Here is a 119,066-nt window from a genome sequence, read left to right as displayed (position 1 = left end):
GCCACAGGAAGAAAAACCCGTTGCATCCGTTGCAGGCGTGCGCTATAGGGGGCGCTCGTGGCCTGACCGCGGAGAAAAAAAGAGGGAGAGGGTACGGAACCGGGTTACCGGACCACGCGGCGGGCATCTAGTCAAGGAGGCATTGGCAAAACAAAACAGAAAGCGACCGGCTGTAAGTGGATATCGATGGATTGGACAGAGTGAAGAAAAGATTGACGGCAGCTAAATATGGCGAAATACCAAGTATTGTCAAAGTGCTTCGCTTTATCTTGCACAGCTCTTGTTTAACTATCAACGCTTAAGTAAGGGCAGCAAGTTTATACTTAACAAATTCTCCAGGACATCCAGGTCATAAAGTTTATGATCCAGGTGACATGGAGTTATGCCAGGCGAGAATTGCCCCTGAGCATTAGTCATCAATCTTAAATCTCAGATATCTCAGAGTTCATTTCGAAAAAGCGCCTATTTTTAATTTGGGAACTAAAACCGATGCCCCATCGATAACAACATCAAAACCGCAAGGTGGCGACAGCGGCGAAAATATCGTAACCCTAGAAATGATGGAGTACAGACGGTGCTGGACCAGTCTGTTTCATCCGCTCTTGCGGGTAGCGATGTTGTAGTTTTCGCGGAGAAATGCCGTGAACAGTAAGAGAAACATTCAGTGCTCACGTTGAAAATAAATTAAGATAGTGCTACCGCGCTATCCTTTTGCATACACGTTACTTCACCAGCAGGGTGATCTGTGTCGGCTAGTTTTGCAATCGCGCGAAACACACCGCGTTTATTTAGTCTCCGTTTTCTGCATAAGATCTGTGTGTGGCAATGATTTAGCAGAAGCACTTACAGTGAATGTCTTGGCTGAAAGTGATTCCAGTAAAAGTAAAGCTGTAATATTAACGCGCGCATGTAAACAAACCGCGCGCTCTTTGATAGCGACGGAAACCAATGTGAAACACGGCCTATTTATTACTGTCTTATGCGCTGGGTAGTTTCACTTAGTCACAAACGGGAATCGGACAGTAATAGACAGAATATTTTCTATTTTGATAGAAGAACACATTCCTTTTTTTGTGTGTGTGTTCGAAGTTTTGGCATAGCCGGCAGCTTGCGATCGCTGAGCCAGTTCACACACAGCGTGTTTAAACGCACATTTTTTTATCCTTACATCACATCATACAGTAACTGTCTAACCCGTGATCTTTCGCTGCTCTACGTAGGTCGAAAGCCATGGACAGCGACGAAGATGGGGAGCCAGATATGGTCTTGACCGGGTTTTTGTTCGGGAACATCGACGAACACGGACGACTCGAAAATGACTTTCTTGATCCGGTGAGAGTCCAGTCCGCGATCACAGCATGCTAGCATGATAGTTTCCAAAGTTTATTGTAAATGCAACCGCGCGTAATACATGCATCGCAAGAACATCGATCGGACTTGAGAACGCACTAACAAATTCGTTCAGTATGATCCAGTCGCTGTCAACTGCTGGTGACACCATGTGTATATAAATGGCTCTGACATCAATTTAATTCAAGTTCTGTAAGCTCACTGAAAACTTCTTTCAGTGACCTGAAGTATACCATCTCGCGCACGGGCGACCCCACTCTATTGAAGCGGCAGTTTTCACGACGGGACAGAAATCCGAAAGCTTTAGTTTCACGACTTTCGCTTTAAAAGGACGTTCGTGATTAGTATTCTCTATGACCGAGAGATTTGTTCTTTTGGCGGTCCGTGGAATGCTCAAAACTCTTCGCCAACACCAGAGACCTGAATATTCTAGCCTCTTTAATGGTCTTGTTTATGGAGTCAAACTGAAAGCGGTGTTTGTTGTGTGTTTGTTGTAGGAATCAAAGCGAAACCTTCACCAGCTCAACCATCTGGGCATCGGTAGCATGTGGAAAGAGATCACCGAGGATGCAGAGGCTGACAACTCTCAAGACGGGCATGACGACAATGACGGAGAAAATGAGAAATCGACGCAGAACGATGAAGGTTATCTCCCGCTTCATATTTGTATTTACATATAACGCATTTTATATTTTCCCCTTTGTAAGCAGCTGGGTAATGTGCAAGAAATCAAATAGGCACATGCATAACCATACGTGCTGGCACAACTCTAGGGATAATCGCTGTCAACCTGACATGAAATGTCACGGTCTTCTCATGTGCACACTACCTCACCTGAAGTAATGTAACTATTATCGTGAAACTGATGGCATAAGAAAGCTATTCTCATAACTGGCTTGTTTTTGCAGTTTCATACACTAGTTCAGCAACAGGAGAAGGGGATGGGGGACTGTTTTGATGTGCTGTACATAAGCATTTGCTCTGCCATTTCTCAGAAACATATAATTCAAGATTTTAGCATCTCTTGTCTCACTGTTCGTCGTATTGCCTTTGCTGTCTTTCTTTCAGAATTTTCGGAGAAATTGCCCTCATCGGTAGACTACTTTGATTTTGAAGAACTCGCAGATGATGACGGTGATGAAAAGAAAGAGTCCCAGCCCATCTCTGATGCACCAGCGCCAAGTAAGCAATATTGTCTTATTTTAACAACGCCATCGCGTGCAGCATATTCGAGACTGCTGCTACGCCTGGTTTTGTAAGCTTGTTGATGGTTTATAGCTAGGAAAGCACAATTAGCCTAAGCCAAATAATTTTACGAACATTTTTATCTTCTGTACCTTGTGGTATATTCTCTGTAGATGCAAGAAAAAGTTGTTTTGGCTTGAAATAATTTTGAAGATACTATTGGCACCAATAGATTATGAGGTGCATGGTCTGCAGTACAGTATGGTGTCTATAAAACTTCTCCACACAGATTGAATTTTAGTTACTGTCTTCCACTACATTCAACACTAATTTATTTTTTGCAGGCTATGTTCCCAGACTATGTAGGAATTTGCAATTTTATGAAGCCCTGGTGCCTGAAATGTTTAGTACTGATAGTGCATTCACTTTTCACTACTTTTCAGAAGATGTACACTCATGAACAACGTGAAGGGGAACATTGAATTTATATTTAAGCTACAATTATACCTTCTCTGGGTAAACTGGAATCTGACATATTGCTGGTTAACAAGTTGCTTCTGCATTGAACATTAATTCTCATAGAACACCTTTTAGCTGAAGTGGTTTTTTGAACAACATTTGCGTGCCTTCTTTCAGTTACTCAAAGGGGCCCAGCGCATAATGCAGTCACAATAATTAACCGCATAATTTTTCACCTTAAGCACGTGCTCCATGGGTTACTGTTTGCTTACCGTCATGCGGTTCATGTGACATTGAATCATACCTGTGCTTGCTTCCTCAAATTGTTATGCACATTTATCATGCATTCTAATTATGGCCCTTACGTACAGTGCTGCAAGGTTGTTAGTGCGACACAATGTGCTCATATTTTGTAAAATGAAGTATTAATCTGAAGCTTGCTTGTTAAACCATTTCTATCATTGCGTGTTTGTAAACATGCCTTTGCGACAACATCTTTCCTTAGGCCCTGATCTGGCTGAAGAAAGTGACACTTTCGAAGGGGCATTCCAGCGAATGCTCTATGCTTGTCAGAGTCAAGGTATTAATCTCATAGTCCTGCACTGAATCATTGCACCTGTGTACCGTTTTGCACAAGGAGAGAAGTTTCATGGCTTTGATGCACTGCACCATGTCTGTACCTCTTTTCTGCACTTGATGTTGCATGAATGAGCCTGTGGTTGGTTGTCTCGGAGTCATCGGGAGTCTTATGCACTGTATCAGTGGTTGCGTTTGCTCTAGCAAATGCAAATTTCTTTTGCTTGGGAAGTGAAGGTTTGCCTGACATATTAGAGCTCGATTTATTAATGTTAAACAAGGTGACCATAATATTTTAGTTGCTGTGCACTACAATAATATGTTTCAAAAGATGCAACAAGTGTGTTGGCGCACCATGTGTCTCGTGACTATACCCCCGCCGGTATTGAAGACAAAATGCATGTCATTCGTGGCTGCTGTTTTGTGCACGTGCCTTTCACTTTCTTGCAGCATAAAAATGCTGTGATCTCAATTGTGTTTCTTTTTTTATTATTTCTTCAGAAATTCAGATTTATTCATATAATCATTTTTCCGCATTCTAATACATCACTTTTTTTTTTGCACATGACTGTTTTCGTATAGTGCATAGCTTAGAAAATGTCTGGTGATGTGTGACTCTTTCATGCTGCGCTGTTTTTGTAAAGCCAGGAGATGGGAAAGGAAAGAGGATGAGAAGCGTGCATTCGAGATGTAGCACTCTTTAGCTAACCTAAGCTATTGGGAGCTAAATACAAGTCATTGTAACTTTGATTTTTCACGTGTGGTTCTAGCATAAACTGCAGCGTCCTTGCTCTATTTTTAATCATACGTGGTTTCTTACAGTTGAAAGCTGCAGGTGCTCGTCTTTATGTGCATCTGTTTCTTTCAAAATAGCGACAGCATGTAGGTACTCCACTAAAGATTGCAGTTCCATGCCAGAGAGGAGCACTGACGTCAGAGATTGGCCTACGCTTGTAAATTATTTTTTTTTAATACAAATAGGTCAGTTTTATTGCAGGCAGAGCTTAATATCAAAATTATACAACAGAACAAGCGATAATGATTCTTTTAGAATTTCTGACACCAAGCATCTGTCATTTGCACAGCACTTGTGCCGAGCTAGGTTTTAGAAAGGAATTATTCTACTTCACGTGGCTTTTTGCAAAGCAATAGCACAATGAGGACAAACCTTAGAATGTAATATGAGAGGCCTACCATTCGAAATCCTCTTAATCGCGGACAGGCATAGTCTGCCTGTCTTAACAGGAAACTGTAGATGTGACTTTTGTAGTGAAACTGTGCTCAAGAGACGGGCTGCATAAGAGCACCTTGCGCTCCGTCATGAAGTGAACCGCTACAAGTGGCGCTGCCATTAATTATGCATGTGTGCAATGGAGAGAAACATACTTGCAAGTTAGGAAAGAAGGTTGACCGGCAATGAGAAAGAGGGGTCTCTCTGTGAGAGAAAGAGCTGCTTCGGTCAAGAAACAGGAGCTATGAGGCAGATTCCTGTGGTTCTCGCCTTACGTTCTTCCCAGCCACGAGGAGTATGAATTTTCCAATTACCATAAGCACAGTACGAAGGTGTAACGTGCATACCAAGTACCCCTAGCCGTTCATCCCCCCTCTGACCCCCCTTGACAAAGAAGAGAGAAAATAAAAATTACCGTATATGGAGATACTAAAAAGCATTTCTTTTTTAACGCACAGAGTCAGACAGCGAGAGTGGGGCAAAGCCAGACGAGGAAGAAGGCTTTAGAGAAGGCTCTCAAGACTCGGAACTGATGCCACCGCCCCCAGCTCCAGCACCCTTGCAGGGCTCTCAGCTGGCTGAGAAAGGTAGCAAAGGAACTGAGGATGCCAAGGAACAGGCCGAGGATGACGAGTCGTCGGCAGCCCGAAAACGCAACCTCGACACCCCACTGGCAGCCATGTTGCCGTCCAAATATGCAGACTTGGATGTCACCGAGCTCTTCCCAGAGTTTCGGCCTGGCCAGGTGAGTTGCTGCTGGCCAGTAGCTGGCCTGCAATATGCTGTTGCTGTACCTTGGGATGTAATTGTAGTGAAATTGCTTTATATTTATGACAGAAGCGATGAGAAATGCATTAAGGTGATCCTGAGGTTTACTTACACGTGTTCCTTTGGAGTGTGTAAATATAGAGGCACAAACCGTATTGAGAAACTGTGCTGGCTTTAGGAGATTGTTTGTTGAGTGGATGCTCGTACCATGATAAAAACAACAAGTGGAGCATGATAAGCAGCGTCACATCAGTACTAATGATGTCAGTCACTGCATCATATCGCTGTTGCGTTCACACTGCAGTGTTAACGTGGAGCACCTTCGTTAGTGCACTGGTTCAGTCACCAACTTTTTTTTTACAGGTGCTGCGCTTTTCACGACTGTTTGGCCCAGGGAAGCCATCGAGCTTGCCACAGATCTGGCGGGGTGTTCGTAAACGGAAAAAGAAGAAGCAAGGCCCATTTTCTGACATAGGTGGAGCATCGCAGGATGCCATGAATGGCCGTGCAGAGGAGTTCGAGTGGTGCCTAGATGTAGCCTCGCCTCCACCTCCGGATATGTGTATGCAAGATGATGAGGTTAGAAGACCAGTGCTTAAAAAATGGGCAGTTAATTTGACTGTACCATGCTTGTCCTGTTAGTGAGTTTGCTTGCTGACCTTATTTTTCACTTGACAATTTTTAAGCACTACTTTATCAATCCAAGCTCATATAGTCTTTATCCTTAGTGTCTCTGTTCAAAATTTTCAAATAAAGCAGTTACTGTTTGAATTCGGCGTTAATGCAGTTAAAGATCTTTTATGGACCAACTATGTAGTGTGTGACTTCTTTTTAATTAATTTGCAAAGCCTACTTCTTTCCTCTTTACATTAAATTTAGAAATAAGTGGTTAATAATCTGTAGGTTGCTAGCATTGAACATGTACATGTCTAGTGCAGCTTGGCAGACCATGCATTCAGTTGCTCTTGTTCTGGCTTCTAGCATGTATGCTTCATTTGTGACTTAACACCCACATTTCAGGCATTAATAGACATTGCTTTCCAGCTGCGATTGCTGCGGCCCGAAGAAGAGCAGTCGTCGGGCAACAAGAACGAAGCGTCGCGCTCGTCCGACGTGTCTCCGCAAGTGGCGGATTGGAGATATGGACCGGCTCAGTTATGGTATGACATGTATGGGATCCCAGAGACTGGAGACACGTTCGATTATGGCTTCAAATGCATAGGGGTAAGTTCAGCTCACATAACTGGCTGTCTTTTAATGTAATACGATAAACTTCAAGTTCATTAATATGTAGACAAAAATTTAAAGAATTGGTGGGTGCGAAAGTGTAGTGTGTCATGGAGAAATGCGTAGAGTTCAATAACAAAGAGAGGTAAGCGAAGTGTAGTCTCATTGTGGTTCCATCAATCCTGACACCATGCTGCAGCAAAGTTTTCCATCTTGGTGTTGGCAGGAAAGTGACGACAGGGACCAGTTTCCACACACCATGCAACTGAAGGAAGTTCAAGACTTTCCGGATGATGCCTATCTCATGGTCTCACAACTTCAGTGGGAGGACGATGTCATCTGGAATGGAGAAGATATCAAACACAAGGTGTGAGGTGCATGCATGCTATCCGTATCTCCTCGCGTATATCACGCACCCTCGGCAATGATTTGCGAGAAATCTTCTAAAAATCATCCCCGCGTATTGCTGCGAAGCTAGCTACCTTGCATAGCTGTGAAGCACTGCCATGAAGTCATCTTTTCAGGTTGGAGTTTGTGTTTATCGTTTTGACTTTAGCTCCAAACTCTTTTAACCACAAGCTGGGAATGTCTAGATTACATTTCTTGAGCCCAGAAACAAATCTGTTACGTCGCTTTACTGAATAAGGCTATGAGTAAATATGAGAAGAAAAATAATGAGGATGATGTTAATACATGAAGTTATCCTCCTGCTTTCTGTTCTTTATCTTGTTTACAGCACCATAAATGATATTTACTTACTTGCATTATTTGCCTTTGTTACATAGTTACAAAATGGGCATTTTTTTAAATTCGATAGAAATTATATGGATGTACCAGGCACATGCGCAGCATCAGTATTATGTCTCCACGGCCTTGGGGAGGCAAAAATACAACAACTCATAACTGGCTTTCCATGTACAATAGCCGAAGTGTTCATCTGTCATATATGACGGGCTATGTTTGAGCATTGACGTGTGAACATGGGATAAAAAAAAAAACACTTTGCAATATATGTGATGCTTCATATGAGGCTGGCCATGACGTATCTGAGAGCATAATTATAAGCTAATATGTCAGCGTGTTCTCGTCTATTCATTTGAGAAGGCTGAAGGTATACTGAATGCTCTTCAACATGTCCATACACAAAAGCATCCAATCATGTCATGGCGTTATTTAATAGGGCCAGCCTACAAGTGTCCCAATAGGACATCTAGGAAGATATGCCAGTAAACCAGAGGTTCTTTGGCTATCTGGTAATAAAGTTATCTCCCTCTCTCCATTTTGTTGACCTCTGTTAAGGTTCTAATAAATGCAAGTTGCTTCTCTCAACACAAAAGCAAATGAGTTTTCAATATTCTTGTAACGATCAATACAGCATCTTCGTAAAAGGCAGTCTGCGATAATGTCAGTTATGACCAGCGTTGCTTTGCATGCAATAATTTTTTTAACCACGTCCCTGTCTCGTACACAGGTTCTGGCCAAACTGAACAATAAGAACAATGCAGCTGGCTGGGTTCCTTCAATCCTCAATAGAACGGCGTCGGCATTTAGTCAGCAAGGTGCGTTGCTTTGGGTGAAGTTGTGTGCATTTCATGCATTAAAGGTGGCAGTAAAAAAAACACTTAACGAGTTTATGCTGGTGAAGCAGTGATTATCTCAAGACCTTATTTTCAACATTTTTTATAGGGATGGGCGAATATTCGGACGTTTCGAATATTCGAACGAATATTACAGTATTCGAATTCGCTTCGATACGAATTTATATTATTTGAAATTTCGAAGTATTCGAAATGAACTAATATATGTATGTTTGACCGCACATAACTCCCTGTAAAGGTGGTTTCACTGCAGTGTCGGGTTGCTGTACCGTGAAACCACCTTCACAGGAGAAATCTGCAGTGCCGCAAAGCCACACTTCAAGGTTAAGTGTACAGAATTTTTTTAAGTTCAAAAGCGTGTTATATGGGCTTAAATGCTTTAAGTATAGTAATTTTTAAATTGTAACATATTGTTCCACTTCTAACTTGCACCCATTGCAATTCAAATCTTGATACTATTCAAGGTTGCTTCCACTTCATTTCGAACCAAAAAAGTGACATCCACTCATACCTAGTTCCAATTCTTAATTATTGTGCAAGGGTCATGACAAAAATGCTAATTTTTCATAATAATATGCATTATATACTATTCGAACTATTCGATTCGAAATTATTCGACCAAATCACTATTCGCTTCGGATTCGCTTCGAACCTCAAATTTGCTATTCGCCCATCCCTAATTTTTTATGTTCAGTCTGTAGTCACATTGTGTGTACTGCATCTTAGCTTGTGCTTCGATTCTGGCCAGCATTGTAGACAGTCTATATTGACAGCTTGGACGACAGCTTTGAGCCCGAGTCATATGCGTATGTAGTGGAATATGTCTGGAAGGCATCTGTGTGGCGTAAAGCCATCTCGCGTTGACAAGAGAAAGATAAGCAATGCACATAAAATCATTATTTTTTGAAACTCACTTAAGCGCATAAGAAAGTGTCACTGCCTCATCTGATGAGCAGACAATCTTCGTGGCAAGTTTCCAAGCATCCTGCTTGGTAACCAGCATCTTGTTTGAACAGCTAAGTAGCCTGCATTATATTTTACTTCGATGCTGTCTTCGCAAAGCTCTCTCTTTCGCTCAGTTCATCAGAATTGGAATGATACTTAAGACGACTGCTATCCGCTTAGCTGTCTAGCCGTCTACGATGAGTACTGGAACACATTCTTAAGCTTGGGTTTAGTCATAATTCGCTTTTCTTGTTTCAGCCAAAAGTGTCTCTGGAGCAGCCCTGTTGGGTGCCTCTCAGAAGGGCATGACTCAGGGTATGCTAGCCAAGGCAGGGGCCAAGTCTGGACTGCAGAGTGAGTTCCCTATTCTGATTGCTTTCTCTCGTGGAGCGTGAAACACCCAGATAGTTTCCTTTCTCATATGAGCAAACTGTCCTTTGTTTGAGAACCCAACGTCTGCCGTGGTGGTGTAGCGGTTATGGTGCTCAGCTGCTGACCCAAACGTCGCGGTTTCGCTCCCGGCCGCGGCAGTAAGATTTTGATGGAGGTAAAATGCTAGAGGCCCATGTACTGTGCAATTTCAGTGCACGTTAAAGAACACCAGATGGTCGAAATTTCCGAAGCCCTCCACTGTGGCGTGCCTCAGAGCCATATCGTGGTTTTGGCACGTAAAACCCCAGATATTATTATTATTATTTGAGAACCCACCGCTGCCACCATGTTTGAGCAAACATGGCGGCTGTGGTGGCTTTGATTAATGCCGTTTCGAACCTGCGGTCACAGTAGGATGCCCAAAAAAAAATCTGACCACAAATATTTGCAGAATACGTCCTGATAAATTAGCTCTTTGGGTACATGAAAGTTCCACAGAGGCATTCGAATGATCAGCCACATCAGGAAAATTAGTTGTTAACTGTAAACAGTGTGCAGAGAGGCAAATAAAACAATTAACTAAGACCACATGCACACTACGTGCAGAGTCGGAACCAGGCGACGACAGAGACGACACGTGGTACTCCATCTTTCCTGTTGAAAACGAAGAACTCGTTTATGGCTGCTGGGAAGACGAAGTCATCTGGGATGCACAGGTCTGAATTTTATTGTGGGCCTTTGAACAATCTGCATACTCACTTGCCTTGGGCGCATTGAAAGGGTGAATGATGCAAGCTTTTTTGTCATTTCGACTACAGGCCATGGTGAAGAAGCCGGAGCCACAGATTCTGACCTTGGATCCTAACGATGAGAATATCATCTTGGGTGTGCCTGACGATCCAGACCCAAATTCACGTGCAAATGCTGAACCAGTGAAAGAGAAAAAGGTGAAGGCATGTTTCTACGTTACTGTAAAAATCTGTGCAGGCAGATGTTTATGTGTGTTGGGGAGGACTGGAAGGGAAAGTGGGGGATGTGTGGAGCCTTACACATTAACCTGAAAAGCAAGCTTGGCTTTGTAAAGGCAGCTCATGTAAAGCTGATTCAACTATTACGGATGAAACAGGCCTTAATGGGGATCATTTTTTTTTACTTCCTGTTGCTGAAACAGACATGTTCTCATGGTCATTGACCAGAATATGAATGTTAAAAGTAATGGTTCACACAAGAGAGGATCAGAGGGCATAAATTACCTTCGAGTTTATTTTATACGAAATGTTTGATTTATGCTGCAATTAAAATCACTTTAATGTGCTGTGCATTCTCCTCTAGCTAGGACAGATTTAAAAAGCTTTTGGTAATGTATTTGACGATGAACTTGATGTCTTTGTTTTAGTCAACTCTACAAAATGTGGAGTTGTAAAATGTTATGTTAGCATTCACTTTAACCCAAAAGGAATTCATTTCTGAGAGGTACAGCAGCAGTTCTGAGAAAAGCACAGGCGACGGTGCCGGCTAGCTTCGTAGCACATTGCATAAGACCTTCTTAGCTGGCCGCCGGATAATCATTTAGATGTGAACCAGTAAAAGACTATTACAAAAAGAGAATGTGTGATTAAGTAATGGATGATATGGTGAATACACGGCACTCCTTTGAATACCAATGTATTCACCACGACTGTACTTGCGTGAATGTCATGGCTTCTGTGATTTTCAGTCTGAAGATGCAGCTTGTACTATTTTTGAAATGTCCCAGGACTATAATGGAACTACACTGTTTTATAATAGAGCCAGACTTTTGAAGGCACAATATTTCATTAGTGGTTTTCCTTATGTACCTAAAGTGCAAAGTAGGGCATGTGCTGCCATCATTGAATCACTGATGTGTTGGCAAATGGCATTCAATTTTTTCATCTAATTCTGCCCATGGTGGCAGTGAAATAGGGCTCTGCAAAGGCAGTTAATAAATTAACAGATGTTTATTTACTTTAAAACCCTTGGCCAGCCTAATGTAATTTTTTCTTATTATTAATATTTAAACGTTATTTTTTTGTGTGTCTAAAGGTCAGCCTCAGTGTCATATTTATAGCAGTCATGAACATTATCCTAACACAGTATTTCCAATTGATTTGAATGAGTGATGGTCTTTAACATCACTGTGTACCACAAAGTATGCCATAGTGGAGAACTGCTGATTATGTTTCACTCATTGGGCTATTAAATGTGTGCCTGAATGTAAGCACTCAAACGTTTTTGTTAATGTCTCTCTATGTCTCAAACGTTTTTGTTAACCACGTCCTGCCAGTTCCTCAGAAGTGGAACGCTGTAATGGTACTTTGCATAAGGTTCTCATTGCTCTGCTTTTTCCTTATTTCACTGTAGCAATAATTCGCATCTCCAATAAAGCAGTAGCATGAAGAGAAGCCTTAGTGGAAAAGTGCGTCACTGTCCCTGCTGTGTTTTCATCCAGGCACCGGGCTCTAATTCTGTTCCCGCGACGTCAGGTGTGACTGCTGTGTCAACTCCTTATGCTCCTCACCCAGCACGCTCCGGGGGTTTTGGTCCCCCCTGTGGTCGCATGCCTGTTCCTGTGCAGGCTCTCAAACCTTCTGGCACGGCTTCCGCTTTTGTGCCCATTGGCCGCTCTTATGTCACGGCCGACGTGAGAGTCGCATGCCGGACCTGGCGCTTGTGTGTGCATGTCTTCCTTGCATCCTTTGCTGTGGGATAAAGCTGTGTTGTCCACTTGCAGAACTGTTCACAGATTTTGAGTTTCTTGCTAACTTCAGAATAGAAAAGTGCAACATTTTGAGGGTATTGGTCTGAATAGGCTTAAGAAACAATTACAATGTACAGTAAAACCTCAGTGATACGATCACAGCTCGTACGAATTTCAGCGTGATACGAATTTTCCTGTGGGCCCGGCCAAGTCCCATTAGCCTGCAATGTAATGGAGTACGGTTGTTGCGAACCTATTTTCACCCTGCGACGTTTGATACGAACGTACACTAGCGCAGGTAAGAACAGGTGCTCTCGCAGATGACGCGGAAACCACGTGCGGGCGCGGGAATACTGGCTGCGTGACCATCAGTGGTGCGTCGTTGCCTCCGAGATTGTGCGCGCAAATCTTGGAGACTTTAATGCGCTTTCGTGTTTAGATTACAGATGGCATTGGCGTGGCAGGTCTCTCTTTTTTTTCTTTCCAATGCGTCGACGCGTGCTGCTGTGCTTGAGGCAGCAGCGTCGTTGTACTGTGTGAACACGTGCCTGCCACGTCGATGCAAGCCATGTCCTTGCAATGAGGCATCCTATGAAAGGGGTACGAGGACCCCAAGAGACGAAGTAGATGGTCTTGGTCTTGGTGAAGGCGCTAGGCCTCGCTACGTGTACGTGCACATTTTCCAACTCCGATTTGCACGGGAGACTCCCGAATTTTGAGCAAATCTCCCTATTGTGCAGGCACAGCCGTAAATCTCCCGAAAAACATCCCCCAACACCACTGTGATATGAGTACAAGTATGGTCGCTGACATCTAAAAACTTGACTGGCAATCATTCAGAGCTGCTCATAACGTTGCTGCGGCTCTGAGAAACAATATAAATCAAAACATGTGCCAACCTTTTTTTGTCGCATACTAATATTCCACCATGTTTTCTGGTGATACGAATTTCGGATGATACGAATATTTTTGGTGACCCTGCGAGATTCGTATCACCGAGGTTTTACTGTATACTATGATGTTCCTTGCTGCTGCCTGCTGTAAAAGGTGTGAGACCATGGTCTCGTATAAATTATAATTATTGTTATTATTTGTGATGCTCAGCTTCTTTTATGTTATTGTAGTTTTGTTTATAAAAATATATAGGCCAAGAAGGGACAATGGGGCATTGTCTATGTAGAACTTCAGCTCTAGAATTTAGGCGCCTTTAAAGGGATAACAGCCATAAATTTTTTTTTTTTGAGCTCTAGCCGTCAACAATAAGCACAATTCTGCTCAAAAAGCACAAAGCTTCCTTTTAAACTACATCGTGAGACCATACAATTTGTTTAAATAACAATTGCACAATTAGGTAGCTCACTATATGCACTTACTATTGTTTCTGTCATATAAAGATTGAAACCTAGATAATAAGTTAGTACTTCTTTTTAGAATTTTTCTTTCGTCAGCTACAATGAAAGCCGCTGCAATGATTGATGTTTTTGCATCTTAGTTGTCTTGATGAAATGTGTATCACCTAATGAAAAGGTTCCTTTCTGATGAAAGCTTTGGAGTGGACAACACATTAACAGTCTCTGGCATCGTTTTTATACGGAAGGTTTCCATTTGCTTGCTTTTACACTGTCTACAGCTTTTTCTTTCTCTCTTCTTCCTTTTTTTTTTTTTGCATGTGTATGTCGCATGTGTGTCTTTTGCTCTTCATTTCCTGCATGTGCTTCGTGTTCCTTCATTTGCATGTGTGCATTAAGTCTCTTGATTTTGTGTGGCAAGTTGACCCACTGCCGTTTGTGGCAGAACCAGAACGCAGCTTTCATGCATAGTTGAGTCAGTAAGTAGTTGAGATTGCTTGGTAGGCTATTGTTCAATGGATGTGTTCATCCTTTCTCTAAGGTCGCTGGCCATAGCTAAATGAAGGGAAAATGTTACCTCAGCAAATGACACATTATATGCGCATCAGTTAGAGAGCATACACAGGAATGAACCAGTAGGATTGAAGCAGATTTTCAGTTTGAGAGGGCAAGGATGAAAGCCAAGCAGAAATGTTCTTACTGTTTTTTCTTCTTTTCTTTTTTTCCTTTTTTTTTTTTGAGGATGGAGAATTAGCAAGTGGAGGCTACAGTTAATTGTTGCCTACTTTATTGTATTGCCATTGTACGGAGTAACCAGGTACTGCTTGTAACTAATTGCGTATGCCTGAATTGCTAAACAAGACATTCATTGACAAGGGGTTTAACCCGAGTGATGACTTGTCGACAGTTGTGCCTGAGATGGCTTGACAGTTAGCCACAGTTTTTTCTTTCTTCTTTTTAATAGAAAGAAAGAGCTAGTGTCATCCCCAGAGCTGTGCTGATTTTGTATGAGCGCCTACTTTTCCTAAACTTGTCGCTGGTTTCCGTGTGCTGAATATATCTGAGCAGTCCCACTGGCAGGTGGTTTTCAGGTCTTTAGCTCTAAAAGGTCTAAAAGCGGCTAGAAAGAAGCTGCCCAATCTGCCAGGCTAATATGAAAGGAGTTTTTGTTTTCTTTTTTATGCGCACATTGTTGTGTGAACAAGCGTGTATAATTTATTTAATTGTTTGAAATACCCTTAAATGCCAAGGCATTGTAGAGGCAAGTGAGATTATATTATGTAAATAAAAAATAAACAAAATGAAATGAAACAAAATAAATATTGACAGACTTGGACATCATGCATTAACGGCAAGCATCAAAAAAACTTACAGTGAGCCCATGGCTTAAAGCTCAGAGTTTTGTTTATGCAGTTACGACCTAGACAACATAGGGACGCCGGCAGTTTAATATTACGCCTGGAGCTGTGCGAATACCAAAATTTTGGGTGCGAAGCGAATTTGAATATTGAAGTGTGAGTGCGAATCGAATCGAATATTTTTCGAATATTTCTCGAATATTTTTCGAATACTTCGAAGTGAAATTGCAGAAAAAAATTTTGGAGAGGATTCCTAAGCATATTCTTATGAGATAGCAACATGAAAGTGTTTCTTTTCGCTAGGTTGAAGCACAATGTAGAGGCCGAATTCTATTTATGTGCATGATTTGGTGCAACCAAAGTGTTGCCGACAACACTTTAAACGTGATAGGCAAAGATGCCATTTCCTCAGCCTCACCTCTTTCAACTTCTGTGGAAGCCCAACTGATGTGGCGGACATGGGTGTGCTCCCTTCAAGTCCGGAGTTCTAAATCTGCCTTGCAGACATCGACATATAATAACATCTGAAATTTTGGATGCTAAAAAGCTTTGGCTTCTGATTTTTCAGACTTCCTGCCCAAATTTCAGTTCCAAAACAGCATTAATTGAGCCCCCACCTCTGCCACATCTTTCATCTCCATGTTGGAGCGAGCATTTTCTTGAGTTAATACATTTGCGACGGTAGCGGAGCTTGAAAGGCAGCTTTGCCGCAATGCAGAGGTGTAATGAGGTGAAGCGTATTGAAAATCTAGGGACCACTTTCAATCCGACGTTGATTGTGTCTTGGCCAAGTTCGACCGTAACGGAGCTTGAAAGGCAGCTTTGCCGCAATACGGAGGTGTGATGAGGTGAAGCATACTGAAAATCTAGGGACCACTTTTAATTGACGTTGACCGTCTCTTGGCTATGTTCGACCGTAACGGAGCTTGAAAGGCAGCTTTGCCGCAATGCGGGGGTGTGATGAGGTGAAGCATATTAAAAATCTGAAGGGGGCACTTTCAGTCTGACGTTGACTGTACTTGTTTTTGGGAGGTTCGAATAGTTTGAATAGTAAAATTTCAGTGCGAATCGAATCGAATAGCAAACACTATTCGAAAAATATTCGAAATTTCGAATATTCGCACACCCCTAATTACAACTTAAAAGTTCAGGAGTAAACGAAGTGTGGCTTTTCTGGCTTGCATATTTGAATTTACTTCAAAATGGTTCAGATTATAAAAGCGCAACTCTTCTGTCGAGGACAGAAGCAAAAAACAGACAAAATACGTATGTCCTTCAGTTCTGTTCTCATTCAATAAGTTGAGCTACTATACACTTCAATTCTGCAAGAGCCAACTAGTCCAGTATGGTGCCTTACAAAGTTACATTTTCTGCATGTTGTTTCGGTCTTGTGATGAACGGCATGTGGTGTGGATAGTAGTAACGAAGTTGGCGGTGCAGCTGTTCAATTCCATTCGCAAGGATATGGTACGCAAGTCACGAATCCTCCTGGGAAAAGCGGGCGTCATCGCAGAGCCAGAACCTCCCAGCCCGGTAAGTCTCTCCGCTTTGCCTTCATTTCCGTATTCATGCCATAGATTTCAAGAGAGTATACAGACGCTATTCCTAGAAATGAAGTCGTCCAATGTTTTGCATCGAAATGACATTTCAGTGAAAACTGGTGCCACGCCTGCACCAAACGAAACGTAGCTGAAATCCTATTAAAAATAGTATTTGCACGACCTGACCGGCGCTACTTAAAACAAGATCTTCGTTGCATTGTTTTGACTCTTAATCTTGCTTTGCCTGAGTCCGAGCACTGCTCTTTGTCTTCCTTGTAATAGTATATTCTTCCGATGCATCGTAATATATAATGTGCTGTTTTTGTGTAAGTTTTTACGTGGGTTTTCATGTCACCATTACATCTAGACATTTGTCTATCCATGTTTTTTGCAGCCTCCCGTGCAGACCATGGAGAAGGACCCATACAACATATCCAATGACGAGTTCTACAACCCCAAGCTGACACAGGACTCTGCCCTCAAGCCAAACGTGGGCGGTAACCTGATTCAGCACTCTATTCCGGCCATTGAGCTGCGAGCCCCCTTCTTCCCCACACACATGGGGCCACTCAAGCTTCGGTCATTCCACCGGCCGACGCTGAAGCGCTATTCACACGGTGCTCTGGCACAACCTGGACCGCACGGTGTCATCCCACTACTCAAGCATATCAAGAAGAAAGCCAAGGTGGGCACGTTGAATGCTCTGGGCCTCTTTGTATGCAAGAACAATGCGCTGTTTCTGCGGCACGTTGTCAGGTATGAGATGTTGGTACTGTCATAAAGCACATAATTATAAATTTATTAAATCCTGGGGTTTTACATGCCAATATTACAGTGTAATCATCAAACACACCATAGTGCCGTGCTCTAAATAAATTTTGAACATTTGGGGTTCTTCAACGTGTGCCTAAATCTAAGTACACGAGCGTTCTCCCATTCTGCCACCCGTCGAAATATGTCCGCTGTTGTTTTGAGTCAAACCTGTGTCATTAATACGCTGAACTACATTTGCGCTTTTTGTGCTAGTCCTGTCCAAATATAGTTGGAGTGATACCGGCATGTGCCTCGGGGTTTAGATTCAAGTAACCACAGTGGGTAGGTATTGAATCATTGGCCAAGCCTTTAGAGACAGCAGCAATATCACCGCACATTTCACTACATGTGGCTGTTATTGAGACAAATCGGAAAACCCAACAAGCATCAGGGTCTAACGAGTGAAAACAAAATTGCTGGCGGATAGTATTACAATACTGCATATTTTATCCTGAGATCCCTCACTGTAAAGCTTGGTGACAAATCTGAGGTTAACTGAGCACATTGTAACAACTAAAATGAGGTCAATGAGGTAAAATGAGAATTGTAAAAAAGAGTCAAGATGGCTGAACACCACACTCGCCAGTCAGCTTCTCCAGCTCTTCGTCTTCCTTCACTTCATCTTCGTAACAATATTTTTTTGGCCTGTTGTCATTTGTCCTCTGGCACAGGCCATGCACTAAACTGAGCATTTATTAAGGATTCACACTTTAATAAGTAAACTTTAGTATTACTTGCTTGACATCATTGTTTTATGTTGAAGAGTTGTATTAACGTCTCAGTGCAGATTAGAACAAAGAAAATTCTCCATTTTTGTATGAAATACACTTCACAAGCTCTGTACGAACAAATGAAACCCCCTACATTTATAATAACCAGGAGGCACAATGAGGATGCAGCTTAATTACTGTTATTGGCATGTCTTTGACCTGTTGGCATTCCCCAATTACTAAGAAAGTCGCTGCTGTCACCCTTTTCCCTTCCTCTGAACAGATGCGAGAACAAGAGCGTCAAGCGTCTGGTGGCGGTGAAATGTTCTTCATGCGGACCGCTGAAGACCTGACAGGTCGGGATGGGGAGGTCATCCTCTCGGAGTACTCTGAAGAACATCCTCCATTGGTCATGCAAGTGGGCATGGCCACCAAGATTAAGAACTACTACAAGAGGGTACGCATATTGTCTGCCACCAGTGGCAGTTTCCTACGCCGCTTCCTCGCTGTCAACAATTTTCATGTTTGCATGTCGACAACAGCATGCATAGCTTAACGGCATAGTGTGTTAAATTCTGCCTGCAGGTTCAATGGTGATTCCTTGTAGTTTCAGTAGGCCAGGTAAGCAATCATGGCATGCCATGAGAAATATTGTTATTTCGTGTCAGCACTGCTGGAAGTAGGATTAATACTAGAGCTGTGCGAATAGCAAAATTTTGGGTGCGAAGCGAATTCGAATAATAAAGATTGAGTGCGAATCGAATCGAATAATTTCGAATAATTTTCGAATATTTCTCAAACATTTTTCGAATAATTCGAAGTGAAATTACAGAAAAAATTGCAGAGAATCCCTAAGTACAGTAGAACCCCGCTGTTACGTTCCTCACTGCTGCGTTTTCCCGGCTGTTACGTCGTTTTCCACCGGTCCCGGCATAGCTCCCATAGGATACAATGTATTGGGAACACCGCTGTTACGTCGTAACTGTCGGACCGTTCCCGTATGATACGTCGCGAAGTGCGCTCGGAGCCGACCGAGTGACTACCAAAGAGAGCAGCCATGGTGCATTTTCACGCAGCTTGGCCTCGTTTGACCGTAATATTAGCCGCATGAGAGGCGCAAGCAACAGAATCTTTCAATTGATGCAAACAAAAGCATGGCCTTCGAGATTCAAATTGCAAAGATGGCGTCTATGACGTCACTGCTCGCGAAAGCAAGGCCTTCGAGATTGGCATTTACTATTGACAAAAGCATAGCCTTTGAGATTTGTATTGCACAAACAGGGCGTGTATGACGTAATTGCATGCGAAAGCAAGGCCTTCGAGATTGGCATTCACTTCTGCCATCGCGTTGGCGTATACTCATCATCATCGTTATTTGTCGGAGAGCGGGAGGAGTTCGAGCTGGTTGGAGCTCGCACGGTCGTGCGTGCGGTTCGCGGTTGGACTCGCCGCGCCGGTCGTGATTGCGTGTGCTTAGTTCTTTCATGCCTACAGCTGTTGGTGTTAAAAAAATCACATACGTTGATTACATTTCTGTGGATGAGGCCGTCCTAAGCTCCGCGTTTCTATTCATTGACTAGATCGCGGCTGAGCGCGCCAATTTTCGTGCTGCTCGTAAGAATTGAAATAAAATTCTGTACCACTAAATATTTTGCCGTTTTTCCTGTTTTTCGGCTCTTACGTTTCCCGTCTCTTACGTTTATTTTCTTACGGTCCCTTCAAAAACGTATCAGCGGGGTTCTGTTCTTGTGAGATAGCAATATGAAAGTGTTTCTTTTCGCTAGGTTGATGAAGCACTGGTGGGGTCATATTTCAGTTGTCTTTCTTATCAAGAGTGAGGCAATGTAGAGGCCGAATTGTATTTATGTACATGATTTGGTGCAACCAAAGTGTTGCCGACAACACTTTACACGTGATAGGCAGAGATGCCATTTCCTCAGCCTCTCCTCCTCTTTCAACTGCTGTGGAAGGCCAACTGATGTGGCGGACAAGGGTATGCTCCCTTCAAATCCAGAGTTCCAAATCTGCCTCATAGACATCAATATAGTATAAGAACATCTGAAATTTCGGATGCTAAAAAGCTTCGGCTTCTGATTTTTCGGGCTTCCTGCCCAAATTTCAGGTCCAAAACAGCATTAATTGAGCCCCCAACTCTGCCACATCTTTCATCTCCATATTGGAACCAGCGTTTTCTTGAGTTAAAACATTTGCGACCGTAGCGGAGCTTGAAAGGCAGCTGTGCCGCAATACAGGGGTGTGATGAGGTGAAGCATATTCCAAATCTAGGGACCACTTCCAAACGGACGTTGACTGTCTCTTGGCTAAATTCGACCGTAACGGACTTTGAAAGGCAGCTTTGCCGCAATACGGGAGTGTGAGGAGGTGAAGCATATTGAAAATCTAGGGACCACTTCCAACCGGACTTTGTCTCTTGGCTAAGTTCGACCGTAACGGAGCTTGAAAGGCAGCTTTGCCGCAATACGAGAGTGTAGTGAGGTGAAGCATATTGAAAATCTGAAGGGGCCACTTTCAACCGGACGTTGACAGCATTTGTCTTTGGGAAGTTCGAATAGTAGAATTTCAGTGCGAATCGAATCGAATAGCAAACACTATTCGAAAAATATTCGAAATTTCGAATATTCGCACACCCCTAATTAATACAGGAGTACACGCTGAATTCATGTACTAGCATAATGTTCAGGCAGCTTATGTAGAATGCTTTTGGCATGTGACCACAGGCACAGCATATTACACTAAGTAGAATTAATAAAGTACAGCCACCTATCACGTTCCCTTCGTATAATAAGTTAGATGTATTTTGTCGCACATAACCTGCACAAAAATGTTTTTTAGAAATTGAGCTTGAGTCATAACAACAAAGTAGGGGTGTGCGAATATCAAATTTTTCTAATACGAATCAAATACGAATATCCACCTTCGAATATCGAATCGAATATCGAATATCAAAGGAAAAATGGCTCCACAGTAACAATATTTTATTTAACATGTAGCTATTTGAAAAAAAAAAAAAAACATTAACAGCCTGACTAGCAACAAAACATACACTGCTATCTCCAGAACACAATGTCCAGGCTAGCACAATGCGCATCACAACGCAAGCAAATATCACGGCACAATGAAAGTAATGACTAGATGTTATCATGAAGAAATACGAGTTGCTCCACATGATCAGGCAGCAGGCGCTCCCTTCTAACAAAGACACCCCCCCCCCTGCCACTGAAAACGCACGCTCGCTTGGAACAAAAGTGGCTGGTATAGGGCGGTACATGGGGCAAAGCTTTGCCAGACTGGGGTATCTGAAGGTGCCTACAGTCCGCCACCATTCACTTGGCTCACTCTCTTGCTTCAGAAGTGGTCCCGCATAGTGAACGAGTGGTAGTGCGGCATGTTACGGCCGCATAATATTGAAAATGTGCGGTTACATGATCGCCAACAGCGCTGCACGTCGGAGATGCACCAGCAATAAATCATACGTATTGGGGCGCTCGTCGCAGGCAGATATCGTGCCTCCGTGTGCTTACGATGTGTATCGCTCCTCTTGGCAACGTTTTTAGCTATACGAACGCAGCAGAAATGTGGAAGACGAGTTATTTTATGCATGATAATCGAATCGCATATTCGAATTTTTTTAATATTCAAAGTTATCGAATATTCGAAACTTTTCGAATACACGATTTTCGAATCAAATACGAATATTTCTAATGTAATATTCGACGAATATTCGAATCGCACACCCCTACAAGAAAGACAAATTCTGGCCTGTAAAGGTGGACTTCCGGCGGCGCTTCACAGCTACGCAAGGAAGCTAGCTTTGCTGCAATATGCATGGCTCACTTTTAGAAAATTTTTCGCGAATTTCTGTTGAGGGTGCCGGTTATACGCGAGAAAATACGTAAGTGCTGAATGTGCCCTTTGTAGGAGGTAACGGCTTGAATGCTACTGATCCTGTAAGATTGGACTGTTACACATGCAGCATTTTTTTGTTTGTCTGAGGGCTAACAGTACCAGTATAGCTTACAATAACAGCAAAAAGACACTGTTGGCGTTCCCGTCCAATTATGCGGCAGATCTTGTCTTCGACATAAAACTTCATTGTGCCGGCATTCTTACCTTTATATAACTGGAGAGTTAGATTCTAAAACTTCTGGTCACTATTGCTACATTGCACTGAAATATTTGTTACTTATTTCAGCGATGCTTTAGCAATTAGTTCTCATGACTAACATAATGGAAGCATGCTTTTGTCGTTTATGTTTAGTTTTGCAGTGCAGTAACAAAGGTGAAGTACTTGAAAAAGGCGAGAAAGAAAGGAACTTTTGCAATTGTTCTCCAAATATGCTCGACTCCTGCCTGTCTAAGATAATGTCGTTCAGCTGCAGCAGTGCTGTTACAACTTGATGCTGTGCTCTGTTTAATTTCGCACCCATGTCTAGTGCATTATAAAACATCAAGTAGGTACTATGCCTTTGCTCCAGGATGATTAGTTTGCCTTGTTTCACTGTGCAGCGACCAGGCAAGGATAGCGGGGCACCCGAGTACAAGTATGGTGAGACGGCTTACGCACACACCTCACCCTTCCTGGGCTCCCTGGCGCCTGGCCAGAGCTTGCAGGCCTTTGAGAACAACCTTTTCCGAGCACCTATTTATGAGCACAACCTTCCAGACACGGACTTCCTCGTCATACGTACCAGGCAGCAGTGAGTACTGAATGTAGTTTGGTGTAACCATTTCACAGTTCTTAAAGCTTCATAGCCACCTTGAAACAGTGTAACGTTGTTATGTTTTGAAAATAAGAGGCACAAAAAAATTGGTTGTCCAAGAAACTTATGTGAGCATAAAACCAGGAAAATAGCAGTTATGGTTTCTGCAGCCTTTTTTATTCCCTCCCCCCCCCTCCTTTTTTTCTTTAGAGGGAGATGTTGCACAACTATGTGGTTCTGATATATGTGGAATTGACTGGTTTTGATTCTGAGTTAATCGTGGCCTCTTTGACGGTAGTTTTCAGCACTATTAAATGGTTGTTAAGTGTAGAGGGGATCTGTCACATATACGTGCATGTGACTACATTATGTAAAAGCGTTATTGCAGTTTCTTTCCTGTGAAAATATTAGTTTTCAGGAATTTTTTTGAATACTATTCTTGTCAAGGACTCTGGTGTAACATTCTTCTAAGGGATTGAAAACGTTCACAGACGGAGCATAATATTTCTGTATACTCTGTAGTGCCTTTCTGAATGTCACTTATGGAGGCACATGTAAATCATATTTGTAACTGCTGTTTGTCAGCAAGTCGCAAAGTAGCATTCAGCTTCATAGCATAGGAGGAAAAAAAGTGTTTGTTGGCAACGGACAAGCTGCTCCATTATGGTGGTTGGTTCCCGACAGCGCACCACAAAGGGTCAGCATACGACATCTCAAGCATGACTGTTACGCCCCCCTTACTCAATGCCCACGTGGCCATGTAAGGTACTTTCAAATAAATAAATAAATAAATAAGTGCTAATGAACGTTTTTCATGCATACATAATACAGTAGATTATGTACATACAGTCGAGCCCGACTATATCGAACCCGTTTATATCAAATTATCCCGTATATCGAACAATTTCTAAACACGGTAAATTTACATTGAGAATATATAGCAAAAGTTACTGTTACATCGAACGAAAATAGCAACGACAACCGATATATCAAACTCCATGTGCCTAAAAGGTGCCCCAGCAAGTTGGCTTTCCCTCGCGGTGGCGGGGAAAACTGCCGGCGCCACCCTAGAAAAAGCGGTTTAGACCCGGTTGTGCACGGGCGAACACCCCCCTGCAATAAATGATCCTGGCCCGCTCGCAGCGCTTACAGCCAATCAGAGGCCGTCGTGCTTTCTCCGAGGCGCAGAGGCGGTAGAAGTGAGCGCCATTTTTTCTTTCTTTATGCTTGTGTGCCTGCTGCTGCCTGTTTTCCTCGAGTCCTCATTCAGCGTGGTCCGTGCTGGTGGTGTTGCCTGTTGGTGCTCTGTGAACTTTATTGGCGCGCTGTCGTCATGGCTTGTGCAAAGAGGCAGAATTTGCCGTTCGCCGCGAAACCCGAAATCATAAATCGGGTCGAGCGCGGTGAAAAGAAGTCCGACGTCGCCGCTGCGTACAAAATTCCAAGGAGCACCTTGAGTACTATCCTGAAGAACAAGGCAGACATCAGGGCCAAGTCGGACAAAAGGCCAGGTGCCCGTGGCGCCTGACGTGTGCGCACTGCTGTGTACGAAGATGTTGAAGCGGCCGTTTACAAATGGTTTGTGGACGTTCGGTCGCGAAACATCCCGGTGTCCGGCCCTATGATCGAGCAGAAAGCCAAGGACCTTGCTTTCCTGCTTGGCAGGAACGATTTCCAAGGTGGTTCAGGCTGGCTCCAACGGTTCAAAGAACGGCACGACATTGTTGGCAAAGCTGTACAGGTGAAAGCAGAGCGGCGGACCTGGACAGCGTAGACAAATGGCTCGAGGAAAACTGGCGAGATATCGCAGCAAGATATCAAGCCCAAGATATCTTCAATGCGGATGAAACCGCTCTATTTTGGCAAATGTTGCCAAACAAGACACTTCCGTGTCGTGGTGACAAGACTTGCGGCGGCAAGGCAAACAAAGCTCGTGTGTCCGTGCTGTTGGCAGCTAATTTAGACGGATCGAAAAAGCTTCGACCTCTGGTTATCGGGAAAAGCACGGCACCACAGTGTTTTCGAAATGCACTGTCGCTTCCAGTTACCTACCGAGCAAACTCAAAAGCGTGGATGACCGGGGAGCTTTTCGGCAGGTGGCTATCGTCGTGGAATGATGATTTGGTAGGCGAAAATCGCAAGGTGTGCCTGCTCGTGGACAATTGTTCATCGCACCACTGCAGTACGACCTTCAGCAACATCGAGCTGCGTTTTTTGCCCCCAAACACTACGTCTGTACTGCAACCACTGGATCAAGGCGTTATACGCGCAATGAAAGCCGGCTATCGGAAGCGCCTGGTGGAGAGGCTGCTGCAGAACCTTCATGTCGGCAGGGAGCTTAAGATTGACTTGCTCGGAGCTCTTTCTATGTTGAGTAGATCGTGGGCAGATGTCACGAAGGAGACGATCCAGAACTGCTTTAGGCATGACGGCTTCCGCATGCCTGGTGATGACACCCCAAATTCCGATGACAGCATTGAAGACACCGCAGGTGTTTCCGCCGAAGTTTGGAGCGAGCTGGCAGAGTTCCCGGGAGCTATCGACGGATCGACATTCGACGAGTTCGTCAGTGCGGACGATGATGTCGCCATCATGGGTGAGCTACAAGATGAGGACTACGTTGCAGACGTTGTGCCGACCACGAGCCAAAGCGACAGCAATAAGGAAATTGACGATGGCCCATTGCCTACATCCTCCGAAGTGATTAGTGCACTTGCGTTGGTCCGGCGCTATTGCCTGAATCTGGAAGGTTGCGGCCTCAGCTGCTCCGACTCGTTGGACAACGTGGAGGCGTGCGTGCTGACGCAGGCAGCGAAGTCGTTGACACAGAAGAAAATCCAGGACTATTTTGTTACAAAGTAGGGCACGCAAGTAAGCCACCATATTAATAAAGTACTTTTCTTATTGTTATGTGCCTTTGTGTCAAAATCCTATAGCGGGCCTATATCGAATTATGCCATATATCGAACTAATAAACGTTTTTTGGCGAGTTCGATATACCCGGGTTCGACTGTAATACAACTGCCCCTAACATGATTGGTATCATACTCGACTTAACAAGAGTCTACGGCACAGTTTTCTACTTTCGCATGGGATTTTCAAGGGGATATTACAACTGTTCGATATAGACCAGGGGTGTCAAACTCATCTCAGCTAGCGGGCTGCAGTCACAAAGTTTAGTCTCCCACGAGGGCCGGGACAGTGCAGAAGGCTAAGGCAGGGGACAGTGGGTGGAGAGGGTTGAACAAAATGTCAGCTAACTTTGCCATTTGAAAGAAAGCTTTTCCCATATCTCATATATGGCTCATTTCTGAATGGGATTTGACGTCAGGTTGCGAGAAACATATCGAAAGTGATCTCCAAGATTACTGAAATCTGGACGCTGCCGATTCTGAAATATAGAGTTTTTGTTTCATGCTTACGTTTCAGCACATGGTTACTGCATGAGGTGCCTTACGAAAAAAATGATTGAGACCAGTCATGTCTCAAACATACTCATGAACATACTTGTTAAGGAAATAAAAAAATTATCAGACGAAGACATTCATGTGCAGGATGGGCTGCTAGCGAAAGGTCTGCGGGCCGCGTGTTTGAGACCCCTGATATAGACAGTCATTCGACATGCCCAAGTTCAGTGCGCCTGGGTTCAACTTCGTAAACACCGTGGCAGTTAGAGGACAGAGTTTTTGGTCCTAACTCTATTGATGACTGAGGCAAAACGTGGATGCATGCAATATTTCCTTTTCTTTCAGCTACTACATCAGGGAAGTGGAGACGATCTACACAGTTGGCCAGGAGCTACCACTTTTTGAAGTGCCAGGTCCCAACTCTAAGCGGGCAAACAACTTTGTCCGAGACTTTTTGCAGGTGCTTTCAATTTGACATCACCATTGTTAATTTGTTCTCAGTGCTAACCTCCATGGTAAAACTTGAAAGGAAATCAAGACTTGATGCAGGCACTTTCGATTTGGCATCCTATGTGTTCTTTTCCTATGGCTAGTCTCCTTGGTAAAGCATAAAAGGGACTGTGTTGTGGTGAAAGCCCAAAGCTTCACTCTGCAGCTGTGGTCTAAATACAACTTTATGATATATTTCGTAAACAGCTTCATTGGGAGAGGATGCTTAAATTCCCTGCTGGACATATACAGGTTAGAGCACCCACAGCTGTCTTCATGATATGCAGAGTACTAGGATGGGCCACTTGTTGTTGGCACTTATCAACATGCAAAGAAACCATTCGTAGAAAGTTAACTCGGGAAATGCTTTACGAAGTTTGGTGCTTTTCTGTTCTGCAAGTACAGTCAACGTCCAATTTTTCGGACTCCCTAGGGATCGCGAAATCGTCTGAAAAATTGGGCAGTCCGAAAAAAGCGAATTCGTGCTTTTTTATTCCGCTCAAGCGGTCACATTGCCACAGCCCCGTCCGAAATCGCTTTAATGCCTCCTAGTACACTTATCAGGCATTTTGGTGTGCACCCAGGCTCTCGCAAATACAGTCGGTACCTGCCGCGAACCCTGCTTAACTACGTGCCAACTGCCACTTGCAAATTTGCGTCTCGTGAATCGTGATGAGCGCCGCTGATAACAGCAAAGCGCGGAGTAGATTACGGCTCTCTCGCATGGAACGTTTGTAAACGATGACGACGAACACAGACTGTGGCGGAAGAGCGGACTACTCGTCCGGCTTTCCCCTATGCGTGAGCATTGGGAAAACACTTACCCCATGAAACGAGCGCACATAAACGATTCGGTGATGCGCACACACATCACCGAATCTCCACCGATACGCAGCATTTGCTGCTGTGTGAAACTGATCGTCTCCAGTTGTGTGCAGCACATCGCCAACTAGGCTGACGCCGTCACTGTACTGCTGCGGTACCATACGCACGCATTTGTCATGAAAGGGTTCGTGATGCCCACTCCATTCCCGGCCGCACATGGGCGCGGCAATGGCGAGCTGGTGTTGTTCGTGAAGGCAACGCGTCTGTGTGGCACACTTAGCGGTCTCGCACAAAGAGGCAGCATGAATGGCAGCGCGGCACGTTTCGGTTCTCGCCTGTTAATGCACGCAGTACGCATGCAACTGCACTATGCCACATGCACTGCCGAGCAGTTAACTGAAGATGCTTATCATAAGGGTTGTCAGCGATTAAGCTGTACTGGCGCGTTTGCCACCTGCCGCCATCACGCCTCCGTGCATTTCCGCTGCTGATCCGTAAAGACATAGCCGCACGGCACCGTTATAGCGTCCCCTTTGAATTTCTTATCTGCTCCACCCCATAACATTTCGACATTGCGGCAAAGCTGACTTTCAGACTCCGCTACTGTCGCAAACAGATCGACGCGCGAAAGCGCTGGTTCGAACCTGCGAGATGATAGACGCGGCAGAGGTGGGGGCCTTCAATTAATGCCTTTCAGACCTGCAATTTGGGCAGAAAGTCCGAAAAATCGGACGCCGAAGAGTTTAAGCGTCCGAAATTTCAGACATTCTTATTAGGGGTGTGCGAATATTCGAAATTTCGAATATTTTTCGAATAGTGTTTGCTATTCGGTTCGATTCGCACTGAAATTTTACTATTCGAACTATTCGAACTTCCCAAAGACAAATGCAGTCAACGTCCGGTTGAAAGTGACCCCTTCAGATTTTCAATATGCTTCACCTCATTACACTCTCGTATTGCGGCAAAACTGCCTTTCAAGCTCCGTTACGGTCGAACTTAGCCAAGAGACACTCAACGTCTTATTGAAAGTGGTCCCTAGATTTTCAATATGCTTCACCTCCTCACACCCCGGTATTGCGGCAAAGCTGCCTTTCAAGGTCCGTTACGGTCGAACTTAGCCAAGAAACAGTCAACGTCCGTTTGGAAGTGGTCCCTAGATTTTCAATATGCTTCACCTCATCACACTCCCGTATTGCGGCAAAGCTGCCTTTCAAGCTCCGCTACGGTCGCAAATGTATTAACTCAAGAAAACGCTGGTTCCAATATGGAGATGACAGATGTGGCAGAGTTGGGGGCTCAATTAATGCTGTTTTGGGCCTGAAATTTGGGCAGGAAGTCCGAAAAATTGGACACCGAAGCTTTTTAGCATCCAAAATTTCAGATGTTCTTACATATCGACGTCTACGAGGCAGATTTGGAACTCCGGACTTGAAGGGAGCACACCCTTGTCCGCCACATCAGTTGGCCTTCCACAGCAGTTGAAAGAGGAGGAGAGGCTGAGGAAATGGCATCTCTGCCTATCACGTGTGAAGTGTTGTCGGCAACACTTTGGTTGCACCAAATCATGTACATAAATACAATTCGGCCTCCACATTGCCTCATTCTCGATAAGAAAGACAACTATGAAATATGACCCCACCAGCACTTCATCAACCTAGCGAAAAGAAACACTTTCATGTTGCTATCTCACAAGAACATACTTAGGGATTCTCTGCAACTTTTTCTGTAATTTCACTTCGAAATATTCGAAAAATGTTTGAGAAATATTCGAAAATTATTCGAAATTATTCGATTCGATTCGCACTCAATCTTTATTATTCGAATTCGCTTCGCACCCGAAATTTTGCTATTCGCACAGCTCTAATTCTTATACATTGTGGCGCCTATGGGGCTAGTGACGGTGCTGCAAAAGCATCCAAATTTTCGAGCATGTCTGGAAAACCGGGCATCCAAAAAATCGGCAGTTGACTTATAAACTGACTGGCCAAGCAACACGTCCTACTAAGACCATTTCCTCCCACAGCCAGCATAAGGGAGGAAATGTATGTACTCTACTGTACTACCTGCACTTTTCTAAAAAAAAAAATGTCCATCCATGCTTACTCAAGATTAAATTTTAAAAACTGCAAAGTTAAATGTCAAGTGCCTAACGCGGGTTTCAACTTGAAATCTGGTGTCGCAAGGAACATGGTGCCTTTTTATCCTCGAAAAGCAAAAGTGCATGCCATCATGCTGACAGCATTAAGCACAGAAAAAAGAATTTTTTGCAGAAATTTGAGTACAACCTACAGTAATGTTTACAATGTAGTTTACATCTTATCGATTTGATCATTGTTTGTCTCTTTTTTATCAGGTATTCATATATAGGTTATTCTGGAAAAGCACGGACAGCCCGAGGCGAATAAAAATGGAAGATATAAAGAAGGCGTTCCCTTCTCACTCAGAAAGCAGCATACGTAAGCGGCTCAAGTTGTGCGCAGACTTCAAGAGAACAGGTTTGTGAATAATCACTGATGATCACTGAGCACTGTACTAAATCAAAGTTTTTTGCTTTTTCTTATTTTCACAATGTACTGTCCATTCACTGCTGCTCATTGAGCACAAATGCTTCAGAACAAAAATAGAGGGGAAAAAAATTATTTTCTCACTTCTGCAGTAAACGTCGGATATTTTCCTCTCACCGTTTTCTAATTTTCTGGCTGCCATTGAGACTCGCATGCTGTTCTTGTAATCATGCGTCACATGTTTGTTGAAATGTTCTTTTTTTGGTATGTTTGCGAGTCATTTGCTTTTCTTTAATTGTTATTGACTGCTGTTAGTCTGCATCTCACCTTTTAAAAGAGGTTCAGCCATTTGCAATGACGCCCATAGATTTAGCTGGTGGATGGGAACATAGTCATGCAGTATTTAAAAATTTTACCAGGTCATGATTTACCATATCACAGTATCTACAACATCTCCTCCTTCCTAGTTGGTGATGCTATCCTGGGGGCTTTCTCTCTCCCACATTAACTTGGCATACCCTGGCATAGCTGTGACAGAAGTTTAAGGCTCAAACTTGGCATACCCTGGCATAGCTGTGACAGAAGTTTAAGGCTCAGCTGCTGTATTTATTTCTGCACATTATTTTTACATTAGTGAACATACTGCATAATTGGTTGTACGTTTTGTTGAGGTTTCTCAAGCCGTTTTTCTATGGCTTTTTACTCACCCTCCTCTATTGTGCAACTGTTCAGTGGAAATAAAGTTTCATTCATTCATTCGTCTTGTATAAGCTTGCGCCTGTTGATCACTTCAGAAGCTCACTTCTGACTTGGTTATCCTCTGGTCAGGAATGGACTCCAACTGGTGGGTTCTCAAGCCGGAGTTCCGGCTTCCCACCGAGGATGAAATTCGAGCTATGGTTTCTCCGGAGCAGTGCTGTGCCTACTACAGCATGATCTCTGCCGAGCAGAGGCTCAAGGTGGGTATATACAGATGGGCTCTATTTACCGCACGTAGTACAGTGGCCGCCAAAAGGCTCAGCATGAGTAAATGTCTACTCAAGAGATGAAATCGTTGAAAGCAGTGCTATTTTTCGCAAACGCGTGGATCAGAACAACGACAAGCTGTGCCAACTCCTCAATGTAAAAAGTGGTTTGGTGGATAGTGTGACTGCAGGTCGCATAAACCAGTGCAATTTGGAGTTTCACTTCGAGAGTTTCGTCATGTCAAATTCCAGCTACAGATGCTTTTGTGAATGATAAGGTAATAAAATTCTGGGGGCAAAGACAAAGCATTCATAATTGTACTGAGCATAAAACATGCAACAATGGACAAGAACGAAGATGCAGTGCTTTTGTCAAAGACAAAAGCATTTCAGCGAAAGTGACATGTGCAGGCAAATTATGTGTTGGTCTTCTTTGTCTCTAAAGGATGCTGGTTATGGGGAGAAGTCTCTGTTCGCACCAGAAGATGAAAACGACGAGGAAATGCAAGTGAAAATGGACGACGAGGTGAGGCGTTGCCCTGCGCTCACACCTTTTCCTGTTCTTTTTTGTATGTGTGTGTGTACTGCAATCAGTGTCTTTTGGTGTTTGGTGCAGGTGAAAGCAGCTCCTTGGAACACGACACGGGCGTTCATCTCTTCCGTGAAAGGAAAGTGCCTGCTGCAGCTGACCGGCGTAGCGGACCCGACAAGCTGCGGAGAGGGCTTCTCCTATGTGCGCGTGCCAAACAAACCCCAACAGTCAAAGGTCAGGACAACTTCCAGTGGTTTACCTTTTAACTGTATTTACAGTAGACTCTTGATAATTCAAACTTTTGGTTAATTCAAACAAATCTTAAATTTTTGTTTGGCCCACTATGTTTTCAATGCATTTTAAAGCTTCTTAATTCAAACTGCCTCACTGCACAAATTTGGTTCATTCAAACATTTTGCTTGTCCATGTCTGGAAATGTCTGCTGCCTTTGTTGCTTCTAGCTGAACATTCACATTTTTCTGTTACTAACAAGCGCAAATAGAGCTGATTGCCTGCCTACAAAATGGCCAAACTAGCCAAACCTTGCGCACCAATAATCGCGTGCTGACCGAGGAAAAAAAAGATGGTACAGTCTGGCCTTTATCTATCGCGTGCCAAACGTTTCTTTTTTTTTATTGTTATTTACAGGATACCTGCGTTGCCTCAAAGGTGTTATTGCAGGGGAGACATCTGTAGGATCATATGTTACATGTCTTACAGTGAAAAGCAACAAAAATATATGAAACAAGGTTAACATCAAGATAAACAAGGTGAAAGGATAATAGGTTAGCATGTTCAAAGGTAACAGAAAGTTGAAACAAAAACTAGCACAATTATACATTATTGTAAACACAATCGGGAATAAAAATTATGATTATCAGGTACAGAAATGTAGTCTTCTGGTAACAAGTTCCAATCTCCTACTTGTTGTGAAAGAAAAGACCTGGAAAAATTATTTGTGTTGCAACTGTATGCGTGTACTTTCTTGGAGTGGTCGTGCCTAGTCGAAACATAGTCACTTTCTCTGCAGTGTGCCATGCGAGAAAGTGTCCTAAGAATTAGAAGGGGCTAGCAACTGTCCTTGGACGCAACACATTTTGTCCCTTAATTACACACCCGTGCGCGCCTTGTATAATTATGAGTACCAGTATTATCACTGATGTCTAGAAATTTTACTGGCAATCATGCAGAGCTGTCTATGACGTTGCTGCAGCACTGAGAAACAATAAACATCGTAGTGTTAGTGGGTGTGCTGCCCCGAGTCATATTTATGAGAACTTCTGATAATTCAAATAAAATCCTGAGGTTCCCTCAAGTTTGAATTATCGAGAGTCTACTGTATTTGAATTGAACCATTCTGATGACCCCTGATTAGCTTTTGAGAGTCTGTGCATGTCTCAGAATTGGCAGTGTCATCTAATGGGTGGTGCAGATATTGTGCGGTCTATAAGATTGAGAGAACTAGTAAAGATGTAGGGAGACAGAATGATGTGAGGCAAAAAAATGATAAGGAGGGGACAGTTTAGAGGCAAAGGATGGGTACCGGATAGATGTCTATGAGTACTGGATAGATGTCTGAGGATGCGGTGCAGTGATTGCCATGCCTTTTAATGAATATATTCCCAAAGTTATCTTTCGAAAGGACCCAATTGCAATGGAGATATAGAGAGCACAATGTTTAGGTTCCTAATTTCTCTCTGATGGGCCAATGGAATTTTGACTAGGGATGTGCGAATAGTAAATTTTAGGTTCAAAGTAAATAATGATTTGGTCGAATAATTTCCAATCGAATAGTCCGGATAGTATATAGTATCACATATTATAAAGAAAAATGAGCATATTTGTCACGACCCAACTAACGTGCACAATATTTTAAAAAATTGGAACAAGGTGCATACAAATGTATTTTTTTTTTCCGAAGTGAAGTGGAAGTAACTTTGAATTAGTAGCAAGATTTGAATTTCGGTTGGTTGCAAGTGATAACCGGTAAAATATGTTAGATTTTAAAATTTACAATACGTAGCACATATAAGCCCATATAACAAGGTTTTAAACTTAAAAAATGAGTAATCCATGTGAGGATAATATGTTCATTTAACCTTGAAGTGGGGCTTCGCGGCAGTGCAGATTTTCTTTGGATAGGTGTTTTCACGGCATAGCACTACTACGCTCTGCAGGTGGTGGGGGGTTGTTACATGCGGTCTAATATACGCCTATTCGTTCGTTTTAAATATTTCGAAATTTCGAATAATTTAAATTTGTGTTGAAGCGAATCCGAATACTCTAATATCTATTTGAATATTTGAAGTGCTTGAATATTCGCACATCCCTAGTTTTGACAACTGTCACTCTCAAGAACCATATGTGCAATGCATATCTTATATATTGCCGTGAAGCCAACACATGACAGGCTTTTGTGTGGAGTGCCTGCGATTGATGGCTGCTCACTAACTGTTGGTCTCATCTCCTATTTACATTATAGTAGCATTTATTGTTTGCACTCTAATAAGGATATGCACCACAACATTAGACTGTTGTACAGCACCAAATGATCCCAAACTCTGTTTTGTCTGCTTCAGATCTGCTCAAAAATGCAATTCTTGTGCAATTATGTGCTTGAAACACACAGTTCCTTCTACTCCAAATGTGCTCCAAAGCAGCTTTTTCCCTGCTCCAAGAATTGCTCCAAATCCTGAACTTGCTGAACCACCACTGCGCACGTAGGCTTGAGCGTTCATCCAGAAGTACCTAACTCACTATCCAAAAAAATTGACCAGCGGCTACATTCCACAGACTGTTGCATGAGTCTGCTATCATGACGGCATTGTGCTCATGACGGCATGGTGCTACAATTGCATTGTATACAATTTGAGGACATTTCCTTATCTTGTGCGATGATAATCATCTTCATCAACCGGTAGGAGGATCTGATCTTGCATGCAGTGTGCCCATTGCACTCTAGTCTCTGATGATAACTTCATGCCCCTTTACAGCGTCTAGACTGTGTACTGCTTGTGTTGCATGGTGTTAATGATTTCAATGATTTCAATACAAAGTGGCTTTGTGATGTTTGTGTGTATGATAGATGTGTCCAAAAGCACCTATTTATGCCAGTGGCAATGTTAGGTAGCAGTGTGGCAAAGTTAAAATTCTCATGTTGTTTGTATAACACCCTGCTAGAAAGTTACAGCAGTGGCCCTCAGAGAATTTAAGTGAATGCATACTACAAAGCATGTTTTATACAGTAGAACCCCGCTGTTACGTTCCTCACTGCTGCGTTTTCCCGGCTGTTACGTCGTTTTCCGCCGGTCCCGGCATAGCTCCCATAGGATACAATGTATTGGGAACCCCGCTGTTACGTCGTAACTGTCGGACCGTTCCCGTATGATACGTCGCGAAGTGCTCTCGGAGCCGACCGAGTGACTACCAAAGAGAGCCGCCATGGTGCATTTTCACGCAGCTTGGCCTCGTTTGACCGTAATATTAGCCGCATGAGAGGCGCAAGCAACAGAATCTTTCAATTGATGCAAACAAAGCATGGCCTTCGAGATTCAAATTGCAAAGATGGCGTCTATGACGTAACTGCTCGCGAAAGCAAGGCCTTCGAGATTGGCATTTACTATTGACAAAAGCATAGCCTTTGAGACTTGTATTGCACAAATATGGCGTGTATGACGTAATTGCTTGCGAAAGCAAGGCCTTCGAGATTGGCATTCACTTCTGCCATCGCGTTGGCGTAGACTCATCATCATCGTTATTTGTCGGAGAGTGGGAGGAGTTCGAGCTGATTGGAGCTCGCACGGTCGTGCGTGCGGTTCGCGGTCGGACTCGCCGCGCCGGTCGTGATTGCGTGTGCTTAGTTCTTTCATGCCTACAGCTGTTGGTGTTAAAAAAATCACATACGTTGATTACATTTCTGTGGATGAGGCCGTCCTAAGCTCCGCGTTTCTATCCATCGACTAGATCGCGGCTGAGCGCGCCAATTTTCGTGCTGCTCGTAAGAATTGAAATAAAATTCTGTACCACTAAATATTTTGCCGTTTTTCCTGTTTTTCGGCTCTTACGTTTCCCGTCTCTTACGTTTATTTCCTACGGTCCCTTCAAAAACGTATCAGCGGGGTTCTACTGTAGTTGCTTTCACTTGGAATTTTGGTGTCATCTGCAGAGTTTGGGTGGTCGTTTTCGCTCAAACAATGTTGACTCTGTTTTTCTCCCTTTCTCTCTTGACAGGAGGACGGCGGGAGCCAACAGCCAGTGAAGAAGACTGTGACGGGTACCGACGCAGATCTCCGGCGCTTGTCACTTAGCAATGCCAAGCAATTGCTGAGAAAGTTTGGTGTCCCTGAAGACGAGGTGCGTACAGCGCTCCTTATGCATGCTACTTATGCAGCTAGTTATTAATTTTTAAATTTTTTGATGGAATTAGGAGGAGGGTGTAGCTTTAAATAGACTGCAGATGACCCTGCCTGATCAATTAGCAGTTCTAGAAGGAATCGTAAACTGAAAGCTACTGCCGCACATAAATTGGGATTTCATGTAGCTTTTAAAAATGTTACAAAAGGTGACTGTGCCTGGTCACTTTTGCCTGCTCCTGCATGAATTCCCCAGAAATGATGTCTATTCACTGATATACTGTGGAAGTAGGGCTCATTTTTAGGATCACAATTCTTGGTGTTTAAGTTGGGTTTAGTACATAGCGTTGTAACAAGATGACTGTAGTGTTTGTTGTGATTTCACAGCGTGTAGTTTGCTCATTTTTTAATAATGCCTTTCTCTCTTTACTCTTGTCTTTACAGTGGCAAAAATTCTTGATACTATTTCATTTGTCAAGTGCACAAACTGAAGTTATATGTAGACATTTGTTTTTAAACTTGACTCTTGTTGCTAAAAGTCTGAGCCCTTGTGTTTCTGTTTGCACCGACAGATCAAGAAACTGTCTCGGTGGGAGGTGATTGACGTTGTGCGGACACTGTCTACAGAACAAGCAAAAGCTGGAGAGGAAGGTAATTCAAAAATGTATTTGTTTTTTTATGAACCAATAATCATAGTTGCTGCTTTTGAATACAGGCATTTTGCATGTGCCTGAGCATTCAGCAATCTAAATGATGACATTTGTCAGCTTTGTGATCTTGGGAAATATTTTGGTAAATTAGATTAAGTCACCTACTTAAAAGTTGTGCAACACTTTACTACGCAGTTTTCAGCATGCCCTGTTTTGTTACAAAAGTGGTTATATTTATAATAAGGAATGAAGCTTTCTGATGAGCTAATGGTTTTATTTTATTAAAATTCTTCTGTACTGCAGCACAGTGAAGATATTTTAAATGATTAACGCCTTGAATCTGAGGCTTCTGCTTTGTACATCAAGAAAGGAAGTGTACTTTGCATTATCATTATCCATAGAAGTTTAAATTTTGGTATTTTTAATGATCGATTGAGTGGCAAACGAGAAACGGGCACTGCTACTGCAGCGTTTTGCTTTTGCTCACGTGCATTCGGGCCATGTGTCCTAGCATTTGCTGACTCGTGTGCCTCTCTGGTTTATGTCAAATGCAGCCATGAGTAAGTTTGCCCGGGGCAACCGGTTCAGCATAGCCGAGCACCAGGAGCGCTACAAAGAGGAGTGTCAACGCATCTTCGACCTGCAGAACAGGGTCCTCTCATCCAACGAGGTGCTGTCCACGGACGAGGATTCCAGCTCAGAGGATGACTCGGACATTGAGGAGATGGGAAAGAACATTGAGAACATGCTCTCAAACAAGAAGACAAGCTCACAGGTGGGTAATGAAGGCACTGACAGCTAACCTCAAGGGAATCAAAGGCGCCGTGAGGTACAGGACACAGTAAACTACGAAAAGAATGGTCCTGTATTTGCCATCGCTGATTGTGTCTTATATCTTGCTCAGCTTTTAACCTTATTAATGTTATCCAAGCAGTTAGCCCTTCTCTTTTTTCCCAAATACTAGCTCTTCCAGATTCAGTTACATTGTTGCTGTAATGCAGCTTTGGAAGTTCTTCTGATGAATTCAAGTAACTTAATAGTAACTGGAAGTTAGTGCAACTGAATGTGGCATTGTAATACGTGGCAACATCTCCTTAACAACTCCGCAACTGCTAGCTTCATGAAAATGGTAGTGTCATACAATGGTCATGTAGAGAAAGCTCATCTTTGGACACTGTTTTTACACCCATAGAGAAAGCTAAATGCTGCGCATGGTATTAAAGAGAAAACTGTTTAATCTTTCTGTTTTTAAATGTGTTTAGATCTGTGCTGCGGTGGAATAGTCATGTTTGTTTAACTCTGATCACCAGTCTCACTTGATCTTCCAGCTGTCACACGAAAGGGAAGAGGCAGAAAGACGAGAGTTGCAGAAGTTGATCATGGGAGAGGATTCCTGTGCTGGCGACGACAAGAAGAAAAAGGACAAAGGTTGTAGCAGACATGTACACTACAAGAGTGACGAAATGCCTATCATGATTTCTCTTCAGCATGTGCATTTAGTAGCGGTGATGACCATCTATGCTATATAATACAGTAGAACCCCGCTGATACGTTTTTGAAGGGACCGTAGGAAATAAACGTAAGAGACGGGAAACGTAAGAGCCGAAAAACAGGAAAAACGGCAAAATATTTAGTGGTACAGAATTTTATTTCAATTCTTACGAGCAGCACGAAAATTGGCGCGCTCAGCCGCGATCTAGTCGATGGATAGAAACGCGGAGCTTAGGACGGCCTTATCCACAGAAATGTAATCAACGTATGTGATTTTTTTAACACCAACAGCTGTAGGCGTGAAAGAACTAAGCACACGCAGTCACAACCGGCGCGGCGAGTCCGACCGCGAACCGCACGCACGACCATGCGAGCTCCAACCAGCTCGAACTCCTCCCGTTCTCCGATAAATAACGATGATGATGAGTCTACGCCAACTCGATGGCAGAAGTGAATGCCAATCTCGAAGGCCTTGCTTTCGCAAGCAATTACGTCATACACGCCATGTTTGTGCAATGCAAATCTCAGAGGCTATGCTTTTGTCAATGGTAAATGCCAATCTCGAAGGCCTTGCTTTCGCGAGCAGTTACGTCATAGACGCCATTTTTGCAATTTGAATCTCGAAGGCCATGCTTTTGTTTGCATCAATTGAAAGATTCTGTTGCTTGTGCCTTTCATGCGGCTAATATTACGGTCAAACGAGGCCAAGCTGCGTGAAAATGCACCATGGCCGCTCTCTTTCGTAGTCACTCGGTCGGCTCCGGGCACACTTCGCGACGTATCATACGGGAACGGTCCGACAGTTACGACGTAACAGCGGGGTTCCCAATACATTGTATCCTATGGGAGCTATGCCGGGACCGGCGGAAAACGACGTAACAGCCGGGAAAACGCAGCAGTGAGGAACGTAACAGCGGGGTTCTACTGTAGTGACATATAATGAACCCCACTGCAATGATGTTTGCAATGCAATGAACTTTTTCCACTGCTGTTTTTCGCTTTCGCTAAAATGCATGTAGTGTTTGTTTTCTCAATATTATGAAGTAGTTTTTTGTCGCAGTTTTGATACAACGAACTTTTGATGAGCGCAAAAAGAAAACTTGTCGAATTAGGACAACTCTTGCTTCTTTCAAGGTCAAGTTAAAACTCAGTGTAACAAAACCTGACTTTACGAAGTTCCCGATCTAACGAAGAAATTTCTGTTCCCGGTCAGGTACCCATTGGTTTCACTGTTGTCACCTACATGAACTAATGAAACTGACTTGGCGCCAAACCTGATTTAGCGAAGTTTTTCCTGAAATGAATGTATAAGAAGAGCGGTTATTTCTAACTTTGACACTGACAAATTTTCTTACCCTCGCTCACTTTTCACACGCACCGGCGTGGTTTAACAGCGAATGCAATTCCACAATAGCTTGTGGGTGTTGATACTTACAGTTTTTTATTTTGAAGGGCTGAAAAATTCCTTTCTTGGTTTTACAGACCTCACGATTTAACTAAATAATTTTAGCGTAGTCATCACTTCATTATAATAGAGTTTTCAAGTGTACTAAAAAAATCGCCTGAGTATCCCGCAAGATGATTTTTTGTGATACAACTAAATTTTTTCTGACATGCTCCTTCCCATTAATAATGAAGGATGGATGAGGTTAGCTTTCCTTGCATCATTTTTTATAAAGCTGTGCGAATAGCAAAATTTTGGGTGCGAAGCGAATTCGAATAATAAAGATTGAGTGCGAATTGAATCGAATAATTTTCGCATATTTCTCAAACATTTTTCTAATACTTCGAAGTGAAATTACAGAAAAAAGTTGCAGAGAATCCCTAAGTATGTTCTCATGAGATAGCAACATGAAAGTGTTTCTTTTTGCTAGGTTGGTGAAGCGCTGGCGGGGTGGTGTTTCATAGTTGTCTTATCAAGAATGAGGCAATGTAGAGGCCGAATCGTATTTATGTACATGATTTGGTGCAACCAAAGTGTTGCCGACAACACTTTACATGTGATAGGCAAAGATGCCATTTCCTCAGCCTCTCCTCCTCTTTCAACTTCTGTGGAAGCCCAACTGATGTGGCGGACAAGGGTGTGCTCCCTTCAAGTCCGGGGTTCCAAATCTGCCTCGTAGACGTTGATATATAAGAACGTCTGAAATTTCGGATGCTAAAAAGCTTCGGCGTCCGATTTTTCGGACTTCCGGCCCAATTTTCAGGTCCAAAACAGCATTAATTGAGCCCCCACTTCTGCCACATCTTTTATCTCCATGTTGGAACCAGCGTTTTCTTGAGTTAATACATTTGCGACCGTAGCGGAGCTTGAAAGGCAGCTTTGCCGCAATAGGGGGTGTGATGAGGTGAAGCGTATTGAAATTCTAGGGACCACTTCCAATCGGACGTTGACTGTCTTTTGGCCAAGTTCGACCGTAACGGAGCTTGAAAGGTAGCTTTGCCGCAATACGGTGGTGTGATGAGGTGAAGCATATTGAAAATCTAGGGACCACTTTCAATCGGACGTCGACTGTCTTTTGACTAAGTTCGACCGTAACGGAGCTTGAAAGGCAGCTTTGCCGCAATAAGAGAGTGTAATGAGGTGAAGCATATTGAAAATCTGAAGGGGTCACTTTCAATCGGACGTTGACTGTATTTGTTTTTGGGAAGTTCGAATAGTTCGAATAGTAAAATTCCAGTGCGAATCGAATCGAATAGCAAACACTATTCGAAAAATATTCGAAATTTCGAATATTCGCACACCCCTAATTTTTTATGGTAGCAACAATAATGTATTCTAATTTGTCCACTTCACCACCATAGCGTATTGTGTGGTACAGAAGTACGACTGCTTTGACTATGATGTTTCTCTTAACATATTGCTGTACTTACAGATGGCAAGCAAAAGTCAGACAAGGATGATGACAATGCATCTATGGCAAGCTTGCGATCTAATGAGGTATGCCGCCATGCCATTTCCCATCATTGCTCAAAGGATTTTTCACAGTTTGCTCAACTGAACACGTCCTGTTCTCGTCATCAAGGTATCTAGATAGACTCTGGGAGAGATGCTTATCACATCTACTTTTTACCATTTTGTCTGCATTTTCCTTGCACTGCTTCCTTAAGTGTGAAAAGATATTTTAACAGAAAATAATAGCTGTCAGCTCAGATCTTTCAAACTATAGTAAACCTTTGATCTTGCTCTTGCTCAAATAGCTTTATGAGCTTTGCAGTTAAAAAACATCATGCAATATTATACACATGTTGTGTAGCTGGTTCAACGCTTTTGCACTGTTTCCCTGTCACTGCATTACTACGTAATATTTTCTTTGCAGAATGGACGAATATTGAAGATCTTTCGTACTTTCCGAAATAATAAGGGACGGGAATATGTCCGCATTGAAACTGTGCGAAAGCCAGCAGTCATTGACACGTACGTCAGAATACGTACGACCAAGGATCCGAACTTCATGTAAGTTTCACAGCTACAGCATTGTCCTGGACACTTTTCATAATGCCATTGTTGCAGGATTCGTTTAACTTCCTAAGCGTACATGTATGTGTACGGTAGTTGGTTGGGCAAATTTTCCGTATGTTTTTTGTTGCTGCCATTTTCCGCTGACATTCTCATGCGTCATCCATCTTACTGCAACAGCTTTTGCGAACACTTCCCTGAAAGGCAACGATGTAAGGCAGTGTAACGCAATAACTGTAATCAAGTCATCTTCATGCTTTCACAATCACTGACATGTACACTCAAACCTCGATATAAAGAACATGGATATAACGAATTATCGGTTATAACGAAGTAAATGAAGAACAGTCTTGTCATAGATACAGTGTTTGCAATAAACGTTTATAACGAATTTTTGGATATAACGAAGTTGTTTTCGTAGGAAATGTGACTGTTATAATAAGGTTTGAGTGTAGTGTAGTGGGCAATGGAAGTAAATCAGCTGCTCACCTGTCATGGTAGCTTGGTAGCTAGGGATTTGTGCTGCTAAGTTCAAGGACGGGAGGTCAATTCCTGGCTATGGTGACTAACTTTTGAAGGGATTAAAGCTAAAAAATACCCATGCACGTAGATTCTGCTGCATGTTAGGTGGTCAAAATTAATCTGCAATCCCCCATTACAGCATACCTCATTATGATATCATGGTTTTGGCATGCAAAATACCAGAACTAATCAGCTGCTCAGTTTGGTTTTCAGGCATGACACGGGCACGAGCTTCACTAAGCTAAAATCATAAGGTTGTTACAGGCTCTCTTCAAAATATGTTGGGACACTCAACAGTCCAACGGACACTCAACAGGGCTGTAGCTACTGCTGTAATTTTTCTCTTAAATGCAATGGAGCACTTTGATTCTCTCTTATTACCGTATATTGCCGATTATAAGTCGGCCCCCCAACTTGCAACCCCTTCTAGGGGAAAAATAAGTTGACTCCGAACACAGCCTCATGCTGCGGCCGTAGCTCATCAATAAGTTTTTCAGAAGAGGGAGTGATGCAAAGAAACGTTTATTTGACCGTGAAACATTGCTTACGACTCGTCGTCACTTGAGAGAAGGACGCAGTCATGGTCAGTGCCATCGTGTGAGCCACTGCTGCTGCTCGCCGTCGGAACGGGTGCCGGTGGTCGTGAACCCAATCTTGAACCGCCTCCTCAATGGCAGGGTATGGTCCAAACTTCGGTCCGCGAAAGGAACGGCATGTAGCAGCGCACGCAGAGATCTTGGTCTTTTGTTTTCTCCATTCCCTCACGCACTTTTCCGACACATTAAACTTGCGCCCTGCTTCAACGTTGCTTTCCGACTCAGCATAGAGGACCGCTTGCCTCTTGAAAGCAGCGCCGTACTGTTGCCGGCGTAGCGGTGGCATCTTGGCGTCCGTTTGGCAGCGTCGCAGATCGCACACACCACTGCTCGCAAGCGAAGCGAAATGCAAAAATGGCGAACAGGCATGAGGGCAAAAAGACGCAAAGACGCTTGTGGGCGCATGTGACTGGTCATGTGGTTTAGTTCCCCGCAAAGTGTTGCCAGCCCACACGGACGCCGATGGTTTGTCAACGAATCGTTTCTATTGTATGAAAACAAAACTGCAGGGCGCATCGCAAGGTAAATTCCTCTTTATTCATAGAGCATCGTTCGCCCTCTATCAAAGGTTTTAAATGCTGCTTTCGATACCGTGTTTCCCAAGCAGTTCGCATTAATGCTGCACGGCGGTGATTTTTAAACGTGCTCCTAGTTTCGCGATCGTTATGGCAGATCGCAAAAATGTCCGGCTCCGGAAGCGGCGCGCGTGCGTTGGGAGACAGCTGTTGCCACGACTCTGCTGCCTCTGCGGCTGATGTTATCGATGCATCAAATAGCAGGAAATCCGAGGATGACGACCTTTCGTCGGACCCTACAGATAAGTCGACTTTACGATTCCGCGTATAGGTCGACTCCGATTATAGGTCGACCCCCGAACTTTGTAAGGTCATTTTATGAAAAAAAAAACGTTGACTTATAAACGGCAATATACGGTATCTTTTTTCTACTTTGTAATGACCTGTCTTTACCTATAATTACACACGTTTCCTCCTCCAGACGCCAATTTGCATCTACTCTAGATGAGCACCAGAAGGAGGAGATTAGGAAGGAGCGAAGAAGGTGAGTTCTCCCTTGAAATCTTTTGTGGAAACCCTTGCTGGCAGATTTCTGCATAGATCAGTTGGAAACCTCTCTGAAACAGAATTCAAGAGCAACTGCGGCGACTCAAGCGCAACGCTGAGAAAGAGAAACATCTCCCTATGAGGAAAAAACCTAAGAAGGAGCAACCACAACTAAAAGTGCGTACTTTGTGTTCTCTTTATCTTGTGTTTCTAAGTATATTTGATGTGAAAGAATGAACAATCAAGACATTTATATAGCACTGAGATAGGGCTGTCATTGTGGTGTGCACGAGTTACTTTTTCTGTTTAACTGTGCTGCTGTGTTGAGGCAGTATAGCTCTCTTGATTCTTACCCACTTCTTACCAAGATTGCTAAACAACTGCGATACAATCCTAGCACAATGCTTCGGTGTGTAATGTTCCTGCCTTGTATGCTACCAGTGCAGGCAGTTTCTGTGTGCTAGATCACTGTAGATGTATCTAAGTAGCAAGAAAGGGTTACAAGGGGGAAAACAGCAAGGGTCATGTTCTCTGTGAGCTACTTTAAGGCACTCTTTCGGTGTCCTAGGGCTCAACACAGTGAGTCTCTGGAGCAGCAGGCATCTTGTCAGTGCTCTCAGTAACTTGTGTGACATCAAAGGGACACTTTGCTTTTTCTGGCTTCACCGCATTGTACACGAAAGTGATGTCACAAATGTAGTCACTGCAGCTTTGGATAATTGCATAGCAAAGCAGCAGTGACCGGCACAGCCTGTATAGCAAGTCACGGCGCCATGGTGTCATGTCATGGTGACCAATAGCAACACTAGTTTCACTCCTACCAGTACTCACTTGCTAAGCACTCCGTAATCAAGGCACATGACTGTAGCATCACAGTTTGTATTGCTCACTTTGCAGTGCACTTTCTTTTGGTGCTAATGCACAGATATAAACTCTGCACCAGCACTACGCGCCGTGTGCTGGATACAATAAACGTTTGAGAGTTCTTATTGAGGCTGGCTTCGACTCACTGGGTCTCAAGTGCTTAGCTAACGTAGGACATAGCACACAGTAGTGTGCACATACAAAAAAGGGCATGTATTGCTTGTTCTGTCCACACAAGAATACCAGAGGCAGAAACATTTACTGTACAAGGAGTGGTTCCGTGTTGGAATGCTGGGGGATTTTAGAAGTTCAACTCTCCGACACAAAGCTGCCATGTGAATGTTTGCCCTTGCTCAGCACTGGAGCATAAGGAATTCACGTGTCCAATCCCACATTCAAAAGCACGTCCAGCCAGTCGTGTTTGGCTGTATTGGTGCCGCTCTTTGAAGGCAGATAGGAAGGCTTCTGCAGGTTAGTTCTGCAAAGTGAAGAGACAAACACGCGGTCTGTCCATACGTATTGATTTCCCACTGTTGAAGAGGAGGACTGAAGTTCCTCTTCTGCCCGAATTATTCACGTCATTGCATGCCACTAGTATTAAAACACTCCTGCCATCTCTCACCATAGCTAACTGCAATGCCGACTCTCCCTGCCATATGTGTGTTATACAGGGAAGCCAAATAATAGGTGTGATAGCCACTCAAAAAAAAATATGGATGTACCTCACGTCCCCGCACACTCACTCACCATTACAGCTGTGTGTATGTGTTTGTGTGTTCTTCTCTGTCTGCGTTCAGTCATGCTGTTCAAACTGATGTTACAGCATAGTGCTTAGCACAGCACAACCATCTTAGCAAAGAAGGTTGTGCCTAATACTAAACACATGCAACATTCTTTATCGACATAGCATCTTGCAAAAATTCCTGCATGAGGAGACCTTACATGCACAGACAAAGAAAACACTAAGGCTGTGACCAAGATTTTTGTTGTGCCAAACAAATTGCCATGCCACTTTACACATTTTGAACCACTGAAATGCAGTATGTGCATTCCAGAAAAACCAATAGTATGTACTTCTTTCTTAAGAGCATCACCACTCTCTCTCTCTTGGAATGACCAGAGGAAGCAGAACTTTGTCTTTTGCTTAGTTGAATGATCAAAGGCATTATTCAACTCATGTAACCTACAATAAATGTATTATGAGGCCTGAGTCACTTTTTAATGCTTTTAATGGCATGTTTTTCTGAGTCATTATACTGGATTATACGGCATCATTACAAGATCCCTGCAGAAAGCTCACGGGCCCTTTTGTTCCTGTTGCCAATAAAAATTGACAGTTAACACATTATGCAATATACTTATTGGCCGTTATTGATCAAAGTGATCCTTCAAAGCTAAACATTAGAACGCAGCCAACTTGGTCCATAAATACTTTATTTATTCGCATAATTTGTGCAGTTTGTTCTGTTATATTAGGGCTTCGAAAAGGGGTTGTGCAAATTACGCAAAAATTTTACGAAGGTCATGGTACACAAAATATTGTGTTTACTTAATTCTAATTGAAAAATTCGCCAATTATAACTGAAAAATCAGCTGACTAAATCCGAGAACAAGTGTCTCAAAGCTCCAGTAAAATGACACAGAAATCGACCATCATCCCAGAATGCTATGCACTACAATAAAACCTCGTTAATATGTACCTTCCAGGAACACGTGGCATAGCTGCCAACTAACCACAATGCTTTTTCTTCCTTTTTACCAAAGCATGGAAAAAGTTTGGCTCTCTCATATACATGACCATGTAATAGCACACAATGGTGATATCAAGCAGCATTTTGAAAATGTGTACGAGGAGGATGAGGTGGTAGTGTGCCCAGCTCATTGCGCTTTCTCTAATGTTCATTATGAAAACTTGGCAGCACAAACAAACAAGACGCAGAAAGAGCAGGATACAAAGAAGTACAGTTTGTGTCCTGCTCTTTCTGTGTGTCATTTGTTTGCGCTGGCAAGTTTTCACAATGTATACCAACTAGCCTGCCTATCTACCCTTCTGCAATTTCCCTAATGTGTTTGTGTGAGCTCAAAAAGTGATCTGTTACTGAGTGAAAACGTGTCACTTCATTGAAACAAGGGAACGGCTGCCACATGGAGCCGATCATCTCTATAACCATTTGTGTAGTGTGTCACCTGCCAAGCTCACTGCATCACTGTCAAGGCGCTCGGTGTACTCTATGCACATGTTTACAATGGGGAGTGTCTGTGCAGTGAGGTTTCTTCATGCCTTTGCCGTTCCTGACACTGCACAGGTGCGTTGCATAACTTGTTGAGCTAATGCAGCAAAGGTGAGCTACTCGTTTCTGCAAGTAACGCATACCTGAAGTGGTTCTGCGCAAGTAGACACCAGCAAATGGCGGCGCATTGCACTTCGGTTGTCTATAAAAAGTGCGCAGTACATTTGGAATGGCCCTACATAAAATGTGCTGCCGAGCAGGTAGTTGAACATGCTTATCATGACAGGGTAGTCAGCGATAAATCCTACTGACGCATTTGTCTGTGGCCATCAGCATCCCTCCGTGCACTTCCAGTGCTTATTCCCACATGCGCTCCGAAGTCGCAGTCATTGTTTGGCCAGTCCATACTTACCAAAAGGTTGAAGATATGTTGCAGCACACTGTGGCATCGTCCGCACCTGACAAAACGTGATCACAGTATGGAGAGTGAGTCAGGGATTGATCACAACTACATTTTAATCAATAATACTTTTTAAAATGGTACGTTCAGTCGAACCCGGATATATCGAATCTGACGGGGGTCACAAGAAATTCTATATCTACACGTATCGGTAATTCGATATCAAAAACATTTCAAAGGGATTTTACAACTGTTCGATAGACACCATAATTCGTTATATGTGGATTCGATATATGTGGGTTTGACTGTATTAACAAGACTTTTGCTTTATATGACAATGCTCCAGTAATGAGTTACTGCCTGAATTTTTTGGTATGCGTATGTTTGCAACACTGTGACCGCGACGATCTCCCCAAGCCTGCCTTGCGTGCCAGCACACTGCAGGTCAGGACAGGGCACAAAATGTGCGAGTGATAGTCTTTTTTTTTTCCAAAAGCCAAAGTGATATCTTAGGGGTGCGCAAATTATGCGAGTAAATATGGTACCTGAAATTGTTCTAACTTGTATTACGTCCATACCAGCCAACTATTCGCTTAAATTCCTCCATGCATTTTGGAGTCCTTTCAACACCTTCACCAGTTTTTTCCTTGAGAAATTGCTGCAGCTTTCGGTTGATCTGGTGTCTGTTTCTGGCAGTGGTAGTCACCAGAGGTGACCTTGCATTGACCCTGCGTACACCCTTCATGTAGGTGGTTGACGAAGCTCCCAGTGACCACTGCATTGTCCCAGCAGTGCCTTGCACGTGCCATAATTCTCAAAATACAGCTACTTCCGTAGCCTCGTCTTATTGTGGTCAGCACGTCTCAGTGTATTGCCACTGCAAGCACTGTGGATTAAACTGCCATATTTTCTAATCTTATTGAAGAATTGAAAGTATAATTTACCAAACCTCGTGGTAATGTCTGCCTGCGAACGTAGGTTCTGCCTGCGAACGTAGGTCGAGAGCTTACTTTTTAAAAAATTATTAGAGCAAGTGAGACAACACAAGACCAATCTCAGCCACCTGGACTGGGAACACGGTCAGGCGACTGTACAGTGAGAGGCATCTCGTGACCAGATTGAAAATGATGCTGCTGTCATTCACAAGATTGAGAAGAACCTACAAGAATGGCTGTAGCTTGAGTTGTTGTTCATTCAGGCTACTTCAGGAACAGTTAGCTTGTCATTGGGAGCTTTGGACCCATATGGAGGGTCTTTACAAGGCCGTCTCCAGTAAAGACCACTCATGGCTAAAGTCACAAACCACGCTAAAGAAAAGGTCCTGCAGTGGCCTCACTCTTGATACTGAAGTCGGAAGAACCTCAAAACATTGCGTGGAATTCTGCGAACTTAGTTGGTTAGCACTAGAGTAAATATACTCATTCTAAAATGGTGCCTAAAAGGTGTATGTAAAAGCGCACATTAGAATCTTAGACTTTACGCCAATCTTGTGAACTCATCTCGTACTTATTTTTTCTGCACCTTTGTTTTATGCTTATCCTTGGTTTTCAGCAGGACTCTACATATTTTGTGTTGAGTACTTCATTGAGCAATTAACTGTTTGCAGTTGCCCACTTTTTTTATTTACTTTATTTATGCACCTTCAGGATCGTACAGCATTACAGAATGGAGTGGTTACACAAAAGAACATCAACGTAAAACAATATAAAGTGAGTTTTGTCAATATCAAATCACTTTTAATTATTCAAGGCTAGCTGAGGTGCCACAAAAGAAATGCACTGTCAGCATGGCTTTGACTTTAGCAAATAAACGGTTGCACTTGTGAAATCGTGCTCATAATTTTTACAGACATACTTTTATGCCATCTAACCCGCATGCTAAATACCAGAGAGGACACACACATCTGTTAACAAAATGACTAGTTTCTATCACTTCAGGATCTGATATACACAAAACAAAATTGTTAGTGTGGCCATGATGTTAGTGAATATATACTGCCACACTTATAAATTGTGCTTGTAATGTTGACATAAACATATTTTTCTTAGGACTAACCTGCATGTCAATTACTAGAGAGGTGACACAAAACTCTTTTCTATCAAATGAGAACATTATAGACATAACACAAAACTTTGTTGTTTTACTTAAGGACATAAGCAGACATAAGCCACCCATACACCAATATTTTTTAATCTTTGTTGGGCACCATATTTAAATTAATGACATCTCACATAAATCAAACATGTTCCACAAATGTGCATGTAATCAGTGTACTAATGAATGATCTGGTGTATGATCTGATTTACTAATCACTATGCTTACGCTTAATAGCATGGGGCCACACAACCCATGTCACCACTTGGCACAAGTATGTGCATTTCTTGCACTTAAAAAAAAAGTACAGTGAAGCCAGTAAGAGTAACGTGCGATATCCTGTGTCAGGCAAGAACTGTGATATACTGAAAATAGACCAGATGTATGTATTAGCATTACATTAATTAACTGATGCCACACAATCTTGTATATGTGATCACACAATATTCCAAGTGATATTGTGCTAGGTATCAGCTAACATAACTCAGTAACGGGTAAAGTAAAGTAGCACTTTTGGCTGGTGTATATGTATCCTGATGTCAGGATAGACTGACACTTTTCATTGTGTTGCATCAATTATTAAAATGGAAAAGCGAGCAAGTATCAAGGAAGTGTCCATCAATGGCCTAATACAATCTGATAAGTACTGAAATTACGAAAACAGCACTAAGTGAGTGTTGGATGCAATGGTAGCAGCGACTGGCATTCAGTCACTAAACAAACACATTGTTTACACTTCTAGCCAACTCAACACACTGCGATAAATGGAAGCAAGGTGATTGATATGATAGGCTGCAACACCTGTGCCTCATTTTTATGTGGCATTACAGAAGGCTTGGCAGCGCTTTTTCCACCTGACCCATGGATGTAAGGCTTGATTAAATGTGTACGCTCGTCCCTGGGCCTAGAAAGAACAATGCTAGCTCATTATTAGTTGTGGTTTCATTCTTAGTCTTCCATTATGTGAGAGAGAGAGAGCAAGAAAAAGCTGGAAGGTCAACCAGACACACATCCAGTTTGCTACCCTGCACTGAGTGAAGGGATAAAGGGGCAAGAATGCCATTATGTGCAGTTTCCACAATGTAATGTAGGTAGTCCGTTTGCAGAGCTTTCTATTCTTGTGTAATACTTACAAAAAGGAATGACAGCATTTTTGTTACCATGTTCTTAGGTTGAAACCACCTCCCTTCTGTAGGAAACGTGTTTTTACAGTGGAATTTCTCAAATATTTTCCCTTTTTTTATGATATTTTACAAACAAGGCTAGCGCTACTTTTAAAAATAACTTGGAATGTAATACAGTCGTGCCCGGGGTTGGTATGGTATTGTAATGCATCCATGAACACTAGGTTTCTTCTATATTTCATCTTCATCCTCAGTGGATCTGCCAGTGCCAGGTGCTGCTATATTCGTTGGCAATGTTATTGCATTACTGATGTTCTCAAATATGTAGGCACCTATGTAACAAGTATAGTATTTAAGTAGTCATCGCTGAAGTGTTAGAAGGGATGATGTTATAAGACAAATCCACAAAAATGATTGAACGGTCATATGGCAGTTTAATTAATTTCCATAGATTCCTGTCATTTGTTTTGAGTCTAATTAGCAGCTTTTGGAAGAGCACATTTCCTGTAACGCTTCCTCAGTGCCTTTTTTCTTTATTGTTTGCTTGTTCGCATTTCTATACACCAGATGCATAACTGCAGGCTTTCTTGCACTTAAAAGAAATTGAAAATTTAGATAAGTGCATTAGACGTTGTACAGTGCTCGTCAAATGAAACCCGAACACCGGCAAGCCTTCGCAGTGGTATAGTGCGCACCGTCCAGTTATCACCATGGACAGGCGCACATATGGGCAGTGCGGTCAAACCGGATGCACGCGCCTGTCAATGGTGATAACTGGACGGCGCGCACTATACCATGCGAAGGCTTGCCGCTGTTCGTGTTTCATTTGACGAGCACTGTACATAGGTGGTGTATTACAAACTTTGGAAATACGTAATGACAGTGCAGTCTGAAATGTGCTCACCTGTTAGTGCAACGTTTTCTGAGCTGTCAAGTTGAAAGATTTGTTGTGTTGGCCCATTTCCACCGAGGGATAAGCCCAATCAATCATTCAGTCAATCAATCAGTCAATCAATCGATCAATCAATCAGTCAATCAATGGAAAGGCTCTTGGCAGTTCAGAAATACAGAGTGAGTGTTAGCATTGCAGTATGCTATGTTTACAACGGCTCACAGTTCACCATTTTTCAAGGAGTACCAGTTTCATAGATGAACACAGCCTGTTTAGCATGAACTAAACTGTTGTTAGGATGCCTGATACAGTGTTGACGGAAGCTGTTTGTATTGTCAGGGGAAAATTTTTTTAATGATGGGTGACCTTTTATGATTGCCTCTTGAGCGACTGGTCATTAAGAAAAAATCTGCAGAGGCCATTAGTTTATGCCAACTAATTATGAGATTGAGGAAGCTAGGTAGGAACCGTTGTCAAAAATTGCATTTTCAACATTAGGTAGTTTATATGTTAACACTTTAGTGAAATTGTTCTTTTGCATTTGCTCTCTATTGTATAAAATTACTTATGTTCCCTTGAGGAGATGTTTCTGAGAAAGAGAAGCAGGCTTAGAACACGCATGGCTGTAACAGCCTACTGTGTTGGTAGGCTGTTAGATGCATACAGAGGCTGGAAAATGTGTACCTACCATAACAAGTGTACTGAAAGTGCACCGTTTTACTTATTACTTAACCCAAGGCTGTAGGTGTGGCCCTTATGCCTGTGTAGCCCTTACGGGTGTAGGCAGCTACTGCCTGTGTGTTCACTACATATAACTGGTCCGCATGTTTGTGCTGGTTTCGTGCAGCTAAAGTGCGGGGCATGTGGAGCTATTGGACACATGCGCACCAACAAGGCATGCCCCCAGTACCAGCCCATGGCCCCATTGCCTCCCGTGCAAGTGGCCATGACAGAAGAGCAAGAGGAAGAGGAGGAGGGCTGTGGACTACAGGACGACAACCTTGTCAAGGTCTGTGTGCCAATTCGCCAGTGTGCTAGCTGCCTTAGCAGTAACGGGACCACTTTTGTCACATTAGATTATAACACAGGAAACTTAATTAGAGAAACAAGTTTTGGTTAGCTACATTCTATGGTGAAAGGGGGTGGGACACTGAAAAACAGCAAAAGGTGAAAAGGAGCAGAGAAGTGCACACATGCACATAAACTAGAAACTAGCATTCAGCAACCTTTGCAGCCAGCATTTTAGTCAGCATGCCTTCTAAGGCCTTACAGTACATTCAGTGCTCTTCATAAGGAAATTTTCTCTCCAGGAAACGGTGTAACTATATGTGGTCCTGTAAACACTGGTACATACTGTAGTGTTAAAAATGTTGAGAAAGATGATATGGCAAAAGTACATATGTAGTAGACATTGAGTGACTATGCGTGAAGTAAAAGGGGCCAAGCAAGCTTTAAAACCACCACTTTGACATTCTCACGTGTTGTGTACAGTTGAAACCCGCAATAACGAAATCGGCGGGGAAAGCAGAAAATTTCGCTCTTGCGGGAATTTCGTTGGCGCGAGAATGCAGCGAAAACGGCATGGAATTTACAAAAAACACATTTTATTTCCAAAAGTATGTAAGTTTGCTTTGGCGGCCTTACCATGCAGCATTTTCATGCCTCTCGATCGGGAATCTCGTTTTGCCACGGCACAAAGTTCTCCCCATGCACTGGTCAGTGACGGCGGCACCGCGCTCTCACCAGTACTGTCATCAAGTGCGCCTACAGGCGAACCTTCTTCCGGCTCCGCTGGATCAGCGCGGAATCGTGGACAGCGAACTGCACGCAACGCCGAATTCTTCGGCAATGTCAATTTTTTTTCAGCCCTTTTCCACTTCACTGATGATTGCAGCCTTATCTTCCAGCGTGATGAACTTCCGCTTTTTCGTTGGAGGTGGCATCTTCGCAGGCAGCGAAATCGGACGAAGCAGTCGCAACAGTCGCAACACACAGGTTCATGTTGCATCAAGCAAACGCTCCACGAATGGCTCCACACACGCGACCATGTGCGCACAAAGCCGACAAAGCCAAGCACAGAGCCAAGCCAACGAACGAAACTCCATTATTTGCGCACTCATGTTTGAAAAATTTCGTTAATGAGGGACTGCGGTATGAATATCTTTCGTAGTCGCGAGTTACGAAATGCATTGACTCCTATGGGCGTTCGCCGGTGCTCCGAAAATATTTCGTTGCGGTGAGAATTTCGTTCCCTCGGGATTTCATTATCGCGGGTTTCGACTGTATTACAATTGATATCAAAATTGCCTAGCATGCAAACTTTGAAATGAAATGTGGTTGGCGTCTGAGAGATAAGTATTGTTTCACTCACATCTTCTTTGTTATTGTAGTCAGTATGAAGCTGATGAGTTAACAGCACAGCTATGCTCTTTACTCATCACTATGTCATGTAGTCACAGTAACTCAACCTCAAATTTGTGCTATACTGCACAAAATGGGAAAAAAAAAAGTTTGCAATAGACAAAGTGACTGGTCCTGCCTTTGTGTAAGAAAACTGTATTGGTTGGCAGAAATTATATAATCCAAATTTTTATTGTTGATACTAGTGAAAAAAAAAATTTGGATTTACTGGCTTTCTTTTTCTGGCAAAGTTGCAGTCTTATTCGGAAATGCTTATATTGCGAGGGACTTCTCCCACAATATCTTTGCCATCTGGCATTGGTATCACTCGCTCGCTCCACTAACGATTGGCTCACTATGGTGATTTGACAGGTGGATGAGACCCGTGTGGTGCTGTCCAAACAACTCATCAAGCACGCGGATGAGATCCGGCGCAAGTCTCTGGTTCTCAAGTTTCCCAAGGAGGCCATGGCCCTCAAGAAGCGACGGCGTGCAGGCACCGTCCTGCACTGCGACTACCTGCGCAAGCCAAACAAGTCGGCCAACCGTCGACGTACTGACCCAGTGGTCACCCTGTCCATCCTCCTGGAGACCATACTGAACGAGATGCGGGATCTGCCTGATGTACGTGTGTGCTCGTTGGCACTTTCTTGTTTGAGCCCATAATCCCCGACACTCTGTCATACCAAGCATGTGTGTTGCAGCCAAGGTTTTATATATCATGTCATCTGGTTTATTTATTTTTATTTATTTATTTATCCTCAGGGTCAAAAGACATTACAGAGAGGAGTGGTTTGCAGATATAAGAAATGTGGTCATTCCTAATTATACAGTAACAGCCTAAATGTTTGGTGCATTTATTTTAATTAGGAAAGAAAGTACACAGGATAGGAAAAAAAGCAAAATGATGATTTACTTTTACACCTGAATAAAATGGCAATGAGAGAAAACAAAGTAAACATTTCCTAGACTTAAAAAGGGCTCTGCACCGTTATTTTACATGCCAAGTTATGCATTAGAATGCGTTCTTTGTACCATCCTGAGATCAATGAAAAAAAAATTAATTATGAAGATCGACACCAGCAAAACTTAAAAGTTTTGCCTAACGTGATGTATTTTCTTTTTTGCTAGACATGCTTTTCGTATGCATAAGTAGGCAGTCTCAAAAAATGCATGCCCCTTTCAATGTGCAGACGCAGCCGTTCTGGCATCCCGTCAGTGCAAAGGTAGTGCCAGACTACCACAAGATCGTCACTGTACCAATGGACCTGCAACGGATACGGGAGAAGGTGCACGAGAAGCGCTACCAGAGCCGAGAAGAGTTCCTCGTTGATGTCAATCAGATTGTTGAGAACAGCACACTCTACAATGGTCAGTTCCACAGCGCTCGTTTCTCCTCTTTTTTTTCACTCTCATTTGCCATTCTGACATCTTTATCTTGACTTTGCCTGCAGCTGTTGTTCTTGCCGTTTTTACTGGTTTATTCTGTTCGGTAGCTGTTCTTGAGGGCTTTGCAGAAGGAAAGCATTTATCCCTCCCTGGACATCCGTGTAAAGCCATTGCAGATTGCCCTTCTGAATGTGTATCTGAGTAACTGCACATCTTTATTTGGGATATTGGAAATTGCGCATTATTCAAGTAACACAGCTTTCTTCAAGAATGACTTGCTGTGTAAAAAAAGCCAGTGACTTTCTGAAGAAAAAATTGCCATCAATAACCTGTGGTGCTTAAAAATATCACAGTGTAAATTGAGTTTAGACAGCTGCTAGACAAATGCATAATAAGTCCAGCTTTCGTTTAGTTCTAGTATGGCTGAACGCACCGGAGTGAGTAGGTAGCGGGAAATGAGCACACCATATTTCTTAATACTAGTTAGGACAAATGTAAGAGAGCTTGGTGACTCATTGTTAAAAAGCTTGTCTTAACAGAGGTACCCTGCATGTAAGAAAAGAAATGACTCTAAACTCATCATTGAATTGAGCTGTTTTCAAGGTGTTTTGTCTTAAGGGGGGACATCGCAAAGGCTAAGAAATTATCACAAAAAAAAATGTTTCTTTATTACAACATTGAAATCTACAGCTATTCTTTCACATGTAACACCTAATTTAACCCTTTGAGGGTCAATTTTTCTCACAAAATGTGTCCCCTAAATGTGTATTTTTTTATTTCTGCATTAAATTCTTCCGACAAATCTATTTAAGAAAAAAAAATTGTCTGAAAGTTCTTGGGTGACCGTAAAGTGACAAAAAATCATTTGGGTTGTTGCATACACATGGTTTATTTGTGAGTAACGGCAAGATAAATTATTCTAAAAAATACCCATATGACTGTTAAAAAATTATGCGTTGAAGTAAACGTCTATGTAGTTCCCAGGCATACAAAAATAAGTGCATGAAGTAGCGTTAAGTAGAAGCGTGGGGGAGAAAAGCCACTTTTGATCCAGTTAGCATCGTCTCGCCGCGCACACTTTTGAGGTGTCGCTCACTCATCAACATCTCAGTCCTAACTCGTAAGTAACTCCTCGTATGACAGGCTGACATTTACTGAATCAGATTCTAGTTCAGCAGTTGAGCGGCGATTTGGAGGAATCGCCGCTGCACTCACTTGCTGCAGAGAAACCGGCACGCACTTCTATTGCGCAAGCAAACTGTGCGGGTGAGCGCAATGAAGAAAACCGTGTAGTTGTGAGCGCGTCCGAAAAACGAAAACAAATCCAAAACCTATAATAATCCTCTGTCTTATCGCCAACGAATAGGAAGCGGCTTTTGTGAGTCCCCGAAACAGGAAACGCTACCACAGGGGCATCGTTTATGTCAGTCAGCACCTGCACGAAAACAGCCGTAATCACGCCCCCGGGGAGTAATAAACGAGAGAGTAACAAAATGGTCACCCTTTGAGACGTTCTAAACCAGAAAGCCATCAGTTTTGCAGGCGCAACAAGCGGAAACCGGCCGAAGAACAAAACCGAAACTAGCGAGCACACCACTGTAGTAAAGCATAAAAAAAACGGAGAGACATCGGCTCAAGGAAAAAATTCCACGTATTCCCACAGTGTGGCAGCACATACCAAGCAAGTGAAATGACCGAAAAAGGCGCGCGTTTTAAACATACAGGCATGACGTGCATGTACATCTTTGACCGTCTTGTGGCTGTTAGTGAATGACGTACATGTACGTCTTTGACCCTCACAGGGTTAATTCTTGTAAGGTCAGTATTTCTTCCACAGTGTAGGTCTAAGCAATATGTATGAGCTGAATCTGAAATGTTTTTGGGTCACTTATTCAACTTGTTGGAGTGACATCTTATGACTCAGAACAGCTAGACTTATAATCATTTTTTAACATAAAGCCTAAACTGTATATCATGAAGCTTGGAGAGCAGACTTTTAATTTTCTGCACATATATGTTTAAAATTTGATTTTGTTATTTCTTTACCGTAATCGTGGTACAAATATTGACTTTTGATCATCTGCAGAATGACTAGCTGTGATTTGATATGGAAACTGTTTCCAGTGCCGCACTGATTGTATATTTTAGTATGTAGCTGATTTATAATATTGTGCTGAACAGTGAACCTACAAGATAAATTGTGCCCAACATTGTGCTGAACAGTGAACCTACAAGATAAATTATTCATATTTGCACCCAGCACGAAAAACTAAACAAGTCTATTTGGTTTCACAGCAGAATATCTCCACAACCCATGTCCCCCCATCACGTTTATGCATGTCATGTTTATGCATGTCATTCAAAAAAGACATTATTACAGGTCATCTCTATTTGCTGTTTTGATTGGTTTCAACGTTTGTACCCAGGCCCCAAGAGCCCGTTGACACAGGCAGCGCAGAGCATGTTAGAGCTGTGCATCAAACGCTTCGCTGAGAAAGAGGACAAGCTGATGCGGTTGGAAAAAGCCATCAACCCACTGCTGGATGATGATGACCAGGTGGCCCTGTCCTACATCCTGGAAGGCATCGTAACTGACCACCTCAAGAGCATTCCTGAGTCGTGGCCCTTTCACAAGCCTGTCAACAAGAAGTTTGTAAAGGACTACTACACGGTCATCAAGAGCCCCATGGATCTGGACACTGTCATTAAGAACATCAAGGCACACAAGTACCACAGCCGGGAGGAGTTCTTCTCCGACGTTGAACTGCTGTACCGCAACAGCATGCAGTTCAATGGTGCCGACAGCCAGTTCACTCAGAAGGCTAAGGAAATTGTTGACGCTTGCCGTGCTGCACTTGACGAGGTTTGTGTGTTTGAACTTTTTTTAACTAGCAGCATTTAGTCATATTAGCACGTAAAAAAAAACTCACTGGGTTCCTTGTGTATTCTCCTAAGATGACTCGAAGGCAAAAGCCATCTTCTATTTCGTTTTCTTCTCAGTCAATGCACTGATCTTCTCCTGCCTCCCTCTGAAAGGCTTCTGCACTTCACCTGGTTTTGCATTGCCTCCGTGATTGGCCCACCTTTGACCAAGTGACAATGTCACATGATGACGTCATCGTGTGACGTCATGGTGACGTCACAAATTTTGGAGATCTGTGACGTCATGGTGACGTCATATGGTGATGTCATCAGATGGTGATCATTTTTTGCATCACTCGCGTTGACACCGACAGTCAATTTCCGCGTTTTATGAAGCATTCTAAGGCTTTCACCTTTAAAAAAGTTGAGTTACCATATATAGATGCAATGGACAAGGTATCAATGGATTTGTGGACAGTCGTTTCAAGGCGTAGGAATGGCTGTGCATATGTGCCTACATTTGAGCAATCCACGCAGTAGAAGTGGTGAGTATGTAAAAAAAATGTAAAATTGCTCTTTCTTTTTTTGTAGCATGACAGCCAGCTGAGCCAGCTTGAGCAGGCCATCAAGGTGGCTCAGGAGGCCGCTCTGGAGGCAGCCGACACTGACTCGGTGGCCACAGGAAACTCCTACCCTGCTGAAGACAGCATGTTGGCTGAAAGTGACATAGTGCGAGATGACCTGGATCCTCAAGCATACACCAACCTTTCCAGGGTGAGTTCCTCTGTCCAGTTAGCAGTCTGGTATCTGTATGTGATGTTGCAGAATAAATTCACTCAGTGCGTATAATGCTGGCACATTTTGCCTGGCAGGCTTTGCATGGCTGAAAGAAAAAACTGTGATCCATTTACGGCCCTTCCTTAATCTTTAAGCAGCGTTCCATGGAAGTTTTTTCAAAGAGAGATTGATATGTGGGCAGAAGATGCTGAAACAGTATGTATTCGCCAAGAAATGATGTCGCCCAAGAACTGATGGTCATTCTATACATATTTGTCTTGGGCCTAGCAAAAAAAAAAAAAGAAAGAAAAAGCGGAGCCTAACATATTTGGGTGAGAAAGTTCCTTAAACTTAGGAGCACTGGTTTTCAGCTGTTCCGTGAAATGATCTCTGGACCACTGCGTACCACTCTTCGTGTCACGTAAAAGTAATCACGCTGGTATTATCCAAAATTGCTGCTGCTCTTTGGAAGCTGACAATTGCCCTACTCAAGATGTAGGCAGTTACAATACCCTCACCAAGACTATGTTTGGCCATTCATTTGATCATGTCGCTTTTGCCGCATGCTAATTGGCTAAGTTGCTCAAAGCAAACATGACGCAGAAGTCTTCTGAATGGGACTACACTGTGAAACATTCCTGCTGCGTAGTAATGTGTGTCTGATGGGCAGTAAGGGCCTGTGCTGGTCGCTACATAATTTGAAAAATGGGCGCATTATCCAAAAGCAGTCAATCTAACATTCTGCCCTAGTTCTGTGTCAAAAAAAGATGGCAGTCACCTTTGTTTGTCCTCTATGCTCTGTCCACATCTAACTGTGTCCTGCCTTCATGTTCCCTGTGCATGTAGCAGCTGTCATCACGAAAGCGCAGTGACAGTGCAGCGCCAGAGGACTGCGAATTTGTGGACGTGGAAGGAGATGAGGAGGGTGACACATCACTACTTGAAGGACGGTGTCCGTCATCTACAGCTGGACCAGACAAGAGTGTCTTGGACCAGGACCTGCGGATCACGCCCGAAAACAGCGAGCCCGAGGAAGAAGACATGACAGGGGACTCCGATGATGAACACCCGCATGTTCTCATGACAAGGGCCTCTATGGTGCAGGAGCCAGAGGTGAAAAAGACACCACTCAGCAAAGAATCATTGATCTTACGCTTGGCCATGGCTGTCACTTGATAACTTATGCGCTCCCATGAAACCACTGCTTTACAAAGTAAACCTCTTCCCACTCCAAGGCCAAGACTTGGCACCTGTATATCAGGGCCTGAATATTGTCTTCTAGTGGTGGAGTTTTTATAATGGACGGAAAGGATTTGCTAATCAATTAAGTTTCTGTTCAAGGAAAGACATTCTGAAACCAATACATTACTGGATTGAGGCCATTCTCCAGTCATTAACACTCGTAACATATAGCTTTCATTTATAATGACACACATCTGCTTTGAAATACTATAACTAAGCCTTTCCTATAACTGAGTAAAATTAAATTTCGTGGATCATAAGGAACCAGTCTAACCTGCTTGAGGCATAATTTCTCTGTGATGATGTTTTTATCAGGCTTGTGCGAATAGTTAATTTTAGGCTCGAAGCGAATTCGAAGCGAATAAGGATTTTGGTAGAATAATTTCGAATCGAATTCGAATAGTATATATATATCAGATATTATAAAGAAAAATAAGCATATTTGTCATGACCCAACCAACCTGCACAATGTTTTTTTTTTTTTTTTAAGTGTAACAAGGCATGTGCAAATGTCATTCTTTTTGGTTCAAAGGAAGTGGAAGCAACTTTTAATAGTAGCAGGATTTGGCTTTTGGTAGAATGCAAATGATAACCTATAAAATATGTTACGTTCTAAAATTTACTATACTTGGAGCATATAAGCCGGTATAACAAGTTTTTAAACTTAAAAAATGATGAATCGATGTGAGGGTAACACATATGTTCATTTAACCTTGAAGTGGGGCTTCGCAGCAGTGCGGATTTTTCCTGGAAAGGTGTATTCACGGCATAGCACACCTCTACTGCAGTGAAACCACCTTTACAGAGAGGTTACAAGCGGACTAATATACACCTATTCGTTCATTTCGAATACTTCGACATTTCTAGTTATTTAAATTCGAATCGAAGCGAATTGTAATACTGTATCGTTCATTCGAATATTCGCACAAGCCTAATTTTTATGCTAAGTTGACCTTTATCTGCATCTTCTTGCACCCAGGTTATGGAAGACACCGAGATGATAGACGAGAACTATGACCCATCTGAGTTCCTGCTTCAAGGCAAGTACCACTTCCAGCAAATGGAAGACGATGCACCAGCTGCCATGGAAGCAGAAGGAGAGGACGACCAAATGGGTGGAAATACCACTGTACGAAGCATGGAGACCGGTGAACCATCTGCAGCCCAGGACAATGTCATCAGCACGGACCTGGCCGTTTCAGAGTCTGAGGAGGAAGTTGAAAGAGGGGATCTATTGAACCTCGAAGATGCACCAGAAAAAGATGAAGAGGACTTGTGGTTCTGATCATATTGTACATAAAAATAAACACATCATGTTTTATCTTTTCATCAGAAAATGCTGTCCTGCTCAGTCAAATCTGAAAGAAACGCTTCAAGGAAACCCTTTAGGTTTGTTAGAAAAGTTATGCATTTACTGGGAAGGAAATCAAATTCTGAAGGGTGTCTAGGAAAAAAGAAGCTGCTGTACTGCAAAGGTAGGAGCCCAAAATGAGAAATTCCCATTGATTTGGGTTGATTGTAGAAGACAAGGTGTGGCCGGTATAAGAGAAAACATCTATTTTGACGTATATAATTTGAGTAAATCGCGCCTTGTGCAAATGTAGAAAGGATAAGAACTGGCAAAAAGTGACTGTGCAAATAACAGGACTTTAAGACTACCAGGGTGGGCTACATTGTCACGTCCGAATACATCAAAATAAAGCACGTGTGGCAATATGCTAGCTACATTGCTGTCTGTTTGCACACTTGGTCACAGCAAGTGAATTAACGTAGGCTGCACAGACATATGCTCTAGTAATTTTTTTTTTCAGTAACAGCACTCTTGTCAACTACCAACGAGCTACATCTCACTGAACTTTCATGGCATTTCGATGGCTGACCAAATTTGTTGCAGGTGGATGCACTTTATGGAATCGCTGGTTTCAATGCATATACACATAGTTTTCACATGACCTCACAGAGAGGTTCTCTGCGCTGAGTACCCCAACATGGCGGCCACCGTGACTTTTTATCTCATTAGAGAGTGTCAGTGCGGGGGAGGACACACTGTCGTTCGGTCCCCGCGTTCTTTTGTGGTCTCCCCGCTTTCTTCTGTTCTCCAGACGCACCAAGGGGCACCACAAAGGAACGCGAGAGGGCACCGGCACTAATCTGATGTCACCGTTTCTTTCTCCGCGCGCAAGCGTTCATGCAGCATTTCAACCAGCTAGTACTCCAAGATGGCGACCACAGTATTGCAATACAATGGTGTCTTATTGACACAATGTTCACGAGAGCCGGCAAACAAAACGTATTATTCGAAAAATTGTATTATCCAACGCGAGCCAAAAAATGCAAAGGTGCACACTAGCTGTGACAAACTCAGTAACAAAGGGTCATGTGGTGGTTTCAAGTTGACGGTGTGACAGTGGCCCTCTCTGCCAGTGGCGAATCGAGTGAATATTTAGATGGCCGCAACCAATGGGCGCGCACTGCGTATTCCCGACATTACCTTGAAGTGCTGTGTGTAGGTGGCGTGGGCGGCGCTGCACTTTCTCCACACGTGCGCCGTAGACCACTGCTGATTAGATTAATTGGATTGCCTTCCCACCATCTTTCAGCATAATCAACAGTTCATTACGTGGTTCACGGGTTCCCAAGACAAGTCGCAAGACCACAACGAAGCTATGCTGTCGCGAATCTCGAAGTCAAGCCTCTTTGCTTGGATTGCCTTCCCACCATCTCAGCAGAATCAACAGTTCATTCATTACGCGGTTCACAGCACTGACCTCCATTACTAGTGGAGATCAGTGGTTCACAGATTCCCGAGACAAGTCGGCATCTTGTTACCCGCAAGGCCACAACGAAGCTATGCTGTCGCGGCTCTCGAAGTCAAGCCTCTTTGCTTTTCAACATCTTTGGTGCTTTTTTTTCATAATGACAAAGACTAATTGTTCTTAGTTTTGTTGTTATTTGTGGTTTCTCAGGAATTCCAGAATTACTAAATTAAGTATGCCCCGTGACAGTTCTGTTCGTAATTTATTTTCTCGTTTAGGTTTTAGTTGATTTTGGGTAGAGTGGCGCTGCAATCGCTTTGTTGTGCTCTGCTCCTTGCGTGCAGTGGGCAGTGGGTGTGCCGTGCAGCGATCTAATGTGTGATTTTTGTTGGTGGTGGTATCAACTTTATTGTGATTTTTGTTGAATTATACTTTAAATGGGGGATCTGACAGTTCCGTCTTGAAGGTCGCAATGAATAGATTTGTGTGGGCCAGCGAGAATCCGCAGAGTGGCGAAGTGATCCTGCGGCAACAGCCGGGTGTAGCACTGTACGACGGCGAGAGAAAGGTGATGCGCTCCCGGCGAGATGAAACTCTCGCTTTGACAGCCGTGTTACGAATACTGCATGAAAAAAGACCGTTTTCGCGAGTTGCAAGCGCATCGCTTCGACTTACGTTAACGTGCCATTATTGCAGACTCCTTTCGTTGGAGGTGAATTGGTGCTGACTTCGCATCAAGTCTACTGGACGGGACCAGAGGTTGGTCGCAGTGGTCATCTTCGCCCAGTTACTTAATTACTTTCGCTTGCTTTTCTTTATACACAGAAACAGCGGATAAGCTTGCATCTGAGCCTAGTCGTGCTAATCGAAGAACAGAGTGGAAGCTGGAGTAAAAGGTACGGCTGCTGTGGAAACCCTGTTTTTGATGTAACCAATGTACTGGCGCACCACAGTGCCAAGATAGTGGTCCACGTCTCCCCACCGACTGACGACAAGCACGTTGGCGTTGTCCAGAGCAGTCCCTTCGACTATGTCCGGTTATCCTTCCGCAGTGGAGGCTCGTCGGAGGTAAGGCTCTAAATAGCGCGTACTGCGCTTATAGTAACATTTCATTTTTGCGGCAACAGTTTTTCCAGGAAATGCAAGCAGCGCTGCAGAGAAAAGATTGGCTGAAGATGCCCACAGTTGATTCACGAGTGAGTGAGCGCAGATATACGATACGTTTCTAGGTGTGGACAAAGAGCGTCTTTGAACATGGAAACTTAATTTGCATGGACAGGGCAAGAAGATTCGCACTGGCATTGTCGGCATTGAGCGTCAAATCCAGGCCAAGCATGACGAAGCAGACAAGAATATATCTGCAGCCTTCGAAGATCTCAGCAAATTGATGGAAATGGCAAGTGTCTTTATCAATTGTTTGATTTTGTAGCGGCGTTTTCGCAAGTGAATGTGTAGCCGTAAACTATGACGAACTAGTGGTGTGACGAAAACATGAGACTTGGCACTACAGGAAAGAAAGCGCGAATTCTGTAGATGTTACTGGTTTTATAACATTGAATCACAAGGACACCGAGTCACACTGATTACAAGGCCACGAGTTGATGCTAGCTTTCCCTATCTTTTAACAAATAAAAATCACTTATACTGAAATTTCGAGAGAGTACTTACAGATTGAGTACTTACTGTTCATTGTAATAGCTTAAAGTGCTTTGAGCAAAGCAGTATGCCCCGTATGAAGTTGTAAACGGGAAAATTTTGTGCAGGCTGTGTTGCTTGTAGAAATCACATCGTTTTGTTTGTCGTAATCTAATGTCCATTTCATAGTTTCCTGGGATGCTCACGCTATTACTCGTGCATACGAAAGCCGTGATCTATTCGTGTGAAATTTTCAATTTAGAAGTTTGTAAAACCAGGCCACAATACCAGTAAGAATTGTTTGTATATCACATACCTCAAAACAGAGCAATATTAATTCACAAATTAGCCTGCTTTGGCTTGACATTTATGGATTGAAATTTATAACAGACTGGGCCTTGGTTTGAATATCTCATGATCTGCTTGTCAAAAAAGAAAAAAAAAACTCACAGCATCTGGATTAAATAAAAAACGTTGATTCTATATCATTTCATGCTACATTCCAGTTCATTATGTAATAATTATATCCATTGTGTCTTAAGCATTAACGAATATCTAGTTGACTGCAGCATTCCTTATTTGGCTGTTTGATGTAGCATAGGCTCATGCACATGCATGCAAAATGAAACTGTTCACTTGTGTTCTTTATGCTTTCCCTCCCTCTCTCCTCAAGAGCTACCTTCGGTACTTATTTTTCTGAATAAATGAATCTATCTATCATTATGCTGTGTTTCAGGCTAAAGACATGGTGGCATTGTCCAAGAGTATTACGCAGAAGTTAAAGGAGAAAGGAAGTAGTTTGACTGATGATGAAGTAAGTGGGAATACTTTCTCTTTTACCAGTGAGCCCTACTCACCATTGCAGTCATATCCTCACATCTCTCCATTTTATTTTTGTGTGTGCACTTATGTGTGTGTGTGTGTGTGCCTGCTCTTGCAGTGCATTACAAAGCATGCCTGGTGCTCACATTTTTTGCCCTTCTTGTTGCGAAGCAATTCTGGAAGATTGCGTTAGATGCCACCTTCTCACATGCACATTTTCCTGCGTTCATAAAGCTAATGCAAAACACAGCACAACAGCATTGCAATAGGAAAGGTGCACAGTATTGTCTAAGATTTGAAAAGTTTATTTTGAAGCAACGTTAAATAAATAAAGGAGAACCAACATGAGTGCTAGTGCTGTTAAGAGACATCACAACAAATCAGTGAGCAGCTGCATGTCACAGTAAAGCAAAAAAATTTTTAGTTGAAATACATTGTAATCATGCTGCTCTTTTATTTGAAAAGCCTCAACAAGCTCATGTGTCCTTTGATCCCTTTTCCTGGTGGTAACATTAATTTGATTAGAGAAATGCTTCTAATCCTTTATACAGGAACCTTCCATCATTAAGCAGCACTGTGTGTCTCGGTTTGTCTTTCCATTGTGTATAATTATCCGGGCCAGAATTATACAACCATTTTATTCCAGTGTTGTTCATTTTCACCAGTTGTCCAAGCCATGTTCAAATCATGTTATTGCTATGGTCGGTCAATCGTGAATGGTGAATCATAAGGAAAAGATGAAATTTAGTAGAGCAAAAGGAGTCCCTATGTTATACCAATCCAGATTTCAAAAATGAATTTATTCCATCTAGTGTGGCTCTCCATACTTGTTTTCCTTTGATGCACCCTGGTCACAGTTTCTTTTGGATGGCTGTGGCAAGCTTCCCGTTCCTTCCTTCATGACTTACTTCGTGGCTGTCACCAACTCTCACTGTCCCCACTTGTGCCTGCACAGACAGTCATGTTCAAGTCACACTTGCTGTCCCTGGGAATCAGCGATCCAGTCACAAAAAGTGCCTATGGATCGGGTATGACCTACTACCAAGAACTTGCGAAGCAGCTCGCTGAAGTTCTCGAGGGGCCTGTCCAGGTTTGTCTTTCAAAGACCTTTTTTTAGATGTTTGTCTAACGTTTTTAGATGTTTGTCTAACCTGTGTTGCAGTTTCAATCAGATCATTTTAAAGAAGCCACTGTTCGAATAATTCTGTGTGTTTGTTTTGGTGCTAGCTTTCATTGCTCTCCTGCCATTTAGTCGTTACAAATTTATGTAGTGAGGGTTAATTCTGCACAAGTTGTAAGCTCGTTATGGCTGAGCATTACCTTAAAACCTTTTTCTCACAGTAGGTGTGACTGCCTGCTATTTTTGATAATAAGAGCAGTGTGCACAGTAAACTTGTGATTGCTAAAGAGCACTGTTTTTTGCTGGCAAGTTTCTATGGTACACTGGACTGTCTGGCCGTAGTGCTTATGCTAATACCTACCAGATTGACATGAAATGCCTGTGATGACAAGGTTTCCTTTTCAGTTCATATATTGATTGGTAAAATGCACTGGCATTCAACACGTTGCTCGACAAAATTTAGGTTGTGTCGTCGTCAGACTCTGTGCAAGCAACACTGATTAACTTGATTATTCCTTTCTGTAGGAAAGTGGAGGAATTCTTTCTCTAACGGATGTCTACTGCAGGATAAACAGAGCAAGGGGCCTAGAGGTAAGCTCTTTCACACTTGTAATTAGGAAGTATAAAAACATTCTTTTAAGCAAGAAACAGTGATACTGTGAGGGCTTCTTTGGACTTCACTTAAAAGCCACAAAGCTGCTCACTAGATTATAAAGGATGCCTTTAGGAGGCTTTCAGATTTATTTTGACCACCAGGACCTTTCATTGTGCACATAGTTCAGTGTACATAAGTTTTTTGCATTTCACTGCTGTAAGAGTGCAGCCATTATGGCCAAAAAATCGAACTCGTAACATTGTGCTACGCTTTTGTATATCATGAGCACAGGGTCATGGATTTGATTCCTATACATGAAAGCCGCATTCTGATTAAGCATCATTTTTGTACAGTAAATTTGAGGCATCAAAAATTTGATATTTTTTAAATGTTTCTTCGAAGTTAGCGATTACTGTTCTTTACCCATAATGTAGCGTAATGCTTGAATTGGATGCATTACTTTTCGTGCAGCTTTTATCTCCAGAGGATCTTCTAAATGCGTGCAAGGTTATGGAGTCGCTACAGCTACCATTGAGGTAAGCAGCCTGCCATTTCGAAACTTAGCAGCATGTAACGTTTAGTAGTGGGAAAAAAAAAACAAAAAAAAACCTTATAATTCTTCAATCTGTGGTGCAAGAATGTACCTGAGAGTCTGTTAAGCCACACTGCTACGATTTCCAAGAGTGTATGCTGTATAGACTCCTGAAATAGCCACACCCTGTCTTCAAAGATTTCCTGCAAAATGTTTCGATGCAGCCATTCCATGGATGAAAATACAGAAGTTGTCTGACAAACTTTGAGTGAACCTCACATGTGCACAATCACACAGTGGAGCTGCTACATATGCTGATATGATGTGAGAGGAATAACACTGAAATATTTAAAATTATTTATTATTTGACTGTCGCTACACTTGAACACTGCTAAGCTTGGTCTCCCGGTTCCCATATTGTGAGACTACTTTATATACACTTTCCTTCCTGAACATGGGGCTGCACCTTTTATAAGAGTGAAGTCTGAAAGTATTTGAGGGGAATTTCTCTCTTGAGGTAGAGGATGCAGCTATTATACATGAGTGTGGTTTTTGTGCATGTCTGTGTTGTATATGTGCCATTAAAATAAGGCCTGCTGTAAACTGGTGATGGTGAATTCAGATGATGTTCTGGCACAATTAATGGCATGTGCGGCTTTACGTGAACACTTCTACCACTAAAATAAATCTGTAGAGTATAGTTCGTTATATACTTATGCTAATGAACCTGCTGTAAATTGCTACTGTAATTGCTAATAAATGTACTCTTACATGAACATGGCTTACTGCTAAAATAAGTATGCGAGATATAGGTTGTTATACTTATGCTACTAAGCCTACTGTAAATTGGGCACGTCCAACCAGGCGATGTGGAAGTATAGTTCATACCACAAACTAACTGATTTCACGTTAATGTTTGCTGCCTCATTGCTCCTCCAAAGGATGTCGGCAGTTGTAATCTTTGCCAGATTGAAAGGCAGGGAAAGTTTGAAGCATGTCGTTTCATTTTTACAGTGAATGTTTCTTTCTGGTTTCATTTCACTGTAACCAGCTGATTTAACAGCTTAGATGAGTGGCAGGATTCAGAAGATAGACATCTGAATCCTTCAAAAAATGATCTGACAAAATGCATACTGCAGCTCTCCTCAGTAGTTTTACTCAAGGTTGTCTTTAACATAAGTAGAGCAGAAAAGCAGTGAAAATTGCAAGCACACGGTAGTCCTCGCTTGAAGTGTTCATGTGCTTGGATCATGATGAGATTGGTGTGTTTGCTACATCGTGTTCTCTTCATTAAGGCACTTTTACCATTACTTTATTACATGTTATATCAAACAATGTGAGTTGGTTCGACATACTGGGCACGACTTGTTTGATATTCTTGATGTGTGAGAACGGCATTTTGTGTTAACTTATGGAACGCTGTTGGTTGTCCACAGGTTGCATGTGTTCGGAAGTGGGGTCACAGTGCTGAAACTGGCAACGCAAAATGATGAAGCAACAAGTACAGAAACGCGACAGTTGGCAAGTGTTCATTTTTACTGATAATGCAGTTTAATTTTATTTGTACTAATGATGCTGTTCCTGTATTGTAAAATTTTTGATCTGTATACAAAGTTTATTTTAGTACAAGTTAGTTCATAATTTCGCAGTTAATTGCTCACGTTCAGGAAGGGTTGACATGAAGAAAACCTCATAAATCAAGCTCTACTTCCCCATGCTCCTACATCCATAAAGAAAAGATAGAGGTGGAGGCAGGTACAATAATGTAATGTATGTTCATAAAGAGCAGAAACCCTGTTAAAGACTAAGCCGCATTAAAGTACAGCATTGGCAATGGTTTCTACTGCCTGATAAGCCCATCTGTAGCCAGGCTGCTGCCTCAAGGTAGCTGCTAGTTGCAACAGTTTATACAGTCAAACCTCGATATATTGAACACGGACATATCGAATTATTGCCTATATCGAACGGTTCCTATATCACGTGGGAAATCGCATGCATTTTTAATTTTTTATTTCGAACGAAGTTTGACGTATAATGGATATATCGAACTCGGCCACCCCAAACCGCCCGCGCTCCGTTGACAGGCGGCGAGCTTTCCCGCCGCGCTCCGTTGACAGGCGGCAAGCTTTCCCGCAACTCTCGAAAATAGTGGTAGCGCGGTGGGCGTTTACGACTGCTGCACACATCGATGGCGTCGAGTGCGCCACTTGAACGTAGCGGCATTCGCACGCCGCAGCCTTGCGGCAACGACGCACTGCACTTGTTGCACCAGCTCCTCCTTGATAGTATCGCCAGGCATCCTTCGCATCGGTCGTTGTTGTGCTCGTGTGTTAGGCCTGCCGCGCGTTGTGGTGTGTGTAGCGATGGCTGCAGACGCGAAGAAACGGACGACCCTGACTTTTGCAGCAAAACTGGAAGCAATCCAGCGCGTTGAGAATGGTGAGAAGAAGTCGAGCGTCGCGGACGGGTTAGGCATACCAAGGAGCACATTGAGTACTCTGCTCAAAAACGAAGCCGACATAAAGGCCAAGGCCGAGAAGAGTCAGCACTCAGGCGCGCGGCGTGTACACAAAGCTGCTTTTGAAGATGTTGAGAAGTCTCTCCACAAGTGGTTCATGGACGCAAGGGCCCGAAATATTCCTGTATCGGGGCCGATGTTGCAACAGAAGGCAAAGAACTTTGCATTCATTCTCGGCGTCGAGAATTTCAGTGCGAGTAGCGGTTGGCTACAACGTTTTAAGACTCGTTTCAACATTGTCGGGAAGACTGTGTCGGGAGAGTGAGGACGCCAATGATGAAGAAATTCAGAAGTGGCTTGATCATGAGTGGCCCAAAGTTCTCGCCAAGTATGAGCCGAGCCAAATCTTTAATGCTGACGGGACGGGCCTGTTTTGGCAAATGCTTCCGCGGCAAACGCTGGACACTCGCGGGGTCAAGTGCCACGGGGGCAAGCAAGGCAAGGCCCGTGTGACAGTCCTATTGGCTGCCATTATAGATGGGAGCACGAAGCTGCGGCCTCTTGTAAAATTGGCAAATTTAAAACCCCGAGGTGCATGCGGAACTGCCCCAATATTCCGGTGACTTATGCCTGGAATAAGAAGTCGTGGATGACGAGGGATATTTTCCTCAAGTGGCTGAAGGCGTGGGATTCGGACCTGGTGCGTCAGGGACGGAAGGTATGCCTTATCGTCGATAACTGCACGGCACACCACACCGATGCCCAGCTGAGCAACATCGAAGTGGTATTTCTGCCGCCCAACACCACTTCGAAGCTCCAACCATTGGACCAGGGCATTATCCGCACATTTAAGTCTATCTACAAGCGTCGGCTGATCGACATTTTGCTTGTAAGACTCCGGATGGGCCAAGATCTGAAGATCGATCTTTTGGGCGCCATCCAAATGCTCAAGGCGTCGTGGGAAAACGTCAAGCAGTCGACGATAGCCAACTGCTTTCGGCATGCGGGCTTCGGCGGATGCACTGACGAAGCATCAGTGGAAGAATCCGAGGAAGCTGGGTTGGCATGCGCGAGCTCGCCGAAACGTGGAGCAAGCTGGAGAGCTTTGTTGGTGCGGAGCCGCAAAGCATGTGCATCGAAGACTTTGTTGGAGGTGACGACAGCACTGGTACAACGGCGGAGCTAACGGATGTAGAGATCGTCGCTGAAGCTACCGCTGAGCAGCCGAATGAAGACGCTGCCGAGGTGGATCCCGCAAGCGCTGATGGTGCCCCGCTCCCGACATCAGCTGAGGTCGTAGCCGCTTTGGCCCTTGCGCGCTGCCACTGCAGCGCGATTGAAGGCACCGGCCTTTCACTTGTGGATCGCCTGGACTATGTTGAGGACGCAGTCGTCAAACACGCCATTGCCAACAAAAAGCAGGCTACTCTTTTTCAGTATTTTAAGCCAACACAATAAATACTTTGTTTGAATCTTCAAGTGAGTATTTACTGCACCACGATTGGTTCGTTGGTTGTTTTCCACAAGTTCTTGACGCATTTTTTACGTGATTTTTTATATCGAATTCTGGATATATCGAACTATTTCGCGATCGCCATGCCGTTCGATATATCGAGGTTCGACTGTGGTGGTATAAGTGTACCAAGAAGGCCAGCCATGACTGACATTTTCATGCCTCTTGAAGGCAAATACTAGAAAGCACAGGCTAAGTAATATGCAGTATGGTGTTTGCACTGTATACTGTACCACTGTGTACAAGCCACATGAAGTCTTAGCCAGCATAACTGGCTTGCTTGGTTTCTCTATTGAGTTTATGGTCGCACATAGTTCAGGTAAATTTTACAAAAACAACCGTTGTAGTCTTTGGGCAGTGACCATCAGGTCATGGTGATAATGCTGCGTATACAAATGGGAAGCAAGCTGCTGGCAATGCTTCATTTTTATGTTGTACGATTCGAAATATCTTCAAAGTGCTGTTTGCTATGCACAGTGCACTGGACAAAATGGGTATGAGAATTTTTATGTACTACATTTTTACACTTACCTCAGCTTGACTTATCAATTGCCTCCTCTCTACTGATGTGAGAACTGTCAAAATGCAAGTGGGATAACGAAAGTGGTAAGATTATGCACTTATACGCATTAACTTCTAACGTTTTTTAGCCCTTCCATCAGGCAGCATACTTGCTTCATCACTGACAAAAGTGAACGGGTGTAAAGAGTATTGACTGGGCAAGCCCCATTTCATTAAATTTACTGTGTATTTCTTGATTCTAGAATGTCCCTGACATTTAGGCCCTCAATTACATCGTCGATAGATCTTGACATGTTGGAGTATTGCATTTTGTGTTTCACAACTGCAAGAGGCGAGAAATGCAGCCATGAGAGCTTCTGTAACTGTTCATTTTTTCTTCCAGATTGATGAACATGGCTCTTTGTCAGCAGAACAACTTTCGCCCCTCGTTCACATTCCAGTCATATTGGCTAAAGAAAGGTAAGCGCTTCACTGTTGTCACACGAGTGCGGAAGCAGTGAACCATTCAAAATGCTATTAATATGGTTCAGTGTCACGCTAATTACACTGATAAAAAATGGCCATAAAGTCTTTTCAACTCCTCTTGTATGTTCTAAACTTCTTCAGTGCAAAGAAAAAATGTCTGTTAGGTGTACTTGTTCTTTTTTTTCTACATGACTAATGACTGGAATTTCATACTGCATCAATTTGTGCTTGTTATTAATAACACTTCATGTTATCCTTGATATGTATATAATCTCGTTTTTCTGTCTACCCTCCTTTTGCATAAACAGCACTTGCAGTACATGAATAAACAAATATAACAAAACAAATTAATGTGTCTCATTTCTGTGTCCAGGTTAATTTGTGCTGAGCAGAAGGGCTTGGTTTGCCGGGACGACTCAGTTGAAGGCCTCAGGTTTTACCCAAACTTGTTCCTGGAGAAATTGGACTAGAGGACTGCCTATTTTTTATGTACATGTGTGAATGTAATGTTGTGTGCAAAGCCGATAAAGTGTTTCTGTTGAGAGTGCAATTCCCCGTCTGCATTGTTCATTGATATTGCAGGTGTAGTTTCAACTGGAGTCATTCATTGCGCCTTTCTCTCCACAATCACTCTCTCTCTCTTTGAATGGCTCTCATGATTCACCGGGCATTAAGTTGCAATATGTATTTCACTGCAATACAAATTGCAACTTGCGGCATTTGCAGCTCTTGCAGCTCCGGAAATTCAGATTGCAGGAATTTGCAGTGTGGCACATGACAGCAAACAAACATTGAGAGCAAGGTGCTTACGTGATTGCGCCCTTGGCCAAGCACCTCACAAAACTGAATGTGATTGAGTAGGCCAGACTGTACAAAGCAAGCACTTATTAAGGCAGTCAGATTTACCTAGATGACAGGTGAAAGCTAATATTTACAATCTAATTTATGAGAGTCTTTCTTGAATATAGAGAGAAAGCTGATGAAATTCTGCATTTGCTCAATCCTCCTAAAATTAATCTCCTTAAAACAGCCATTGTTATATTTGGGACTGCACTCCAAATAGAACGCGCTTTTTTGTACATGCATTGCCAGACTATTAAGCTGTGTGGGTAAGCCACATTCATAATTCAGCGAGTATGGGGCAGGTGTGTGTGAGCAGGTGTCGCTAATGTAGGTTATTTGATATGCTGCGCATATTGCATTTTCTCTTGACAGAGTGTATGGTTTCTTCTTGTTTTCTCTTAGCATATGCAAACCGTCAAGAGTACGAAAGACTCCAAACCGGTTTACAGTGGCACGCAAGTGCGGTTTGAGGCCTTGCACTACCTAAAGACACAAAATCTGAAATTCCCTGTTATTATCAAGTTGTTGCAATAACTAATGTACGCTACCCGAAAGTTAGCATACGCTGACTTCCCTTCGGTACTGCGCTCACGCGGCGTCTCTAGATCCTGCCTCATTGCTGTCACCGCCGTCGGCGTGCACAAGGTCCCGCATTAGGGAAGGCAGGGACCACAGACAACCACCACTACATTGCTCTTTCACGGCCTTTCGCGCCCATCGTAAATTAAACACACCCAGCTCACTTTGTGTAAACTGCATTAATTTATTTCTAGTGAAATACAGATTGAAACTTAATATTGTACGACCAGCTAGCAGTAACAGCGCGGTGCCCAAAGAAAGCAGAGGGCAGGAGAGCTTCGTCATTTGCAGCGAAAGCTGTCGTGAGATCACGACGGCCGTTTTTGGCGCCGTAGTTGTCCGTCGCCGCCGGTGTCTGTAACCGCTATCACGCGAAATAAGAAAGAAAAAATATCCAGGATGGGACGGGGTTCGAACCTGGGCCCTCTGCGTGGGAGCCATGCCGCTGCTTGAAACTCCTTTGCAAAAAGACCCTATACAGGCTTCATGTCGGGAAGGAACCACATTAATATTTGTAATATAGCGTGGTAGAAGAGTAAAATAACAGCCAGGCGTCACACGAGGCGAATTCTGTAACCAGGCGTCAGAGAATGCGAATTGCGCAACGAGTGGGTTGTTCAATGCTTCCAACTCATAACAAAGGGCTCTGCCATAATTCTTCATCGTTATCAGGCACAGCATCAACAAAGTGCACATAATGCCTTAGAGGTGTTTAGCGAGTACCCCGGTTTTCCGCAGAATAACAAAAAATGGCATAGTGGCTGCTTGCTTACTTCACAAAAATTATGATTTATAGCGTAGTGAGTTTCTCGCACGTGCACTTGCACGGCCGCTACATAAAAAAGCGGCCGTGGCACTTCTATTGCTTGCCAAGGAAGCCCATGATCCGTTTCCTCAGGGTCTCCATGAAGTTCTCTCCCCCCCCCCTCTCCCTCCCTTTTTCACGTTAACGTTTGTTATATAGCGTGGTAGGAGAGTGAAATAGCGTCCGGGCGTCACACAATGCGAATTACGTAACTATAGTGGGTCGTTTAAAGCTTACAACCCATTACAAATGGCTCAGCCATAATTCTTCATCGTCATCAGCCGTTGCATCAACAAAGTGCACATAATGCATTACAGATGCGTAGCGTGTACCTGGCTTCTCCACAGAATGACGAATAATGGCGTAGTGGGCGCTTCACAACTTCACAAAAATTATGATTTATGGCATAGTGGGTACCTTGCTATTGTACTTGTATTAGTAGCCACAAGAGTGCTATAACGGGCTCTAGAAATGTCGCTCTTCCAGCTTTTGCTGTGCCTGTGCTGCGCTTTCCGTGCAGGCCTGGCGTTTTATTATCAGAGATATGTGAGCTTCCGTGTGCTTCTTAAAATAACCTAGCGCCGAATCTTACGTACTTTAAGTTTGTATGATCTATAATATATATAAATGCGCGATGGCATAAGTTAGAGGCCCCGAATTTCGCCCTTCGTACATGTATGAGCTTGCGCGGCCGACTCGGGCTCATGCTAAAACTTTCTATTTGACAGTTTTAGTGCCGAGCCCCAAGGATGCTTGCGTACGCAAGCCTTTGCGTTCGCACTTTTTGGGTGCGGCTGTCGAACAAAAGAATGCGGGGAGATGCACAATAGGACGCAAGACCTCGCGGACCCAACAGCTAGGGGTCCCTGGCAGTTTTAGCATAGTTACGGCAAATGTTTAGGGCCTCAAAGCGCCCTGCGTTTGGGGGCTTCGTGTCACCCAGGAGGAAGATCGTAATTTCCGAACGGGGTTTTGCGCTCTCTGTTTGCGTCTTGCGGCTAGAAAGGCAAGCGCAAGACTCTTTAAAATTATCATCTAACACGTTTGATGACAATCATTCTGCCTAAGTTGCCGTCATCATCCAAGATAATCCAAATTGTGCCACCATCAACTTTAATTCACTATGGGTATGTTCTTGTTCTCTGTACTATGGGCTCTTAAAACGACCGCCAATCTTAAAAACTGGCTATTTTCCAGCCAGTCTGTTGTAGGCGTGAGTTGGAAGAATGCGAAAGGCTATGCTAGCATTTCATTATTAACAACATCATCAATTACTCAGAAATTTAATCAATTTGACGAAAGCCGTCGTCTTGATGTGTGCCGCCAGTTTTATTGACGCATAGATTTTGCGTAAGTTTTGGGGCTGCCAGCTAATTTCGAGACGCAAAAACCAAACACATTTTACGTCCCGCACATGCGCTGTGGCTTCACACTTTTGGGGGCCCCGTAACATTTAGGACCTATTCTAAATCTGCGTGACGGCGTGGACAATGAACCCATACAAACGGCGTGCCGGCATGGACTCCAGATCAAGAAGTGCTACCAACCACGTATTACCTGTTGTTGTTTACGATCTATATGGCTATTTCCAATCTGAAATGCCTACAAGTCGGTCACAAATAATGAGAGCTAACAGACAGTAATGCCAAGGATCATGGCACGTACCTATTTCGCCAGCGCGTTTGGATAAGGCACGTTGCAACTAAACGCCGTACAATCGTCTTTAGCGAGGGAAGAATGAAATTGCCGCGCTTGCTTCGTCTGCGCATGCGCGGCCTCCGGAGCGCGCGCGCTCGGCCAGCGTACGTGTGGTTTGGGCGCGCGCTCGGCCAGCGTACGTGTGGTTTGGGCTTTTTAAGCCCAAACCACACGTACGCTGGCCGAGCGCGCGCTGTACGTTGGCTGTACGCGCTCCGGAGGCCGCGCATGCGCAGACGAAGCAAGCGCGGCAAAACGCGCGCGGTACGCGGGTGTTCGCGGCGACTGATATCGACCTTGAAACGGCGCGCGTTCGGAAGCGCTTGGAGCCCTGCAAATACACAACTGTGGCATGGCTGTTACCAGCACCGGCTTGACCGACGGATGATGATACACATCACGTGAAAAATTTTAGTTCTTATTTACTTTTGCATCCATCTAACAATAAAAAAGGTAACAGAAGGAGGTTTTGTAAGTATTCTGATGGACTATCAGTAATTTTGTGCGAAACGATGTCTTGCACGTATGAGGAAGCGCGCGCTTCGCGTGCGCCTTCGCGCGTAGTGTGTGGGTGGAAACCGCCATAACTCGCCGGAGACGCCCGGGCTGCGCGCGCTGACGCGCGCCCCGTGCGCGTTTGGGAGCGTACGTGCGGTTCGGGCTGCGAAAACTTAACAGTTTCACGATTCTTCGAGCTTCTAGATTCAGAGATAGTTGGTTTTTAACAAAGATTCAACACAGAGTTACTGTACAAGATCCCTTATATAGGGGCCCTGAAACACTTTTCCAATTAATCATTAGGCGCTTTTAGCTGACCGTATTTCGCCTCCCGCTCCGCTCAGCCAGTCGGTGGTGGCGTCACTGCGCATGCGCCAGACGGTCAGGCGCTGAGCGTGTGACCGGACCGTCGAGCGAGGGATCACGTGACACGAGGAGAAACAACCAAAATGGCAGCTACTTGTGCCGCGAGTCCGCGCTGCTCGGAAAACAGCGGTTATTCGGCCAACACGCAAAACATGACGGCACTTCAGGATACACGAGGATCTGTGGCTTCTCCGAGAAGTCATCGCGGCCAATCCCTTTGAATATCCGCGCATGTGGGATGACGTTCTACGAAGCGTCGTTGCAGCGATACATCGAGAGCTGACACTTCGGGCCATGAAGGAGCGTCTCGAGCTGCTGCTTTGGTGCTTCCGTCAACAGGACTCCGCATACCTTCGCAAGTAAGCAATTTCATGTACAATAGTAACAATTTAGCTTTTAACCGCAGCCACTCTCCCGCCTATTCAGAAACGCTCTTTAGTTTGACTTGCCACGGGGCAACGCGCTGAACGCTGCCCCAGGGCACCGCGTTTGAAACGCGTTTGTGCTGCTTGAAAGCGGTGTCTAAGTTCAAGCGCTTCTGAATACGGGGGTAAGCGTCCACATAGAGTTTCCTACAATACTTACTAGAGGGAACTCTGGCGCTAGTGTCTATGGGAGCTGCAATGCATCGCGCTTCAGCCAGCATGGGAATCATGGGTAGTACACGGATTTGTCTAAACTTCGTTCTTTCGGCTCCGTTTGGCTCCGCGTCGCCTGCATCCGCTTTGTCGAAAAACGAAGTTCAGCAAAAATCAGCAGTTTCACTTCACCACTTTAACTTCTTTAGGCTCACCGATTCAAATCTGGTCACGAAGTTCATAACGATCCATTCTTTTATCCGAAAGAAAACCAAAACATAGCAATAAACAAAGCCACAAGTGCGTTCGAAGCCCACAAGCACGAAGACTAGGCAAATCCGTGTACTACCCATCATTCCCATGGTGGCTGAACGATCGCAGCGCCAGAGTTCCCTCTAGGTCATTTTAGGAAACTCTATGAGCGTCCATACTGCGTGAGCTCACCTGAGCCAACTCATACTTTGCATTGCTAGGTCTGGAACGGAAGAATTTTCACCAACTATAACGCCGGCCTTTCTCTGCTGCACTTCGTGATAGGACTGTTATTGCGTTGCATTGCCTTCGTGATTGGTGCACCGATCACAGAGGCAATGCAAATGAACGATGTTATTAGATGAATTCGTGATGTGACGTGATGTAATAGGACAACGTAGTGACACCAGAGAATTTGGCGATGCGTGATGTCATGTTGATGTTCTATTCTTGCGAAAAACTGCTAACGTTGTGTTGTTCTCATAAATGTTTTTGAGTGTTGTAGTGCTGGCTGCATTCTCATGGCTGTGGGTTATGTGAGCATTACGTTTTGCTTCCCATTTCGTGGTGCCTGTTCATAGCAGTGTTCAGAGAGTCGAAAGCACTCAATCTAAATTTATGGTTTTTGAAGCGCCGTGAGAAAGGGGGACGAGCGAGTGCGTAGACATTGTTCATTCTCACTTGCTTTTCTCAATGTTTGTCAAACTCAATATCAGCTTAATGCGTTATGCGCAACCTAAATTTCACACCAGCTCCACACAGGACGAGAAGTATGTTGTACCGGAAGTGATTTCCTCATTGCGAGATTTCATCGCTTATTTGCAATAGTGTTCCGCTGGGTAAGAATTTTTTTTAAATTTCACTGCATTGCCCTCTATTTTGCTGCAGAAAACCAGTCACCGGCATCACTCCCCTTGGAAATGACCGGAGATGAGGAACCTGAGCCACCAGTCCAAGGGAGTGGTGACACTGCAGTGCCGGTGGACAACAGACAAGATGAAACCACTGTGCAAGAGCCAGATGATGTCCAGGCATTTGTGCCGCACCGTCACCGTATCTGTACCCTTGTTCACAATAAAGAAAACAACACCTTTGCATCTCCGGGTTCACTCCCACTTTCAGTGATGTCATTGATCGAAGCAAATTAAGTCCAAATTCTGGAGCAGATAAAACACCGCTTTGGAGCGGAAAATGAGCCTTTTCCAGCATTATTAATCCAATACCTTCGAATGTAAATATTTATTTCTGTAACATAAGCAGCTGCTCAGTTTTTAACGAAATGGAATACCCTTCTACCTGGATGCATGTGCACTTCAGGCAGAGAATGACGGGCCTGCTGTATCTCAGCAGTTAAGAAAATGGGTTCAAGAGTTTATAATCGTACTGCTCAGTGTAATTAACGCAATAAGTCACACAAGATGCTGTCGTTAAATAAGAACTGTAGTTGCACGAAGTATTATGCATAGTGCCTCTACTCCGAAAAAAGCTCCCCTTTGGGCTGTGTGGATTGTATCCGGTATGAGCAATGCAGCCTTCAGTCTACGAGTACTCGCTATACACAAAGGGTACAGGAGAACACAGCGGAACTTGGGCGGGCACAATGTATACCTAACAGCATGAAGACACCATGCACATCAGATTGGATAATTGTAGGTTACATTGCAGTCCAGCGCTAAGCCAAGATGACAAAAAAATAGACTGATGCGTCAAGCACACCGTAAATCGAAAATAAATCAATTCACTCTGTTTTAAAACAGAATTTCCTTTCTTGCTGCAAGACAAGTACAATTTTTATTTCCATTTTCAACGTACTTGTGACTTTCATGCACAGGTGGCGTCGCGCTTGCCTTGACCGACGCTTGGCTAAAACCAAAAACGCGCGTTGCGCTCCGGTAACGTTGAGCGTTTGAGCGGAACGGGGAACGGACCGCAGAATCGGTCAGCTAAAAGCGCCTATTGAACGGCTTCTTTAGACGAGTTTATTGCCTCGTGAATCTACTGCCGCAAGAAGCTACGTCCGTTCGTCAGCGCACGTCATGACTTTGAGCACTCCTTTTTCTTATTATCCTAACGCGCGGCTTACTTTCATTGTAATCGCGAGCGCACCAGGTGGCACATGGCGGCATGCCGCGGCGGCCGCGTTACCTACGCAGCTCACGATGCTCAAATCAACCATGGGCTTTGTGTTTATGGCGCGGTCATTTGGGTTTAGAAGAACGAGCGAGTTCTAGCTGACTTTGAGAACTAATTGTAAATTCCAGGCAGCGTGCTGCGCTATTGGCCGCGAGATCGAGCGGAGTCGCCACCTAGCGGCTTCTGGCTGAACCGCGCCTAGTGTTGGATTGCTCCGTGCGTCGTCTGCTAGCCCCGTTGTGTTTGCATGTGCGCGTACGTCATGCAGATCCTCAAAAGGCGGTTTGTTTTGTTGCGTTAGTGCAACTTTAACCGCTCGTACGTATGCCTAACACGGTGTAAAGAAGCATTTGGCCTTGATCAGCTGTATATGTACTGTAATAAGATCAGAGAGTGCACGTATCGAGAGTGCTGTGTGCGGTCGTCGTACCCTCCGTTCACGAGAGTCATATCAGTTTAGGTGCCGCTCTGTGGTTCAAGCGCATTGCAAAGTGCACTTGGCGTTGCCCTAAAGATGAGAAGTATTAAATCTCATGTGAATATAGCCTTTTAGCGGCGCGGTGGTAAAAAAAAAGGCACGCATATACTTGAGCGTTGTGGTTAGGTGTTGTTTATACGTTACGCGACGAGCTTTAGTTGTGTACGGTCCTGGTTTCACTAGAGAGAAATATTTCTGTTAAGTCACGTCTGACACCTCGGTACTTAAACTGTCCCCTAAAATGAACAGAAAGTGAAATGACACGGAAATCGCAAAACTGAGTTCCCTTGCGCAATTTTAACTTGTGGCGAAATTTACACAAAACACCCGTGTACTTAGATTAAGGTGCGTGTTAAAGAGCGCTGATGGTCAAAATTAATCCAAACGGCGTAGTTTACATTTATGTTGTAGTAATTTCACGCGAAGCCACATCTTTTTTTTTACATTATCTTGAGCGTTTGTGTTGCGTTGTTTAGATTGGCAGAAGGCAGCGGACATTATTCGTATGAAAAAGCGTACTTTGGTCCCGTGAAATAACCGGACCTTTGTTCCATTACTGTCGTGCAAGTTACTGTTACTGGAATAAAAACAAGCGTGTGCGTGTTGAACGTCTCCGTAGCGCTAAAGCGCTGTCAGCCACGTAGCTTTCCTCAGTAAACCTATAAACTGTCCTACATTTCACGGAGAACTGAATGAGAAATGCGAATGAATATTTGGGCACGCAGTGCACAAAGTGCTATTTCAACTCATCGCGCAGGAATACGGGCTTTCTTTTTGTTGAGGGGTATCCAAATGAACAAGAAGTAAATAGTTAATTCAGTCGCGCGATTCAGCAGTGCGTAGTAGGTGGAACACAAGCTAAACATGTACAAATAAAACAACAAGAAAACGTCACCCATTGCGAAAACGCCGACTGCCGCCGAAGGCGAGCAACCCGTTCGTTGGCAGAATGCGCTTCTCTCACAAGTAATTGTAACGTTCGGCGCGCTTCGTGCATTATTCGGGAATGAAGAGCGCACATATTACCACAAAGCTGCAGTCAACGCATTTTGTTTGCCGGAAATCGGGTCACATCGCTCACAACGAAGCGCTGTTGTGCACGTGTGTATACGCGCCGACAACCGCCTATCCACACTAGCGCGGCGACGGTGCTGCCACCTGTAGCCCGATCTCGCGGCGAATAACGTTTGGCTCGCATGTTCTCAGGAGCCTCGACTACCGATCGGCAGCGTTTTCTGACCATGCTACCACGTGTATGCGTTCTTTCCTTTTTGTTCTTGAAAAACGCAGGTTTTAAGTTGGGTGCGCGCATCTTTTTTCGAATTTTTTACTAGTTACAACGCTACCGGTCCGTGCAAGCGGAGTGGTTGTTTTGTCACATGAAGCGCCAGCACCGTGAAAGTGTAAGCGCGTAATGATCATTTAGTTTTAGAAGCAAACTGAAAGAGGGCTTCAAATGTGATTCTTGGATCACTGCCGTGGCCCAGATGCAACGTGGGTGCCCAGTCAGGGTTTTCGTCTTCTATCAACTTCTCCGGCTTTTCTGCAAATGAAGTCTTGTCCAAAACTAGAACTTTGTAACTGTCGTTCCAGGGTATTTCCCTTGGAGGTGGTTTCGCTAGGTTGTGGGAACAAACTTTTTTTTCTCTCTCTCTTTTAATCATAATTTTAGTACATTTTGTTCTTTTATCTAATTTATCGATTTTGACCTGCGATACTTAGCTAGTGCAGGCAGGGCATAGATATTTTTTTAAAATTTCAATTTCATTTATTTTCCCGTGCTGTCAGTTAGCTCAAACGCGCGGCTATGCACCGCAGCTTTGACACTGAAAAACGAGCCTTGCTATGCACGGGATTTGTAAATGCCTACAAACCACTTTCGTAATGCTACAGGCACAAAATAACGTGCTTTTCGGATTTATTTTCCCCTCTAAAGCAGCTTACAAACCCACTATTGGCAGTGTGGTGTGTAATGTCTTGGCCTTTTCCACTGTCTTTACTATAGCGTCCTTAATTAGGCTCCAGAAAATCGGGACCGGGAAGATCGCTTGTAACGCTGAGAGGATTACAAGAAAATTAAACCGGGGAAATTTCTGTTTAGGCTTACGAGTCTTGGAAAGAGTGATCATGCTATAATAGAGGAAGTTCTTTCAGCCTTAAGCGGGAGTTTCACCTTCACATTAAGCCCTGGTTTAACGAGCTCTCCGGGGATCTTTCTGTTTTGTGTCCACGAAATTAACTAACAGGGAGTGCGCGTTACTGACAACTACAGAAAGGAACAAATATAACCTGTCTGATAAGGGTCGGATAGTGATAGCTCAAACCTAATATAGGTACTCCTAGCTAACTTTAGTCAATCTGTTGCATGTTAATTTTTTTTCTCTAAATATATAGCCAAACAGACAGTACGAAAAAATTGTGTTGGCAGAAGAGAACATATCAACGAAACGCCGTTTACGCCTCATAACCTATGTCGTGCTCCTTTCTTTCTTTTCTTTTTCTTCTTCTTTTCTTTCACTTTCGGCAGATCGCATGCCTTGTGGGAATCGGTATCATGCGAAGCAGTCGGCGAGTAGTTCTATGCTGGATTCTTTTGGCATTGCATATCTTTCTATTCCCCTTCCCCGATCCCCCAATGTAGGGTAGCCAACCGGCAGTTTTTTTGGTTAACCTCTCTGCCTTCACCCTTTTTGTTTCCTTCCTTGGCTTTTAGCCAAGCGTTACGAGGTGGATCGACGGGCTTTTGTAATTGTAGTATTTGTGTGCACATCGTGGGCTTACCAGGCACGTCGACGGCACTGGCATTTATAGGGTAAGTTATGGTGTGACGTAACGTCAGCACTCACGTTAGAACACATACGTCTTCTGTATTATCGAAACGAAGCGCATTTTACGGTTTTTTCTTTCTTTCATGTTTCGCTAATGTTAGCAGGAGACACACCGGACTATGTGAATCCCTCGACGTCGTCTAACCGTGCGTTGAAGGAAAGGGGCGCATGTGCTCTCCTCTGCTTTCCCTGTGGCTATGAAGCCACATCCGGCTTTCTACCTCGCTACAGATTCACATATATTCTGGAATACGCCTGTCTAGTAGAACTGTCCCTACATCGCCAAGTCCATACGAGGGGCTCCGTTCGTGCTTGAGACGTCTTCATGAAACGTATGGGCTAGAGAACCGTAAGCACCTAGCGACTTCTTTTTTTTTTTCAGCCAGCCTCACTCTCGCCCTTTAACTTCACTTACTACCCACGTCGTTTCGCGCACAATCTCGTCGTTACCGTGTACACTGATGGCGACGGCGCTGCACTAAGCGTGTGTTGCCTCGTCCGGTGCGCCGACCGGGGCATGTTGCCGAAAAGTGCGAGCACGCGCCACGAGAAACCGTTAATCGGGCGCAACGATGTCGTAACCGGCTTTTCCGATCCAATCAGGGCTCGTGTAACGTGCCAGCTCCTCGTGTTAGCTCCACCGCCACCCGCTTACTGCCGGCCACCGCGTGCAGATGGCGTTGCGACCCGTTCCGCATCAAGACCACCACCGGCCTTACACGCCGTTGCATACTCCAGCCATGCATCATTTATCCCCGGCGATGGTGGACGAAGCACTCGAAACGTGGCTAGCCGCGGCGCGAACGGGCCAAATTTATGGTCCGCGCGGTTGTCTGTGCACGGGGAAAGTGTGGTCGACAGCTCATCGCTGGCCAGTGGTTCCGGCAGCACGCGCTTCTGTGAATCTTTAATCGACGGACTGGTTAACGGTCTCTTAACGCCTTCGTTTCGCGGCCAATTACACGCGGCCACCCGTGCCGCATGCCTCGAACCACAAAGTAGGGTTGGTGGGGTGGGAAGGCCGCATACACCATTTCACGACGTATGCGGCTGGTCATCGCGAAAGAAGACTTTGCTGCTACTTTCTGCGGTATTAACGAACCTGCTTCGCCAACCCCTGACCGCTCTCCTCGAGGTAGGGAGTTCGCGGAGGGCAGTCTATACACGTGTGTGATACGGAGTAACTTGCACTGGCTGGCTACTTGCTGCGCTGTTAGGTCCGGCTAGGTGGCAACGTAGCCTGACTTCCTTGTGTTCGAGTTTAAAGTGAACGAGGACGCTAACCTGAAGTGAGACTTTGGCGAATCTTTGGAAGTTGTTAGTAGGCGCTGATACCGTATAGGTCAGGGGCGTAGCCAAGGGGGGGGGGGGGGGGTTGGGGGGGTTCAAACACCCCCCCCCCCCCCGAAATTTTTCAGTTTTGCTTGCGTATATAGGCACGCAGACATACATACACACGCACGAACATACATAAAGTATGGTTGAACCCCCCCCCCCCCCCCCCCCCAGAAAAAAATTTCTGGCTACGCCCCTGGTATAGGTCCACAGAGATTTACTAAAGCGGTCATTTATTGTCGCCGTAATCCTGAGCAGAGGTCACTCATGTCTGTAGAAGCTTAAATGAAGACGATAGTAGACCGAGAAAGCTCTCCATCGGGCCCCATAGAAGCCGACGGACGATAGCACTATAGTATATAGGCGTGAGTGTGTGCATTAACGTACGCACGTCTATTATATTCAGCATGCATATGTCTACTAATTTACTATATGTATGTTCATGCACACACATCCCTGCCCTTCCATAACTGATGGATTTGACCCCACGCGGTATACACAGACTATGACTCTACTGCGTTGTGTCACAGTTACACTGTTACTTCTAACGCGGTCATGTGAAACGACAACTTTTGGAACAAACTGCGGAAAATAATTCGCCAAAGAAAACCGTCACATTTGCTCGAGGTTACTCATCAACTCGTATTAACCGACAGGATGGTAAGCAGTTGCGGCGGAAGCACTAACTTTTACGCAGCATCACTAGAAAGTGCGAATATAGCAACGTTCGTTCATAAATAAGGAGCGCGAACGTATAGCCTAGTGCACGAAATTTGAGAAGTTCGTTTACTACGGCTGTTAGTGTGAGAGATTGCTTACGCCTGGCCTTCTTTAATGGAAAACCCCTAAAACTAAGGATGAAGAGTAAATTTTAGGTTTGAAGCGAATTCGAATCGAATCGCGATTTCGACGAATAATTTCGAATCGAATAATTCGAATAGTATATATCACATCATAAAGAAAAAATGGGCATATTTCTCATGACCCAACTAGCTGCACAATATTTTTAAAAATTGGAACAAGGCATGTGCAAATGTCATCCTTTTTGGTTCAAAGTGAAGTGGAAGCAACTTTGAATAGTAGCAGGATTTAAATTTCAGTAGGATGCAAATGATAACAGGTAAAATACGTACGCTTTAAAACTTACTATACCTAGAGCATACGGGCCCGTATGACTAGCTTTTAAACTTAATAAACCACAGCATATCCACGGGGTGAATGATGATGAGTGGGCGAAGCTCCGGAGGAAATCATCGGTAAACCGTGAAACTCTTCCGTGAAATTCGCCCAGTACATCATATAAAGAGTGTGAAACACCGTGTATATATTAAACATCAAACTTTTATTGTACTGTTGGTTTACGTGGTCCCTTCATTATCACCACTTTGTGAACGGTGCAATGCAGGGAAAGTGTCCGCTCCCGAGCGAAAGAGAAAGCGCGCCAAGAGCGAGCGCCTTTTCCGATCGCAGGAATCCAATGACATGCGCCATTCGCATTATACAAGCGCCATCTGTCATCTTTAAACAGCAACTCTAAGAAATACATAGAACGCCGTCTAGTGAGCAATTCATTAAACTAGAGCTGGCTACATGCATACTACTACAACTACAGAGGAGGGAACCACCCACACCTAAGGAGCTTCGCCCCTAAAAAATTATTGATCGATGTGAGGATTATATGGTAATGTATATGCGAAGTGAGGCTTCGCAGCAGTGTTTTTTATAGGTATTTTCATGGTATAGAATTTCTACGCTGCAGTGAAACCACATTTACAGGAGAGTTACATGCGGTTTAATACATGACTATTCGTTCATTTCGAATAATTTAAATTCGTGTATAAGCGAATTCGAACACTGTAATATTCGTTCAAATATTCGCATATGCCTACCAAAAACACAAGGGCCTGTACACTGCCGGAAATGCAGCATTGGTGTCTGCCGGGCATTTACAACGAATCGAAACTCCCAGGCATTGATGTGACATCTAGTGCTGTTCTATAAGCTCGCGGCTCCGCAATTCAGAGGCGCGCGCAATTTAATAATGTTGTCGTATTAGGCAGACGTATCAGTTGTATAAATTATGTCAAAAGAAATAACGAAAGAAAAAGACAGAAAGAAGTGAGTTCTAGTGGATAGTGGCTATCTGCACAGGGGGGTAGTTGAAACAAAAACAAAAAGGTATAAAAGGAAAACACTTCTCATCCACAAATAATATACCGTTGACAAATAAAAAAAAAACTAGCGGGGCACGTGAAAAGGGGGAAGAAAAAAAGGGCGACGCTCCTTTGAAGTCTCCGCACCAGCTTCCCGTGACGCCATAGTTTTATTAATTTGCTGATAAATGTGATTTGTATCGCCTTCGAAAGTAACGCCGTTGACATGGCAACATTCGAGTGTCAAAGCACGTGAGAATATATTACGAAAATCGCCTTAAGTGTGGCTCTGCCACGTAAAGAGGCGTAGTGCAAGGAAGCCGACAATTTGTCTCGTTAGCTTCGGATTTGCCGCTTTGATAACGCAGTGCGAGCAAGGCAAACATTTTCCTGAAATGTCCCACCATACATGACTCGCTGAGGGATTTATGGAAAACAAAAGGAAAAGATAGCTATAGGAATGTTAGCCGGACGAGCATCATTTTAAGCTTTAAAGTTGGCTTTGCCGCATTAATTGTTTTATTGAGGTGAAGCCGAACACTTTTTTTCCCCTCGTGTTCTCCGACATGGTTAGGTCGTTTTTAAGTAACTGGTTAAAATTCGTTATAGAATGTACGTTGACTACCGCGTTGAAACTGTCTAGTCCTCGGATCCGAAGTCCTAAGAGGCCCTCGTGAAACGTGCGAGGACAGCGGCCCGCGCCAATGGGATCCCGGACTAAGGATCCCACTCACCGATCTTCTCAAGAACATGAAATAAACATTTTATTCTCTCTAGCCCATGACTCACACATGGACATCGCGCAGCTGTAGTGAAAGGAAAGGAGTGAAAAAAAAAACCAAGAAAAAGGCAGGCTGCACGGCAGAGAGAGGGAGATATGTGGCAGTTATTCGCGCACCTATTTCTTGCTTAGTGCACGTGCTTAGCTCGAAAGCCACGTGCTAAACGATTTGACGAGGCATCTTTCTGAGGAAGATTGCCGCACTACTTCGTGTAACAGGCGTAGATCAGCGTCTACTTGCAGTATCAGTCTGTCCGATCAAGAAGACGCCGCTGTCTTTTGCCATTTATGCTTCCTTCAGATTACTGTTCGACGAGTTCGGCGACACGCGCAATCTCGTCGAAAAAGACCAACGTCAACGACGCTGTCAACGAGGTTCTCGAGCTACTTGACAGCGAAGACGCGCCGTCGCGAGAAACGACGCGTCTTCCTCGGGCCAGCGGTATGTGCCGACGACGCGGCTGTCGCGTGGGTCTCGGAGAAAACGACCACGGCTTCTGTTGACAGGTATCGCCGGGTCTCCTTCAGTCTCGATGACGAATGCCCGACGAGCAACGCCGTCGACAGCCGGTGCCGCCGCAAAACCGCTCACCGGCGGGCAAACACAGCGGGGGCCTTTGGGCACGCGGTGTTCCCGCGACGACAAATCAAGATGGGTCGCTCCCTCAGGCGCCATAGCGCGTCGGCCCGCCGATTGCGAGCTCGCTATTCTGCCTGCCACGCGGCAAACCGACAGACGCCGGTGGGTAGAGCGACCGGGACCATTCGTCGCGGAACTGCTGTGCAGGCAGTCAGCGAGCTTCATATTTGTTCGTCGCGCATGAATTCTTTAGAAGCCGAGAGGTGGGAGAGAGGCGTAGGTTGCGCGGTGTGTGGTGGTGGCGGTTTGCCAGGAGGCGACGCTTCGACGAGGAGCATGCAGTCGACACGACGTGGTGGTGTCGTCTTCTAGTTTCTTCTTCTTCTTCTTCGGCATCGTTCGTTTCACCCCGTCGGATGGCGCAGGCGGGCTATACTATATTGCCTTTGATGCTTGTTGAGCGGTACCGCGAATTGAGTGGGATGGATCGAGGGGAGGATTCGTAGAGGGTGTCAGTCGCGTAAGGAATAAAACAGATAGCGTAACGAGACAGGATAAAAAAAGGAAGGAAAAAGCCGGGATTTGCAGCAGTGCGGTCTTGTCCGGGTTTATTGAGATTAGTCTCGCTCCCTTCGTCGTGAGCGCCGTCGCCCACGGTCTTGATTTGCGGTGGTCTGTGCTAGCGTCCTTGCTTTCCTTGTTTTATTTGTCTCCTGAAACGCGTGGCACCGCTTTCCGAGTCCCAACAGGTACAGCGAGCGCATCTGTGTCTGCAGTCTCGGCGCTTCTTCTCTCTTATAGAAGTAATGTGTAGTGTCGTCGAGGGATGCTCATCAAAATCCGATGCGGGGAGTAACGCTCCCGAAAACGACTCTGTTGTCACTTTTGCCGAATGGCGGCGCGTGACCCGCGCAGTGTGCGAGAGGAGACGCATCTCTCTAACAAATTATAGGACTATAGCAACGACGAATGTCTCTTCCGTGACAAGTTGACACGAGAACGAAATGGTTTGACCGCTGTAAGAGAAATGGATTGCGGCTACGATGAAGGGTGTGTTGTTTTCTCTCCTATTCTGCGTAGTTGAGACAGGCTTCCTTACGTGCGGTTCCCACAAGGGCACACAAGTAGCGCGTTGCTGTTATTAGTTTGCCATTGTGTTTGAGTGCCATATCTCGATTGCTTGACTATGCTGGGCTCACTATTACAGCGATGTTTCTGTATTACATAGCTCACCCAAAACAGCATATTAAGGCGAAAGCAGTCTGCTCCGCTCAGCTTGACACGATATGCCGTTTTTCTATATAGTATCAAAAAATCATTTTCCGCATGTTACACGTAACATGATCTTTGATAGAGCAACTGGGGAAGTGAATCTTGCATTGTGTTTAATAATACAACGTTCACCCTTACAACGTTCATCATTGCACATCTCGTCGTAGTGAGACGTTATAACATTCTCCAGCCTTCTAAACTCACCTCAAAACTTCACCGTGTCCGTGTGATGTGAGACATGTGGCGTTGATGGCGTTTTCTCAGTTACGAATTCGACACCACTTGCTAGTTTTTATAGGGCGTCGTAAGTTCGCGAGTTAACTGTCATGGACCGCCGCTGGCATTTTGTTGAAACGCATCTGGTATGCATGTCACTATCGTAAATACTAACCCGTTGACTTCGCATTTTGAGGACCGCAAGAAGGCGTGCAGAACAAAGTTTGGCTTAATCGCTACGCTGCCAACCAAACAAAGAAAGGCGAAATACTTGGTAGTTCGCTTGCCGGTATGCTTCACTTTGCGGTTATGCACGCCTTTGAAAAGGTGACGTGTGTAAAAACTATTACTATAATTAAGTGCAGCGAGAACTGCACTGAAAGTTTTCCAATCTTGGTCGCTCGCTCTCTGCATAGCGTCTTCTCCATAAGTTGGCCTTTTAAGCGAAATAAAAAAACGAGCTAAGGGAAGTGGTTTAAGAGGCGATTTAGCTCTTTCAACTTGCAAACAAGAGCCATCGGATGTTCCATTTTCTTTTTGCTTTACATTTTTTTATTGTTACCTTCAAAGCGCGGCGATTGTTGGTAATTTCGAGAGCACCGCCTCTTTTCGTGCAGGTCGCTGGGCTTGTTTACTCCATCTATATATAAAAAAATATTATCCTTGTAGCTCATAAGCGTGCGATGGCGTGAAGGAAAATAACAAAAAAGGACGTGTTCCCAACAACACCTTTCGTCGGTGACGCAGATTGGATTGCCCGCGATGCAGATGTCCTTAATGAAACTGCAGGATTACGATGCACGCTAGCCTCGGCCCAGTTTATGTATAGCAGCTCCGGTATCCTCGTAATACTTCCAAGCCGTGACTTTGTATTGCCACTATGTCAAACCTGTCCGTTGAAGAATAATAACAATGACAAAAGAGGCTCAGAGCGCTTCAGAAAATAAAAGAAACAAAAACACCACAAGGAACACATAATGCCTGTGCCGAAAGCCTGCATCGTATATAACACAGTTTTGTGACCGCCATACTTCTCCGGCAGCTTCTCTTTGTTATTGCACTCTCCGCCCTTTCGTTTTAATCGTAATCATGCTCCCTAAGCGCCGGTAATAGTGTCCAGCAAGAAAAGAACAATGCTTTTTTTGTTGTTAATGCGTTGGATTTTGTTTGTAAGGCTCGCCGTGGCTGCGTTTGGGCGTGGTGAGGATTAGTAAAGAGCGTCCAGCGATCGCGCGCCTCCAAACCTTTCCGCAGGCGTGTCGCACAACAATCTTGATAATGCTCGTCCTTTCACGTGTTTGCATGTACTTTTAAGGTCGTGCTTTTCTACGTCATATGTGAGAAAGTTGAGTTAAAAAGCGAGAGAAAAACGCAAGTTTACAAGAGCGGAGTCCCCTTTACGAGCAGCTAATTAAACCGGGTCGCCCTCTTGAGGGCGAAACGAAAACACGTTTTGGGGATTTAGAGCGACCACAAAATTTATTATTATTATTATTATTATTATTATTATTATTATTATTATTATTATTATTATTATTATTATTAGTAGTAGTAGTAGTAGTAGTAGTAGTAGTAGTAGTAGTAGTAGTAGTAGTAGTAGCGGTAGTGGTAGAAGAAGAAGAAGAAGAAGAAAGCGGTAATTGCACAGATGCTTTTCGACAGGAATCCTAGCACCTTGTTTGAGCGTTGATGCCGTATGACATCACTAATATCATCGTGAGAAAATTTCTGCCGACAATTCTTTTTTTAAATTGTGCCATTCACCGTCAAGCACTTCTCCATTTCTTACCCACAATTTCTGCGTTTCACTGCATTTAGGTTGCATTTCTTAGCTGTAAGTTTGCCCCGTATATCAGGACTGCTGCAAGAAATCGGCTTTTTTTGGACAATATGACGGTGTCTGACGAAATCGTTGCCTTAAATGGACACTAAAGAGAGAGAAAAAAAGATTTTTCTCGTACTAGTAAATTACCTTTTCGCGATACCAAAGTCACCACGCTCGCTGCCAGAAAGACGCTTGATAAGCGAGAAAACGCGCAAAAAGAAAATGCGTATGGCGAAGCCACATCGAAGCTCCGCACCAATCGCCGCGACGTCATGGATTTGGATACGTCAGCTATGGCCTACGTAATTCCAAATAGGCAAGAATGCAGTCCATTGTCCTCTGAGGTGGCCAGAGAGCTAACATATCAAGTTTCAGGACATTTCGTTGAGGCAATGTGACCAAAACGCGAAAAAAGAAAAAAAAAACACTTTGAGATTCATGACGTCACCCTCGGAGATCTAGGCGCGAAATTAAAAAAAAAATTGAACTTTAACCTTGATTTTCTCTTCTGTTATTGAAGCTGTGATGGTGACATGAACGACAGTAGAGTTTTCATAATTTATCACTGTAAACTGATTCATTGTTTAGAAGAACATAAAGTTGGGCGAGTTTGTACTGATCCATGAAGGTGCTTGGAAGCGCAAAACACATAAAATACACAAGAAGAACTAGACAAGACGAGCGCTCACTTCAAACTAAAGTTTATTGACAGAAAGTGGCCAGGTCTTATCGTACGCCAAAAGGCAACAGCAATAGGAAAACGCATGCGTGAACATACCAAGTTATTGTTTGAAATGAAAGTTATTGTTTTAATGAAACACTAAAGTGATTCATCGTTACACTTTAGTGTCCCTTCAAACCACTGCTACGTATGAAATTCTTGCCAAGCTAATTTTCCAGTATCGCTGGACTTTCGTTCGTTTCTTCCGTCGTATACGCGTTCGCAGCTCGCGAATCTTCGTCCTGCGTTACACGTGCACCGCTTTGGCCGCGGAATTCGGCCGTCTCATGCTCCTCGGCGTTCGGCTCATGCACGGTGTTCTACCTGCACCGGCGAGCTCGAATCTAATTGAGAAACCAGCGGATTACCGAAAGCGTTAAAACATGCACGAGCGTTCGCTAATGAAGTTGGCGCGCCGGTGCGGTGCAGTGGGCAACCTGACTCGGCAGGCGATTACCTCTTTCCCTGCAGTATAGAGAAAAAAGGCTCGCACTCTACCCCCGCCTCCACGTTGACTTGCATGGGCGGGACTGTCGCGCGAGAAGACGCGTTCCGTGACACCCTAAACTAGGCATACTGGACTCCTTCCGGCGACAGCGTTAGTGTTCCTTGAGCAATGCGTCGTAACAAAAATTAATAGTGTATTAATTAAAATGTCTGTGGCTTCTTCGCATTGCCGAGCCATGCGCACGGAGAAGTCAGGTTGCAACAAACTAAACCTTTCAGAACTTCGCTAGCCCTTTGCCTCAGCGCTTCAATAGATGAAAATCGTAACTTCCAGAAGACTGACTTTTCGCTCTTTGGTTGATTTAAACATTCCGAAACGTGCCACGTTACGTTTTTCGCACTGTTAAAACGCATTGTAATCCATTTTTACGGATAAACAATTAAACAATTACATAGGCCCTGACAGAAGACGCCAAAACGAATGACGTCCAAGTCAACTCGTGCGGCCACTTCAAGGAGGCGTCACCACGCGTATCTTTTTTTTTTTCCTTTTTAAACAGTTCCTAGCTTACGAAGCTTCTTTTCGCGGTAAGAACAGTGTTAATAACATTGTGGGAGTACAATCTATTGACACGAGTGAAATAACTCATGTTCTCTATAGGTTGTCGAAGTGACTCCAGAGCCCCCCGATATGTATACGCAACAATGTCCCTTATGACCCACTGTATACTGTTTTGAGGATGTTAAGTTTTGGGGATGTTAGAAAATTTTTATATAAGAACTTGCAGGTCGCAATGTATATAAACTGAACTTCTGAACCGTTCGCGACATTAAACATTCTGTAAGGCGACATTTGACTCTGTTCAGTTACACACTGTTGGTTCTATAAATCTTATCCAGATTTATTTCAACTAGATGACGCATACGTTGTCACAAAGATAGACGAGGCTTACAGAGTGCTTCTTATCATTCGTTCTGAATGTATGTAAAAATGAACTTGTGAGATCACCCGCCTTGTTAAAGGGTGATCTTGCAATTGCCTTTGAGGCTTCGATACTAAGGACAAAGTATCCTGGCTCGGGCATTCCAATGGGGCGGAATTAGAGGTATAACTTTTTTGTTGTTGTTGTTGTTTTTTGCGGGAAGAGGCAGTGGGTGGAATTGGTGGGAGGGGGGTGGCGGTGCGTTGAAGCCTAGTTAGCCATGTTTTGAGGGAGGCACACAAAATAAATCACTGTTGAGATTAAACTTCGAAGTTTTCCTTCGCAAGGTTCACTCCAGCAGTACACTAAGTGTCTAGAAAAAATTCAGCCGGTAATTAGGGATGTTGAAGTTTCCGGCTGAGGGAGGGTGATGTTCGACTAGATTCAAACTTCGTAAAATTTAAAAAAAGGACGCTGGATACTGCTTCTGTCGCATTCCGAATCATTTTAGAGCGTAGCCACCCAAGGATATTTAACCGTACAGCTTTTGTCATGGTACATTTACGTCGGTTAAGAAAGAGCTTGCAGCAGCGCAGTAGGATCACACGTCGGAGATTGTGGCGTTGATAACGTTTAGTATGAAAACTCTTTCCTTTATGTTCACTGACTGCAGAGCGGCAGTCAGGGCGAACGATAACGGGAACACCCTTTTTTTTTTATATCAAGTTAGGCATCTCCACAATGCTACTGTACTTGAAAAAGAGCCAGCTTTACAGGAAAAAAAATTGCGTTTGTCGAAGATCAATCACTAAACAAGCGAACAAAAGGACAAAAAAGTTTATGTTTGGCAGAACTCATATCGCATAACTAGAACACAAGCGTGATAATAAGCCGACGAAACAATAATGTCGCTGCCCTGAAGAAACAAGCCCCCTCGTCGAAACGTTGACTCCCGCGACATATCCCTCCTTACTCGATGGTTTCCGATCATTTCGAGCCTTTCTCATCCCCTGAACATTAAGCCTGGCCTGGAGTACGTAAACGTTACATGCTACGAAGCGACATCGGCGTGACCTTTTTGAGTACTGAGTAAACAAGGCTGCGACAACTGCGACTGGGACAATAGCGAGCGATGTTTACATTTATGAGAACAACTATGAAGTTCACTGTCCTCTTCGTACTCCACTAAGCTTTGCCGCTCGTAGTTGCACGAGAGTTCCGCGCATTCCAGCGAGCTGCGAGTTTCGACAGCTTGGTGACGGGTGGCTCCCTCCGGCGGCGTAGCTGTGCCCTCGCGTTGAACAGAAGCTAAAAAGCAAACTAGCAGCTCTCGTGTTTTTTTTTTTTTATCTATCATACTCCTACAACTGGGAGAGAGGGGGCACCCGCGGAATCCCCAGTTCCTTTTTTTTTTCCCTCGTGAGAGGGAGGTGAGCGCGGACGAGATCGCGAGGGAGGAAAAAAAAAAAGATCGATGCCGGAGAAGACGGAGAGAAAGTGTTTTGATGGAGGCGGTGAGGGAGGTCAGGAGAGATATAGGCGTGGCAACCGGAAGCGGAATCGGAGGCTGGCCGTCTAATTGGCTACCAGTGTCCGGCGGCAACCAACCAGCGCGCTCCTCGCTCGCTCCCTCGCAACCCGCGCGCTGAATATTTTATGTAACGCTGCTCTCTCTCCTCCGTCGTGTTATCCGCGCATCCCTCTCGCGTATCGGGAGGCGCTGCGCGTTGTCCTCCTTGTTTCCTTCCTTCGCGAGCTTCTTTATTTTTTGCGGAGATCCCGAGACAAGAAAAACCGTCCGTGTCTCCTTTATTGCTTGTTTCGTTGTTGTTTCGATTTTTGTGGAGTGGCAAGAAAGCGAGGTAGAAGGAAGGGGGACGATCCTCCCAGTGCTTCTGCCGCCGCTGCTTCCTTCGCGACCCGCACTTGTAACGCGCTCCTTCGATGCCAGGCAGCTCCTCTTTTCAAGCTGCCGCTCACTCCCTTCTCGTGCCCGTTCCTTTGCGGCGTCCTTCTTCAACGTGCGGTGAAACTTTAATACTTGGATATCTTGCCGGACCTTACCTTTTCTGTCCGTTTAGTTGGCCATCTCTTCCTCGTCTTTTTCTGCTGCTGCTGCCAGCGAGCAGTAGAGAAAAATCTGTTTCTCTTTGTCTTCGTAACGTGAGAGCCCGAGCGCGCTCTTTCGCGCACACACGCACACAATCAGTTCTTGCTGCTTCCGCTGTCGTCTTCTGCGCGGAGATGTTCGTCAGTGCGGTGCGTTTTCCCTTGCGGGTTGGCGCTGTAGCAATGCGGCCGACACAAGTAACAATCAGCGGTGGCCACCGTCGACGGTAACACCTCACCCCGTGTGGGAGGAGCGCACAGATTATCCGCTGGTTGTTTACCTTTCTTTTTGCTTGTTTACGTACAGACGTCACACAGTGTCTTGGGAACATATCGGCTCCCCTAAGTGACATGTATGGTGGTCACCTTTCAGTTGACGTTCGCTACCGTGTATGGTACATTCGAACACAATTGCATTATTTTTCGATTTTTTGTTTTGTTTTTTTTTTGTTTGCTTGCCACACGTCTTGGAAGGAGAGTTGTTAAGGACAGAAGTAATTGTGACTACGACAAAAGTTCGTTCGAGTGATCTGTATCGTGCGATCTTGTTGGAACACGAAGTATACGGTGGGTATCCCAGGCATACTTGATTGTGGCATGAAATACATGTCGTGAAAAGGGGACAAAAAAGACATTAAATCGTCAGTCAAATATACCTAAAAAATCTAAGCACAAATTTGCCAAAGATGAATTTATTTTGGAAAGTATTTCTCTTACCGTAAGCTCCCTTTCCCGGTGATTCTTCGGCGCTTCACAGTCTTATTTTTCCCGTCCCCTTGTCATAAAATATATTTCGCCCTAAAATCTAGTATACTTAAGACATCCAAGTACCAACTCGCCCAAGAAGATATTCTTTCAAAATACTGTGAATGTCTTAAATCTGGCATTCCGAGCTACTCACATGCATGAAAAATTAAATTCCAGGACTTTGCGTATGCATAAAGTCCGCGCATATTGTGAAGCACACGACAGGGGGGGGGGGTAGGAGGATTCATTACCTTCTGGGATTTTCTTATGCGCACCGAACGCAAAGAACACGGACTTTCATACATTCCGCGTTCATCAGATTCAGTGTGCGACGGTCACGGCAGAGATCGAACCCAAGACCTCGTGCTCAGCGCCGCGAGAGGGAGTGCGATGTTAGTATCAAGGCAGACGCAGATAAAGTCATTTGATTTTACGTAACCGAAAATTAAGTGTTCCAAAGTACATCCGAAGCAGCTGTCTAATTGCTAAACATTTTAAGAAAGGCTGCACTGAATGCACACCTACATGAATGTACAGTTTGCCATAATTCATGCTGCATTATTTGCACTAAACCCAGCAAAAAGCCTTTAACTTGCATTTAATCTTTGTATGCCTTTCGGCAAATGCTTCCGAATGAAAAGATAGAAAAGCAACGATGTGCCATGCGTTACACTGAGCGTTTTGTACCATATCTGTGATTTTGTTGAGCGATTTGATTAGGAAAGCGACGATAAGCGCGCGATTTTTCTCAATGTTTTCATGAGACAATCACAGGTCACTGTAATCGTCGTTGTCGATAAAACCGCTAGCATACAATAACCATATAGTTCTAAGCCTCACGCCCATCAAGACTAGGCTGCGCAATAAAATAAAGTGGCGCTGCAGATGTGGTCGACGAATAACGTACAGCCCGGAGAGCCTTGGAACCTAAGTTGCTGTGCCGCGTTACACGAAAGCGATCAAGAGGGCACATATGGTGGTGGTAGTGGTGAAAAGTGATAAGTAGTTTTGCAACATTAGTAAAATTGCTAACTACATTAAATCTATTTTTTTAAAAATTACAGTGACCGCATACGACTTTCTGCTTCAAGATATTGACTGAACTGAAATAAAAGATATATTTTTTTAATTTACCGAAGTTCTGTACTGTGCATGTAAAGCCGACTGAGCCCAGGCCGAAACAGAAGTGCAAGTTTTCAATGCGCCTGCACTTAAGGTATGCTAAGCATACGACGCGGATTTCGGGGTGAGAACTTGAAGGATTTCAACTCAATCTCGGCTTTCCTTGGGCGAAATCATAATAGTTCCTTTCTGGAAATGTATCTTCATTCGTTCGTTATTTCCAACCGGTACTCACCGGTTACGGAGTTTGGTTATCTGAATTTCATTCTCCACCTTTCCCTTTCTCCCTGCCGTCTGTTTACGTCTCAATGTTGTCCTCTGCTCTTAGCGTCCCGAAATGAGACCTTGTTTCCCAGAAACAGCGCGCATTGGATCGAGCTATAGGGGCATCAGAGGCCATCCTTTGTGTGAGAAAAAGAGATATCCTCTTGAGAGAATTCCTTCTCCGTTGCTCTTTCTGAGCGTACGCGAGTTTCTGGTCTCGGTATATACGTCGTCCACTAAGCCAAGGCTTCTTTTGTAGCCCTGGACGTATAGCTCACAGTCTCGCCTCGAAGGATGTGTGATGTTGTAGCCGCTTTCGATCCGGATGTGATTAGGAGAAGGGGGTGGCGGCCATTTTGTACCGGCTCTTATTATTTTTTTTTCCTTATTTCTCTTCACTGGTGCCAGCAAATCTCTCAGGCATAGGATGCCGCGCCGTCGTGTCATTCTCCGTATATCTGCAGGATCTTTCCATTTCCCTTCCTTCATCGGTTCTTGTTCTCGCAGCCTTCCCGACGTTCGTTGTCGAATTTGCCGTCCTCCTGTTTGCTCCTACGTGTAGACGCGAAAGAGAGCGAAGTTGTGGAAGGCAGTGAAACAAAAAAAGAAGACGTATTTCTTGTTCGCCTCTCCATCCCCTCCTTTTTTTTTTCCTTGTTCTGGGCTCTGTGATATCCCTAGCTCGTTCGTCGCCAAGAACTTACCGAGGGTGAGGTGAACTGTGGACAGGGGCGGAGGGGAGGCGTATAGCGATGCCATGTGTTGCTGCACCGAAGCAGTGTGATGGCGTGTAGCACACACGCTGCTGAAGTTCGTGCCGTTGTATGGCACGCTGCCCCCCACGGCCCCCCTGTTCGTGTCGTCGTTGTCCGGAGAAAAAAAAAAGAAAGAAAAACAGGAAAAGAGAGGCCTCTTGTCTGTGAAGCGTAGACAGAAATTGTTTCATTACGTCGGACAGGATTGGCGCTTGCATTTTGCATGACTCGCTCGCCTCCCTCGTCTTGCTTTCCCGATACCGTCCCCCGTTTGCGCTCCCTGCGCGCCGCCTTCTTCTCCACAACATTCTACACTTTCCAGTTTAGATTTCACCGCTGATGGCTTTCGTTTCTTCCTTCTTCTTTGTCCACTTTTGTTCCTTCTATTAGGCCTTCGTCCTTCTCCTCCTCCCCCTCCCCCCCTCCCACGGCTGTCACAGATTCTTGACCCGAACCTCGCTCTGGCGCCTTGAACCTTTTATGGCCTCCTTGTTCACAGAATTGTTGTCCCGCGAACGTCTCGAGGAAATTTTCTTTCGCTTATTGCGTTCCCCTTAAACCGAACTTAGCTGCCTTCCGCGGAACCTTTTGGGAAGAGCTTGTGTCTTGTTGTTAGCAGTACGCTCGCGACGCTGGGGTACTCCATGTTTTTTTTTTTGTTTGTTTGGCTTGATTTAGGCTGGTGCGGTTGTTTTCATGAACCAGACAGCAGTGTACTTAACGAACTCAGCACTCTCGTTACCGGAGTGATCGCTATCTTCTTCGGTGAACGGACAGCAGTCGCTGTCCAATCAATGCCACGTACCCCTGCCGAGGCGCACACTCTTTTTTGTATCTTTTGATTCATCAGTAAAGAAAATCGAAAAGAAAGACTAATTCTACCTAGTCGAAGAATAAGTGTCTAGAAGCATAGATTTTGTTTGTTTGTGTTATAACAATGCAGCTGAATGACTAAACGGCCTTTTTTTGTTACAGCACGGAAACTACACTTTGGGCACATCTGGGGAGAGCCGTCTGATATTCTTGCTTTTATATCGTTGTCTACTTGTTCTAATTGAAAAAAAAAACGACGTCATCGCGGCGATTACGCAGTCTATTCGCCGTATTTTTTCACAGTAGGAGAATTACTCCTTCAGTATAAGTATACAGCTACCGCTATAGCAGCCGTCAGTGGAATCTGTATTTTTTATTTCTTATTTTCAAAACATGAACTTTAGGACAGCGAAATAACGAGTTTGTTAGTTACAATAGCTTTTTACAGCGCATTCACTAGAAAACCGAGGAAGATCATGCACGTAGGTTTTAAGATGCAGATTGAAAAACAGGCGGTACTTGATGAGGATTTGTGTAGAGGCTCCCAATAATAATGCTTCGCATTAAAAATGTAGATATCTACTTTTCAAACCCGCTAAAATAACCATCTTTTTTTTGTGCAACCAATGTTTTGCAGAAAACACAAAATAAAACACGCATCCGATATTGACCCGCCACGGTGATCTAGGCGTTATGGCGCTCGACTGCTGACCCGAAGGTCGCGGGATCGAATCCCGGCCGCGGCGGCCGCATTTTCGATGGAGGGGGAAATGGTTGCGGCCCGTGTACTTAGATATAGGTGCTCGTTAAAGAACTCAAGGTGGTCGAAATTTGCGGAGCCTTCCGCTACGGCGTCCCTCATAATCATATCGTGGTTTTGGGACGCTAAACCCCAACAATTATTGTTATTGCCCATCCGATATTGCTGTGCGCGAACGCGTAAATGACTGTAAATGTAGGGTTTCGCAAAGCTTGAATTACGTTACGCTGCAAGACTCGCGGATTAGCTATAGAGCGAGTCGAAAAAAATAAATGTCTGGCAAGACGAGGCAACAACCGCAAGCGACGCAGGTAAGGGAGGTTAAGCGCCCCCAAAGCGTGCGCCTGGCACTATACTGCGGTTCGCATTATTTATGCAGCAGGAGCTCGTTGATTTACGAATTGATCCCAAGTTGGCTGTCGTCGAAGTGTTTCTGTTTTTATGGCGAACAATCAAGGAGGGAGAGAGAGAAAAAAAAGGAAATGAACAGCGCGTGGCTTACCAAGTGCCCGAATGAGAATCGCCCGTACTTGGGCTGGTGCCGCAACACGATCGTGGTAACGGGACTTCCCCAACATCTAATGCAAATGCACACTTTTTTACGGATTGGCTTCGGTGCCGCCATACTGGGCTGTTAATCTCGCCGTTTTGTATCTTTAACTAAACGAACAGTACTACGGTAGACGCATACGCACGGAAAAGGTTGGGTTGACGTTTCGCGACCGTGTTAATTTCACGTCACGACTCACAAAAATAAGAAAACATTCGCTTAACAGTGCAAGATGGCGGCGCCCACGTGTCGAAAGTAAAATTGTCTATAGGTGCACGGGGAAGAGTAGCTCGCGAATGAGCTACAAGAGCAGTGGTATGGAAAAAGCAATCGTTGATTGAGGTGTTGTGGTAGGCACAAACAAGACGGCTATATTTTTGTTGAAGAACAAACGTTCACCCACCCGCCGGCCATTTCACCCATCACCTTCTGTTTTAAAGACAGAGAGACTGTTTTAAAATCCTTGAACTTTTTGATCGCACGTCGTGCTTCTAGAAGATCTTAAGAAGCGCTTTCTTGCGTTGATAATGTGGTAGGTGAAATCGAAGAGGGTAGGGGGGGGGGGGGAGACGTTGGTCGAAGTGTGTAATGTTTTCCTGTCTCGCCTTCGTTTGTTTAATGTTTCCTCCTATGTGCTATCCTTTTAGTTCGTCCTCATAAATACTTGTTGAAGTGATGCATTTTCCCTGAAGACACGAAATCAAAAGCCTTACACGCGTCTTATAGATTAATATTTGCATGCAACTTATAGTGGCGCGATCCACGGCGGTTGCAATAATTTCAACCTTACCCTTCGCACTTAGATTGCTCTTTGCATACTGTCACAAGCAGCAGCTCACTATAATAGGGTGAAAACACTGAACCAAGAGTGACCACAAAGTGAAGCTTCCGAGAGGATTAATGCTACATCGGAGTTGTAGCATTACATCGGATCAATGCTACTCGGCCGCCCTTCTTCTTTTCTTTTTCGATACGCACGCACGTACGTTTTAGCATGCCAGCTTAAGCTCCGCCCTACGCAAGCATTAGTCTCTCCGTACGTCCGCTCTCCTTGTGAGCGTTTCGGTGATAACACGATTTGTCTCTTGCTTCCTCTTCCGGCGTACTATTTCCCGGAACGTTTTCCTTATCTATTTTTCTTCCGCCTCCGCAACAACGCAGTCACTGCAATCCGCAATGCTCCGAGGCAGCCCCGTTTTTTTTTTTTCTCGTCTCGACTTGTTTTCTTTTCTCCATTACGCTTGTAGCGGAGACAAGATGCTCGCGCGGTCTCCCTCTCGGCCAGACTAATGGCGATCTCCGAGTCTAGGGGGGCCCCGAGCCAAGCCACGTGCCGAGCCCAGCCAATCTGTCGTGGTCGGCCTTCGGGTGCGTAGGGCTCGCTCTCTCATCCTACGTTCCCATTTGGGGCGCACCGTCGGGCTCCTCGAACCGCCTCTATTCGTCTATTGGCTCTGCCTTCCCTTCGGCTTTCGTGTCTTTTAGGTTTTTCTTTTTCTGCGTCGTTCTGTTTGCCCAACGTGTTGCAGTGTTCTACGTCCCTTCCTCAATCCCCCACCCCACCCTCTTTTTTCTGTCATTCTTCCTCCAATGATTTGTTATGTTCTGTGTCGACTCGTAGGAAAGTGATAAAGTGCAGCATCAGGTCTTGGCACAGTGTAGCTGGGGAAGGCGATCTTTGAGTTTACAGATTGTCAGTAAACATTCCCTGCCCTGTTTGCTTGCCGTGATGCCGTAATCGAGAACGTTGGCAAGGCGTAACACATGAAGATCTCGTTTGTAAAACACGTGGTTGTCAGCGGGCGTACTTTACGGTACTACGAAATCCAAGTTCCTGCGAGAAAAAGCTTCCTTGTTTTGTCGGTTAGTGCTCATTTTTTTTTTTTGTTGAAGTTTGACTTTTTGACACCGATATAAAGTGCTTTCATATGAGGCTGTCTGAATAGCCATTTCCTATTTGTTATGTTGGCTGGCGTGCCATTATTATTATTATTATTATTATTATTATTATTATTATTATTATTATTATTATTATTATTATTATTATTATTATTATTATTATTATTATTATTATTATTATTATTATTATTATTATTTCAGCTGTCTAAGTTCACGGACATACAAAGGTATGCTGTACGTATCGAGAATCCTGAATTCATGCGCATTGCTTCAGTACGTAAGACAGTCTATCAAACTGTGAACACATTGCGCGTGTTCACTGATCGTGAATGTCGACTATATGCTTTTCACCACGTCAACTCCCGTCCTTATCTCGCTTTCATGCACTGCCTATTCCCAAATGACTTTAGCTCACAGCGCCCTCGCTGCGGGGGGACGTGCAATCTAGAGCACATGCTCTGGCGGTTCCCATCGTTGCGTGGGGACAGGGACCTCACAGAACAAAAATGGAGCTCGGCCCTCAAAAGCTCGGAGTATCATCATGAACTTTAGGCTGTCCAGAGAGCCTGCGATGCGGCGGTTAGGTTAGGTCTACCTGTCCCCACGTGGGAGCGCCCCGCGGTGTCGCCCTAAGGGGTGGCACTTCTCAGGACGCTTTAAATAAAGTTGTTCGTACCGTGCCGTACCTTCCGCAATTCGCCGAACGCACCGAGGCAGACAGTGCGTGTAGGTCGGAAGCCTTTGGCAGTGCATGCTCAAAAAATTTTTTCCCTCTAAATTTCAAGCCTGGTGCTTCTGCATTTATTTTCTTTTCTTAAGTTTTATTCTCTTAGCGTGCATCTATGTCCTCGACGGCGTTTTACGATAACGCGGCATACGCGGCAGCGCTTTTACAGATCTTGTCCACGAGCTTGTGTTCCTGTAAAGCTTTCTCTGCCTCAACTATACTTAATGTGCGAGGAAGCCGAACGCCTAAAAACAAGGAGACGAAAAGGAAACTCGCAAGGGAGAGAAAGGAAACCGGTGGAACGATGAGATAAAAATAAGCGATCGAAAGTAAACAGAAGGAAAATGTGCAGTTCAGTCGGCCGGAAAAGCTTTCCTCTGAGTACCTATCACTGAGGGGAAAAAAAAAAAGCGTTTTCCTTTCGACATCTGCTGGCACAGCACGAACCGCTTGTTTCGATCCGTGGCGGCATATTCGGCCATGGCCGCCTCAGCGACATCTGCGCTTTCACTCGATCCAAGGAACGCGGCGTCCGTTCCATGCAGCGATCCCGCCTCCGCGTGAGCCCGCCGAGCGCGCCAGTCGTGTTCTGATCCCTATCGGGCGCGCTGAGCGTAGCGAAACGACACGACCGACATTTGTGCTTCGTTGCTTAGGCGGGCTCGCGACCGAATCTCTTTGCATTTTGTTTGTTTGTTCGTTTTACTCGCTTCAAAAACGAAACGAGGGCTGACAATCAATCTACTTACTGTTCTGCGCGGGGCACAAGTGTACTTCAAAAGCGGTTGCGAGCCTGTTTGGGCGTGTCGGTTTGAGCAGAGTTCGGCGTGTGTAGTACACGCTGATATTGGAGGCGTGATAGGGGGATGCGGGGCGGGCACATTAATCACGAGCTGCCCGTTCGGACGCGTGTGAGCCGCTCTGTAGGTTGTGCAGTGTTGCCTCGGTGTATTGCACGATGCGTTACGACGCCGCGGGTCTTCATAGCTCCACGCGTACGTACACACAGGAGTTTGGCACCTCGCTGTAGCTGCGTCGAAAATGAAAAGAGTGTTTTATATGTTTTCACGGATATATATATATATATATATATATATATATATATATATATATATATATATATATTGTGAACGCAGCAAATCAGTGACTCTTCTTTGTCATCTCGACATATCATCATCATTGTAGAACAGCTCGAGCTAGACTCGAATAAAGCGGTTCCTCATAATATATATATATATATATATATATATATATATATATATATATATATATATATATATATATATATATATATATATATATATATATATATATATATATATATATATATATATATATGCATGCTTTTTTCGGGGTTCTGACACGGTGTGTAATGCACACAAATTTTTGAGAAGATGTGTGAATGAACAAATGCGGAGGCTGAGATAAAGAAGCGCACATTGTAAAAACTTGAGCTCGCTGTAATTATGTCATACCCATGCGGTGGAGAGTATTCTGTCGATCAATATTACTAGCATAGTTTCGGAAAATTCCGATTTAATGTGCTTAAGTGTCTCGTACGTGCAAAGCCAGAGTTCTCGGGTGACGTGATAATTTCATTACCGATATAAGTTTAGGTAACGAAATTGCTTTCCACTTGGCCGGGAAAAAGCAATATTCATTGCAAATGCTAGGTCCGAGTGAAATTTTAATTTGTATTCTTGGCTATTATACGCGTGTTTAACGCACATTTCTTATGTTCGGAATGACAACCCGTGTCGTCAGACACGGTTACTGTGACATCGAACACAAACAGAAGCCCCAATGATTCTGTTTTTCCGCATGCGCAAGTGAAGAGTGCTTTCGTTCGAGGGAGGCGAACGTGACGTGATCACTCTCAGTCATAGCGAATGGTATGGCGTGCCTTTTAGGAAGAGAGTATAGCAGGGAGTGAAAATTTTGCGCTCTGCACAAAGGAGGACACTGCGGTATATGTTTTGGCGATCACTGTCGCCGCCAAGCATCGATGATTCGCGGTTGCACCGCCACAAACGGGACAGTATAAGCGCTGCCAGCGAAAACGACGATCACGAGGCCGCTGTGTATCACGCTCTGCCATCTTAATGGACGCCACTGACGAGGTTTCGATGGTAATGCGTGCATTCAACTGACTGCGATGCGTGTTCGGGTGTCTTGCTTCGTCATGCGCGTCGGTTGAGGTGCGCGGTACACGCCGAAGCGGCGCTGCTGTTTTTTTTTTTTCTTCTGTCGGTCGCTCTTTGCTGAAAGAAAGTCAGTTACTATATACACAAGCATACGAAGCCAACGGCTAATGAAACCAAGGAAAGCGCAGGGGACGTTGTTTGTGGTTTTAATTTAGACGTTGGAATGACATGATAGACGAAAATGAGAGCGGAAGAGAAAAAAAGAATTCTTTCCGCCGGTGGTAATAGAACCCACAACCTCCACGTCAAGCGCGCTATATACGTGGTACGGCGGCGGCTGCTTCCCCGTTCATTTTCTTGGGTGCTTATGCAGGTATACAAGATTCAACGCTGGAAATGTTAGCGCGCGTCACTTTGCCATGGCGGCGAACGTAGAACACTCGTTTTGGCAAGAGACATCACGTAGCACGTAATACACTTTCAAGCAGGCAGCCTCGGGTGCTACCTAAAGCCTTGGAAACTGCTATAGTCGAGAGCCTCAGTATGTAATGAACGAGGAAGAGGGCAATGTGTCGAGGGGCCCGTTTCTTGTCAGACAACAATGCGATGCCAGAAGATAATCGATCCAAGGAAACCGTAGGAGGAGGTATTTGTAGCTTTAATATAGGTGTAGAAATTACAAGATATAAGGAATAGAGGGTGGACGGAAACACAAATTGCTGCCGGTGGGCACCGAACCAACAACTCGTAGTTATCTCTATCATTGTAAGACATGCGCCGCGGTGCCAGTGATTCATGCAACAGAGCAACTGTGACCATTTAACTGTGTGTTTAGTTTTTGCCTTCTTGGTAACTAGGAATGACGACTGATACGAAGTTGCATTACTTGTTTCAGTCAGCTCTCAGCTAGCTGGTAGCACCAAACCACTGTTTAGACACTACAAGGAACTGAAGGAAGAAACCATGGCTGGACGCATTTATAATCGGCATAATATCATGGCGACGCCGTATTTGCAGTTAGCGGAAATGCGCTAACTCGTGACGACGTAATTGTGTTACAGCATAAACTGATATGTAACCCTAGGCTAATATATTGTCGCTCGGCCGACTACAATGCTCGTTGACCCAGTTACTCAGGTTTCACGAATGGGAGGACACTTACGTTCAAACAATGCCCAACGTCATTACCAGCAATCCGAGATCTGCGAGAATACATGTATGCATGAGATTGAATAGAAAAAAAAGACCTATGGTTTTAAAAAATTCAGACTCCCCCCCCCCCCCCCCCCCCTAAAAAAAGAACACTATTGCGATCGAAGCGGCAACAGAATGGCTTTCCTGCTGCCTCACATCAATGTATCAATCGGAATAACTCCTGTTTGCACCTCGCTTCCCATTCCCATTCACTTGTGGCAGAGCACAAAAATCCCGAGAAAAAATGCTTCTGCAACCAAAGCCCGAATAAGGCGCTATCGAGAAAAATCTGTACCGGGACGTACATCCTCAGAGCAGCAGAGCAGTGATACCTTTCCTTACCTCTCTATCTCCTCTTTTTCCCCTGTTCTATCTTCTATCGCAAGATAAACATCCTGCGTAGCTCCTGCAACTTCATAGGCCTGAAAGGAATGTGTTTGCGCTGTTGTCACGTAAGCCTAGCCCCGTGCGGACCTCTGCTGGGAGGGGAAAGAAAATGGTATGTCGCTAGGACGCAGACAAAACGGTAAAATAACGCATCGGAGAAGCATACCCAGTGGACGTGGACGCGCACGGAAGCGTCATTCGTGCGAGGCGAGCCCTTGCAGACGCCCGGCGACTCCGGTCAAACGGCGCTGTTCTCGTGACGGGCCTCTGGGGGGCTCTCTAAACCGGGCAAAATGGCGGCCCCGCTGTAAGTGCCCCGTCCTTCGCTTGGACGAGGTGCGTCTTCGGAGACGCGGTCGACGCCCTCTCTACGAGGATGGAGGCGAGCCATCTCGCAGAGTTTTCATGGTGGACGTAGGGTGTCCCGCGGGAGGAATATATGCAGCGGAAGTTGAGGACCACCGCCTGTGAGGTCAGCCCGCGATGAACAAACAAAAGAGAGTGGCTCAACACTTCAGCTAATTCCTTACATGGATCGGGAAGCACGCCGTTCCATCGTCGTAATTCTTACTTTCCCCCTCAATGCGTCGTTGTTTAACGCGGGATCTCAGTGAGCGCGTTGCCTAAGTATAGACGGACCACTCTCGGGCTGAATTTGAACGATGAAACAGCACTAGAACGAGACGAAGACGAAAGTACGCAAACAGCACCGTGTTTGTGTCACCTCTTATTCCTCTTGTTCTAGCGCTGCTTCATCGCTCAAATTCATAATGTAGCGACCAGCTCAATTCAAGACGCTAATACGCATTCAGGCCTCATCGAATTGCGACGTCGTACGGTTGCAAGATTTTAATGCATGAGGTTGCATGAGGTTGCAAGATTCTAATGAGGCGTTTGATTTTGCTCTTTGCAACTGGATTCGACGGGCAATTAAGAAAAGGATCATGGATGAATTCAGATTACATGTAGGGGGGCTTCTTTAAAACATGGCGACGTAAACATGAAGGGGCTCCAGGAAGGCTCAATAAGAGCATATTACACGACCCAGATGTGTATTGCATAGAGCCGAGCTAAATAAAAGCCACACCGCGTGCCTTTTTGTACTTGACGTAAGAAAAGAGAGAAAGAGAGAGAGAAACAAAGGAAATAAACTAAACGGGTGTTCTAAAGGGGTTACTTTGAAAGATAAGAACTAGGGCGTTGTAATAGAAGCATTCTTCTGTCTTGGCGTCGGAAATGGCACTCACAGTGAATATAACCGATCAATTACAGAAATGACTTCCCCTCTCTGCTACTCATAGAAAGCAGCAGCCGAGGCCTTGGCTTGACATTCTAAATAGGCTCAACAATGCCAGTCGATCTTGGTTGGAACAGCGTATGACAGATACCTTACACAAAGGGTGACCGGAAAATATGGAGATTGAGGAGGTAACGAATGGGCATGCGCGCGCACACACACGCATACTGAAGCGTTCCCTGCTCGGCCAAAAGCGGCCGCTCCAGCTAGTCAAGATGTTGCAAACAGAGCGAAATTGTCAAGAACAGCAGCAACTCTCCCCGTACTGGTACGGTGCGAGGAATCTTCGATACAGGAGCCCAGACACGGTTTTGAAGATCGTTCGAAGATCTCGTTCCCCCAGTATCCACACCGAAGCACGTTAAGCAGCACTGACGTTTACGCATCGAGAGTTATCACACGCATAGTTGAACAAACACCGCACGAAGCAAATTCACTCGCTCGCTCTACTTGCTGTCTGGTCTGCTCCCCCTCCGAGACTTCTGAGGAGCGGGAACCGAGGTTTGAAGATCAGCCGGCTGTATCACAAGGCCGAGGAGAACCCTGCAGTCAGTCTAGGGCTTGCATAGGGCAGATCTTGGCTGTCTTATACGCGTAAACTAGCGCAACGACCGGTTAGCTTTCTCTTCAAAGACACACGTTCCTGTCACTGCAGCGCTACTTTTAGAGGCGTCAGTCGTCTCGCCATTCTTGAGGACGGCTAGCACCGCCGCACTTGACGGTTGCACTTGGAGACTGCAAGCCCAGCAGAACGCCTCAGAGGTCGCCCGAAGAGGGAAAGGCCGTAGTTGAGGAGAGGATGAGAGCAAATCTTTTGCGTCTCTTTCTCTCGGCGACGAAAGTGGGGAGGGTGAATCTGGCGGTGTCTTCATTATGCATCACATAGCTGTCAGACTGCGGTCAGAGGGGCACGAACGAAACGAGGCTTCGTTTGAAGGAACGAACGGGGCACGGACGGCTGCTAAGGAAAGGGCGGGGGGGGGGGGGGGGTCGCGAAGCGTGCCGCTTGTACCCAGGCACAGAGGGGGGAAGTATCCCTCCCTTTCCGTCTTCCCGAGGAGAACCGTGTCGTTTTTTATTATTGAAGTGGGGGCGCCGATTACTTATGTATATGCGAGGAGGAGGTCGCGCAAGAGCGCCGCCGCCGAAGGTGCTGCCGACTGCTGCTGCTGCTGCAACATCAGCAGCCTCGTAGGACACGACGACGCCGGAGAAGCCCGACCGCTCGCCGCCGCTGTTCTCTCCTTTCCCCCCTTTTCTTTTATTTTCCTTTCCTCCCCGCGCATTCCACCCCTCCCTTACACTCTCGTCGTCCTCCTTTGCTGCCCCCCTCTCTCCCTCGGCTCTTTTAAATACGTGATGGCGCATACTTGCATTATGAATGGCCAGACCCAGTGAACGCTCGCGCTCTTCTTCTTGGCGCCCTTGCCAGTCTGCCCGGCCCAGACGATGTGGCCCGTTTGCCGAGAAAAGGAGGAGGGACAGATTCCCCAGATCAAGGGCCAACAGCTGGCGCACTCGCTACCTGTTTCACGCGTCTTGCAGTCACTTCCTGCACTTAGCCCGGACAGGCCTCAGTATTGGCTCGGGTGTTGAGCACGAACACATGCGCGGCGTTACATTCGTACACGACAAAGCACCAGTGCGGTATTTGTCTGTATAGTGCCGGTCTGTAGCATGTGTCATTGCCGCGGAAAGGTGAAGCAACAAAGAGACTGTAGTACGACTAACTGCTTTAGCGCCACTGGAGTGTTTTCTGAAAGCGTCATAATTATGCGACAGACGGCGATCGTCGGAGAACAAGCGCACTTATCTCCTACCTTTCGGTATCTCCTACCTTTTTATTTTCTTCGTGAGAAGTCAAACTTCAGTAGTGGTTTTTATAATGACAAAGCAACGAATTGGGCCGTGAATGGCTCCATATGGTTGAAAGCGGCTTATTGCATTGAACACCGTAACTTCTTTTTTTTTTCTTTTTTTTTTTACGGGCACTCAGAGTGTGTTGCACGAACGTTTTCCAAGTCATCATCGGGAGGCATCCTTGCTTTGTTCGTAGTCTGGAATGAAAACAGCGTCCTCTTACACGACGCCCCAGCTACATACCTGCCGCCTCAGGTAAAAGTAAAAATAACGGGAAGATATAGGCTGCTCACAGATTCTTTCGCCAATGCGTAGCTGCACTTCGCACCGCGACGAGGATGCGCTCGGCACTGATAAATGACTGTAGTCAGCAAGCCGAAGGAAGCACATGAAAAGGACAGAAAGAAATCAACGGTAGCGCTGTCGTACATCTTATGTTACATTTGAGCGTTGATAATGAACGCGAACCCTTACCAAATAGCCCAGCTTCCACATCCACACTATGTGATACGTACCAGAGTATCTAGTAGTTGTCGAAAGGTATGTCGACTCTCATCACATCGGCATGGTACGGGTTCTAAGCCACAGCGTTCGTCGTTGTCATTTGCAAAAGCTGTTGTAAGAGCTGATTGCCAAATCTGAAAGCATTGGGTGATTGGTCTGGAAAAGGACCTTGAGCGCTTTGTATGCCACGAAGGCTACTGAGAAAAGTGGCTAGAGGCGATGCCGCAGTTAGAGCTCGCAAGGCAAGAAACGCAGGAAGTACAGACCTTCTTGCGGCTTCTATATTGCAACGATGGTTGCGACAATTGTTGTGCTAAGAGGGCCACGAGGCACAGCCTGGGTAAGACACCCTGGGTTTTCCCGACCAGAGACAAGACTATCAGCATACTTCACCAATTCACCCTATACCGCCGCGAGGAGATCCCGAAAAAAAGAAAAAAAAAACAAATGCGTGAGTGTTGTATTCACACCAGCTGCAACATCTCTATGGGCTCCGGACCTGCGGCCAGCCTCCTGCTCCGCTCATCACTCACAAGCCGACGTTACCTGACGAAATTAGGGGCATACTCGCACATTCGAGCCGCCCACCTGATTGTAGTATATTCATACCATCTGTGGACTTATGCCTCGTACAACTGATTGCCGCGGGGCTTTGGTAAAGAGGGCAGTCTTGATGCTTACCATTGTCCGACCATTTTAACCCCCAGGGCAAACTCGCGGGTTAAAAAGAGAACGTTCGCTTGTAAGTCAGCACTATCGAAAAAGGCAGGTGGAGGTCGCATCACCGGCCACCTGCCCAGCGTGGTGTACAGCAGATGCAAAACATATTTTTTTTTCTCAGAACTATGGTTATTTCATGACAGGGCACAGACACCGCGTAGCGTCGCCTTGGTCGATTGCTGGACCATTTTTACACGTTTCTAGCACGTGTAAAACGTGCTAGAAACTGTCGCACAACTACACATTACAAACAGAAGAGACACGGATACACAATGATTGCCCCCCTCCCTGCTTTCTCTCTTGTGGTGCTACAGTTTTCGTCATATTTTGTTGTCATCGCTTGTTACTCTCCGAAATGTGCAACGACCCAAGAGCAGAGATAGAGTTCGCCCGAAACACATCATCGACTCAACGGAGTCAAGAGTTTGACGTTCGACGTGTGACGGCCGCTGTTTACTGGGAGCCGTCAGCTTTTAGCGCACGCAACTTCGATTGACAGCTATAGGTTCGCATATTTGATCGTAACACACTAAAAGAGAACGTCGGAGACGCAGCGGTCTCTGTCGTGTCCGAACCGGGCCTCCTCAAGAAAAGCTACACGCCTCATAAAGGTGGCGGGTGCGTGAGCTCCCATCGATCGCGTTCAGGTGGTGCGGTATGGACGCGACGAGCACGTCGCCCCCTTTGCGCGGGCGTTGCTCGACTTCGCCTCTGGTGAAAGGACCACGCGGGATCGACAACACAAGGTGAAAGGCGAAGCGCACGCCATCGGCCGATCCGTCGTCGCTACAGCTGACTGCCCGCGCACCACGACTACGTGCACAGTGCTCGGAGCCGGTGCTTGTGGGAGGCGGCGCGAGTACAGTTCGAGAAGGCAGACAGTGAGCGCGCCTGGCCCAATCCATCTTGGCCCTGGCGGGCCGCTGCGCTTGCGAGAAGCATTGGGCGGCGTGATTTCATTACGCCGTTACTCCTGCTGGAAATTGATCGCCCCGTGTATACCCCGTCGCGTTATCTTTGCTCCGTGCGTGCCGCGCGAACGGTGGCGGATCGGAGGAAGGGACGGCGCGATGGTCGTGGACTCCGCACGCGGTGTTCTATGCGTGGTAAAGGAGCTGAGACATATTATAAAACGACAAGCACAAGGAAGAAAACGAAGACAAGCGTCTTCTTTCTTGTGTTTGTCGTTGTTTTATTCCTTGCGCCAATATGCATCAGCCAGTCATGCACGACCAACTAGCCCAACAAATAATTATTTTAGTAAAGAAGTTTGTTGCAGTCAACTCCGTTTATATTCTTTACAACGATGAGTGTCTTAGGACGAAAGGGTGAAAAGTCTCGAGTGGTTACTAGTACTCAATATTTTTTTTACTAAAAACGCCGTTACACTACTAATTAATGAGAATAATGGTCAAGAAAGTGATAGGTGGTGTTAGCACAGTTGAGGCGATCGTGCGCACTGTAAATTTTAGTATATGATTGGGAGCTCGGGCTATACACCAGATGCCGTTATTTAAACGAGTCTTGCGCTAGAAGTGGCTACAAAAATGTATTCGGCATAGCTACCGGTGTTATCAATAGAGGCCGGATTTTTAGGCATTGAAAAAGCGAGTTTTAGGCGCCAAAAATAGGCAGGCAAAGCAACGTTTTAGGCCTCCAACATCGTAAATATAGGCACAACAAAATTTTACATAAATGCAAATTATTTAAAAGTAGGACGTGCACGACCTCTATTTACTACAGGAAAAAAAAATGTTATTGTTTAATGTGGTAGACAAGCACCAACAGTTGAACGTAGCCGTGCAATTGTCTTTTGTTACGCATGCTTTGCAGAACACCGTCTGTACACTTATTCTGTATCATGGTGAGTGAAGTGCCCACTGTCGAATCAACACACACCTCTGTGCCTTTCTTTTCGGCATGACTGAGAAGGCTAGAGCAGGAGAAGACATCCAGATCGCTAAAATACCAGAAGGAGGGGATCCTTTTTATTTGCCGGTGCCGAATTAATGTAGAACCAGTTTCTGTCCTGGCGGTGAACACCTTAAAAATAAATTACAAACAAATATGTAACATGCCCTATACTTTCCTTGGCATTATTGTCTTTTAGTTCTCATTAATATTGTGTATAACAAAGAAAAACGAGCGCTTAACATTTCCACTTCTTTCCTTCATTCATAGCGAGGGTCTCGTTCTGGTAGACTTGATGCTTTCAGGTAGTATGCGAGGGATTATTGGTCAGCTGCTAGCTCGTAATAAGTTCACGTGCTACGGGACGCCAACAGGCAGAAAAAGAGTGTTCCACACTCGCCGTCCTGGCTACTGGCGGCGCTGACTGACACTCCCACGTTTAAATGTACATATATACCCCGTAAAGTGGACGGGGGATGGCCGCCGCGGTAGCTCAGTGGTAGAGCATCGGACGCGTTATTCGCAGGTCGCAGGTTCGGTCCCTGCCCGCGGCAAGTTATCTTTTCGTCCACTTTTCTTTCTTCACATTTACCTTACATTTACTACTAATAACATCCCCTATACTTTCCTTAGCATTATTGTCTGTTAGTTCTCGTTAATTTTGTGTATAACAAAGAAAAACGAGCCCTTAATATTTCCACTTCTTTCCTTCAAACAAAACAAAAGCCGCGTGCACATGACATTATTATTTTCTTCTTTTGCTCTTCACTCTCCCCTGACTGCTCTCCGCAATTTCGCATTCGCCAACCGCTTGCGCCATGTCAGCGTGGCGGCGTATGCTCGCCAGCGCGTGCCATTTCACTGCTGCTAGCGGTTGTTTCCAGGAGTTGGTTGAACTAGAGGACTAGGTTGAACCCAATAGAATTCCGAACAGTCAATGTTGCGCGGTAATATGAATAGCGGGCTCAAACTGCACCGGAAAGCGAAACTCGAGGTTAAATAGTGTTCACATCGGCGCCGGTTTCGAAAATAGGCATTTATAGGCACTTATAGCCATATAGGCACTTATAGCCATATAGGCGCGAACGCCGAAGTTAGGCATTTATAGGCACCATAAAAACACTATAAAAGTCCTCCTTAGCCTCTAATTCATGCGCATATATCAAAGTGGCGCGATGGGAGCGTAAGGAACAAAATAGGCATTTGCCTAAAATCCGGTCTCTAGTTATAAAGCAAAGCATACCACAAGCCAACTTTCTCCACATATGCCTCGTCGCTTAATCGGTCGAAAGAAAACGAAATACGCAGGCTACTAAATAAGGTTGGTGTCTCCGCGCATGTCTCCTGTGTGACTATATAGAATCGGCCGTGGCCTCCGAGATTGACTCCGGCAACGCGAAGGCGCGCTGCCGGAGCTAATCACGGAGGCCACGAATCGGCCGTCGCTAGCCCAGCAGGACGCCAAGGCGCCGACAGTTGGCAGACTGTCGGCGTAGGTGCAGTGTGAATATGGCGCCGACACGACAACAGACGCTGCCGCCGACAGTCATCGGCGCCGACATGTGAATATGGCGCCGAAATCGACCGAGTGTCGTCTCAAGGGACGAGGACGAACGGGCAGCGGAACAGAAGGGTTCGGCCAAAGCGTGCCAAATATAAGCTCAAGCCGATGGTGATTCTGCTGAGGCTCAAACCGCTCTCTAGTACAAATTTTTCCACACGCGCTTAGAAAACTCAGTCAAGGAGCGACGACATCCTGCTTATGATCATGTGCGTACTTACGCAGACATACAAGAAGCAGAGGAAGTGGCAGCTTCAGGTTTCATTGAAGAAAGCTTGCTGCGACAAGCTCTCTAGTAAACCACGCTGCTGCATCACCACCACCATTACCACCTACAACAAAACTTCAAGCATGAGTCAGCGCTCGCGCTGTGCCTTACTTTCTTTTCACTCTGTGTTCTCACGCAGTTAGTGGAATATAAGTCAACCTTCACCCTCTACAAAAAAAAAAGAGAAGAGAAGGAAAAAGAAGCAAGAGAGAGAGCGACCGTTTTGACCAAGAGGAACCAAAACTTAAGAGCCCCAGTCATTCATTATTCTCAAAAATCCGGTATTTTGGGGACGTTTTTATAGCGCCGATGTGTCACTTCAAGCGCTTTATTAGCGCTCATAGTTTTCACAGACGGGCGCTTCTGTGCGACCGACTATACGCGCTTAATTACTTAATGTCTTGCCTAAGGGCGCAGCGAAGTGCCTGGCTGTCTGTTCTTGAAACGCAAGCCTTTCGTTATTCTCTGTCGTTCTCAACGCTGGTGTATAGACGACAGTTTTCCTTCTTTAGAGTGTTTTGTTGGTGGCTTACCGTTGTTTTATAACTCGCGTGGGGAGTGATTAATTTCAATTGTGTGCTTTTGCGGCCGTTGCTTAAACCTGTGTGCGGGACGCAGAGTTTTGTATATCTTTCGCGATAATTCTACCCAGTTGAAAAAAAAGAAAAAAAAAGATTGAGGTGTGTTTACACGGTGTATAATTCATCTACCGAAAGCACCTATGGCAACCCAGCACCAGCTCTGATAAATGATCTTGATGAGACAACGTGAAAGTCGAGAGCTGAGGGGAAGGGCACTGTCAACATGAACAAGCATTTGCACGCGCGCTCCTTCGTGGTTAATGCACTTTGTGCCAATTCAAAGACACGTGCCATTTGTCGGCATTGCCCCGCTTTAGAACCGTGAAGTAGGCATTCAGGAAGACAATGGAGGCGAACGGCGTCCGCCTAGTTGGTACACTGGTTACTTTGCTCGGCTGCTGACCCGAAAGTTGCGGGTTCGATCCCCGACCGCGACTGTTGCTTTTTGATGGAGGCGAAGTGCTAGGGGCCCGTGTTCTGTGTGATGTCAGTGCAGGATGGTCGAATATTTTCGGAGCTCTCCACTGCGGCTTGCCTCATAATCATATCGCGGTTTTGGCACGTAAAACCACAGATATTATTATTATAGGAAGCGAGTGGCAACAGTGGTGAGCAATTTTGGACTTATACCGCTTATACCGATAAGTAATAAAAGCGCGCAGCCGTAATAAAGTCGTCATACTATACCTTTTTCTTTTCTTGTTTGCTTTCTTCACGAATGCTTTCCTTTGAGCAATTTGATGGCTACTTCAGGTGATCGCAGAATAGTTGGCGCCTCTAAATAATAATTTTGTAAATGACCAACTCGTTGCCGTACGGTGCTAAAGCGTGACACTATACCGCTCCACGGAGACAATGCTATGCCATGTTTGGACCCTCGTGCTATTAATGAAGTTTGCTTCAACTGTGGGGCTTTCTTTCTCATAAGCCTGTGCACCTTTTCTTTATAACTCCGAGCTATCTTTCGAGTAGACGACCAATTTTTCGCTTTACTAAGGTTCCTCCTCCTCGAAGGTTTCCGCAAAGCTAACTTGCTTACTGGACGACCACGTATCCGGTCTTTTTAATTGATCACACATATGATCACCCTAAACGTCACCAAGAACATTTTGTGTCAGTCTAGGATCGATGGAAATTGACAAAAAAGAAACACTGCAGTTTCTCGTGGTAAAAACAATGCTAAGGTAATAATGCACGCAGTAGTGGGTATCTCTGGATTGATTTTACCACGCGCTCCATGACACAGACCTAATTCAGTTCTTTTTCTATATTTTATATCGACGTGCCAGACGGGTTCCTTTTCACCTCGAATGAAATTCATCATCCGTGGCCGGTAATCGAACCCGCACCCTCGTGCTTTAGCAGCTGAACAACAGAACCGCCAAGCCAGCACGGCGGGTGCACGTTTTACATTGCTGGACATGTACAACAAGGTGCGTTCATAATTTCCTTTAATCGCGGCGTAACTGCCTACATCACATTAAGAAGCCAGCACACGAAGCTTTGTACAGTTGCCCGGATTTCCGCTAGATTGGCTTGTTTATGGGATATGAAGAACGCTCGGGAATTGAGGGACTTCCCGCACCCTTTCTCCCTCGGAACAGAGTGATGATGTTCTTAGACGAGCGTCGCAAAGCAAGCTCATGACGAACGCCTCTTAATCTCGACCGTTCTCGTTACGCGCCGCTTTTACTCGACTCCGAGAAAGGTCGCGACGACTGCGAGGAAGTGCGCGTCCTCATCCAAGACGTCGGCGAATGAAAGCCTTCTTCTATAGCTGCGTTGGCGCTACGGCGGCGGGCGTACGCTCGGCGTGCATAATACCCGCGGCGCGTCGGCCGCGCGGCAACGTTCGCCCGCAGAGCGTGTGACGAGCGGCGCTAATGCGAGGCGGCATTTCCTTGGGCCGAGCCGCTGGCAAAGCCTCGCTGCGCCCCGGGGTCATTAGCAGCAGTATATACGGCAGCCAGCAGCAGCCATTAGGGTTAACCGCGAGCGGGCTGCGCGGATGACGGCGCGGCGGCGTATAGCGTGCCGAGTCATTTGCCAAGCCAAGATTGCTCTCTCGGCGCTCAGATGGCGTGTCGGCTCGGTTATTTTTTTTTTTCTTGCGCACACTATCCCCCCCCCCCGCCCCCCGGCTCTTATACGAGTGGCGTAGCGAGTTGAGCGCAGTTTGAGCACTTTAAGATGACGAGAAGTTGAGCGGGCGCGCAAATATGGTGCTCGGGAAAACTTGAGGCGTTGGCGTCGCTTCACGATAGCGCTGTCGCGATGAGGTTATTGCGAGTATCGTGATGCCTTGCGAGGGAACGTCCCGCGCAGTATAATGATCCGTTCGAATGCTGAGCTAAGTTCACCCAGATAGCTCACAGTCATTCCGATTTATTCGTGCTCACGGTGAAGAGCATTTGGCTCAGTGAAGAGAGAGAGCTAGTGAGGGACAAGTCACATGGTCAGTTACACTAACGAACTTTCGTCTAGTTCTGATTCCTGTGTGCGAAACATTTCCTGTGTTCACATTACTGTGTGCGATTCCTGTGTGCGAAGCTGTCCGTATACGGGGCAAGCGTGCGAGAGCTAGCTCTTTGTGCTCGACAGGACGCAATCGTTGACATTGTCTTGTGGAAGCTGTGGCAAATCACGCCGTCTCTTTGCGTGCCTCACCGCTCGAGGAGCCAATGGTGAAAGAAAACGCCGCCGTTGCTTGGGCGGCCAGCGTCGTTTCTATACCGCGGTCGCGTCACGAGCTGATCACATAGGGGTATAGCGTGCACGCGTTGGTAATGCTGATAGGGCAGAGTTAACCAGTCTCTGCCGATAACAGCAGAATACGTTTCTTATTCTCGTCTCAATGTCGTTTTGGGAGGCCTCAGTAAAGTCCCAAAACCGGCGTCCCCACATATTAGCGATTCTTGTATAGGAAACAAGGAATCTCGCTATGGAAATGTGATGCTGCAACGAGCTAAATTAGTGCGGCTTGCGTGGATGGCGAGTGCTCTGACTTTTCACTGGATCTTCGCCGTCCGACAAAAGAACGTTTCTTGCTATAATTCTTACTTTTCCAGCAACTCTCTCTCCGCTGATGATATTTGGAATGTTTGAACGCTCCT

General features: G+C 44.7%; 2 protein-coding genes across 5 annotated transcripts; both read left to right on the top strand.

Annotated features, from left to right (window-relative positions):
* The first annotated feature begins 517 nt into the window (after positions 1 to 517).
* LOC119383032 (transcription initiation factor TFIID subunit 1) lies at positions 518 to 61,388 on the top strand. 4 transcript variants are annotated; one of them, XM_037650998.1, is made up of 38 exons: positions 518 to 648; positions 1,221 to 1,332; positions 1,848 to 1,995; positions 2,419 to 2,532; positions 3,500 to 3,574; positions 5,260 to 5,546; positions 5,933 to 6,148; positions 6,614 to 6,793; positions 7,023 to 7,163; positions 8,268 to 8,355; positions 9,598 to 9,693; positions 10,318 to 10,427; positions 10,530 to 10,658; positions 16,578 to 16,670; positions 17,073 to 17,363; positions 18,485 to 18,658; positions 22,729 to 22,919; positions 26,675 to 26,789; positions 29,997 to 30,138; positions 30,976 to 31,106; positions 31,558 to 31,638; positions 31,729 to 31,878; positions 35,875 to 35,997; positions 36,569 to 36,647; positions 37,201 to 37,421; positions 37,975 to 38,074; positions 41,014 to 41,078; positions 41,458 to 41,594; positions 43,712 to 43,774; positions 43,857 to 43,953; positions 48,918 to 48,980; positions 52,229 to 52,390; positions 54,154 to 54,405; positions 54,975 to 55,152; positions 57,597 to 58,033; positions 58,624 to 58,806; positions 59,659 to 59,922; positions 61,031 to 61,388. In XM_037650998.1, exons 2-38 carry the CDS (start codon positions 1,231 to 1,233, stop codon positions 61,334 to 61,336), a joined length of 5,784 nt encoding a protein of 1,927 aa, XP_037506926.1. In that variant the 5' UTR covers positions 518 to 648; positions 1,221 to 1,230; the 3' UTR covers positions 61,337 to 61,388. The 4 variants fall into 4 exon arrangements, with proteins under 4 accessions (XP_037506926.1, XP_037506930.1, XP_037506928.1 ...); XM_037651000.2 differs by lacking the exon at positions 48,918 to 48,980 and having other exon boundaries at positions 531 to 648; XM_049412384.1 differs by lacking the exon at positions 3,500 to 3,574 and having other exon boundaries at positions 536 to 648.
* Positions 61,389 to 63,156: 1,768 nt separating this feature from the next.
* On the top strand, positions 63,157 to 73,019 carry LOC119383031 (vacuolar protein-sorting-associated protein 36). Its single transcript, XM_037650994.2, has 13 exons — positions 63,157 to 63,375; positions 63,504 to 63,566; positions 63,633 to 63,703; positions 63,761 to 63,875; positions 63,935 to 64,003; positions 64,087 to 64,203; positions 65,179 to 65,256; positions 66,220 to 66,354; positions 66,910 to 66,975; positions 67,451 to 67,515; positions 68,948 to 69,032; positions 72,387 to 72,463; positions 72,843 to 73,019. The coding sequence occupies exons 1-13, from the start codon at positions 63,280 to 63,282 to the stop codon at positions 72,937 to 72,939; spliced, it is 1,134 nt and encodes a 377-aa protein (XP_037506922.1). The 5' UTR covers positions 63,157 to 63,279; the 3' UTR covers positions 72,940 to 73,019.
* The last annotated feature ends 46,047 nt before the right edge of the window (positions 73,020 to 119,066 follow it).

The sequence above is a fragment of the Rhipicephalus sanguineus genome, chromosome 2 (assembly GCF_013339695.2).
Source record: "Rhipicephalus sanguineus isolate Rsan-2018 chromosome 2, BIME_Rsan_1.4, whole genome shotgun sequence".
NCBI lineage: Eukaryota > Metazoa > Arthropoda > Arachnida > Ixodida > Ixodidae > Rhipicephalus > Rhipicephalus sanguineus.
The sequence above is the reverse complement of the archived record's forward strand: the minus strand, read 5'-3'. Positions and strand labels throughout refer to the sequence as shown.

Excerpts from the sequence above, each read along its gene's own strand:
- LOC119383032 (XM_037650998.1), top strand. The coding sequence starts at position 1,231 with ATGGACAGCGACGAAGATGGGGAGCCAGATATGGTCTTGACCGGGTTT. Across the intron at positions 1,333-1,847 it reads AAAATGACTTTCTTGATCCG|GAATCAAAGCGAAACCTTCA; the intron begins GTGAGAGTCCAG and ends TGTTTGTTGTAG. Across the intron at positions 10,428-10,529 it reads AAGTCATCTGGGATGCACAG|GCCATGGTGAAGAAGCCGGA; the intron begins GTCTGAATTTTA and ends TTTCGACTACAG.
- LOC119383031 (XM_037650994.2), top strand. The coding sequence starts at position 63,280 with ATGAATAGATTTGTGTGGGCCAGCGAGAATCCGCAGAGTGGCGAAGTG. Across the intron at positions 63,376-63,503 it reads TGTACGACGGCGAGAGAAAG|ACTCCTTTCGTTGGAGGTGA; the intron begins GTGATGCGCTCC and ends CCATTATTGCAG. Across the intron at positions 66,976-67,450 it reads ACAGAGCAAGGGGCCTAGAG|CTTTTATCTCCAGAGGATCT; the intron begins GTAAGCTCTTTC and ends CTTTTCGTGCAG.